This window comes from Plecotus auritus (assembly GCF_963455305.1).
Source record: "Plecotus auritus genome assembly, chromosome: 4".
Classification (NCBI taxonomy): domain Eukaryota; kingdom Metazoa; phylum Chordata; class Mammalia; order Chiroptera; family Vespertilionidae; genus Plecotus; species Plecotus auritus.
This window is the reverse complement of record NC_137775.1, coordinates 92,299,123-92,439,862: the sequence shown is the minus strand read 5'-3', so window position 1 is coordinate 92,439,862 and position 140,740 is coordinate 92,299,123. Positions and strand designations below refer to the sequence as shown.

Genomic DNA, 140,740 nt, shown 5'->3' with positions numbered 1-140,740 from the left:
GGGCATATGCCCTGGCCGGGAATCGAACCAGTGACCTCTTGGTTCCTGGGTTGAAGCTCAACCGCTGAGCCACACCCAGCTGGGCCACGGTTTGCCTTTAAGTGGGAACCCTGGGGGGAAGAGATCGTGTTTCGCACAAAGGGAATACCGTGATGGTGGAACTCCAAGGACCATGATTCCAGAATGACACTGGTTTTCGGGCCAGACAGGGGGAGCTCCTGTCCCCATCCTTCCTGTGTCCTGCTGCCCACCCTGGGGCCCAGGGCAATAGGGAAGTGGGAACCCTGGGGGGAAGAGATCGTGTTTCGCACAAAGGGAATACCGTGATGGTGGAACTCCAAGGACCATGATTCCAGAATGACACTGGTTTTCGGGCCAGACAGGGGGAGCTCCTGTCCCCATCCTTCCTGTGTCCTGCTGCCCACCCTGGGGCCCAGGGCAATAGGGCATGCTTCTCCCCCATCCAGTTCTGCATTCATTTGTGTTCCTATCCCTCCCTGTTTTCCCTTTCCCTTTCACGTGGCATTTATGGGGCACCTACTGTGTGCCCAGCACTGCTGCAGGTGCCTGGCTGCAAAGAGAATGAGCTGGAGGGCAGGGCTGGCTCTGAAGTCTCATGGATGAGTTGGTGGCAGGCGCAGGCCTCGAGTAAACAGTTAGCTGCATCTTCCTTGGTAAGGATAATAATAGGAGCTGGAGGACAGAGGAGAGAAAAAGCTGCCATCCGGAAGGGGTTGCACCCCCCTCGCAAGAAACTCCAGAGGCATCAACTCCCCCACCTCCCCCGCCCATGCTCTGACTGCTCTCTCCGGCAGCTCAGAAAAATGCCCTGTCTCCCCACGGGGCTGTGTAACAGCGCTGCGTGGTGTTGTGTTTGAGGGCGAGGACATTTCCCTGTAATGAGGATTAGAATAGTAACGAGGAGGATGACACGCTGGAGTTGGAGCAGCAAATCTCCGGGGAGCGCTGGCCCACCCGCCACAGGGATGCCAGCTGCGGGGGGTGCGACAGAGCGCGCCCCATTAGCCAGGCCAGGAACCACTGGGCCAATGTCGGACACTGGCCACTGTTCCCAGCCCACACCCCTACCGCTCCTGGGAGAGGAGCAGGATTGGGTGCTCAGGGTCCTGGCTCACAGCCGGGCCCTGGGGGCAAAGGGAACCCAGGGAGGAAGGAGGAGAGGATGCACTGAGATTGCAGCCTCCACGTGGCCCTCTTTCTCCTGGCTCTGTAGCACCCAATTCTTTCTCATCCTTGTTCATTTTCCTTCCTGTCTCCCTGACTACAAGGTCATCTCCATGCTTTGTCCCTGCTGTTTCTCCAGTGACTAGAATAGTGCCAAGAGCATAGTAGGTGCTCACAAAAGATGATGCATGAACTAATAGATTTAGGTGTGGACCCTTGGTACCACATGACGGGACTGGAGATGCCCCTTGTGGCTGAAGTCTTTGTGCCAATCTGTGAGGGGGGTGAATGTGAGGGGTGTGTGTGTGTGAGGTGTGTGTGTGAGGGGTGTGTATGTCTCCGTGAGGCATGTGTGTGTGAGGTGTATGTGTGTGAGGTGTGTGTATGAGGTGTGTGTATGTGTGTGAGAGGTGTGTGCATGAGGTGTGTATGAGGTATGTGTATGAGGGGTATATGTGAGGGGTGTGTGTGCAGTGTATGAGGTGTTTGTATATCCCTATGAGGTGTGTGTGTGAGGTATGTGTGTGAAACGTGTGTATGTTTCTGTGAGGTGTGTGTGTGAGGTGTGTGTGAGGCATGTGTATAAGGTGTGTGTGTGAGGCATGTGTATGTCTCTGTGAGGTGTGTAGGTATGTGTGTGTGTGTGAGGCGTGTGTATGTCTCTGTGAGGTGTGTGTGTGAGGCATGTGTATGTCTCTGTGAGGTGTGTATGTCTCTGTGAAGTGTGTGTGTGTGAAGGGTGTATGTAAGGCATGTGTGTGTGTGTGTGGTGTATGTGTGTGAGGTGTGCGTGTGTGTGTGTGTGAAGGATGTATATGAGGGGTGTATGTGACGGGTGTGTGTGCAGTGTGTGAGGTGTGTGTATGAGGTGTGTGTGTGTGAGGGTTGTGTGTGAGGTGTGTGTGTGAGGCATGTGTATGTCTCTGTGAGGTGTGTGTGTGTGTGTATAAAGGGTGTGTGTGAGGGGTGTGTGTGAGGTGTGTGTATGCCTTTGTGAGGTGTGTGTGTGTGCATGAGGTGTGTGTGAGGGCTGTGTGTGAGGGGTGTGTGTGAAGTGTGTGTATGTCTCTGTGAGGGGTGTGTGTGTGTGTGTGAGGTGTGTGTATGTCTTTGTGAGGTGTGTGTGTGTGAGGTGTGTGTGAGGGCTGTGTGTGAGGGGTGTGTGTGAGGTGTGTGTGAGGGCTGTGTGTGAGGGGCGTGTGTGAGGTGTGTGTGAGGGCTGTGTGTGAGGGGTGTGTGTGAGGTGTGTGTATGTCTCTGTGAGGGGTGTGTGTGTGTGTGAGGGGTGTGTGTGACAGGTGTGTGTGCAGTGTGTGAGGTGTGTGTATGAGGTGTGTGTGTGTGAGGGTTGTGTGTGAGGTGTGTGTGTGAGGCATGTGTATGTCTCTGTGAGGTGTGTGTGTGTGTGTGTGTATAAAGGGTGTGTGTGAGGGGTGTGTGTGAAGTGTGTGTATGTCTCTGTGAGGTGTGTGTGTGTGTGTGTGTGAGGTGTGTGTGTGTGAGGTGTGTGTATGTCTCTGTGAGGGGTGTGTGTGTGTGTGAGGTGTGTGTGTGTGTGTGAAGGGTGTGTATGAGGGGTGTATGTGACGGGTGTGTGTGCAGTGTGTGAGGTGTGTGTATGAGGTGTGTGTGTGTGTGAGGGTTGTGTGTGTGTGAGGGTTGTGTGTGAGGTGTGTGTATGTCTCTGTGAGGTGTGTGTGTGTGTGTAAAGGGTGTGTGAGAGGGGTGTGTGTGAGGTGTGTGTATGTCTTTGTGAGGTGTGTGTGTGTGTGAGGTGTGTGTATGTCTTTGTGAGGTGTGTGTGTGTGTGAGGTGTGTGTGAGGGCTGTGTGTGAGGGGTGTGTGTGAGGTGTGTGTATGTCTCTGTGAGGTGTGTGTGTGTGTGTGTGTGAGGTGTGTGTGTGTGTGAAGGGTGTGTATGAGGGGTGTATGTGACAGGTGTGTGTGCAGTGTGTGAGGTGTGTGTATGAGGTGTGTGTGTGTGAGGGTTGTGTGTGAGGTGTGTGTGTGAGGTGTGTGTATGTCTCTGTGAGGTGTGTGTGTGTGTGTGTGTGTAAAGGGTGTGTGAGAGGGGTGTGTGTGAGGTGTGTGTATGTCTTTGTGAGGTGTGTGTGTGTGTGAGGTGTGTGTGAGGGCTGTGTGTGAGGGGTGTGTGTGAGGTGTGTGTATGTCTCTGTGAGGTGTGTGTGTGTGTGTGAGGTGTGTGTGTGTGAGGTGTGTGTATGTCTCTGTGAGGGGTGTGTGTGTGTGTGAGGGGGGTGTGTGAGGTGTGTGTATGTCTCTGTGAGGGGTGTGTGTGTGTGAGGTGTGTGTGTGTCTCTGTGAGGGGTGTGTGTGTGGGGGGGGTGTGGGGGTGTGTGTGAGGTGTGTGTATGTCTCTGTGAGGGGTGTGTGTGTGTGTGTGTGTGAGGTGTGTGTGTGTCTCTGTGAGGGGTGTGTGTGTGTGTGAGGTGTGTGTGAGGGGTGTGTGTGAGGTGTGTGTATGTCTCTGTGAGGTGTGTGTGTGTGTGTGAGGTGTGTGTGTGTGAGGTGTGTGTATGTCTCTGTGAGGGGGGTGTGTGGGGGGGGTGTGAGGGGTGTGTGTGAGGTGTGTGTATGTCTCTGTGAGGTGTGTGTGTGTGTGTCACCATCTCCCTCCGCACACTTCAGCTGCTGAATGACGCACCGTCTCTGGGAATGTCCGGGTCTCCTGGGTGAACCCACTCGGGGGCTGGGGTAGGCGTGCCTCTGCCTGCGTAGGCAGGGCCTGTGGAGCATCCTTGCTGACCCTCGCCCACGCCGGGCCTCTGGGACAGACTCCACCAGGGCTGTGCCCACGTTGCATCATGCAACCTTGGGCTGGGTCCCTGCACCGACTTTTGGAACAAAGCTGCTCTCTCCAGGAGTGGCGCCCCCCAAGCGTGGCATTCCCACGTGCGGGTCCATGCCCTCCTGGTGGAAAAGCCTGTGGAAAATGACAAATGCCATGCTTGTATTGCCCGCTATGTGCCAGGCATTGGGCAAGAGCCTAATGATCCTCACAGCACATGATGCCAGAAGGGCCATGTGGAGGTAGGCGTGAGTAGTACAGGTGGGGAAACGGAGGCCCTGAGGGAAGAAGTGACGTGGCCAAGGTCACACAACTACGATGTGGGACATGACACGAGCACCACGCCTGAGGCCTCGAGGCCTCCTGTCCCACGGCTGAAAACGTCACCCAAACGGGACAGTGGGACCCTCCCTTACCCAGATCCACCACCTCATCCCTTTGCAGACGAAGGAACGGCGAGGGCATGAAGGAGCTGACTGCTTTCTAAGGGCCCTGCGTGTGGCTCGTCCCCGAGCTTGCTGACAGCCACCCTTGCCCTCATCAGATGCCCCCTGTAGTGGCCACATGTTCCTCAAAACGATATGCTTAAGTCCTAACCACTGGTACCTGTGAAAATGATTTATTTGGAAATAAGGTCTTTGCACATGTAGTCAAGGGTTAAGATGAGATCATACTGGGTTAAGATGGGCCCTAAATCCAATGACCTTATAAGAAGAGGGCAATTTGGATACAGACACACAGGGAAGAAGTCTGTGCTATGATAGGAGCCAAGATGGGAGTGATCCACCTGCAAGCCAAGGACTGCTGGCAGCTACCGGGAGCTAGGAGAGGGGTGAACAGACTCTCCCTCTGAGCACTCCAGAGGGAACCAAGTATGCCCCAACCTTGACCTCAGACGCTGGTCTCCAGAGCTATAAGAGAATACATTCCTGTTGTTCTGAGCCACCAGTCTGTGTCAATGCTGCAGCCCCAGGAAGTGAGGACATACCCTCCCTGCCAGTGCTGGGGAGACACACACACACACACACACACACACACACACACACACACACACACGCAGACGCACATGCGCACGTGTACACACACATACACAGTAACCTAAATGCACAATCATGTAGCCAGGCGTCCTCAAACTACGGACCGCAGGCCACATGCAGCCTGCCGAGGACATTTATCCAGCCCGCCGGGTGCCGCTGCCTGTCCTGCTTAGCAGCCTACTCTGTCCCGGGCCCGCAGTGCGCATAGGAATTTGTTCATAGCTGTTGTTTTTTTAACTATAGTCCGGCCCTCCAACGGTCTGAGGGACAGTGAACCGGCCCCTGTTTACAAAGTGTGAGGACCCCTGAGACTCACACTCTGGCTAGGCCACACTAGCCCACGCGAGTGCTCCTGTGCAAGGTGCTGCTGCTGCTCACAGCCACCCCGCACCCAGCGGAGTGCACGCTTCCCTGCACATCAGTGGCGGCCTTTCCCGCCCCATCGGATCAGCCGGTCAGCCGGTCAGCCGGGGCCTCCCTGGGGACAGAACCCTCCAAACTCCTTTCAGGGCTTCCTTCCCTGCTTCCCCTTCTCGTCACTTCCCAGCCCCCAGTCTCCTGGTCTGACTTCCTCCCTCCTTCCCTCTCCTCCTCCTCCCTTCCTGCCTTCCTCTGCCCCTTTCTCTCCCCCTTTGAGTTCCCGCAGCCCTGTTGCAAGGCCCTACATGTTTTTTGAGAGTTGCACGTCGCCACCTGTTGCTATGGAGAAGCCTCTTTATCACAAACACTGAGTAAACAGCTGCTGCTGGGAGCCCCTTTCTGCTGGCCAGGGGTTTATTTGGAGAAAGTCAATAAGGAAAAATAAACATTCCCAGCCCTGTGTATATACAGCCTTGGGACTGGTGCTCCGCGGAGGCTCAGGCCGCCAGCTCCCCAGAGGGTCTGGCAGGCCGAGCCCCGCTCCTGCCTCTGAGCCCAGAATCTCCCACTCCGAGTTGGGGAGGGGCCAGGCAGCCGCCCTCCAAAGCACGTAGTCAGGCCACTCTGTAGTTACATCCTCCCTGCCTCGCTGGGCCCCAGCTCCAGGCTCCTGCTCCTCTGATCTCCACCTCCCCCTTCCAGGAAAGGGTGTGATGAGGTAGACCCACCCGCCTGCCTCGCCCAGGTCACTCTGCCTGCTGGCTTCCAGGGAAGTGCACTCTGCCTGTGCTCCCGCAGGACCCTGGGGCTCCTGGGAGGAAGCACGGTCAGTGTGGCCAGGATTCTCTGTGAAATCGTAGGTTCCATTGAGTCCAGCATATTAAGTGCTTAATAACCCACCACTGCATTCATTCAGCACATATTTGTTTAACAGCTATGACTATGTCACGGGGCTGTGCTGGCCTATGCTGGCTCCTGCCCTCATGGTGCTCACGGTCTAGTGGGGAAGACAGAGTCAGCCACCAGGACGCAGTTGGGTAACTACGTCTGGGTGTGTGACGTGCCACACAGGAGAAGCAAGGGTGAAGGTGGATGTCCAGATGCACATTGCATCTTGCTAATCTCTACCGCATGCATCAGCTCAGTGAATCCTCAGAGCAACCCTGGGAGGTGGTAATATTTTTATTCCCATTTGACATGTGGGGAAGTAACTTAACTAACGTCACTGAGCTAACAAGTGGGAGTCTCGGGATTTAAATGCAAGGCTGCTGGGGACTCTAAACCACTGCAGCTCTGTGGGGCTTGCAGTCGGAACGCCACGGTCCTCAGAAAGCTCATGAGAAAAGTGCTCCTGAAACGTTCACATGACAGGCAACGGCAATAATGGCTGGTGAGGAATGCCAGTCATTCAAAGGACATCAGCATGATACGGAGGACTCAGAGCCAGGGGCAGGAGTTGGGTTGAGCTTTGAAGGATGGATAGAATTTAGAGAGGGCCGGAGGCAAGGGAAGGAATCCCAGGGGCAGAGCTGGGTACACCCTGACTGGGGTTGGGGAGCAGGAAGAACTGTTTTGGAGAAGGGGAGGTAGGCTGCCACCTTGCTTCTCACTCCTGACCCCCATGCCTCCCTTGGAAACTCACCTCCATCCCCACCACCCCTGCTTTGGGCCAGCACCTCATCCTCGCTCTCCTGCATGTGTATGCAGCCTCCTTCCTGGTCTCCCTGCCTCTAGTCTTGTTCAGCTCTAATCCACTCCCCACCAGCCCCCAGGATCTTCCAGAAACACAAATTGAATCATGTCACTGCCTCCTCTGTGTCCTCTCCCTAGAAAGATGCCATGTGGCCTTGCTCTCATCTCTTCCTCATCCATGACCATCCTGCGCATCACGCCTATAGAACCACTCAAGTTTCCCAAATGCATGGGGCCCTCTTGTGCCTCTGCTCTTTGCACTTACTCTTCCAACTGCTTGGGAATCCTTCCCAAAGGATCACATCCATTCACAAACTCTTTATACACTGAGTGGCCAGATTATTATGATCTCTGAATGCATAATAATCTGATCACTCAGTGTATATCCTATATAATAAAAGGCTAATATGCAAATTATCCCCTCGACCAGGAGTTCGACCAGCAGGCAGGCTGGCCAACCACCCATGTCCCCTCCCCCTGGCCAGGCTGGCCGGACCGCACCCATGCACAAATTCATGCACCGGGCCTCTAATATATATATATATATATATATATATATATATATATATATATATATATATATACACATACATATACATACATACATACACTGAGTGGCCAGATTATTATGCATTCAGAGATCATAATAATCTGGTCACTCAGTGTGTGTGTGTGTGTGTGTGTGTGTGTATATACATATATATATATTGATTTCAGAGAGGAAGGGAGAGGGAGAGAGAGATAGAAACATCAATGATGTGAGAGAATCACTGCCTCCTGCACGCCCCCCACTGAGGCTCAAACCCACAACCCAGGTATATGCCCTGACCAGGAATCGAACCGTGACACACACACCCCTCCCCCAGCCCCCAGTTCATAGGTCGATGCTCAACAACTGAGCCATGCCATCCGGCTCATTCACAAACTCTCAATGGGCACCGACTAGGTGTCCATCATTGTTCTGAGCTGTGGCAACAAAACAGATGAAGGTCCTTGTCCTCATGGAATTATGTCCCAGTGAGGGATAGACACTAAAGCAAAACTCAGAAGTAAAATATACACACCAGTGGGTGCTGCTGAGTGCTGTGGAGGAACATGCAGCAGGGAAGGGGGATGGGCAGGGCCTGAGGCGACAGTGATGATTCTGAGTAAGATGGGGAACTCTCTCTCTGGTTTTCTGGGGTTTCCTCTGGCTGTTGTGTTGAGAATAGAATGAAGGTAGCATGGTAGGAGCAGGGAGACAAACAGACCCCAGGAACTCAGGGTCCCCACTCCCGCCAAGGCTATCAGGGCCTGGTTCTGGGGTGTCTCCCCGCTCAAGCCCCAGACCCCCCGGGGCCTCCTGAGGAGAGCCAGGTAAGAGAGGACACGCCCTCCAGGCCTCATCCAGCGCCACTGCCCTGCAGTGTGTTCTGGTTTCAGGGCGCATCCCTGCAGACCTCCAGCCTGGCACTGCCTCCCACCCTGCCTCCTTCAGGCTGCCTGCCCATCTCCTCCCAGGGCTCTGAGGAGGACAGGAGCCCCACAAAGCAGTGATCCACATATCGGGGCCAAGGGAATTAACATTCCCAGGCTGCAATTATACCTTCCGCCCATGACACCTAAGGAAGCATATTTTTACAAAAGCAGGTAAATTGGAGGCTTATGGGATTGAGGGGAATGAGTGTATTTTTAGCACATTCCCCTCACCACTCCTGATTGCCAGAATCCTGCTAGTTACTCTGGCACCAGAGGTCTGAACTGAGGCTGGGGGGCTCAGAGTGAGTTTGAGGGGTCATTGTGCAGGGGATCTGGGAGGCACTGAGAACCTAGTTAAGCCAAGTAAGAGTCTAGGAAAGAAGCCTGGATGAACTCCCTCTTATGGGGGGATTATGGGAGGAGTCATTCATTAGAAGGTGGGGAGCACGTTTTTAAAGGTATATATACCAATACTAATAATAGAAACAAAAACATTAATGACAGCTAACCCTTATATGGTACTTCTTTTTTTTTTTTTTTAAATATATTTTATTGATATTTCACAGAGAGGAAGGGAGAGGGATAGAGAGCCAGAAACATCGATGAGAGAGAAACATCGATCAGCTGCCTCCTGCACACCTCCCACTGAGGATGTGCCCGCAACCAAGGTACATGCCCTTGACCGGAATCGAACCCGGGACCTTTCAGTCCGCAGGCCGACGCTCTATCCACTGAGCCAAACCAGTTTCGGCTATATGGTACTTCTTAAGTGCCAGATAGTGTTCTAAGTGCTTTTTACAACAACCATATGAATATGAATATGTGCTGCTAATATCCCCATTTTGCAGATGAGAAAACCAAGGCATAGAAAGCTTGTGTAATTTTGAGTTAGACATTGGAGATACATTTATACATCTAAACACACATGAAAGTTTGCTGACTTGAGTGGGTGAATGAATGACCTCATGGTATCCCCAAAGAAGCCTAAAGTTTGGCCAATTGCAAGCTCTGAAGTTAGGAAGTCCCTACCTTTAGGGGAGGGGCCTCTGATCACACTTCCGGTTCCTCTGGCACAGCCTACGCCCCCACCTGGGTGCAAAGAAAACCATGTTGGTTGGCCAGCAGCCCCACCTTGCCCTTCAGCACAGAAGGCTGGAGCAAGAGGCTATGAGGAGACCTGTGAGGAGCTGGGAGCAGAGTTGGCAGGGTTTCTGCCCATTTAGGGGACTGGTTGGATAGTGGATCTGCTAGTACTAAAAAAATGTAGAGAGGAGAGGGAAGGATTAGGGTCCCTTAGATGTCCAGCGTCGCTGCCATCTAGGGACACCCTTCTCCAACAAGGACATCAGCATAGAGAAGCATGAGAGAGAGAAAGGCAGGGCGAGATGTGATTTTTAATGCAAGCCTCGATAATCAGCTATTTGTGATGGAATTTTATCTGTCCTGGTCTCTGAGGGACGAGAAGCGGGAGTGAAGGAAGAGGGGTCAGAAATTAGTATGCAGAAATATCTGATCAGCCAAAGTAATTTTCTTTAATAATCGTATTCATACTGCCGGCTCTCTGCTCACTAGAAGAATTAAGTATTTAATAGTAATATATTTCATCTGGCAGTGGTTCCGTTTCGTTAGGAACCGTGATGCTTCGTCGGGATATGTGGGTGGGTGGAGGTCGGGTGTGTGTGTGTGTGGCGGTGAGACAGATAGGAGGTGTCAAGGCAAAAAGAAATAGCTAAGCGAGCAGGAGGGCAGTGGGCACGGGTGGGCAGGGAAGGAGGTAGAGGGGAAGCTGTGTGCCAGGGGAAGCCTGGCAGCCCTCTGAGCTGCCACTCAAGTGCCCTCGCTGCCTGAGCTGGGCTGTCCTGCTCTGCTCTCTGGGTACTGTTGTTACCCCCCAGAGACCCCACTTCTGACCCAATTCCTAAAGCTTCATCTCTGACCCCCAAAGACAGGTCCTCCTGTCCGAGACGCCTGGCATGTCCCCAACCCCCAGCTCTGAGACGGATAGAGTTGCTGAGTGGGGGTAGAATCGCACAGTGAGCTCCAGACCGTGCTCTGACCCATGCCCAAGTTTCCGGGGCTCCACGGCAGGTCCTTGGGGCTGCCTGTCCGTATCCCCCAGGCCAGAGGTGAGCCTGCGGTTGCAGGCTCGTGTGTGAGCGGGGCTGGTGCAGAGGGGGAGAAGCAGCTTGCGCTGGCTGGAGAATCTTGACAGCTGCCTCTCTGCCCCGGGGCTGCAGGAGCAGTGTGCTTTAGCTATTACATGATTTTAATAGTTAAAAAGCAGGCCCAGCGCGTGCCAGGGACATAATTGATGACACCTAGCACTTGGGAACCTGATCTCCATTGGAGGCACTTGGACGGCTCTCTGCCTCCGCTGCCAGCTCCCTGAGCTCAGCTACCTGGTGGAGAACATCAGTGGGAAAGGAGCCACCACATCTGTCCGATGAGATTGGAGACAAAGAGAGAGAGGGCCGAGCTGCAGATAGCAGAGTTCAGCTTCTCACTGTTCCTCTAAGAGCAAACTCTGCAAACTGATGTGCAATGATGCTGGCATTTCCAGGCGCCTGACAGGCTGGAATTAAACACCTGTCCATTAAACTGACAGCCCCAGGAAGGAAAGAGGTGGGGGGAGGAGAGAGATGGGGGAGGGCTGTGAACCCAACCGCAGGCTGGCTCCTTCCCTGCAGGAGGCAAGTGCCTGCCAGACTGAGAGGTCAGGGTGGGAGCAGGAGCCCAAGGCATCTATGGGTCCTCCTCTCTCACTTCCGAAGCAAACAGAGTGTAGATAGGCCCACTGCAAACTAACATTCAGACTCGGACCTTGGGGATGGAGAAGAAGCATGTGACGCCCCTGGAAGGCTGGGCCAAGGTGAAGAGATTTATCCTCATTTGCTCAAAACTCCAGTTCAAAGGCGTGTGGTCTCTGGCAGCCTCTGGGCCTCCTCCACACACACACTCTTTGTCTGCTCTGAGCCCTTCAGGCATGTACCAGACATTAGGCAGCCCGTCCGTGCTACCCTGAGACGCCTCTTGGGCTGTTGGACATCTGGGTGAGTCTATCCTGGCTCCCCAACCCAAGTGGAAGCTCCTAGAGAAAACAAAGCTTGTCTTCCACTCCCTCGCCCCCCTGCCCCCACCCCCGCAGTGCTCAGAGCATGCTAGGGGGAGGGGCTGGGGGGAATGGGTTTCTGGATGGATGGGGTTCATGGATTCATGGATGGATGAACAGCTGGATGGATGTAATGCTGGCGGTTAGGTGGCATATACCAGTGGGCCTGTGCTGGTTGTTAAAGTTTCTGTATTGGTCAGTAAATAGCCCAATGAGTGACACCTTCTCCATTGTCCTACCCACTGCCCTGTGATTTGCTGGACCTCCCCAAGATTCAGCAACTAAACATGAGCACCCGGCCCAGCAGGGGGCCTCAGGCCTCTGCTCCATGGCTATGGCCAGCATCCATTCTGATTGGTGAATAAGTCAGCTTATCATTTTAACCAACACCCTTGGGTGGGTAGACGAACAGCCGCCAAGACTGAATGCTGAGATTAGGTGATCTCAGGGGAAGGAAGCGCTGGAAGGAAGCAGGAGGGACAGAAACGCCAAACAGCTTATCAGGTGGCCGGGGTTTATTTTCACACTGGCCACCACCTTGGGATATTCGGTTGAGCTGTCTGAGCCCCTCAAATGGAGACAATACCTGCCCTGCCAACCTCAGAGGGTGGCTGTGTCCAGTTGAGCCTGTCCCTCGATCCTCTGGTCACTATTCCTTGCTATGTGTGTGCCCACGTCTCTCACAGAGGATGGGCTCCTTGGAAACAAGGCTGCCGTGGGAAACATCCCCATATCCCAGCACGTGCTTGGCGTTTGTTGGATGGATGGATGCAGGAGCGATGAAGCAGTGGGTGAGAGGAAGCAGACGTCGAGGAGTGTAATGGGAGAGGGTGCAGATGGACAGGAAGGAGGGGAAGGAGAGCTCAGATGGGTGCTGCTGGGTACCAGAAGGGAGCTTCTCCCATCCATAGCCAACCCTTCCCGTGCCCCCTCCCTGCCCTGGTGATGCCCAAGTTTCAGGTGCACCAGGCCAGCATATGTTGGCCGAGAGTGCGCCCCCTGTGACACAGGGTACATCCAAGCGTTAGTAGTGCCACTTTATCCCGCTTCCGGGGAGCTCAGACCCCGCCCTCTGTCCTAGGCATGCCACTCAGCCGGTCCCTTCTCAGAGCCTCACCCCCTGCTGGCTCCTTCCCAGGCCTCTTCCTGTGTCCAGGGCCCATTTGGAGGCGGGGGCTCTGCCTCCATATCCTGCGCGGTGAAGGCCACCACGGCCTACTCCCAGCTCAGGACCACACAAGGTAGCCCTGAATCCTTCCCCATCACGTAGGACTCTCCATTTGCTCGTGTGGGTGCGCACCGCACGTGAGGGTGATCTCGCACAGCTGTGACCTTCCCACTGCCAGGGTTCTACAGCTGACCTGTCCGGCCACTATTCCTTTCTTCAGGGCTCCCAGCAAGAAGTGGGAGCTGCAGTGGGGCTTGGGGGACAGCCTGCTGGGCCAAAGTGCACGCAGCAGTGCCCCTGACCAGAATCACATGTGTGTGAGCGTGGATTTTAGAGCCAGGCCGACCTGGGTTCAAATTCCAGCTGTCTTTTCCTACCTGTGTGACCTGGGACAAGCTATTCACCCTCTCTGAATCTCACACATTGGCCCTGCCCCCTTTGAAGGGTTGTTTTGAGGATTTCGTGAGAACAGGGGTGTGACAGCTCCCTGCAGCTGAGATGGCACACATGTGCGGGACAGCGTGGTTACCGCTGGTGTCACTCTCCAGCAGTTACTGCCTTAGGTGCAGCCGGGGAAGCAGGAGGGGGCACCGGCCGGATCTTATTAAGGCTCTTCCACGGAGCAGGGTGAGAATGTGCAGACTTCCAGGGGAGAGGAATGCTTTGCCATCTGTTTGTGTTAGAGCAGAGCCTGCAGCCCCCCAGCCCACAGGGCCCCTCTGAACCCATCCTGAACCCCTCCAGGACTTGCTCGCTTCAGGACTCGGCTGGCTCATCCTGACAGGCGGCGGCCACTGTCTCCAGCTGCTCTCGCCTCCTGTCTAGTCTCACCGCCTCACCCAGACTGTAAATCTTCCCCAGCCGGGATGGCTTCTCGTGTTTCTAGGTATCTTTACAACAGTTAGCACTGGGGTGGGGGCCACAGAGTGTGAAGGAAAGAAAGAAAAGGAAGGGAGGGGGTGGGGAGTGAGGGGGAGACGAGCTCCGGCTTCGGAGCCATCCCTGATCCACCACTCGAACTCATTTGAGTGGCCTTCACTAAACTGCTCCACCTCTTAATGCCTCAGTCTCCCCATCTGCTAACGGAACCTTCCAGCACCTTCTTGAAAGAGTCAGAGAACCTGAGACTCTCAGACCTCATTTCTAGCCAACTGCTACCCCCACCAGACCCATCTATACAGGAAGCGAGCCCCTAGTGTTCCCTTGCTGGACCCCTGGGTCATGCACAACCTTGCCCCCCACTGTCCCCCACCATAGCCTCACCCCAGCTCCAGCCTGTGCTGGTGAGCTCACCAGGAACCGCGGGACACGGGCCTTTCTCTCTGCCATAATGAAACCCTTTAATCATATTCAAATAGGTTACTGTTCAGGGGGAAAATAGAAATATGGATTTGATAGCAATAAATTTCCCTGGCTGGCTAAGCCCAGTTCTTAATTGTCCTGTCCCAGGGCTCGCACATTTCATTGTTCGTTAGGTGCTTAAGTCCCCACTCTCATTTTGTGGCGGTGACATTACCGTTGATGGCTCTAATACTCTCATAATTTGAAAGGGGATTTGCATGATAGAACGCAGAGTATTAAAAGAAAAAGAAACAAGGGAGAGAGAGAAATGGGGGGGGCAACATGGGAGGAGGAGCTCAGAAGGGAAGGGGGACGGGGAGTCGGGGGAGGGGGCAGAGGAGGAACTCAATCCAGCTTTCACTTTTAAAAAGTCACTTTCTTCAAAGTCAAATCATTGTTTTCATTGAAGTAGAAGGAAAAAAAAGGGAAGAAAGAAAAAAGCCGAGGCTGCACATTGGGCTGACTGGGCACTGGTATTCTCCTTATTGTCCCTAATGGTTATTAATTATTATTATCCGGCTGTGCAGGGCTCTGTGGACGTGATGTCCCCAATGTCCTTGGGGTGGAGTTAGGGGAGGGGGGCATCAGGCTGACTCTAGACAGAGAGGTTGGATCCTGGGACACAGGAAGGTACAGATGCCAGTAGGAGCCAGGTTTGGGGAGGTGGAGGGGAGAGGGGACACTTCCCTAGTAAGAAAGCCTCTGTCAGGGGGACCTAAGCCTCCTGGGTCCTGGCCAAGCGTTCTTGAGCTTCCTAGAAGTTTCTTCTTTCCAAAAGCCAGTGACTTGGGCACAACCAGCCTTGCTGGACACAAGACAATTCTGGTCAGTGACTGGTGGGGTCTTCCAAGTCCCTTTTGCAAACTGGGTTCCCCACCTCCCCACTGTCGCCATCCAGGACTGGAAGGCGGCCACACATTTGGCTGGATTCCCGTCGTTAGCATTCGGGTCAGTGAATGCTGTGCCCTTTCCTCCTGGCTGGGGAGTCTGTCCGGGCTTTCAATGACATCCCCTCCCTACTTAGCATCTTTCTACGGAGGGCCCGAAGCTAGGCCTTGAGGGATGGCTATGACTAATCCAGCTTGCCTGGTCTGTGTTCCAAGCCTTCCCCAGCGATTCTCAACTCTCCTAGACCTGGAGTGTGTGGCTGGGTCTCCTTGGACAGGTGGAGTGAATGTGCCAGGGAGCATTGCAAGGGGCAAGGTGTGGCACGTGTGCTCTGGGCATTGACTGTGAAAAGGTGAGCAGTCTTGCTTGACTGGGCTTATGAGTTCAGGTGCCTGGGCTCTCACCCTCCATGCAAACCCGCCCCTCCAGTGTTGTCACTGATCATCACCCCATTTGCTTGGCCTCAGGTACTATCTCCCATGGGACAGAGAGCTGGGACAGGGCCAGGCTATGAGCTGCTCAGGTGCCCTTGGCCTAGCTCACACCTGCACCCCTGGTGTTCCTACCGCTTCTCAGTGCCTCCTGGCCAAGCCTCACTCCTCCACTTCCTGCGGACTCTCTTCTGGATTAGAATTTTAAATCAACTAAATTCCAGGATTGGAAGGAAAGCTGTCTGCAGAGAGCCAATTCGCACTCCTCCACCCCCCTCTTTTTGGCTGGCTGCTGGGAATGGGGGCCAGGGAAAGCACACCCCCAGGGCCTCCTCAGTCCCCTGCCCCCACGTTCCCCTCAGCCTTCCAGTCAGCCCCGCTCACTCTGAGCCCAGGACCATCAGCCCTGGAGGACAGTTCCTGAGGGGGCGGAGGGGGGCATTGCTCAGCCCTCAAATGCAGAAATCCTGAAGATCCCCCACTGAATGGGGCTGGCACTGCAGGGTGAGGGAGGTGAGGATGGAATCTAGAACACCCCAGGAAAAGCTGTCCATACTAGATCATAAAACCCGTGCCAACCATTCCTAGTTTTTTATTCTGGGATCCAAGTGGAGGATGGACAAGTGGCAGCCCTGGCCTCATCCCTCCCTCCACACAGGGGTGCAGCCCGCCCCCCCCCGCCCCCGGAAGTGATGGAATCCACAAACCCAGCCTCTCGGCCCCTCAGCCCGACTCCTGGATGCCTTCAGAGGTGCATCTGAAGCCACAGGGAAATGAACTTGGTGGCGCCCCCCCTCCCCCACTTATCCCATCCCAAGACCCCCAAGGAGGAGCTGTCTCCAGAAAAAGGGGGGAAAAAGCTGAGAGACAAAGTGATTCTTAAATATTTTCCTTCTCTGCAGTCACTCAGGGAGGAGGGGGCGGGGGGCGAGGGGCGAGGGAGGCTGGAAGGGGGGACAAAGGGGGTTTAATAGGCTCGGGTGACAGCACAGTGTCCACATTGGGAAAAGATTAATGACGAAAATTAATCGCCTGACCTTTCTTTCCAGGAGCTGGAGGTGAGGCGGGCCATTAAAGCCTCTTATGTTGTAATTAACGTTGGAGGGGAGAGGAGAGCTGCCTTCAGAATGGATGTGATCATTTAATTAGGCTCAGGCGTAGGTGCCACAACAGGTCCGGAGAAGTCATAATTTAACTACAGCTTTAAATTACACAGGCAGAGTGGGGAGAGCCCGGTGTGACGGCAGGAGCGCCTGCCCGCGGCGCTAGGAAAACAATTAAATAAACAGCGAGGGAGAGAGATGGTGACAGAGACAGACAGATGGACAAAGAAAGCCGTGGGCTCAGTCAGCGAGGATGGTGGGAAGCGGGGAGGACACAGGGGAAAGCGTGGCCGAGAGGGGTCGCATCAGGCACGTGAGGTCACCGGGAGTTAGTAGTGGCCTGGGGGGCGGCGGGGGGGGGGGGGAGAGAGAGAGAGAGAGAGAGAGAGAGAGAGAGAGAGAGAGCGAGCGAGAGCGAGAGAGAGAGAGAGAGAGAGAGAGAGAGAGAGAGAGAGAGAGAGAACGAGCCCGGGCCAGTGCCTCGGAGCACCCTCAGCTCCACAGAGATGCAAACGCATCCGCAAGCACCCGACCTTCCAGCATTTGCAGACACTGAGCTCAGAAGGCTGACGGGGCCAAGCGTGTCACTCCGTCTTCGCCTTCACGGGCGCCTCTCTCCCCACAATCTGCCTCCCCGAGTTTGGGCGGGACCAACCGCCCCCGCTGCCTCGCATGGCCAGTTTATAGGGGTTCCCGAGAGAGCGCCACGCGGCGCCCGCGCCCTCGGGGACAAGCCAGGCCGCGCCGCGCCCCCTCGGGCCGGTGGAGAGGGGCAGGCAGGGCGCACGGTGCCGAGCCCGGCAGAACCGGGTGAGCGAGCGGGGCCGCCCCCGGCCCGGGAAGTTCAAGGCAGTGCGGAGGGGGAAGGACCCGCGGTCTCTGGGGCGCCAGGGCCGGCGAGTTGCCCAACCTGCGGGATTAGTCACCGGGCGGGCTGAACGGGGCCGCCGGGAAACGCGCACGGAGCGCCTCCGCGCAGGGGAGGGGGGAGAGGAGGACCGGCAACTAGGCCTAGGCCGGGGTGAAGGGCAGCCAGCGGGTGGACCGGAGGGAGGGTGGCGCGGAAACTCCCCAGGTGTTTGTGGAGCTTTCATAGAGGCGCCCCGCCACCAGCTTTGCTCAGGAACGTGGGGTGGTCGACTCCCAAGTGGGTAAAGAAAAGCTCAGGGTGGCGCCCCAGGACACTGTTGGGGTTTCCTGGGCTCAGGGGACCGCAATGACCTCACTGACCCCTCCTACTCTAGTTCCTGGGGCGGAGAGGACTCGGCCTAAGAGAGCCTGGAGAGGAAGAGGGAGGGGGAGAGAAAGAGGGAGGGGGAGGGGGTTGAGGACGCGGAGGCGGGGTGGGACTTCCTTTACCCTCCAACGGGCTCGGGTCCTCTGGGCTCTGGGCTGAACTTGAGCTGCCAGCCCTTAGGGCCTGGCCCGTGGACTGCAACTCTCCCTAAACGCAAACGTTTTGGATTGGAAGAGAGAGCGACCGGTGAAGAAGACAACGTCCCACTCATTCACTAGCCCCCACCCAATCAAGCCGGAGGCCCTGCCCCTTCCCCACGGAAAGCACCAAAGCCACCAAATGGCCGCCTGTAGGACAGCTTTACCCCAGGTCAAGGCAGAGCTTCCAGTTTGAGTAAACATTCACAGTTTCTCCAAAGTAGTGAGACTCCGTGGGAGCTTTGTCCCTGCGCCTCTACTTAATGAAATGATGGATGATGGGTGGAGGGATGATGGATGGCTGGATTGTCTAACGGGTCTTGGTCTGTCTTGCAGCTCAGGACTCTGTCCTGAGACCGTGGAGCCTGCACTGGGGACCAAGGAGGAGCTGTGACCTGCAGGGACTGGAGCGTGATGGGGTGGGATGAGGCAGAGGTGCAGGGCAAGCCGCATAGGGGATGCAAGGCACTTCTCCAGGCTCTGCTGGCCCCCCGAGGCTTCCAGTCATGTCTTGATTGCGCCAGGGTCGCCTTTGCTGTGTGACTGAACGCCTGAGGGCTGGCCTGAGTCAGGTGGGGATGCAGAGGCTGCCTGACTGACGGGGAGTGTGGAAAGAAGGTGGGAAGTGGAAAGGCAGGCAGTAGGGAGGGGGCGTTAGTAAACTGAGAAGAGAAAGGGGGAAGGGGCCGTGGGAGGGGGGAAGCCTGCACCAGGCCTACTGGCTCCTTTCAGCCCCTGTCCCCCGCCCTAGTGGGACACTGAATTCCCCGCAGAACCCCAGCTCCTAGGAGACCTTCCAAGTGTTCCCTTCCTCCCTCTACAAGACTGTGGACTCCAGGGACCCCCTCTCCCATCCTTCCCATCTTGTTCAAGATAAAATCTGAACTGGTATTAGCTACAAGGCCCACTGCCCTGGGCCCTGCCTCTCCATTTCAGTCTCATGCCCTCTCCCTCCTCACTCTGCTCCAGCCACACCTCCGGGCCTCCTCTCCCTCCCCCAACTAGAATCTAAGCTCCCTGAGGGTCCTCCCGCCCCCCCCACCCCCCCCACCCCCGCTTTTCTGCAGTGCCTAGAATGGTGCCTGGCCCTTGGTAACTGCCAAGTAAACACTTGTTAACTAAATCAGTCCTATAGTTCTGTGTCTGCAAGTCCCCCACCCCCAGCTGGGCCTGGGGCACCCAGAAGCCCCCCCCCCCCCCCCTTATCTCCTGCCTTAGCTCTTCCTACTCTTTGTGATGTTTCCTTCTCTGCAGAGACCAGAATTGAATGATTCTGGGAGGCTCTCGTATAGAGACCACAAATTACCCTGGCAAAATTCAACAGTCCATTTGGGATCTCAGACCCAAAGGGCCAGGATCCAGAGCTCAGCCAGGAGGTGCTGGGACTCACCTGGCTAACAAGTGCCCCATCCCATCCTATTTAGGGCCCTGCCAGAGCATTTCTGGAAAATGGAGGAGGAAAAAGCAATGGGGGAGCTGGGGCAGCTTTCAGAATAGATAGCAGGGTTATCCCCTTGGGATGAGATGAGCAGAAGCAGAGGGGTTCTGTGTGGAGGAATTTGGTTAGGAAGACTCTGGGGGTGGAAGAAGGGGAGGTCTGCCTCTCCGTGAGAACAGCCCAGGCCACTGGCCTGTTTGTTTTTCTGTCTGACTGTTTGTTGGATGGGGGCGGGAGAGATAAGAACATGGAAACAACCTTAAAATAACCTCTACAATTCCCTGGGCACTGCCAGGACTGGGTGCTTGGGTCCAGCGTGGAGCTTGCAGGCTTGTATTGTGGCTGAGGGGGGTGAGGTCACGGGCCATTGTGGCCTGTCTGTCTGTCTGCACACATGCCTTGTGCTCTTGCCCAGTCCCCAGCCCCCGTTTGCTCCCTTGTGTGCTGAGTGAGCTGGAGTTGATTTCAATCCTCTCAGCTGACACTAGCAGGAATAAATAATCCCATGACTTGAGTTAGGAGGCAGGGCCCCAAGGAGGCGTAGCAACTGCATAAATCCTGAAAGATGTGGGCCTCAGGTGGGCCCCACAGAGCACAGGGTCACTCCCTGGGACCTATGACTCCTTAATTCAACACTTGCCTCCTCCTCCTCTTTATCCCTGCCCAGTGCCATCCCACACAGAAAGCTTCATCCTGGCTCCCTGCCTCTGTGCCCTGGGGGGCCTGGGCCTCCGGGCCGGAAGAGTTTGGAAGCTCAGACCTCATCTCCCCAGTACTCCTCTCCTGGACTCCCTTTCAGGACTCCCTCCTTCCCCACCCCCACCCTCCAGGGCTTTCACAGCCACAGAATCACCTAAGATTAAGCCAACACCTACTCCTTCCCACCCCCTTGAGGGGAGTAGATCCAGGCCTAGGATTCACAGGGAAGCTCAAGATCATCCACCCCTTCCTAGCTGGGCCACTCTGTGCCCCAGGGGCTTGGATAAATGAGCAGAATGAGGAACATTTGTCTTGAAACCTCCCCACCTCAGTGTGGTCTCTCCGGCCCGTCTCTAGACCTGGATCCCGTCTCTAGACCTGGAGCTCCCACTCTGCCACCAGCCCAGGTCTGGGAACTTGACCTTAAGCTAACATTCTTCTCTGCCTATTGCCTGGAATATCAGCCAACCAAGTTCTTGAGCATTCAGTTGAGTGACCTATCTCCTCAAAGGAGTGTCTGAGTTTTAAAAGAGGGGCTTTTTAACCCAAAGCCTTTGTCATTAGGTGGATGTGTGAGAATAGGGGGAATTTCTGAAGTGGGGCTTTCTAATGGATGTCCCCCCTTGCCTCAGGAGGCCCCTTCAAATAGCAGAGATTGGCCAATTGGCCCCTTAACTTTCCAATTGGTCTCTCTGTCATCATCACCCCAACCCCAAAATAGTTGGTGTTGGAGTTTTTAAATGTTTCTGAACTCAGGGAGACTGGGCCCAGAACCACAGAATATAATAATCATTTTCCAATCAAACTTTTTAAAAGTATGTCATTCATTCCTTCAGACATTAAACATTTATTGAGCAACAAATGCAAAGCACTGGGCGCCCACAAAAAGATGAAAACCAAGATATGTATGACAATTTAGATTCCAGCTGTGTGGTTGATGGTTTACAGTCTAGAAAGCCATTATCATCTAGCCATTCAGTGAGCTAGACAAAGGTCAGACAGGAATCGGATAAGGACAGGGAAGGGATAAGAATAGGGTTAGGCTATCACCTTTCTCTCTTCCCCTTGACCTTATCAGGCTCTCTCTCTCTCTCTCTCTCTCTCTCTCTCTCTCTCTCTCTCCCCCCCCCCCCCAGTTGGTGGCTGATGCTCACTGTCTTTTTTTCCATGCTTTTTTTCCAGTTGTTAACTTCTAGCTTGGGCCTGAAGCTAGACTTGCAAATCACATTTCAAGGAAGTTGGACAGGTATTTCCCAAACACAACTCCTAAACCACAGGCAGATGAAGGACATCGATATTCCTTTGGAAAGATGAAGCCAGCGGTGATGCTGGTTGAAGTGTGGTCAGCATCCATGAAGGACATAAACTGGCAGGGAGCATGAGCTCAGTAGATGGAGGTTGTCCTGGGGCAGGGTGGGCTGGGCAGTGAAGTAAACTTTCAAAGGGATGTGGTACTCTCATTGCCTTTTGAAAGATAAGCGTAGCTGGTGTAGACGGGTAGAGTGAAAGGGGAAAACCTTTGGCATTCAGAAAAAGAGGAAGAACAGGGATGGAAAACAACACATTAAGATAGGCATGTGGGCCCAGCTGGTGTGGTTCAGTGGTTTGACTCCTGGTCAGGGCACATGCCTGAGTTGCAGGCTCCATCCCTAGTCGGGGGTGTGCAAAAGGTAGCTGATCCATGATGTTTCTCTCTGGTGGATGTTTCTATCTCTCTACCTCTCTCCCTTCCTCTCTCTCTCACTCAAATCAATAAAAACTTAAAAAAAAAAAAGATAGGCGAGAGGGAATGCTAAGTTTCAAGGGATGTTGAATGGACTGGTTTGGCTGGAGCTGAGTAGTTGGAAATGGGTCTGGAGAGGTAGGTGAATGGAGACTTGCTGGGAGATGACCTTGAGGCAGTATTAGTCAGCCATTACCGGCAATAAGGCTGCCTAGCAAATCACATAAACACTGCACAGTTTACAACAACAAGCCTTTGTTTTTCTCACAGTCTGTGGGTTGGGCTCAAGGCTATTCCACATTCTCCTTGAACCAGCACGGCAATCACAGGAGCTCAAGAGACCAAGCCAAACAGCACAAACATTTTTAATCCTAGCTCTGGTCACATTCACTGATATGCCATTGGTCAAAGCCAGTCACATGACCAAGTCCGCCAGCAGTGTGGTGGAGAAAGTAGTCACGTGACAAAGGGTGTGAGTGTGGAATCCTACTACCGGGTGTAAACAACTGGAACCAGTGATCCCACTTGCCTCAGGTGCTATACAAAAGCCATTGAAAGTTCCTAAGCAGCTGTGTGATGCAAGCAACACCCAATGGTGGCCAAATCCTTAAGTTTCTGCAGCTCTTTCATAGCTGCTTTCCCATTTTCATCTTCTCAACAATCCTCTGAGGGAGGTGTTGTGATCCCATGTTTCAGATGACGAAAGGAGACTCAGAGAAATGATGTAACTCAACCACATGACACAGTTGAAAAGTGATGGAGCTAGATTTAAACAGGTTTCCTTGGGCTCCTAGCCTGGAGCTCCTTGCTCTCCACAGCTGATCTAGGAAGCAGGGCTGGCTGCTGGGTGCAGAGCTGGGGGATACCTGAGCGAGGAGACCATGGGCCCAGCCCTGTGAGGAGGCACCAGCGAGGCTGGTGCAGAGGAGAGGAGACAAAGGTCTACTTTGTTTGCTTTGTTTTTGCATTTTCTTCCTTTATTGAGGGATAATTTTCATTGAGTAAAACGTGCACAGATTTTAAGAGTATAATCGATGAGTTTTGTCAAATGTATCTGTGTCATCAGCACCCAGTCAAGATAGAACACATTTCCATAATCCCACCATTTCCCGGGCGCCCCTTTCCAGTCAATACTTCCCCCAGGCCCGTGGTCGGCAAACTGCGGCTCTCGAGCCACATGCGGCTCTTTGGCCCCTTGAGTGTGGCTCTTCCACAAAATACCACGGCCTGGGCGAGTCTATTTTGAAGAAGTGGCATTAGAAGAAGTTTAAGTTTAAAAAATTTGGCTCTCAAAAGAAATTTCAATCGTACTGTTGATATTTGGCTCTGTTGACTAATGAGTTTGCCGACTACTGCCCCAGGCCAACACATTTTGGAACCCTTATCACCACGGATTAGTCTGCCTGTCTTCGTACTGTTCTCTTTCAGGCCTGGTTTCTTTCACTCGGCGTAATGTCTTGGAGATTCATCCATGTTATTTTTATTGTAATACATGCCCCACTGTATGAATTTACCACCACGTAATCCATTTTCCTGTTGGTGGACATTTGGGGGGGTTGTTCCCAGTGTTTTGGCTATTATGAACATTCTAGGACAAGTCTTTTGTGGACAAGGCTCTCATTTCTGCCTGGGTGTGTCCCTGGGAGTAGAATTGCTGGGTCATGGAGTAGGTGTCATCCAACTTCTCTGGCCCTAGCAGCGGACACAGGGATCTATTCCAGGATGCAGGGCAGTGGAGGGGCCTCTGGAATACCTCAGAGTAGGTGCAGTCTGTCCCTCATGGTCCTGTCCTCAGCACCTGCTCATCCTCCTTGTGCCCCCACCACCAACATTGCCCTGTTTGCAAAATCCATCTGCCCCCTGCCCTTTAGCCCAGAACGTCCTCCATGACCTCCACCCAGTGAGCCTGAGCACTCATTTCCTCCCAGCCCTGGCCCCTCCCTCTCAGAAGTTCCCCTGCTCCTGCTCTCCCCACCCCTACAGCTGACTCCATAGCGCGTGTCCCCCTCTAGACAGGGAGCTTCTGAGGTGCAGGTTCTGCATCTTGTTCACCTTTGTGTCTTTGGTACCCAGCACATAGGAAGTGAACAATGAAGACTTCCTGAAGAAAGGGAGGGAGGAATCTTCCTACAACTAGAGTCAAATTCTGAGAGATCTGCTAAACTCATACACATGAAGACACTAAGCTTTTGGATTCCAGGGATAACAATAGAGGATAAACACCTTAGCCCAAAGGACTGAGAGTGGCATTGATCTTGGACTGATGAGGAAAAATATATTTGAGCTGGGGTCCCTGTGGGGGATTTGTCTCTGCTGGAGACTGGCCTACACATCTGTCATCGTATCAGCACCACCTCCATTAGTGGTATTCCTGACACTGTGCCACATGTGTGGTCCTGTGTAATCCTCAGTGGCTACTATCATCATCCCATTTTACAGGTAAGAAAGCTGAGGCACAAAAAGATTAAGCAACTGATCCAGAGGCACAACACTAATAAGTAAGGAGCAGGGATTGGAATTGGGACTGGCTGACTCACCAGCCCATCGCCGAGTCTAGTACCTTTCTATGACCCATCAGAACATCCTCATGGATAGGCCTCCGCAGGGTGACTTAGAGCAGCGGTCGCCAACCTTTTGGACCTCACGGACCACTAGTGGTCCATGGACCACCGGTTGGCGACTGCTGACTTAGAGGTCAGGGTCCCAGCCTGCTAGTGCTGTAGGGTTTAAATTAACAGCAAAACTTATATGAAGACTGAGGGAGGTGGGAGAGGGCAAGCAGCAGCCCTGTGTGTGTGTGTGTCCCCGTGCATGAGCATATATGCACATGTGCCAGTGCTAACGTTTGTGTACAAGTGTGCACATTTGTGTACATGTGCATGCATGTATGCATGGGTTTGTGTGTAGATACGTATGTGTGCGCGCGCGCGCATGCGCACGCGCCAGGGCCAAGGGGAGGGGTTTGCCAATCAGAAGAAGACAATCAATGTGGAGTTTCCTCACATGATCAACAGAGTAAATATTTGCAGAATTGAATTAAGATGCTAAAGAGAGTGCTCCACACGTGTGAGGTGTTATTATTACTATTATCTCCAAGCTGCAGGCCTTCGGAACAGAGCGGCAGGTGTAGAGTGGTGACAGGGTCGGTTAGCCTCCCTTCACCTCCAACCACACTGCACAGAGGCTTTCCTGGTGGTTTCCTCCTGAGCTGGCTGAGCAGGGACTTGCAACCTGTGAGGATGACAATGACAATGACAATGACAATGACAATGACTAGTAACTAACATGCAGGGAGCCCCCTGGATGGGCTGCCCTGGCTGAGTGCTCTGCGTGCCTGTTGCCCATTACTCCTCCCCAAGCAGCCAGTGAGGTGGGACCATTAGAATCATGAGTGTTTCCAACTTGCAGAGAAGAAAAATGAGGCTCAGAGGGATTGTCCAAGAGAACGTGTGTGGGTGTTGAGAAGGAGTGGGGGGCCAGGGCTGCACTTTCCCCACGTACACCCAAGTCCTCCTGCAGAAGGCTGGCACGTGACAGGTTCACAGGTGGTCAGGACCATGCAATGGACTGCGGAGTGTGGAGTGACCGGCCCTAGAGCCGTCAGCCCTGGGCTGGGCACTTCGTCTCCTGCCACCTTGGTTTCCTCATTGGCAGAGTGGGGATGAATAACTACTACAGCAGAGAGTCACGTGATGAGAGAACACATGGCGAATGCCTGGTACCCAGTGAGCACTCAGATGTGTTAGCCGTTATGGTGAATGTGCTGAGTTCTACTTGACTCTCCCACAAGGCAATAAATTAGACTCGGAGCACTGGTGTCCAGGTAGGAGTTATCTAGTCCAACCCCCTCAGGTAACAGGTAAGAAAAGTGAAGCGCCAAGGTCACATGGCTCATAAGTGGCAGGGCCTGGGTTCAAACAGATCTGGTGCGCCCAGGCAGGGCCTCTCCACCGGCCTCTCCGCCTGCTCCACGCCTCTGATGGGGCTCCGACTGCTCCTCCGGAGCTGGCCTGAGGGTGCAGAGAGGCCAGAACAGGTGAGGAGGTGCCAAAGCCCCAGCCACCACAGGAGGAGTGGCAGCAAAGCCTGGGGGAGCGCAGCTGCCACATCCTCCTCGTTACATGCCAAGCAAGGAGGCCAGAGAGTGGGTCAACCCTGAGGGGCCACAAGCTGGCAAAAGGGATTATGGAAGACAGAGTGTCATTCTTTAAGGCCTGAGCCCCTCAGCCCTCCTAGTGTTCTGGGGAAGCCCCTTTCTGCTCCCTGTTCACCTAGCCCCGCCAGTGCTGAGGTCTTTAACAATCTGAGAGCCACTGACCAGGAGAGAGAGAGAGAGAGAGAGAGAGAGAGAGAGAGAGAGAGAGAGAGAGAGAGATACCTTGGGCCCTATGCTGACCCCCACCCTCTCCGTGGCCCCTCACAGCCCCTTTCTAAGGCCGTTGCCCTCTGCCTCAGCAGTCACTCTCCCTCCTGACTGCCACACAGACCCAGAGGCCACAAAACTGCCCCCCCCTCCCTCAGCCTCCTCCCCGGAGGTCTGAGGCCTTAAAACTTAATAGTCTCTCCAATGCTGTAACGCTAGAGGGGGCTTTTATGGACTCAGCAGGGATAATATCAGGAAGGGGCGTCAGCTGCCTAACGTGGGCTGCTCGCAGTGGGCACCGGCCGCCAGCCCTTCACACGCCAAGGGGCCTCCGAGGGGCCCCTCCACTGCAAGGACCACCAGCCCCCACTCGGAGCCCCCAGCCTGCCAGCCCCTCTGCACTCTAACAAGTTATTACAGAACCGTTCCTCACGAACAGGGCCCGGTGGGAGCTTGGGACCGCTCTGGCCCTGGCTCCATTGAAGCTGGACCAGTGTGTGTGTGTGTTTGGAGGGGGGGCGGGGGTACAGGGGAAATATCTTGGTGACTAATGAGCGGGCAATGAAAGCTCCCTCAGTGTCAATGGGGAGCAGATGGGGAAGGAGGAGAATTCCTGAGGCCTGGCCTCAGAGGCATGGCTGGTTGGAGGGAGGGCGGGGTGGGGGACCTGTGTGGGGTCAGCAGGTGGGGGAGGGGAGGCGGCCTGGGCCCAGCTGTCACCCGCAGAGGAAAAGGGCTCTGGGCCCAGATCCAGGGGCCAGACAGTGGGCTAGGGTGAGGCCACGGTGTGTGCTGGGCTACTCTGCTTGTTCCTTCTCTTCCAAGGGCCATATTTTTCTGCTATTCCCGTCTTCCTCTGTTTCTCCCTTTCTTGCCTACTCAGTATTACTCTCCTTGTCTGCCCTGCCCTTCTGGCCTCTTCATCTTCCTCCCCCTCCTTTTCCTCCTCTTCCTCCCTGCTCCCCCTTCCCAAGCCCCCTTGCCTCCTCCTACAGAGAGCCCCCAGATGGGGGTCCTGCCCAGACTTCAGTAGGAGTGGGTAGCCCCCAAATAACTAAAATACTAAATAAATACCCCGGCTGACTTGCCAACAGACACACACTCACGCTTATCCCAGACACACGTGTGCACATGCACCTACACACACACACACACACACACACACACACACAAGCACGCACACATATTTTCTTCATTACCTCCTCTAATACTGTCTTTCTTCCATCTTGAGTTCAATGTTGTTTTTTGTCTCTTTTTGACCCTCCCCCTCCACTTCCCCTCAATTTATTCCAGCTGTGAAAACCTTTTCCCATCTCCTCTGTCACCCGGCAGATAGGTGAGTGGCAGGCAGAGGAGTCCACTCGGCAGCCACTGTTGGTAATGGGTGCCAGATGTCGAGCTGGCCCCCAGCCCAGCCCCAGGCAGGGCTCCCGCACCGGCTCAAGCATCTGGGTGTGAAAGGCGGGCTGCAGCCCAGGCCTGGCCTCGGTGGGACCAGAAGCCCAGGCTCGGGGGACATGGGTGGGGAGGCCTGGGTGCAGGCGCTGCAGGAAGGAGGAAGCTGGGGTGCAGAGGATAGGGTGTGGGAGCCCCTTGGAGGAAGGTGTGGACAGATTGTCTGGGATGTGAGGCAAGACACTGAGAGCAGGCTTCCCTTGGCTCCTTATCAGCCGTTTTATTTCCCGGGGGTGAAAGGTTTGCTGCTGTGGTTGTTTATAAATATATGTATTTGGTAAAATACAAAAAGCAATTAGGACATTCTAGAATTCTCCACAATTATTCTACTACTAATGGTAATGAAACCAGTTAACATTTATCCAGTATTTCTGAGTATAAGAACTCACTCATCCTCTCATTTAATTTTCACAATAACCCTGTGAGGTAGAGCCATGATGGTCCCATTTTACAGATGCAACAAAAGAGGCCTAGGGCATCTAATCAGCCCACCTAGAAAGTGTCGGTACCAAGATTGGAGGCCAGCAGTCGGACTCCAGAGACCACGTTAGGCTCTCAGGAAACACTTGAAACTCTGAAAAGGTCAGGGCTGGAGGGAGCCTGGTGCACACCATTTCCGAAAGGAGGAACAGAGGTCCAGAGGAGAGCATTGGCTTGCGCAAGGAGACACACTTGCGCAAGCATTCGGCAGGGCTGGATCCCCGGGATTTCTGTTCCTCTTCAGAGCCTTCATTTAGCACCACAGGCCTGACTTCATCCGTACTCCCTTGGCCACGAGCCAGGCTCCCTGGAGGAGGTGGGTGCCTTTGTAGGGCTTGGAACAACATGAGGATCAGAGGCTGGCAGACAGGCAGAGGGAAGTACTTTCCATGGAAAGCAGTCTGCTCAATGTGGGGCTGGCAGACAGCATGACAGCATGACCTGTGTCTACTGCCAGGCTCCAGGGTCACAAAGAGGATGGGGTCACACAGAGACAAACTCTGCCCTCAAAAGAAAGAGCGAGAGAGAGAGAGAGAGAGAGAGAGAGAAAGAAAACAGTGCAAGTGGAATAGGGAGCACCTGAGGGAGTGGCAGTATGCTGTTTTAGATATAGTAGCAAGGGGATGCTGAGCAGACCCTGAAGACATGAGGGAAGGAGCCATGTGCACACCTGGGTAAGGGTGTCCCAGGCAGAGGCACAGCAAGTGCAAAGGCCCTGGGCAGGACGGTGCTTAGTCGGCTAATGTGTCCAGATTACAGGGAACAAGGGAAACAATAATAGCATGTCAGAGACAGGAAGTGGGCAGATTACATGGGGCCCCATGGTGATTGTAAGGGCCTGGCTGTTACTCCCAGTGCAGGGGGAGCCATGGAAGGGGCGGGCTCTGAGCAGAGGGTGACATGGGACCAGAGGGGCAGCAGTGGAGGTGATGAGACAGTGGTCGGATCTGGCTCTATTTTGAAATGAGAGCCAATCTGATTTCCTGAGTTGGGTGTGGGGTGTGAGAGAAAGACAGCAGTCAAGTATGACTGACGCCAGTGTTTTTGGCCTGAGCAACTGGACGGAGAGCGTTGGCTCTCCTGAAGGGGGCAGACTGCCAAAGGCACAGGTTTGGGGGCAGTTCAGGGACTGGCTTCTGAACCCCCTGAATTTGAGGTGGCTGCTCTGGTGCCTCAGTGAGTCCTATTGGAGACTAGGCAGCAAGAGCAACCAGTAAGATGGATCCTGTGTTTATTTAAAATTGCAGCTTTTGTTCATCATGGATTTTTGGCACTAATTTTGATTTTTTAAAAATCTTTATCAAAATATTAGTTATCTCAGTGACTGAAGATTTGGGCCCCCACTTAAATTTTATATCCTAGTCTCAGCCCTGCCTGTTACAGATATCCACGTGGAATGCAGGGGTTGGGTTGACCCCTCTTTTGATTCCCAGACCCTCTCTGTCCATAGTGAGCCAGTGGTTCCCCCCTCCCTCGTCCATGGCAGGAATGTGACCTAAAGGGTATCCATATGCAGCCAGGAGGTGGTCCTGACCGGGAACATGGCCAGGGTGGGCAGAGAGGAGTCTGCTCAGATGTGTGGCTGGCTGACCTAGAAGCAGCCAGGAGGGTGTGAGTCCACCAGCCCACCGCGCCCCACCCGGCCCCAGTGATGGATGGCATCTGTCTTCTGCTTTATTAAACTCACACCGCTCAGTTCAGCCCTGGATTTGCAAACGGCTTAATAAGCATTTGGAAGGGATCGGGAGGGAGGCCGGGATTTCAGGGGGTTACCAAGACCCAGACAGGAAACGGTTTGCGCCCTGAGTGGGCCCCAGGAGGGAGTCAGGTGTCCGGGTGGGCAATTGGGGGGAGTATTTGGTTTCTCAGAAGGCACTTGGGGGCCCCAGAGGAGGGGGCACAGCCCTTGGGGGCCACCCCTTCCCCAGCACTGTTGCTACCACAGGCTAGGAGTTCACAGCAGCATCTAGATGGCTCTTCTGGCACTTGGGGGACAGGGAGGAGGGGCAGAGACTGAGCAAGGATTGGGGAGGAAGGAGAAGAGGTGGTCTCTGTCCTCTGGGTGTACACAAAACAGGTGCCCCCACAACCAGCCCCCCACAGCTGCTCCCCACCTCTGAATGTCCACAAACTCCAAAGCACGTGTCCTTGGTTTGGAACCAAATGTACAGCTACTGGCACTGAGTGTGGGTACCAGCTGCCCCTCCGCTCCCAAATGGGGCTGGAAGCTCCCAGGGGAGAAAGGGCACAGCAACGCCAGCTTCTCGCTGCACAGGCAACTTGGGCCCCACTTAGTGATATGCAGGAGCCAGTTCAGCGGAGCTCCTTCCTGGCATCTCTTCCCGACTCCCCTCAGTGAAGGTCACCGTGGCAGCTTGGAGGCCAAATGGTGGGAGTATTTACACCATGGAAATTGGCAAGCGTTTTTTTTTTTTTTTTTCCTCCTGGAGAGCCAGCCGTTGAACATTTACCAGCTTTCCTCTGCCTCCCCCCAGCGGAACACAAGCCCCTTGGAATATATAAAAATCAACTTTTCCTCCTTCTGGACAGTAGCAGTAGGTGGAGTTTGGGACTCTGCGTCTCTTATCAATAAGGACAAAGGGCAGCACCAGTGAGCATAAGCCTCAGCTGTCTAGGCTTGAATCATGGCTCCACCACTGAATGGTGATATGCAATGCTCTTCCATCAGATCTGGGAGGGTTGTTCCGAGATTTAAATGAGATAATATTTGCAAGATGCTTTGAAACCAGACCTGCAAGCAGTAAGCAGCAAACAGATGCTAGTCCTTACTCTGGTGGTGCCATATGCCTTGTCTTAATTGGAGCCTTATGACCACCCTTGAGGGAGATACTGTTGTTAATCCCATTCTGTAGATGGGGAAAGTGAGGCAGAGATGTATTCAGACTTTTTCAGAATTCACCTAGCAGAAGAACGAGGATTTGAACCCAGGACTGTCCTGGTGTAACAACCTGGCTCTCTCATGGGACTTCTCCAACATGGACATGAGGTGGGAATTGTAATCCTAGTGGCAGTGGCCCTGGGTTTTTCTCCTTTCTCCATCTTGCCACCAGCAGCGATGGATCCTTTTCCTAGATTACTGCAAGAAGCTCCTGGCCAGCTGGCGTAGCTCAGTGTTTGAGCATCGACCTATGAACCAGGAGGTCACAGTTCAATTCCTATCAAGGGCCCATGCCCGGGTTGCAGGCTCGATCCCCAGTAGGGGGCATGCAGGAGGCAGCCAATTAATGATTCTCTCTTGTCATTGATGTCTCTATCTCTCTCTCCCTCTTCCTTCCTCTCTGAAATCAATAAAAGTATATTTTAAAAAATAAATAAAAAGAAGAAGAAGCTCCTCAGAGCCCTGCCCCCTTCCATCACCTCCACAGCTGCTCATGTCCATCAGCCAGTCCCGCCAGCGGCTGGGAACCACCTTATCAAGGAAATTCACATTTCCCTCTGGTATTTTCCCTCCTTCCCAACTCACTGCCTTTGTCTCTGGGCTGGTCCCCAGTCTGTCTCTCTCTCCCTCTCTGGTCCATGTCTTCCCCGTCCATGCCCCATCTGCACCCCTCGTCTTCCCAAGCTATGAAAACACCCCATCAGGAGCCGCCAGGCTCCACACGGGCCGAGGCCAGGGTCAGCAGAGCCAGCCCCAGGAAGGTCAAGGGACCAGAGCCTTCCTGCAATTTTCCTTCTCAGTCTCCTTCTTTTCTTTCTACTTCTACCAGTTTCACCTTTTCTCCTTTCTTTTTCTCCCTCCGTTTCCTTTCTTCTCCTCACCCTTGTCTGTCTCTCTGGTGTCTCCTCTTTTTGTCTTCTGTCCCTCCATCTCTCTGCTTTTGTCTCTCACTGGTCAGTTTGTCTGGTGACAAGTGTGTGTGTTTGTGTTTCTCTTCTCTTTGTTCTTTGTGGATGTCTGTGTGTCTGTCTCTCCCCCTCGCCCTCCTCTTCCTATGTCTCCTCCCTTTCTCCAACATCCTGAAGTGTGTGTGTGGGGGGGCATGTGTGTGTTGCATGTGTGTCTATGTACGTGTGTGACTCCCCATATCTCAGAGTCTAGCTCCACCTCAATGCCTTTCCTGCTCTGTGTCTGTGTGTCTGTCTGTCTGTGTGTCTGTTGTTGACTCCGTGTGTCTGTCTTCAGAGCTGTCTCTCCAGTCTCTCTCCAGCAGCATTTGTTAGGGCTGCACTTTGGAGGCTCCCGGAGGAGACCCCCACTCACCCTCCCAAAGTTCACTGCCTTGTCAAATGGAGCTAATCTCTATGGGAGGAAAAAGCCTCATTCACACTGGGGGCGGGGGGCGGGGGGGGGGGAGTGCAGGGGGGAGGGGAGGTCTCCTTGGCTGCAGCCTGAAAACACCCCGGCCCATAATACCCCTTTTGTTCTAGGCTGGTGGGAGGGGGTGGGCGGTGGAATGAAAGAGGGGGCATATTAAAGGAGCAGGTGAAAGACGGGTGTCTTCAGCAGCCAGAGATAAGCGCTTACCCCCTTCTAATCTGACGGAGGCCTATTATCTTCCCGCCACAGTCATTACTATTAATATTAAACACCCCCCAATCCAGCTAGAAAACAACCTGAAGGGCTGACTCCCTGGCCCAGCCAGTTCCGCAGGGGAGACCTTGCCCTGACACCTCCTGCTACTGTGCTTGACCACTGCTTGGTCTCCCCAGACCCCAAGTCCCCTTGAACTTCCCCACGACCTCCAGCCCACAGAGCTCCCCTTCTCCTCCCCCTCCCCCACCCCACCCACCCAGCAGCCTCTCTGACATCAGCCCTTTCTCTCTCTAGCAGACCCCCCATTTCAGCATTATTTCTGGGGGTTTCTCTGTACCGAAGCCCTCTTCTCTGCACACCTCCCTGTAACCTAGGAGGGAAGGAACACAGGAGCAGGAGGAAGGTTTATGCCCCCTCCAACTTTGATATATGACAGAATTAGATTTACCTTCCAATACCACCATTTTCAGGCTGGGTGACCAGGGGCAAGTTCCTTACCCTCCTGAACCTGTTTCTCATCTCTTCAGTGGGCACAAGCTGCCCTGGCCAGTGGCCAGCATCGGCCCACACACTGAAGGATCTTGGATTTGATCCCCGATCAAGGGCACATACCTGGGTTTCGGGTTTGATCCCTGGCCCTTGGTCCGGGCGGGTAGGGTTGTCAACCAAATGATGTGTCTCTCTCACATTAATGTTTCTCTCTCTTTCTCTCCCTCCCTCCCTCTCTTCCACTCTCTCTAAAAATCAATGGAAAAATATTCTTGGGTGAGGATTAACAAGTAAATAAATAAAATTTTAAAAATAAAATGGACGCAAGTTATAGTCCCTCCGACATGGGATTGTCTTAAAGGTTACACGAAAGAACCAATGAAAGAGCTCTTAGTACCTTAGTACATGCCTGATACATTTTAGTGGCTCAATAAACAGTGGTGGTAACTGTTGCTACTTGAACAAAAAGTGACTCCAGGCAGCCGGCCTATCCGTTCATTCCTTCTTTTATCCGTTCATTCCTTCTTTAAGCCACCGGACAATCCCCGGCCCGACCCCCTGCCAAGCCCCGTGGTGAGCACTGCAGATACAGGGGATGGAGAAATGCACTCCTGCCTCTAAAAATTCACAAACTGGTGGCAGCGAGGGACGTATAAATGAGCAAACGCATCCGTATAGTGCTTGGTAATATGAACCACAAGAGAAGTTAGTACAAAGGGCTTTGGGAGCATGGGACAATAAATTCCCCCTCCGTGGGTGATGTTGTGTCTACACTAGCAAAGGATTAATTGCCTATTCAGTATCTACAAGGCGGCAAAGCCAGTTATCACCATACTCATGTCTATGGTTATAGCTCCCAAGAGGAGAGAGTCATCAGGCTTCTGTCAAGAGCGGCAGAGGTTTAGCAGGGGGCTGTGGGGGGCCCCTTCCCTGCTCCCGGGGTCCTGGATTGCCAGAGCTGGCCTACGGAGCCTCCAGATGTGCAAGGAGGAAACCGAGAACCGACATTCACACAGAGTCCTCCTTGGAGCCCGGCCCTGGGCTGGGTGTTTCAGTATTAGGGCTCCTATCCCTATCACCACCCCTCTCTGTACTCAGGAGGCGTCACTGTGCTCATTTCACAGGGGAACACGCTGGCTCAGAGAGAGGGCGTGACCTGCCTAAGGGCCCGCTGCCAGAAAATGGCAGGGCGAGACTGTGAGCCACATCCCTCCGGCTCCAAAATGCATGTTATTTCCATTTCTAGGGCATCTCAGATTTCCAATCCCGTCGTCATCCCATCTCCCTCCTTAACATCAGGGAAGCTTGAAAAAATATACAAGAGGTAGGAGGGGATTGGGTAAGGAACATAGCCTCCTGCCAGCCCCCAAGATTTTTGGTATCTCCTGTTTTATCTTAGAAGTCTATATAAACTTTGAATTTTACTCCATAATATAGCTGTTTGTGTTATAAATAAAAATAATGTTTTAAAATATCATTAAAAACTTTCCCCCCTGCCCTATCCAGTTTGGCTCAGTGGGAAGAGCGTCGGCCTGTGGACCAAAAGGGTGCCAGGTTCGATTCCTGTCAAAGGCACGTACCTTGGTTACAGGCTCCTCCTTAGCCCAGGCCCTGGTTGGGGCTCATGCAAGAAGCAAGTAATCCATGTGTTTCTCTCACATTAATGTTTCTCTCGGTCTTCCCCCCTCTCTTCCACTCTCCCTAAAAAATCAAAGGAAAAATATCCTCGGGTGATGATTAACAACAACAACAAAAACTTCCCCCCAAAACTCTTGGACTAGAATGTGAAGCTCCAAGGTGTGGGGAGCATTTGTGCCTGCCCAGCATCCTTGTCCGGTGAACGCACCCTTTTCCCTGGCAGAATGGCTGCACCCCGTGCCTGAGATTCTATAGGGCTGCCAATCATAACTCCCCTCAGCTCTGGCCTCAGGGTGAGAGCATGAGCCAGGCCTAGCCAATCATTGCACAACATTTTCCTAGCCGCTTGACTCATCTAAGAAGTGGGCATGTGACCCAAGCTAGGCCAATAGGAGTCTTCCCCTCGGGTTTATGGACGCAGGGTGCTGGGAGTGGCAGAGTCTCTCCTTCCGCTGAGAAGAGCATGAACTTGTCTGCCACGCTCTTCTACCCACCTCTCCTGCCGCCAGCGGATGGGAGCCCCCACCTCCCTTTCTCTCCCCACTCCCAGTACAGAGGATGGGGGATGAGGCCATCGCACCAAACAGATATGGATGAGATCATGAAAGAATGCAGGAGAGAAAGCGGACAGTTTCTTTCGAGGCATGGCAATCTCTAAACTGTGCCCCATGCATGCCCCTGCACACACATACACTCCTGTCCTTCCTGGTTATTTGAGTCAACACATTTCTTACTCAAACTACTTGGAGGTAGGTTTCCATCCCTCGTTCCCTAAGCAATACCTCCTGGAACACTCAGTCCTACTTATTCCTCCCAGCTCACCAGCACCTGCAGGCAAGGGGAGAAGCAGGGCAGCAGGCTTGGGGACTGCAGAAGCTCAATATATACATGGCATGGGTATCATCTTGCTTCTGCCAGGAACCTCCTGAGGGCTGTCCCTGGGGACGTTATGGGTTGCAAAGGACCACAAGCAAAGGCATGACAAGGAATCTATCCCAACAGGGGGCTCTCAGCCTCTGCCTTCGAAACACACCCCAGGAACCCTTTCTCTGAGACATTCCACATCTTTTTCCAGCTGCAAGCCAAACCTGTTTCACCTTGTCCTGCCCTGTGAAAATTAGACCATAATTAGTCTTTCCTCTCCTTTTTCCTTCCTTCAGAGGCTCATCCTAATCTTCTCCTCATTATTCCTTTGCCCTGTTTGTGTAGGTTCATGTATGCTGTGTGTGCTATGGACTGGCTAAGAGCCCAGGCTCTAAACACACTGCTCAGAATCAAATCCTGGCTCTGTTACTTACTAGCTGTGTGACTTTGGCCAAATTGCTTACCTTCTCTGGGCTTCAGTTTCCTCATCTTCAAAATGAGAATGATTATATGAATTAATACATGTAAAGTGCTTAAGCCACTCCTGGCACTCAATAAATATTAGCTACTATTATTGTTATATGTTAATATTGGCTGTGTGTGTGTATGTGTGTGTGTTTAGCCTCTGCCATCTGACTAAGAGTTCCCTGAAGGCAGGAGACAGACCTTGTTCATCTTAGAAGGCCAAGGTCATGAAGTGCTTAGCATAGAGGAAGCTCAAAAAATATTGCCCTAGCTGGTTTGGCTCAGTGGATAGAGTGTTGGCCTATGGACTGAAGGGTCCCAGGTTCGATTCTGGTCAAAGGCACATGCCCAGGTTGCGGGCTCGATCCCCAGTGGGGGGTGTGCAGGAGGCAGCCGATCAATGATTCTCTCTCATCATTGATGTTTCTCTCTCTCTCTCCATCTCCCTTCCTCTCTGAAATCAATATATATATATATTTTGAATGAATGGTGAATTACTGAAGGCTGGTTGGCTGAATACTCTGAGGATTGGAATCCTGACTCCTGTCCTTAGGTCACTCAATAGCCCCACCTGGGTGGTCATCCATTCTCCCTACTCTTGCCCCCAGAGGGGAGCTTTGTTGGGAGGAAGGAGTTGTGAGTAACAAGGAAAGCAACAGCAGCCAGCTCTGCCCTGCGTACAGCCCTGACAATGCCCAAGCTCCGTCACACACCATACAACACTGATGTAGACGGACCAAGCCTCACCCCTAAGTCGTTTTATAGATGAGTACACTGAGTTTAGGGCAGTTATGTGATTTTCCCAAGGACAAACACAGCTGACTGTGGCCCAGCTGAGGCCAGTCACCAGACTTGGTTAGATCTCTGTCCACACGTCCCCGTGAACAGGTGCCCCCTCCTGGTTCCCTCCTGGCTGGGGAAGAAACCAGGCCTGGGCCACGCGCATCCACCACACCACCTGAGTCCACCATAGGCAGGCCAGGCAAGCACAGAGGGGCCCGAAGCAGATGACTGCATTCCTCTCCCATTTATCTTGATATTTGTCCAGCCCAGTGGGAGGGTGATAGAGAGGAAAGGGAAGCCCAGAGTCCAGGAGTGACAGTGACTCCAGAGCACACAATGGCCCATTGTGCCCACCCCCACCCCCACCCCCGGGTCCCCTTCCTCTTCCACCACACCCAGCACACAGCGTCCTGTTTACCTGCCTCCGGGACCTGGCTCCATCTCAGGTGCCACTTCATCTGGGCTCCTGCACAGGCATTGCCAAGCCCTCTGCCCATGGGCTGTGCTTGGCAGCAGGGCCCCTCCCTGGACTCCCCCCCCCCCCCCCGCCACCCGCCTTTGTCCTACCGCACTCCCTTCCCCCAACACTACACCTCCTCCTGGCTCACAGCACAGTCTCTGGCACACCGGAGGCTCTCCAGAAATGGTTCCTGACAAAAAGAAGTGGTTCCTTGGTGACAACAGTCACCTTCGAGCACACAGACCTCTGAGAAGGAAGGCCTTCTCACAGCCTCCAAAGTGGGAGCTGCCATGGAAGGACATGGGTTGGGGGCTGTGTCAGCTAGACTTAGAAAAGGCTCCCTTTCCTGCTCCCTTTCCCTGAGCCTGGGATTGTGGGGGAGGGGGCAGCGTGGGAATACAGAAACTGCCAGTCTCTGGGGACATATGACCCATTTTAGGCGCTCTCTTGGTGCAGCTGGGATGCCATTCTCCCACTCTCTCAGAAGTCAGAGGTCAGGGGTCAGGGCACCACCAAGGCCTGTAGGGACAGAATCCCAGCCAAGAGGACAGATGGGGAGGCCTGGCTCCTTGGGCCCAGATTCTGTTTGGGGGTCAAGAAGCCAGGTAGAGGTAGGAGGGGGAAGCCTGGGGAAGGAGTCAAGCATGAGTTCATCCCCACGTTCTCCAGGCCCTGGGACTGTGGCTGGGGAAGAAAAATAGAAGGAGAAGTGAGCTAAGGGAGAGAGAAGGGGCACCACAGAAAAAAGTCAGAGGCAGGTGAGAAATGGGAGAGCAGAAGCCACACCCTCGGGTAAGCAGGCCCCAGAAAGGAGGGCAAGGTGCCCGCCCCCGCCCCTCCTCCCCCGGCCCCCACTCAAAGAAGAAGCAGACCACAAAGGCTGTGGCGGAGCTTGGAGAACATCCAGTCCAACCCACTCATTCTACCCATGAGGAGTCCAAGGCTCAGGGAGAGGACAGGTCTTGCCTAAGGACACAAAGCAAGTTAGGACTCAACCCAACCCAGAGTCACAGAACAGTGGCTTCAGGCCAGAGACACTTCTTGACTTTCTGCTGAGCAAGGACAGGGGGCTTCAAAGAGGCCTGCTCTGCTTGGCTTCCGGAAAGTGAGAGCAAGATCAGCCATCACGGTCCCCCCGCCAGTGGCCAGGTACCAGAGGGAGGAGGCACAGCCAGGCCCGCTCCCCACTGCAGACCGCACTGTCTACCTAGTGTCACCTGAGCCAAAGTTTGACATGTTTTCTACTTTAGCATCTCTTTAGCCTACCACTTACTCTGTGTGCCCAGCACTATGCCAGGTCCTGAGGCTGGGAAGGGGGAACAGGGCAGAGTGCCAGGGAAGCTACAAGGTGGTCTGTCCATATCCTTTGGGAGAGAGGCAATTAAAGGGGTCATTGATTCAGAGCTCACCACATGCCCATTGCTTGCCCTGGGTCAGCCCAGCGATCCTCACAGAGCATTTGCTATTATTAGTCCCACTTTTCAGATGATGAAATCAAGGTTCAAAGAGGCTAAGAACCCTGAGATCCCACAGCTGATGTGGCAGAGCAGGAAGCTGACCACACCCTCTGGCTTCAGGCCCTTGCTCTTAACCACTAGGCTGAACTGCCTCCAGATGAGCTTCAAGCATGAGAGCAATGAGGCCCACCACCAGCATCCTGGGGTCCATCACACCCCTCCTTCCAGCCCAGCCTGGTGAGTCAGTCCCTCCTCTGGGCACACCCTGAAGCTTTTATAAATACCACACTTGGGCCTTGTTTTCTGCCTTGTCTCAGAATTAATTGCTGGCATGTCTGTTTCCTTAGCAAGTTTAAGGACAGAAACGGTCTTTCATCATTAAATCTCCAGGGCCTAGCACAATGCCTGGCCCATGACAGGTGTTCAATGGCTGCTTTTGGAAGGAGCGAAGCTGGGTAACAGGACATCTCCTATGAACAGAAAACCAGGCCCAGGAGAGGCCTAGGCTCCCAGGGGCAAGGAGTCTCATCCATCTCCACCTCCTGCCTCTAGCACATGCCTGGCATACAGTAGGTGTTCATAAATGCCTATTGGGATGAGTACAGTCCACACGGAGGATGCTCCAGATAGGAGGCTTCTGTGGGGCCTGGAGGTCAGGAGGTTTGGGACTGCATCTGGATTGGGGCCAGAACCAAGCGTCTCTCTCCCAGAAGCCTGAGGCCCAGCCAGGCCTCCATGAGAGCTCACAGGGCACTGGAACTCAGGATCCGGGCACCTTTTAGGTGCACAGGCTGTTCCTAGGGACTCTGCCAGGACTCAGAGCAGGGGGCTGGGGAGCGGGGGGTTGGATCCAGTGAAGAGGAGTGAGCAGGCTGGAGGTGGTGCTTGAGGTCAGGACTCCAAGCCTGCCACTGCTCTCTGTACAACAGCAGGGGGGCAAATGCCTGCAAATTGGGCTTCCAAGTCTAGGAGAGGAGCCATGGAGACTGCGAGAGGCACTGAGAGGTGAGGAGAGAGAGAGACCAACAGAGGCCTCTGGGGAGGGGAAGGAGGGTTACTGAGGAAGGAAGTCTGCACTCTGGGCCAGCCAGGCCTCTGGCAGCAGCCCCACTAGGCCAGGGTCCCAGGGATTTATTGACTAATCCTCAAGTGACACACTCTCCCTGATCATTCTCTCCTGCTGCCTCCTCACACGAACCCATTGTCTCTGGACACCCTGGCCCAGGGCCTCTGCCACCCATCCACTTCCCGGGGCAATGGAGGTTCCCGTGTCAAGTACCCACACCCTCCCTGGGCTTTGCTTTCTCCGCCAGAGGGTCCAGCTGCCAGGCCACCGGGCAGTGCCACGCGGGAGCCTGGCAGCACCTACTCAGCCCGAAGAGCTGCTGGTGAGTGGTGGGGAGCGGGGAGGATGTCCCAGAGCTGCTGCCTCCGTGCTGGCTGATGCCATTGCTCCTCGAGTTTGAGGGGGAGGCAGCTGGCGAGTGGGGGCGTGTCCCCAAGGAAGTGGGTGTCAGGGTGCTGGGCGAGGGGCCAGAGGAAGGCCAAAGTCAAGGTTTTCACTGACCCGAGTGGGCGGGGGTAAAGGGAATTCATAAAATGTTTCTTTCTTCTTTAATGGCCGTTTCTCCCTATCTGAGGGTGTGGGGCAGGGAGGGAGTGAAGACCCGCGGGGGCAGGGCAGGCCCTCCACAAGTGACACTTAATTCCTGGTCTGGACTGGGCCGGTGCTTGAAAGCAGCTAAATTAGCAAAACAGAAGTCAACTGTCGATTGCTTCATTGGAGGATTAAGTGTGATAAATGGGGGGTTTGTTCGCTCCCAGGTCCAGATGTTGTGTCTAAGTGAGGGTTTTTTTCAAGTTCTTTTTTTTTTTTTTTACATTCTTGGCCCATGGCCCATATATATTTTGGATACTGCTGGGAGTATATAATATCATTGGAAAATGATGCGGTCTGCTAACCTTTTAAATAACATTTCCTCCCTCCTCTATTTTCTAATAGTTTGTTTTTCTTTCCATGTTTGCCTTTTATTGGGGGAAATTTTTTTTTGGAAATTAATGAGGCCCAAGTTTGGAGACCAAAATATATATATTTAAATATATATATATTTTTAAAGGGGGGTGTGAGAGGTGGAGGGGTGTGGAATAAGGTTGGTGTCGAGGGAGGGCTACCCTTTGTGTCTTTTAAAACTGTGCTGGTTTGATTTTTTTTTTTTTTCTCCTCGGAGCTGCAGATGGCCCTCCGCGGCGGGGCTGCGGGGCGACGCGCGGGCAGGGAGCCGGGACTCTGCGCCGCGCCTGGTGCCCGCTCGCCCTGCCCGGCCGCTGGGCTGCGCGCCGCGGGCCTCCGGGAAGAACCTGCCATTCCCCCCCGCCCCGAAGCCGGGCCCGACGTGAGAGGGGGAGGGGTGGGGGCGCCTCCTTCCTGAGTGAAACCTACGGAATCCGGCAGGAATTCGGGCCTCCCAGATTTAAGAAAACAAACAAAGGAAAGATTGTCAGAGAGGGGCCGCCAAGAGCCGCCGGGCCGCCACACTGCCCTCCGCACTCACCCTCGGGGCGCCCGGGATCTCCCGGCGGGGGCGGAACCCGAGGCTGGGGGGGCTCCCCCGGGTGGTCCCCGGTGGGCTTTCCTGCCCTGGGCCTCGGCCTGCTTGCCACCCCTCTCTCCCTAGGCATGAAGAGGCCCCAGGGCACCAGGGAGAGGAGGGTGCCTCGGGTGGCTGAGTGTAGAGGAACCCCCCATCCCCGCAGGAGTCTCTCTGAGCATCCCCCTGCCCCGAGGCAGCCCCTCGCTGAGCCCCAACCCGCCCCCGCCCCGCAGCATCCGAGTCTCCAAGGCGCGTTTGGGGACGAGCTCTCCACAGCTCTGGTTGCTTTGGGGGCAAGGGCTCCTCACAGCCAGGACTAGGTCGCCGTGCGGGCCGCCCAGTCCCAGCTTCCGGGGTCTAGGAAGCATTAAAAAAGTGAGACCGTGAGAAGGAGGTTTTGTGAAACAGGAGAGATGACTCCGTAACACAGCAGCCACCGGCAGTAAACATGTGGGTCTCCGGGGCCGGTCGCCCTCTCCCTTTCAGCGTTTCCTTCGAGTCTGGGCCTCTTTCGATTCTGCGATGGCACCAGCCAGCCTGTTTCTCTGCCCCCCCGCCCCCCCGTGTGTCTCTCTCCCGCTCTTCCATCTCTGTCTTCTAAATCTCAATAAACCTCAGTGTTTCTGGGCCTCCCTTTGTCTCTGGAGCTCTTTTTGAAAAAGTCTCTGTCCCTGTCTGTCTGTCTGTCTCTCTCCGTGTCTCTGTCTCTGAGTCTCTCTCTCTTTTTTCCCCCTTCCCCATGCCCCTCTGTTTCCCCACTTGGACCCCACCCTAAGCAGCTCAGAGGGCCGACCTGGGGCCGGGGCCGAGGCCGCGGGGAGGGCCTTGCCCGCGCTGATGGAGCCTCGCGCCCGCGGCCCAATGAGCGCGCGGCGCGAGGACGCGGCATCTGGAATTGCGCTGCGCTCACGGCCAAGGCCGATTGTTTAGTCTGCGCGGCGGGGAGGGCGGCCCGCGCGGTGGCCCCACATCTGGAGCCGCGGCCAGACGGCCCTGTTGGCGGCTGGCCGGGGTGCGTGTGCATTTTTAACTCTGGGATTTGCTGACAAGTTAAGAAGTCAGAAAGTCAGTGGCGGCGGGAACTGGCGAGGCGCACAAGGAAGGGAGGGGCAGGCCGAGGCTCTGGCGCACAAGCCGAGGAGGAGACACGCTCCCGGCGCTCACAGCCGCTAAGTGCGCTGGCCCAGCGTGGCTTTCCACAACCGTCCCCCCACCCTCAGCTGCTGAACGCCAAGAAAAGTGTTGACTTTTCTTCCAGATTGCTTCCCTCCCCCGGCTTCATCCCCTCCCATTTCTCCTTCCTCTTCATTAATTAAATGTCTGAATTATCCCGAAATCCCACACTCCACCCCCACTGGTCAAAACTCCTAGGAGGCCAGCCTCTGAGGGGGAAGCCCTGCTGGATTCAGGGCTCCTGTGTTTTGAACGAAGCACCCAGAGGCCCAGAGAGGGCCAGTGACTTGGTGGAGGTGGCTCAGCAGTTGAGTGGCAGAGCTAAGACCAGAGGTTAACTCTCTTGACCCCTAATATGGCTCTTGGCACAGCTCCGGCTCCCTCTTGGGGCTGGTCCAGACCAATGAGCGTTCTCACATTGTCAGAGTTCCTTCCCATCCTTAAAAACATGCTTTTGCTCTTCCATTCATTCATCTAACAAATATCTGCTGCACACAGTGTGCCAGGCTAGGGGAATGCGACTGTAAACAAGACAGTCATGTGCTTAGGCTCAGAACTTACATCTGAGTGGAAAAACAGAGCTGTGGGGGAGAGGGAGACTTCATGGTGAACAAGTACACTGTGCAGAGTTACCAAGGAACAGGGACAACATAGTTAATGTTTATTGAACACTTACTATAAGTCAGTCACCTTTAGGTATTTTCATTTGCACCAACTCATCAAATCCTCATAATGTCCCCTACCTAGGCATGTCACCCTTTGCAGACGGACAATCCGAGGCCCAGAGAGGTTAAGTAATTTGTCCAAGGTCACACAAATCCACAGGTGGTGGAGCTGAGGTGCAGATCCAGGTTTGACCCCAAAAGCGGATCTTTTCCTCCGGCATTGGGGTCCAAGGGCCCGCAGGAGAATGTCATGGTTATTCCGCATTGGTTAAGGGCATCGGAGAGGTAGACAGTTTCCTCCCAGCAACAAAACAAGTATTCACAGGCCTCTGCTGGAGTGATCATTACTAGCATTTGTGTGTGGCTTCCCTTTATATAAGTCCGGCCACCTTTAATCTTCACCACACCTTGGAGATGTAAGCATCATTATCATCTCCACTTCCTCATCTGGACATGGAGGCCCGCCAAGGCCCCCAACCTTCTCTGGAACAGGGAGTTCCTTTTCTTTTCAAGTTTGGTCTGATTTTTTTCCTTGTTTTCTTTTCCCTGGACACAGACCTCAGCACCCACCCTCATCCCCAGGGAATAGTGACTGCATCGTGCCCTCTCTTGGCCTCAGTAGCCTCCCTTCGGAGATGGGAGATTTGAGGCCGAGCAAATGGACTTTTCTTGGGTGGGAGACTTCTTTGTGAATTTGCTGGAAGCTCCAGCTCACCACCTTAGAACAGTTTACATGCCCACATAAACCCACACCCTCACTTTTACGAGTATTTTCAAGAGATTTAGGGACTCCTCAAGCTGATCCGTGGGCATCCTGGGGATTCCAAGACCGCCAAGTTAAGAATTTCTGTCCTAAGTGGTTTCTATACTCACCAGCCCTTGGAAACCCTACTGCTGACTTAGAAATAAAGAACCGCAGTGCATCCCTCTGGATGCCCTTGGATCCCTCTGGGATTCTTTCCACTGAGGAGTCAGCAGTTTGAAGCCCTCGGTCTCTTTTCTTTCTTGACACTTTCTTTACCTTCGGAGTTGTCAGGGGACAGGAAGGAGTGGGAGGCATCCCAGCAGGGCAAGGGGCACATGCCCGTGTGTTCTGACCGCAGCGAGTGTGTAACTGGGGTGCCACTGGGCTCCTCTCATTTGATGACACCTGGATAGGGAAACCTCCCCCAACCCCATCATCACAAGCCACACCTTACCTGCTCTGAGCACCTCAAAGTGGCTGCTCCAACTTATCACAAGAGGCCTATGGGATAGCAGAGAAGGTGGCAACATCCCACTTCTACAGAAGGAGCAGATGAGGCCCAGAGTGGTCATGTTCTTTTTTTTAAATATATTTTTATTGATTTCAGAGAGGAAGGGAGAGATAAGAGAGAGAGAAACATCAGTGATGAGACAATCATTGATGGGCTGCCTCCTGCACTCCCCACACTGGAGATCAGGCCCACACCCGGGCATGTGCCCTGACCGGGAATCGAACCGTGACCTCCTGGTTCATAGGTTGCCGCTCAACCACTGAGCCACGCCGGCCAGGCCAGAGTGGTCATGTTCTTGTTCAGCATCACACAATGAGTTCAAAACTGAGCAGTGAGGAGAGTCCAGGTTTTCCCGGCTCTAAGTCCAAACCTCCTTTGGCCACAAATAATGATGGTTTGCCTACTGCGTGCAAAACTGTGCTGGAGGCTGGGAGATAGGCAAGGGCAGGATTTAGCGGAGGAGGCGACTGATGCCTCACCTCATACCCCCTAGGCCAGCCTCTCAGTTCATCTGCTGCTGTGATGGCCAGGGGACAGTGAGCCTGGAATTGCCCACCCCAAGTAGCCTTTCCGCTTCTCACCTGCGCAGTTCCTCTAGTGCTGGGCCTGTGGGAGCTGTACTCAGCCCACAGGGCAGCTCAGAAGTGCCAGGGATTTACGGTCCCAGGGACAGCCCTCAACTAAAGAGGGTCGGGAGTGGGTGGATAAATGCCCTGGCTGTCTCAGTGGGCGGGGCAATTCTATGATGTGTCCTCATAGTTCTCCAGCAAGTCCCATCGCCCAGAGTTGAACTCTCTCATTAACCACCCTTCATTACCTGTCTTCCTTCCCTGCCCAGCTCACTTGTTCATGCCCCCCCTCCAGCTCCCAGGGACCACCTTCCAAATAAACTACATGCCCGCAAGTTCTGGTCTCAAAATGTTTTCAGGGAACCCAAACTAAAACCAACCCTCTCCCATCCCACCCCCCAAACGCGCACACGCACGCACACATGCACGAACGCGCATGCACACACACGTCTCTTTGAAAAGGCAGGGCATAGAGAAGCGTGCTACCCAGTCATGTCTGGGTGGCACCAATAGTAAATGCTGACGAGCATGGAGCTGAGACTGTGCCCCTCACTTTGCTGAGCACGTTCTGCACTCACTTCATTCAACTTCACAGCCATCCCATAATGATACAGATTGTACCGGGTAAGAAACTGCGGCTGACAGATTAACCTGCCCCAGGTCCCTCTGTGTAGTAGTAGAGCCAGGCTGTGCGCTCAGACCTGTCCACCGTGCAGCAGCTGTCTCATACTGACCACACTGGGTTCCCGGGGCCAGCGTGGAAGGAATGGAGCGCAGAGAGGTCCACGAGGGCAAGGGGTGGGGAGATTTTCTGGAGGGGGTGGGGCTTGGCTTGGGCTTGAAGGCCTGGGTAGGCTCTCACTGGCCAGAGGGAAGAAGGGAAAGTTCTGGGCAGAGGGTGAAGAAGTTTGAAAACAGCAGGGAGGAGCTGGGTCTGGCTGCCCAGGGCTGTGTGTCTGGGAACTCAGCAGGTTGAGGCCTGAACATCAGCCCAGGAAGGTGGCCTCTTCCCTTCCCCTCCCCCAAGCAGCCTGTGTCAGAGAGGCCTCACCTTGAGCTGTCTGCAGGCCCCGGGGCAGGCAGAGGTTAGGGACTGGCCAGAAAAGTCCTGCTCAGGTGTGGGCTGCAGAGGGTTCCCACCTGGCCAGTCCCCTGTTTCCTGGCCAAGCACTCCGGACTCAGGTGTTCCCAATCAGTAAATAGATGTATAGAGCAACCATTTCCATTTAAAGCTCTGCAGACCGAGGGGAGGAGGGCCTGCAGGCCATCTGGGCCCTTGTTTGGCAATGTTTGTGCTCACAACAAACCTGATAGACAGAGATTTATCACCGTTTAAATTAGCTGGGGTTGGTTCGTGAGCTGCTTTTCTGCCACAGCCCCTCCCCACACCCCACCCCACAGACAGTGTAGATTTATGGTGAGTGGGAGGGCTGGGGGCTCAGGGAAAGGGAAGGGAGGAGGCTAGAGCAAGGTGTGGGCTTGGAGCAGGGGGTGGGATGGCCAGGAATGACCCAGCAACAGAGACAGGACTGAGGGACATGCGTGTGCGTGTGTGTGTGTGTGTGTGTGTGTGTTAGGGAGTGGTTGAAAGACACCTGCAACAACACTCCCCACACACCCACACACACAGCTCATAGTCACTCTATCTGTTGAGCATAGGGGCGGTGACATGCTAGGCCGCCACTGCCCAGGCTAGGGCAGAAGCCAGGAGGGACACATGGCCTTGGCAATCGGGTCCGCTCCGGTCTGCTCAGGGCTCACACAGCATTCCGCACGTTGAGATCCTCTCTGGGCTTTCTGCACATGACCTCATCTCACGCTGCACACAGCGCTCCGGCACAGTGGACACAGTGAATATTACTGTGCCCTCGATGCCGGTTCCTTCGCTGCCCCTCACAGCAGCCTCTACCTCCTTCTGTAGGAAGGAGCCCGGACTGGTGTTCCCAACTATTGCAGAAATGACCCTCACTCCTAGATGTTCCTGGGGTCCCCTTTCGTAGGTCCTTTCCCCCTCCTCTCAGACAGGACTCGCCGTTCCAGCCAGGCTGGCTCTGTGCCAACATGGACTTTGCCCGCCCCAGTCTCTGCATCTTTCCTCACGTCCTGCCGGATCCGCCCTCCCCACACGTGAAAATCCTCTGGCTTTCAAGTTCATCATGACTTCTCCACGAGGCCAGTCCTGAGCTCCTTCCATGTGGCTCAGGCCTCACAACCAGAGACACTTAGGTGCCCTGGGAAAGCATCTGACAAGAAGAGGAGGACAGAGGCCAGGGGCTCCCACCTCTCAGAAGCGGAGCAGCCCTAAGAGTCCTGGCTTGGATTTCATTAGAAATGCAGATCCCATTCTTAAGAGGAAAATCAAGATTTCATCCAGTGATCAATCCCCACTTCCTCATCTTATGCATGAGAAACCAAAATCAGAGAGGGTAAGTGACTTAACTTGCCTGGGTCACACCGTGAGGTCAGCACAGGCCAAAGGCAAATAATGATGGTATGCCTACTGTGTGCCACGGATGCTCATTCCGTGATGTTCGTGTGTGTGTGTGTGTGTGTGTGTGTGTGTGTGTGTGTGTGTATGTCCTTCTTCCTATGAGATTGTGAGCTCCAGGGGGCAGGGGCCAGATCCAAATGTTTCTGTCTCACCAACAAGAAAATGACCGAGCACCATTTCATGGGCTTTCGCCCCCAAGTTGGGCAGCTTTCCAGGGAGCCCATGTCGCCATGCCTGTTGTCCCCATTTGAGAAGGCTGTGGGCTGAGACAGGGGTGGGGTGGGGAAGAGGCAGCTGCTTAAACTGAAAGGGTCCCCTCGAACTGGAACCTGCACCGCCAAAGACGCTCCCCTCAGAATTTCCAGCACACAACGCGCCTTCCTCTCCAGACCCCGCATCGCCCAGGCCCCGGGAACAGAGCTGGTTCCTTGTTTGCTTGCTTTTGCCTGGAAGGCCCTCAGCTATAATCTGAAGGAATTCGAAAGAACCTCCTCTCCCCCACAAACCGGAACATCAACCCACCCTCACCCTCAGTGTCTGCAGTGCCCCGTGGAAGGCATCCTGGGGGACAGGGCCTATCTCTAGGTCTCCACTCCGTCAAACAGGAGCGTCACGGGAGCTCTGAATAAGGCTGGATCCCTGGCGGGAAGGATTCTGGTCCCGGCTCAGTAACTCACCCGCTGAGACATCCTGGGCAAGTGACTTAACCTGTCTCTGCTCCAGTGTCTTCACGTGCAAAAGAGGGATCACAGCGCCTGGCCCCGTGCCTGGGCTTACACTAGGATCGAATGAGATCATGTGTGAGGGCCATCCTCGCCCACCGATGTTTTCCTGGGAGCAGGGGCCTCAAGAATATGCAAGTGAGTTGCTTGGCAAAGCTTCCAAGGAATGAGAGGATGTAGATGGTGGAGCTGAAGAGACAGAGAACAGGGGAGGTGCCCAAACATCAGACAGCCCTGGTGGGAGGGGACCCAGGGGGAACTCTGAAAGTGGGAAGAGAAAGATCTGGCACCAAAACCAACTTGGACTCTTCCTGCCAGGAGCTGGTCCTTAGCTTGGCGTAAAAGCCCCTCCCAGGGCATTTTATGTGATAGTGATGACAAATGTGTTACAGCACTAACGACAGGGCAGACACTCACTACAACACTACAACGTCCCCCCGGTACCTGGGAGGTAGGGGTCATTGGGGTTATTATCACTGTCCAGTCCTGCAAGAAAGGGCCTGGAGCCCTGAGGGCTGAATAACCAGCCCAGGCCACTCAATCCTAAAGAGTCAGCCTGGGGTCTGGCTCCCAGCCCCCAGCCCCTGCCCAGGCCTCACCAGCCAAAGGCCCCTGCAGTTGCCTGACCAGCCCTTCCCTGCGGCCACACGAAGTCCACATTTCTCACTATCAGGCTGGGATCTGATTCTCTCTCCAGCTCGGTGGAAATTACCAAGGCCTGGGGGCCCAGGGATGGGGGTGCGGGCGGGAGAGTGAATTGGCAAATAAGACAGAAGCCTGGCCTGGGGAGTTTTCCACTCACCCCTCCTGGACCAGGACCGGGTAAAAGTACAAATATATATATATATATATATATATATATATATATATATATATATATATATATATATAGAGAGAGAGAGAGAGAGAGAGAGAGAGAGAGAGAGACCCACATTCCATAGGTCTAAATGTTTAAAAGTTATAAATCAAGTTAACAAACTGTTAAATAAAATAAGTTCTTTTCTCCCATGCTGACACATATACCTTCTAAAGATCTAGAAGGCCGGGTTCAAATGTCCATTTCTCAGGCTTCCTGGAGTGCTGCACAGGGCAGCACAGGGAGGAACTGCCTCTTGCCCCCCAGCCCCTGCCCCCAGCTCCACCTTCAGCCGTGAAGAGCTAGAGGAACACACACGTGACGCCCAGTCTGCACACACAAGCTCTTTGCACATCCTCTGCGTTCAGCTCGGGGAGAGGAAGCACAGGCTGGACCTGGGGACGCGGCCTGCACAGATTGCACATGAGAATTCCGGGGCCCTGGGTATCAGAAGAATGATCTGGAAGGAAGGGGGCTCCCAGTGGGCTCTACACACTCCTTGCCCTGTGAGGAGGCCCAGAGGAGGGCCCTAAGTGGGGGGCCCCTCACACCCAAGCTAGAGGCACTGGAGCTGAACATGGGTCCCTCTTCAGTTCTGCCGCCTTCTGCTCCCTTTATCCAAGCAGCCAACATCTGACCATTTCGGTGACTTCCTTTTCTAAACACACCTCTGAGCCCCATCACAGCTCCTGCGGTTCAGGCCACTCTCATTGGCCATGGGGTCCCCATAGCAGCCCTCAGTCCTGCCCTCCCCTTCTCCACAGCCAAAATGATCTTTCTCCAGCACAAATTGGATCATACAGGGGTAGGCTTGACACCCTCTGTGGCTCCCTGCTGCCCAAACCCTTCGACGTGGCTCCTGGCCCTTGGTGTTCACCCCCCGCCCCTCCAGCCCCACCCACACCCTGCCCTGCCTCTAAATGGCACCCTGGCTCATCTGCACTGATCCCTGGCCCCTGCAGCATGGAGGCTTCCGCCTCAGCTCCTGCTGTCCCCCATGGCCCATCTCCCATCTCCTCTCTGGACCAATTCTTCATTATTTAAGATTCAGTCTATGATCAAACCTCCAGCAATCCTTTCTTGTCAACAGCCCAGCCCTGTCTCCAGGTCCACCAGGGGTCCCTAACTTGTGCTTTCATAATAGTGTCTGCACTGTATTATAATGATTCCTTCCCAGTTCCCCAGCCCAAACCATCTCCACCTCTCCCTGGTCTATTGCAATAGCCTCCTAACCGGTCTCCATGCTTCTCCTCCAGCCCTCAGTCCAGGCGTCCGAAGCGAGCCTTCTAAAGCATATGTTTGCTCCTGTCACCCCTGCTCAATATCCCCCGTGGCTCCCATCTCACCCTAAAATCCAAAGACCTTGCTACGACTGCAGCCCCATCATCACGGGGCCCCTGGTCCCTCTGACTCATTTCCCCATCTCTCCCCCTCGCTCATTCTCCTCCAGTCACATGGCTTCCTGTTCCTCCTTGAGCACAGGGCCATCTCTGCCTCAGGCCTGGGTGCAGGCTCTTCCCTCCCTCCACTCAGGTCTCTGCTAAAAGGTCCCAACTCCAAGACCCTCCTCCTCCCCCCGCTTTGTTTCCCTCCACACATCTCCCCCTGGCAGATCATCCACCACTTTGCTTGGGCATCACTGTCTGCTTCTCCTCCAACGAGGTAAGCTCCATGAACTGGGGACTTTATCTGTTTTGTTCACCTCAATATCCTGGAACAGCAGCTGGCACATAATAGGTGCTCAACAAATATTTGGCAAAGAAATTAATAATTCTGTTTATGTTTCCATGTTCCAACAAAAGCATGTCATTCTGAGAGCAGGATCCTTGGCTCATCAATCCCATTGTCCGTCCTCCTCCCTCCACCCCCCCGCAAGCCTGGTGCTGGGCACATAAACGGGGGCTGTGTTTGGATGGTGAGAGTGGAGGGCAAGTACACAGCACACAAGAAGGCACCGAGGCGGGCTGGGCTAGGTGAGGTGGGGTTGGATTATGGGCTGGGCTAGGTGAGGTGGGGTTGGATTATGGAGGCGCTGGAAGGCTGCAGGGAAGAGGTGACTGTATCTGATATGCAGCAGTACAAGGTCTTGGGCCAAAGAGAATTTTAAACAGGAACCCGGGTTTGAGGAAAGAGCAATGAGGAAGGCACAGGGAGATGGGACTGACTTGGAGAGTGCGAAAGCTCCCAGTGCCCCCATCGCAGAAGACCCCAGGGGAACGGAATCATCTTTGAGTCAGGCACCTTGGGTTTGCCTTCTGTGGCGCCTGGACCTGCTTACCTGGGGTTAGTCACTTTCTAACCTGAACACTGTTCGTGAGGATGCTGGGCATTACAGGAGAGGGTATATGAGAGAAGGATTATATGTAAGGGACTTCCTAGGGGTAAGGAGTAAGGGACAGGGGGATGACACTGGCTCTGCCAGCTGGGGACAATTGAAGGCCTCTTTCTGGCATCACCTCTGGCCCAGGCCCTAGTCACCCAGAAAAGCTTGGGAAATAGGGCGACAGAGTGTCTCGGGTCTTCTCTCCTCCTGTTCCCCTCAACAGGCTTTACTCTGGGTCAGTTGGAGCCTGAAGTGGCTTTTAAGCAATTAGACTGAGCGCCGGGGCACTTGCAAATCTAATTGTTTCAAAAGCCCTTGAAGGGTTTGAGTCTGAGCTCTTAAAATGCATGAGAAGAGGGAAACAGTGATGTGGGAGGTGTAGACGCTCTGGCTTCGCTTCCCCAACCTGCGGCAGTTCTGCTATCCATCCTCTCAGGGTGGAGGGAGGGGCCAGTTCAGGGCAGAAGTGCCCTCCCTCAAGCTCTAAAGGCTGTTGCTCTCCCCCAGCCTACTTCAGGTCTCCAAGTAGCTGTCAATCAAATTCAATGCTCCCCCTCCCCTAGCTGAGGTGATGAGATCTAGGGCTGTCCAGTAGTCAGACCCCCTCGCCACAGGCAAAGCATCTCCCTACACCCCAGCAAACATGCCAGCAGCTTCCTGTGACTGCACACCTGACCTCAGAGAGCCCAACTGTCCAGGGAGGGAGAGAAGACCGGCTTCAGGAGAGCAGAGATGCAAGGGAAGTGAAGCCTAAGAGAGGTGCAAACGGGGGGAGCTCTAGGGACAGAGTGGGAGGTGGGCCCAGAACTGGATAAGAGAACTGGGAAAGGCTCCACAGAGGAGGTGGCATTTGAGCTGACCCTGAAGGGTGGGTAGGATTTTGCAGATCAAGTTCATCACGCGTCTAGGGAATGAGCTTGAACCAAGAGCAGATCACGGGAGGGTGGAGGACCCTGAGGACCACCATCCTCCCCATTGTGTTCTGACTGTTTCCTTGTCTGTAGAATGGATCCCTGGACTCACTTCAGAGTTCCACAGGGGAGCTTTGCACCCTTTCAGGGAGTGAGGGAGGTGGGTGTGCAGGCTCCAGCCACCCTCCTCACCTCAACCGGAGCCACAACGCATAGCTGTTTTGTTTTGCATTTCAGTGTAAATTAAGTTTAAGGAAAAGGCTGTGCCCTTTGAAGCTACTCTACCCTTTGTAAACTACTGGAGTAGGTGATTCCTTGAGTCCCTTCCAGCTCTGAGCTCAGTCTTCCCCTAACAGCTGAGAAGGACCCAGAGAGAAAGGAATCCAGAGCCCTGATCACCAATGGCCCCCTTTGGAAATTTAATGCCCCCAGGGGCGCCTGCCCAGCTATCCTGAGGAGCTCAGACCCATGACCAAATAGAATGAACTGAAGATCCACCATCAGAGCACCTCCCTTTTCATGTAAAGCAAAGCCCCCCCCCCCAACTTTTTTCATGAGGATGAATTACCTTTCCCTTCACTGAATTGTGAAAAAGAGTTTGGAATGCTGCCACTGTATCTACATGTTGTGTAAGAGGGTGGAGGTGTCATTGCCGGCAAAGGCCGAAGCTTGGACAGCAGCCCACCAAACAGCGTGGAGATGTGCTGGCTGAGGCCTTCGCATGGGATGGAGGGTCCTCGGGAATGCCAAAAGAAATTGTTGAGTAAATCAAAGAATGAATGGACAAACAAAGAGGCCACTGCCAAATCGCACTTCTCTCTTGGAAGGGTCACTTTAGAAGCTGTTATCAGTCATGTTTACCTTGGTGTGAATGAAGTATCTTAGTGCCGTGTTGCTAGGGGGGAAGGAAAGGTTTTCAAAACTGGGTGTCATAAAAAATAATACGAAAAAGAAAGGTGACGAGTGCAAGCAGACCATTCACATAGCTTTGTCCTAGCCTGGACTACCTCCTGCCTCCCCGTCACCCCCACCCCACTCCCTTCCTCACACTCTCCCCTTTTCTTCCCTGGAAGCTGGGCCCAACTCAGGGCCCAGGTGCTGAAAGGTGCTTTCAGGGTGAGGGGAAAGGTATTTGGCCCAGAGCTAGGGGGTGGGGGAAGGCGGGAGAGGGAGGGTGTCAGTCTGTGCCATTGTGAGGGTGGTGGCCGCTGAGTGTAAACACAGAGGAGGGGCCCTGGCTTCCGGCCTGAGGTACGGGCAGGAAGGAGTGGAAATTCCTACCTGCCGGTTTGCTCCCTTCTCCACCTGCCCCACAGCCCCTCCACTTCACACAAAAGCACAGACTGCGATCAGTAGAGACTTTGCAATGACACCCACCCCTGCCCAGGGCCCCTGCCCTTAGGAGGCCCCAGGACAGGCCATGGCTCCAGCCTTCAGGCCTGGACCCTGGGAGGCCCCCACTCTCAGAGGCCTCTGCCCTGGCCCCAATCTCCTTTTAGGAGCAGCTTTTTCTATCTACAAAAGCCCAGGTAAGTTTAGAAAAAGCCAAAATAAAGCCTCTCCTGGGTCTTCACATTCCTAGGTTGAGAAGTCAAGTGTGTGACTTAGAACAGATCCCTTAAGCTTTCTGGATTTCAGTGTCTTCCTCAATGGCCAAAATAAGTGTGAAGACAGCTGGGAAAGTGCAGAGCACCCTTCAAGGGTCACGAATAAATATTAGGCCATTTAGCGTGGGCTCCAATCCTGCCTCCTCCTCCCACCAGCTGGATGGTCTTGGGCAAGTTACTAAGTTCTCAGTGCCTTGGTTTTCTCATCAGAAGTGCTCACGTGACCCACCTCAACGCTTTAGCAGGTGGATTAAAGGAGATAATGTATGCGAACCACCAAGCCCAGGCCCCGCAGGTGGCAGAGGTTAGTTCTGTTCCTGTACAGTAGTTCCCCCTTATCTGCTGTTTCGCTTCCCACAGTTTCAGCTACCCGTGGTCTAACGAGGTCTGAAATATTAAATGGAAAATTCCAGAAATAAACAATTCATACGTTTTAAATTCCTCGCTGTTCTGAGCGGTGTGATGAAATCTCGAGATGTCTCGCTCTGTCCCACCGGGACATGAATCATCCCTTTGTCCGGCATCTCCACACTGTATACACTGCCCGCCCATTAGTCACTCAGCAGCCGTCTCCGTTATTGGAGAGAGAGAGACCACATTCACATAACTTATTACAGTATACTGTTAGAATGTCCTGTTTTATTGTTAGTTATTGTTGTTCATCTCTTACTGTGTGCCTACTTTAAAAACTGTATTATAGGCATATATTGGAAAACACACAGTATATATAGGGTTTGGTACTACCTGTGGTTTCAAGTATCCACAGGGGGTGGGAGGGGGGTCTTGCAACGTATACCTGGGGATAAGCGGGGGACTACTACTATATTCCCTTGAACCTAAGATGATAAGGTGCGCATGACTCTGTCCCACTAAGAATGGATTGTGAGATACATCTCAGACTCCAGAGATGCATGTGCCTTAGCATTGATGAGATACTTTATTATTGGGAGGACGAGGAGGGGACAGCTCTCCACTCAGGATGCATTTCAGAACCCGATGCCCAGACTGCATCCCACTTAAACCAAAACCTCTGGGGGAAGGAGAGACCAGTAATTAATCTGTGCCTTGGTTGCCCCATCTGCAAAACTGGGATAATTCTAGAATCTGCTTCTAGGGCTGTTGTGTTGAATGAGCTGATTCATGTAAGTGATTTAGAATGGTGCCAGGCCCACAGAAATGCTGAAATCCATGTTAATGATTACTCAACCCTGTACCCCAGGTCCTGGCATATGCTAGGTGTTTCCTAAATGTTGGTCAAAAGCAGGAGTAAATACATTGTCACATGGCTACTGCCCTGCCCTACCCCCACCCGCTGGGAGAGGCCCACTCTGGCCTCTGGCCAGGGTGCGGGGGCCCAAGAAGAGGCTCACCTGCCCAAGAGCCTTGGGTCCAAAGTTCAAGGAAGCCCCACCCTTCCCCAGCACTGCACCCCACCCCCAGGCTGGCCTTGGTGGGGTGGGCACTGCCGGGATGGCCCTGCCAAGACCTCAGGGAGTCAATGACGAGAACCAAACTTCTCCCCCAGCCTCCACCCCTCCCCTGTTCTGCTTTCCTTATTTTCTTTTCCATAAAGATTAGTCTGTGTTGCTCCTCTATCAAGGCCCGGAGGATAAACATGTGGTCCCGAGGCAGAGAAAGCCCAGGCTCGAAGGCCCCTGGCTGCCCCCACCCCAGCAGCGTAAACCCAGGGCTTTTAAGCAAGGAATGGTTTTCAGTAAATCTCTCCTATCAGCAGAAACCTTTGAAAGAGTTTGTTTAAAGGCCAGGGAGATAAACAGCAAGGAGAAGTGTTTGTTTAAGATGTATGTTCTGTGTGGGCACTCTGGGGCCCGGATTCACATCTAAGGGAGAAGAGCCTCTCAGAGTCTGGGGTGCGGGCCTCCCAGGGGCTCCCAGAGCCCTGGGTGTGGACTCCAGCCCCAGCAGGAACCCAGTCCTGGGGGGTACAGGGGAAGGGAAGGGAGCTGGACGGCACCTGTGGGCCCCTCCCAGGCTGAGGTGGGGGTGGAAGGGGGGTGAAAGTTGCTTCAGGAAGAGGAAGGAGCCTTCTTCACCCTGTTAGGAGGGAAGGGGCCCCAGGAGGATCTGCTGATTGGTCTGCAAGCAGAAAGCCCCCAGGAAGCCAGCTGCCTCACGCCCCCAACTCAAAATTCAGAACAAGGGCCTGGCTCCGGGCCTGACGTGGATCTGTACTCAGCAGCCCGACATGAATGAGAGCTTGAGTCAGTATGGCCTGCTCCATGAACTTGGACAAGCCACCTAACCCATTGCTAGAGCCCCAGGTCCTCTCTGTTGTGCAAATACCATGCCGCCTCAAAGGGCTTTAAGTACTCTTTCCTCCACTGGACAAACATGCATGGAGCACCTGCTGGTATCAGACACTGGTCTGAGTGCTTGGGGGGCGACAGAAAACAAAGCCAGCAAAGTCTGCCCTTTGGGAGCCTAAAGTGAGGGAACTAGACAATGAACCTAGGAATGGGTAAAGTCTACGTTAGAAGGGGGTAGAACAGTGGAAAGAAGCAGAAAGGGTAAAGGAACTGGGAAAAGAAGCTGGTCTCTGAAGCAGATCCAGATCTCTGAGGATAGAGGGGTCCCGGGGAGCTCTGGGCCAGGGCAAGGCCTGGGGAACTGAATGACATGCCCTCTATCACCCACATAGCAAGGGCCCTGGAGCCTGGGCCTGCGGTCAGAAACAAGAGCTGACGTTGCTGTAGAAGCAATTACCGAGGGCAGGAGGGCTTCCAGGAGGAAGCGGGACTTGAGCTGGGTTTCCCCGGAATTCCTTGTCCTGCCAAGTAGAGAGGAGAGATGGTGTTCCCAGAGCGAAGCCCCTTGAAGGTGAGGAGACAGGCAGACCAATGACGGAGCTCACGGTGCCCGAGGGGCCTGGGGGCAAAGGCAGCTGGATTCTCACGGAAAGGCCTCAGCTGGAGTCATCGGGACAAGTGATTGCAGCTTCCTGGGCCGTTCTTTCCCCTACAGTAAAATGGGAACGATACATCCTGCCCTCACTGCATGCTTGGGAAGAGGAAAGTGAGACGGGGTCCAAGGTTGTGGGTTCCATCCCCGGCTGGGGCACATGCAAGAATCATCCAATGGATGCAAAAATAAGTGGAACCACAACTCGATGTTTCTCTCTCTCTGGAGCACAGTAGATGCTCAATAAATGTTAGATTTGTGTTTCGGGCCCTCCCTCGTCCTTTCAGATTCTTTCTGGCTCTTCCATAAGAGGGTGAATGGAATGGTGACAGGCCCACCAGGTCCCAGAATGGAAGATGTTGGGCAGCTGAGCGTTGTCTTCATGTAGCTGAAAGGCAGTTTCACCAGTGAAAGTGTAGACTTGTTCCTGGGCTCCGAAAGGAAGGTGGGCATTTCAGCGGGACAGCTGTTCACTCTGCCCAGGAGGAGCTGCTCCGGAACCAGTGGCGAAACGGACCTCTTTAGAGGTGTGAGCTCCTGCCGATGGTAACGTGAGCAGAGGCGCTGGGTTTGCAATAGAGGTTGAGCTGCTCTGGGAGGAGTTTGACCTGCTGGCGTGGGGGTCCCTCCCAGCTGTGAGATGTGGGGATCCACACTTCCATTCCTCCCCAGGCTCCACAGTCCATGGCCATGTGTCCCCACACCAGACTTTCTCTAGCACCTTGTGCAAACTTGCCTGGCCTGTGTCAGCCCAGTGTTCTGCCATGTGACAGGCCAGCAGGTCTGACAGACGAGTCCATGCTAGGTTTGCAGTGGTCCCCGATGAGCATGTTAGCCCTGCCAGGCAACCCAGGGGCAGTGTGATGGGGACTAGGATGTGTTAGCTGGAAAGTCGGAGCACCGGTGACATCCAGGCACTGGGAGAGAGACCCAGCGACAAATCTGTTTGGGGAAATACGCCTGAGTGGCTTATCAGCTAGTTCCCAGTGCCCTCCAAACCCCACCCACAACAAGAGTCAATGTAGCTAAGATCACAGACCATGGCTCAGAGATTTAAAGAGCCCGGCTGCCCAGCTCAATCTCTCCCCATAAGCCCGCTGAAGTACCAGGAGATCCTGGGCACTTTCTCCCGGCCCCACACACGCCTTGCCAAGGAGAACCCACTCTCCTGGCAGCTGGGAGCCACGCTCTTCTTCCAAAGCTTCTGCATCTCCTTTCCCTCCTTGCCGCCCCCCGCCCCCGCCCCATCCCCAAAAGGAGGATGCCCCTTCTGTTGAGTACACAGCCTGTAATTTTGCTGTCAGATCTCAGCCAGGAGGTCAGTGTTGTGACTGACTGTTTAAGGATCGCTCCCTTAGGGTAATTACACTAAATTCCCTTCTGAAGGACAGCTCTCTCTGGATAGAATGCGAGAAAGCCCGCAGCCCCCATTCGCGGGAATTTGTGATTCCTGTCGTTGTCACGGGCACCCTGGCAGCAGGGCGACACATCAAGGAGCTCCAGCTACTCTGCTCAGAGGTGAGTCCCCAGGGTGGCAGGACCCAGGTGTGTGTGTGTGGGGGGGGGCTGGGTGCAGTGGGGGATGGTCCCGCAGCAAGGCGGGGAGGGTCCAGGGGGGCCACACTGGGAGTACCTTCATTCTGAGCTGGCCAGCCCTGAATTGGGAAAGCAGCAAGGCCCCTGCTGCCATCCACCCATGAGAGGAGACTCTGGGGCATTCACGCATTCCTTTGTTTAACAGGTTGGCCTTGAGCACCAGTCACCTGCCCTGCACTGTGCCAGGCACTGAAGGGGGACCCCACAAAGGGCAGCAGCCCCCTCTGGAAAGAGCTGGAGGGCTGGAGCTAAACAAAGCGCTGGCACCGAGAGGTGGATTAGTAGTATCAAAGCCGCTCCATCCCCAGGCCCCTTCAGGGGAGCAACGCCCTGACCCTGGTCCCCATCCGCCCCTGGGAAGATGGGAGAAATGGCCAAGACCTTCCAGATCTAATGCCCAGCACCCAGCAGCCCCTGCACTCACACTCCTCCCACCCCAGGGAGACCCTGGCGAGAGTTGGGGAGTCACTCACCCACGACAAACAGTTAAAAGGAAGAAAGCGGGTCTGGCGATATCAATGCACTTTGATAACAATAAACTCTGCTTTTAATTTATGCTAATGTGTAGGGCTGTGGTGACAGTAAGAACTAAATTACAGAGTGGCTTTCGAGCTGGTAATTATCCCTCCATTTTTCGCTGCTCGGGAAGATGGACACACAATTATGCTCTCTTGCTGTATATTAATACAGATTCTTGACATCTTCAGCAGACCTAGCGCTGTCATCCAGCTTTTTGTCTCCTTTAATTGAAAATTAATGGTTACTGGGTTGCCACGGAAACAGAGGCCACGGACGCCAGTGGCGCTCATGTCTCACTGAGGGACTGGCGGCTTTAGGAGTCCGGAATGACCTTGAAAGTTAAAAGAAAAAAAAAAACTTAAAAAAGAAGGGGAGAGGAGGGGAAACGAGGACAGGAGGGTGGGAGAGTGTGGGAGCTGAAGAGAGGAGTGAGGGAGGGAGGAGGGAGGGAGGGAGGGAAAGAGAGAAGGGAAAAAAGGATAAAAATTTAAAACCAGAAAATTTGCAGGAGGGTGGATGCTTGAGGAGAGAAATTAAGTTAAATTAGTAAGTTTTACCTCTCAATTTTTGTCTCCTCTCTCTCTCTCCCTCCTCTCTCTCTGTTTCTAAGACCCATTGAAAAGCTGCGAGCTGGGGGCTCAGCTCCGAAATACAAGATTCTACAAATCTGTCAGGAAGAATGACAGCATCCGCCCAGAGCTCCCGGAGGAAGAGACAAAGGCTCCCCGGTGCCACGGGAGGTGGCGGGCAGAGCAGGCGCAGGGCTGAGGTGTGCAGAAGGCACTTCCCAGGGCCCATGGGCTGTGCAGTCAGAAATGGGACCAGGGCGGGGGCTGCCTCGTGGGGAGCCGGGAGCTGCCCCAACATGGCTCCAGCCCACAGAGCAGGTAAAGGGCTCTGTGGCTGGGCCTTCAGCTGGAAGATACAAAAGAACTCAAATGAGTCAGAGATGAGGGTCTAAAGGGGGAGGTCCTGGCCGGGGGAGGCACCCTTTGGTTTGCCCAGGAAGAGAAGGGAGAAAGCAGCAGTTCCTGGGACTCAGGAAGGCCAGTGGCTCTGGGCTTGGGAATGTTTTTTCCTAGAAGTTGGTCAGCCCAACTGAGAGGCAGTGGGGACCCTGAGTGTTCTAGCTGGAAGGTGGGCTCCTTCCTGATCAGCCACCACTTCAGCTCCTCAGGCTCCAGAAATGCAATGCAATCAGCAGCTACCGGATGTCTCCAGTGAACCAGGAGCCCAGCGAGTGAATCAGCCGAGAAGCCTGCCCCAGAGAGCCTCACCCTCCACTGGGGGTAGACAGACGCGTAGACAAACAATTGCAAAGTTAGCTGCCTCTCGGAGGTTTTCCTTCGAGGATGTTCGTGACAGTGTTGTTTATAACAGCAAACATCTAGAGACAACCAGGATGACCAGCAATGGAGAACTGATAAATGATTATGCCTTAAATTATACCCAAAAGATGGAGGACGCCACTGTCATGTCAAATTACACCGGAGAAGAATATTTAATAACCTGGGGGAAGGTTCTCAATATTTTGTCTAATGAAACAAAATAAATTTTTAAAACTGATAATGCATTTATGATTTCATGATTCTGTTTCTAAATTTTTGGAGATATATGGATATTTAGTGTGTTATGCTGTAATAAAAAGTTATTTATATGTGTGTAAATGTGTGTGAATATGTATTGTGAATAGGTGTGTGAATACTCATGAGTGTGTGTGTATATAAATATTTTTGCTTTTGGAAAAATGTTTTTTTTCAATTACAGTGTACATTCAATCTTATTTGTATTAGTTTCAGGTATACAGCATAGTAGTTAGATAATCATATACTTTACAAAGTGGTCCCCCGATATTTCAAGTACCTGGCACCATACATAGTTATTACAATATTATTGACCATGTTCCCTAGATTGTCACTTACATCCCAGTGCCTATTCTGAGTATATATATTTTTAAAAACTAAAAAATATGCAGGACAATCTTACCATGGTTACCTCTGAGTGGTGGTATTATCTTCTTTTCTATGCTTTTCTGTATTTTCCAAATTTTCTATAATAAATATACATAATTTTTAATGACGGGGCAGGGGGCGTGTTTTTGAAACTAGCTTCTCCAGAAACTAGTCCCCCTAGATGTAACATCCCTAGCCAGGAGCTCCCCCACACACACCTGAGACTAGATGCCCTGGCCGGGTGCGTTCCCCCACAGACACTCAGCAGACCCGTTCCTCAGTTACCAGAACCCCACCCAGCCTCAGCCTGTGGCAGGTGTCCAGAGATAGGGGACAGGAGGAGGACGCCCAGGAGGAGCTGCAGGGAGAGCAGGCCCTGCAACAGGCAGCCCTGGAGGCCAGGAACCCCGTGCTGTTTCAATCTTTATCCCATTTTACAGACCAGGCAACTGAGGCTCAGAGATGCTAATTGATTTGCTCCAAATCACACAGCTGGTGGGTGGCAGAGCTGGAGCTCAACCCCAGGGGCTGCCAGCTGTGTAGTTTCTGCCCCTTTCCCTGCTGCCTTGTCCCTCACCAGGTCCAGAGAACCCATGATTTCTGGAAGCCTCTGTCAATTGCTTGAATTTCTGGAGTCAGCCCCATTCTGGGGAGGTCACCATGATAAGCAGTATCTTTTCACGGTCTTTGCACCCTTGGCTTGCCCTTGGCAGGTCTGGGAGAGAGTCGTGTTACCCCTCGTGAGAGCAGGACCTTTGAGAAAGACTGGCTGGATGGGGCTCCCGGAAAGGCGTCCTTTCCTCCTCTCACCAGACAAGCCTTCATCCCTGCCCCTCTCAGGCCCCACACTCACCTGGCACGTGGGAGCTTGCCTCTCACCCCCAATCTACTCCTTCACCCCTGCCAAGCTTCAGCCTCCAAAATCCCATTCCACACTCCCTCCCCCGAGAAGCTTTCCGGTGATTAACTTCAGTTTGCCACTGTTATTCCTTCACTCTGCCCATGCTACTAAATAAGACCACCCTCACTGCACACGGCCTCTGTGGCAGGCCTACTCCTAGTACTGCTCACTGTTCACTCCCTTCATCCTCTTCACAGCCTTAGAAGGAGCGCCACTATTTTCTCCCACTGAGGCAGTGAGAGGTTAGCGGCCTTGCCCAAGGTCACACAGCAAATCAGTGGCAGAGTCAGAATTTGAACCCAGGCGGTCTGAGACCAGAGGCCACGCTCTTAGCCACCACACCAGTGACAACGCAAGGGACTGCGGTGTCACGGGAATTCTGTTGCCCTGGATGCCCTGGAACTCTGTAGCCCATTTGGCTGGGCTCCGGTGACATTTCAATGATGAGACAGGTCTGGGTCAGTGGTCGGCAAACTCATTAGTCAACAGAGCCAAATATCAGCAGTACAACGATTGAAATTTCTTTTGAGAGCCAAATTTTTTAAACTTAAACTTCTTCTAACACCACTTCTTCAAAATAGACTCACCCAGGCCATGGTATTTTGTGGAAGAGCCACACTCAAGGGGCCAAAGAGCCGCATGTGGCTCGCGAGCCACAGTTTGCTGACCATGGGTCTGGGTGATGACCTTTTCCCAGAACGAGGGAGCCTGCATTCGAAGGCAGGTGGAAACAGCTGCCTTCACATGCGGGAGGTATGTGGGCCTCATCAATCCCGTCGCCACTGGTCCTGCCACCAGCACTTAGGACAGGCTCTGCACATAGAAGGGTAACAGGGGTCCGGCTGGCTGCCCAGGGCTGACTAGGGACAGTCACCTGTCACCAGGGAACGGTCCCAGGCAAGGGTCTGCCCTGGATGGGCCCTGAGAGCCAGAGGCCTGGCACCCTCTCCTCTGCACTGCCGTCCACCCTTCTCCAGCTCTCCCGCCCTCCCCCCACCTCCCTGCCTCACCCTGTCCACTGCCTTCCCTGCCCACTTTCCCAGAGCGAGAACAAACAAGAAGACAAACTCAGCAGCGGCACGGAGGCGGCAGCGGTGGCAGCAGCAAGGGGCGCGGGGAACTTGCCTTCATTTCCCCAGCTTCCCTGATCCCGACCTTAATCCCCGCTCAGCATCCTGTCAGCCAGGCTGTTCTCAAGCTGACATTGCTGCAGGCGCCTTCTCGGCAGCCTTTCCTCAGATCTGCCTCCTCCGGGACTTCTAAAGAGGAGCCCGAGGTTTCTCTGTTACAGCCAGCTTCACTCACTGCCCTCCAGCAAAGCCTGGGCTCCCAGGGGGCTGTGGGGAGAGGGGGCTGCAGGGGGGCAGTGCCAGGCCTGACATTCGGAGGAAGAGGGGAGGATGGAGGTGGCTGGATCCCAGAGGCTTCCAGAGTGAGGGTCAGACCTGGGGCAGGAAGGAACCCAGCCAGTGCTGTTGGCCTCCTCAAAGCAAGGGGAGCCTCGCTCAGATGCTTCGGCCTGAAAGACAGAGGGGAAACTGAGGCTAGAGCCGGGAATTCAGGCCGGCACGGGTTCTGGCTGTGGAGAAAGCAGAGGTGTCGGAGTCCGTGGGAAATCACAGCCCCAGTGGGTTTGGAGAAGGGCAGTGGGGCCTGTGCAGTGTGTCTGAAAGACAACCCCTGTGTGCGCACACGTTAGCCAGTGGACTTCCTGAGCCCCTGCTCAGTGCTCAGCGAAAGGGGAAGGCAGCCACGAAGGGGTGCAGTGTGAGCCGGGCAGGGGATGGGTCCAGATCCTGGCCCAGCTCTGCATGGAGTAGCTGTGTGGCCTCGGCCCAATCACTGCTTTTCTGAGCCCCATTTTTCTCATCTACAAGGCTGGGGGTTTAATAAAAGCTTTCTTGCAGGATCTGTGTGAAGTTTAGGGACAAGTGTGCAGAGCTCCCAGGATTTAGGGTGATTTTACTATCCACCATCTGCAGGGGACATGAGAGTCCAGAGTTTTGGGTCTTCCTGAGAGGGGGCCTGCGTGCAGGGAGCCCCCTGCGAGCGTGGGTGTAGGCCAGTGTCTGCTGGGGGCGGGGTGTCCTGGGCAGGGCTCCCGGGCCGCAGCCTGAACAGATGCCCAGGGCAGCGGGACCCCTCCCCCACACTCCTGCCTGCCAAGGCTCCTGACACCCAGGGAGGGGCGCTGCTGCAGCCCCCACACAGCCCCTCTCTCCTGGGACCCCCTCCGAGCACAGGGCTCCCAGGACTAAATAGGAAGGGAGCACCTAAGACCCCCGGTGCTCAGCATTCAAGTCCTTGTCTTGGAAATGTGGCCACTTCTCCTACCAGCCAGGAGCCCTGTGGGACAGTCCTGGGAGAACCCCGGAGGTCACTGGGCAGAACCGGTGCCTGTACACCCACCTCTCTTCCAGTCGGCAGGAGTTGGGGCTTCCCGGTCCATCTTCCACGGTGGACTCGCATTTCTGGGGTCAGTCCCTCTGGGTCTCCCGGGAGGGACCCGAGACACCACTGCGCCTTCATGTCAGGCAAGGCCTGGGCCCCCTGCCCTGGCGCTCCAAGAGACAGGCTCAGGCAGGGTTCCCTTCAAACTTCCCAGGCACCAAACGGGGTTGGGGAGCAGGGCAGCTCCCTGCTGCCTCTTCCCTCCCTGGAGCATCCCCCAAAGAGGGCTCCTTAGCATTTGGGAAAGGACTGGGGGGCACATCACAGATTTCTGATATCTCACATTCTCCCACATTCCAGGCCCCCACAGCCTTGTAACTACCCCACCTACCTGAGCAGAATATTCTACCAAGGGGGGTGCCCCTGGCAGAAGGGGCAGTGCGGGGGGAGGGAGTTGGAAGTCCTGGCTCTCACAGCCAGTCGAGCAGACCATGGCCAGTCCCTCCGGGTCCCTGCCCCTCAACCTGGGCAGCAGCAGTTGAAAACCGGGAGGCCTCAGAGAGACATGGATATAGAGCGCTACGTCGTACAAGGCCTGGATCTTAGTGGAAGGAATCCTTCTGGACCCTCCCCACTAGCAGGTGCAGGCTACTCAGGAAGCCCCTTGTCTGGCCTCCCCTCAGGAGTCCTGGCCTCAAGCTGCCCAGCTCTAATATAAGCCCATCTGTTTGGGGGGTTTCAGAAGCAGCTGGGAGGGGACCTCACCCACCCAACTCCTTCCCAATGGGTGGAGTCAGAGAACCCCAGTCTCTGGCAGCCTTGAGCTTTGATGTCTAACCCAGGGTGTCGGGGAAGGCAGGGAGGGAAAGGATTGGGAGGGGGGGGTGGCCTCTGGGGGCCGGATCCTGAAACTCCCAGGGGCGTGAGACCAGAAACCCCAACCCCAGGCCCCCCACCCCACCCCCCAAGCCACCGTCCGGAAAAAATAAACTATTTCCTGCAACCAGCTCCGAAACAAAGTCTGTGAGTGAGCTGTGACACATGTTACATAAATAGAAGCCGCAGAGGGGAAAAGCCTGTTTTCTCTTTCATTATTTATCACTCTCTAACCATCTCCAGCTGGGCGAGCAAACAGGCGCATTGGCCTGTAATGAGGAACAGTGCTGCCGTGGGGCAGGGGCGGGGCCAGAGGGCGAGAGTGTGCACATGTGTCTGTCTGTCTGTCTGCTCCTGAGAGGGAAGAGTGGGAGTCTGCGACGGAGGAGGCTGTGGGGACACTGGTTCCGGACAGCAAGCTCTGTCCGCCTGGTGCCCTGGCCGGCGGACGCAGTGGCCCGCTGTGCCTCCCCACCCTGAGGATTGGTAGGGGACGGCGTGCTGGATGGAGGAGTCAGAAGGGGAGAGACTGTGTGGGTGGGAGAGGATGTGAGAGGTATGAGCCAAGTGTGAGGCTGCGAATGTGCCAGGTCTCAGAGCATGACCCCCAGGGGTGGCCTCAGAGTGTGGCCAAGGGGATGTGTGGGAGTGGGGTGGGGGTGGGGGCGGGAAGGCACGTGAGAGAGAGTGATTGTAAGGCATGTGGGGGCTGGATGTAAGACCGGGAGTCTGGGGGACAGTGCATGCATGTGAGTGTATGTGTGCATGTGTGTGTGAATGTGTGCGTGTGATCCTGGGGATATATATGGATATGTGTGATTTTGTGACGATGGGAATGTGGGAACGTATGTGTGTGCACATCTGTGGACTTCAATAGTGTATACAGCTGAGCCCTGGCCACTGTGGCTCAGTGGTTGAGTATCAACTTATATACCAGGAGGTCACGGTTCAGTTCCAGGTCAGGGCACATGCCTGGGTTGTGGCATGCAGTATGGGGCATGCAGGAGGCAGCCAACTGATGATTTTCTCTCTGATGTTTCTCTTTCTCCCTCTCCCTTCCTCTCTGAAATAAATAAAAATAAAATTAAAAAATATAGTACATAAGGCTGTGCCCTGGCCAGTGTGGCTCAGTTGGTTGGGCATCATCCCATGCACCGAAGGGTTGCCAGTTCGATTCCTGGTCAGAGCACATGCCCCGGTTATGGGCTCCATTCCCAGTGGGGTGCGTGCAGGAGGCAGCTCATCGATGTTTCACTCTCACATCAATGTTTCTCTCTCTTTCTCTTTCCCTTCCTCTCTCTCTAAAAATCAACGGGGGAAATTTTTTTAAATAGTGTATACAGCTGTGTGTGACTATGGGAATGTGCTAAGTGCATGAGGTTTTATGGCCATAAGGTGTTGTTATGGGTTGAATTGTGTCTGCCAAAAAAAGATATGCTGAAGTCCTAACCCCAGCACCTCAGAATGTGAGCTTATTTGGAAATAGGGTCATAACAGATGTAATCAGTTAAATTGAGATCATACTGAAGTAGGGTGGCCCCTAACGCAATAGGACTAATGTCCTAATAAAAGATGTCCCTGTGAAGACACACAGACACGTGCCCCTGTGGAGATGGAAGCAGAGATTGGAGTGGCGCATCTGCAGGCCAAGAACACCTGGGGCTATCAGACGCTTGCAAGAAGCTAGCAAGAGGCAAGGAAGGATCCTCCCCTGCAAGTTCAGAGGCACCTAGATTTTGGACTCCACCGAAAGTGTGAGACTATCAAGTTCTGTTGTTTTCAGCCACCCAGTGTGTGGTACTTAGCGATGGCCGTCCTAAGAAACTATCCCTGGTGTGTATAAACGTGTGGGATGAGCTCAGGAGTGTGTAAATCAGTGTGGGAAACCATAGGAATGTGCATGTGTGAGATGCTGGTAGTGAAGATGGTTGTGGGTGTGACTGTCTGACTATGAGAGTGTGTATATACAAGTATGAGACCAGAGGATGTGTGAATGTGTGCTTGTAGGTACTGGCACACACACACTCTTAGTTTCTAAATATCATTATTCTGGCCCCAACTAGTGTGGCTCAGTGGTTGAGCATAGACCTATGAACCAAGAGGTCACAGTTCGATTCCCGGTCAGGGAACATGCCTGGTTGCTGGCTAGTAGGGAGAGTGCAGGAGGCAACCAATCAATGACTCTCTCTCATCATTGATGTTTCTCTCTCTCTCTCTCTCTCTCTCTCTCTCTCCTCTCTCTCTCTCTCTCTCTCCCTTCACCTCTGAAATCAATAAAAATATTTTTTACAATAAATATCATTATCCTGGAAAGGAACCCAGCAACCTTCCTTCACCTCTGGCTGCCTTTGCATGCCATAGACCCTGCCCTGACCTTGGTGGCCCTGTCTGAGGCCAGTCAGCCCTGGAGGAGGGTTGAGACTGTCCTGCCAAGGGCTGCCCACAGCCTGCCCCACCCCATAGTCTTCCCAACATCAAGGCTTGCAGGAACCAGAGTGCTCATCAGGGACCCCATAAGGTCAGGCCCAGAGGCTGGGGGAAGACGAGGGGTCAGCTTCTTTGTTTGTGGTCCTGGGCATGCTCACCTGAAGCCTGATTTTTCTCTAGTTTGAGGCTAGTTATAACTCCTGCGTGGGAAGTTATAAAGAAGACAGGGAACCCCAGAGATTTTTGAGACAGATCTGAGCACCTGTGTTAACCAGGCCCGTCCCAGTTGGACACTGGATGTCACAAAGCCAGCTGGAGCCCAGCCTCCACGCCACCTGTTCTCCTGCTGGCCCAGCCTCTGCCCCCAACCAGGGGACAGCACAGTTGTTCAAATACAAAGCACAGGTCCCAGGCCCTTGTCTTAGAATCCTCAGAGTTGTCCCACAGAGGCCTTGCTGTGAAAACCCAGACAGCTACATCTCTCTGAGCTTCAGTTTCCCCTCTGTGAAAAAGGCACTATCCTATATAATACAGAGGTAATATGCAAATTAACCCTCACAAGATGGCTGCCTAGGAGGTGGAGCTTTTGACACTGACTGGCATAGAAACCAACCAATCAGAACCAAATCTGGGTGAACTGCGAGGAGCCAATGGCTGCCTAGGAGGCAGAGCTTTTGATGCTGACTGGCATAGAAACTGACTAATTAGAACCTAATCTGGGTGAACTGCAAAGGCAGAACCTAAGGTGGGGGCTGAGGAGGGGTTTTAAGGGCAACAGCTATTTGGTGTAAGGTGTAAGAAAGTGGTTCAATTTTTTAATGACCGGTCTGGCAAAACAGTGCATATGGCTGGCTATCAGTCCAGATATAGGGATTATGTATTTTTGTCTGCCAAGAGCATCTCCTCCTGCTGAAAAAGGCTTCCCCACCCCCAACCGCCCCGATTTAAGCAATCCTATCCTATATAATCTATCTATACTAATAAAAGGGTAATATACTAATTAGACCGGGTCGACCAGCCATCTTCCAGACGTCCAACTTCCTTCTGAACAAAGCCATGGTGGTGAGGGCCGAGGCAGAGGCAGTTAGGGGCAATCAGGCCAGCAGGGGAGGGCAGTTGGGGGCGAGATCAGGCTGGCAGGAAAGAGCAGTTAGGGGTGATCAGGCAGGCAGGCAGAGGCAGTTAGGGGCAATCAGTCAGGCAGGCAGAGAGCTTAGGGGCAATCAGGCAGGCAGGCAGAGGCAGTTAGGGGTGATCAGGCAGGCAGGCAGGCAAGCAGTTAGGAGCCAGCGGTCCCAGGTTGCGAGAGGGATGTCTGACTGCCAGTTTAGGAGGGATCCCTGACTGCCACAGGGATCAAGCCTAAACCGGCAGTCGGACATCCCCCAAGGGGTCCCCGATTGGAGAGGGTGCAGGCTGGCCTGAGGGAGCACCCCACCCCCATGCACGAATTTTGTGCACCAGGCCACTGGTGTACTTTATAAGAATGGTGTCAGGATTAGGGGACCTGGTTGGTGTACATGAACTTGTCTTATAAAGAATTGCCTTACAAAATACCCCACAGCCTGCCTCTGAATGGTGCATCACTGAGGTAGCCCCACACGGGAAGACCTTGGTATGACATGTCCACCATGGGAGTGGTCTGCTGTCTCCTTCTCTGGCTTCCCACAGTTTCTTCCCTTAGCTCTGTAGCAGTTTGATTTCATCAGGGGTCTGAAAACTGTGGCCCCTGAGCCATGTCCTGCTGTTCTTGTATGCTCTGTGAGCTAAGAATGATTTTATAGATGAGCATATGCCATCAAGTTGATGAAGAGAGCATGAACTTTGGACCCCAATTAAAAAATATATCCCACCCACCCCCATCCCATTCTTCTCATTAATAGACCAGTATTACAAACAAATTGGGCTCAATTATTATTGTAACTGCAATCCTATCAATAAAAATTGGGGGGAATCTGTTTCCTCCCTTGTTATATAAGTCCCCACATAACATCCTCAATCTGGCCTTGGCTTACAGAGCCTAAAATGCTTACTTTTTGCCCCGTTACAGGAAAAGCTGTCTGGTGTCTGCCTCCTTTGCAGTGCTGCCACTACAGAAACAAGCTGGCCATAGTTTGCCAACCCCAGAAGTAGAACACTCTAAGCCCTTGGCCATTTCAGTTGGTTTGGGGAAGGGCAAGTAAATCTCTCCTCAGGTCCCAACAAGCCAGCATTTGCTTGATCAGTTCAGTGGACTGAACTAGGCAGAATGTGAGTGTGAAGCCGATGGGACTCCCTCCAAGGACTCTGAGAATGAGTCAAAGTGAGCAGTGTAGAGAGCCCAGCAGCAGCGATGTAAGCCCCTGGATCACACAGCACCTGCAGCAAGCGCTGCCCCTGACTATTCAGTTACACAAGCCAGTCAAGTCCCTTTGTTGTTTAAGCCGCTGGAAGTGAATGTTCTAATACTTGCACAGAAAACAAAAGCATAAAATATGAGTGCCTAATCCAAATCTGGGCATCCCAGGAAAACTCCCAAGAGGAAGTGTCATCTAAGCTGAGTCTTGGAGTCGGCCCTGAAAGCAAGTGGAAGGGAAGGTATTCCAAGCAGATGATGGGAGAGGAAAGAATGCAGCACCCACCACGGTTTCAAGTGGCAGAGCTGGCAGTAGCCAGGGAAGGGATCAGAGGTTAACAAAGGACGCCTGGCCCTGCCCAGGTGGCTCAGTTGGTTGGAGCATCATCCCATACACCAAAAGGTTTCAGGTTTGATTCCTGCTCAGGGTTCATAAGGGAGGCAACCAATCTCTCTCTCTCTCTCTCTCTCTTTCTCTCTCTCGATGTTTCTCTCTCTCCCTTCCTCTCTCTCTAAAAATCAATAAAAACATATCCTCAGGTGAGGATTAAAAAAAAAATTTATGAAGAAAGGACACCTTGTGCCTAAACACCAGGCCAAGGTACTTGAACTTGGCCCTAGGGGAACAGATCTTGAGCAAGGCATGACAAGTTCAGGTTGGCAATTTTTTTTAATTAAACATTTTTTGTCAATTATAGTTGACATTCAATATTATATTAGTTCCAGGTGTATGGCATAGTAGTTATACATATAACTTACAGAGTGGTCCTCCCGGGACGTCTAGGACCCACCGAGCACCACACATAGTTATTACAATATAATTGGCTATATTCCCTATGCTGTACTTCACATCCCTGTGACTGTTTTGTAATTGCCAATTTATACTTCTTAATCTCTTCACCTTTCCTCACCCAGGGCCCCGTTCCCCTGCCATCTGGCAACCATCAGTTTGTTTTCTGTATCTGTGAGTCTGTTTTGTTTGTTCATTTATATTATTTTTCAGATTCCACAGATAAGTGAAATCATATGGCATTTGTTTGTCTTCTGTCTGACTTGTTTCACTTAGCATAATATCCTCTAGGTTTATCCATGCTGTCGCAAATGCTAAGATTTTATTCTTTTTTTATAGCCAAGTAATATTCCACTGCATATATGTACAACCACTTTTCTTATCCACTCATCTATTGATGGGTACTTGGGTTGCTTCCATATCTTGGTTATTGTAAATAACACTTCAATGACCATAGGGGTGCATATATTCTTTTGAATTAGTGTTTTGGATTTCTTCACACAAATATATCGAAGTGGAATTGCTGGGTCATAAGGTCGTTTGACTTTTATTGTTTTGAGAAATCTCCATACTCTTTTCAATAGTGGCTGCACCAATTCACAATCCCAACGTTGGCACTTTAGATAGCACTATTTGATCTCTGTGGAGGGTGGGCTGGAGAAAGGTGTTAGGAGGGAGGGGTTAGGAGGAGATCAGGTTGGAAGAGGGCCAGCAGCTAGGAGGCTAGGGGAATACCCGGGTAGAGATTAAGAGGGTCTAGACCAGTGGCAGTGGGAGTTGGGGTGGAGAGGAGGAAATGACTCTGAGAACTAGTTTGTAAACCACATCCACAGAGCTTGGTGATTGGGTGTGAAGAGAAGGAACTGGGAGAACCAAAGGGTGAGTCCTAGTTTCTAAAGTGACTGGGTGGATCATGTACCAGGCCCACCTCCACACTCTTAAAAGATGCCACCCCTGGGGAGGAAATGCAGAGGTAGGGCATGGGTGTGGATGCAGACAATGATTGGTCTGGGATATGTTGATTAGGCCATCATTGGAGGTTCACAGACATGGGGGTGGGAGAAAGATCCAAGTCAGGGACAGGGCTTAGAGTCACCTACTCACAGATGGTAGTTAAAACCACGAGAGTAGATGGAATTGTCCAAGAGCACATGTAGCTTTTGGGAGCAATGGGTCCAGGCTGAAGCCTTGAGAACACCAGGCATTTAAGAGGGAACATTGGGAAATGACACGAACCCACAAAGGCGCATGGAAAGGGAAAGTCAAGGAGAAGAAGGGAAGGCCGAGGGTGGCAGGTGCTGGCGCCCTGCCAGTATCTCAGCACTTACCCCTAGAGGAGAAGGTTGCTTACTGCCAACACCTGCTCTTTGCCTGAGGGTTTTTTTCCTGGCTGTGACACACTCTTGTACCAGCTCCGGGCAAGCCGGAAGTGCTGGAGAGTTGATGTGCCTGGAAGCAGCCCTCAGCGTGTCTCGCACATCTTCCGGAGCCCCAGCCGGACTGTGTCCCTCTTGCTCACGTGGTAGCATAACCTGCAAGAAGACACTCCCTGTGCTGGCTTCCTGCCCTTCCTTCGCACTTTCCCACTCTCCTACTGGTATTTCCTGGGACTGTTTCCCAAATAAACTACTTGCACTGGAATCCTCGTCTCAGAGTCTGCATCTGGGAGAACCTAAACTAAGAAGCAGGTGTCATGAAAACCAAACAAGTAGAAAATTGCAAGATGTTCTCTCCATGTAACTTTCGCCTTTGGGGCATCATGTCAACCCTGCCCCATGCCCACCTCCACCGTCTTAAAGGAGGCAGGCCAATTCCTCCCCAACCTGGAGATTCTCAGCAGCGACTTTCCACATTCCCAGGCTGAGCACACCTCACTATCAATCTTTTCCTGCCCTGGCTGGTGTGGCTCCGTTGCTTGAGCGTCATCTGAGCATCATTGGGACACTGTAAGGTCACCGGACTGTGCAGGAGGTAACTGATTGATGGATGTTTTTCTCTCTCTCCCCCTCTCTAAAAAAAAATATATATATATATATATATATATATATATATATATATAAACATATTTTTTAAAAAAGAAATAAATAAATCAGAGCATTGGCCTGCAGACTGAAGGGTCCCAGGTTCAATTATAGGCAAGGGCATGTACCTCGGTTGCAGGCTCCTCCCCGGCCCAGGCCCTGGTCAGGGCACGTGCAGGAGGCAACCAATTGATGTGTTTCTCTCACATCGATGTTTCTCTCTGTCTTTCCCTCTCTCTTCCACTCTCTCTAAAAATCAATGGAAAAATATCCTCGGGTGAGGAAATCCTTTCCTATTTGCCACCTTGGTTCCTCCTGCTTTTATAGGGGTTGCCGTGTCCTGGGAAGTCTGATCACGGTCTCTTGAATAACACAAAGTGTTGGAAAGATTGCTCAGCTCAGAGCCCGCCCACCCCTTGTACCCGGGCGTAGTCCTCTCCTTTTCTAGCACTCCAAATGGCTCCCACTTCTTTCCACTTGTTATATGCCCAGCCCTGGAGGTGTTCATCGCTCTCTTTCTGCCTGTGACCCAGGGGCTGGCTCTGTCTGCAGGCTGGTGACTCACAGGGGGGCAGGGAGGGCCTGGAGACACTCCCCTCTCCCAGTCAGTGATGCTGACCCACCCTGCTCCTCACCCCACCTCTCAAGGCGACAAACCAGAGAGTGGGCCTGAGCCAGGCCGGGGGGGCAGGGGGAGCACAGGGGCAGGGCTGTGGGAAGCCACCTGTAGAGCCATGTAGGGGAGTGGAGTGTCCCCTGCAGCACAGGCGCTGCCCTTCCCCTATGTAATGGGACTCTGTGAGTTTCAACCTCTCGGAGCCGGGCACTTGTCATTTGTAAAATGAAGAAAATAACAGCACCCACCTGACTTAGGCTGGGTTCCCCCAGAAGCAACTCAGACCACAGGGTTGATTTAGGAAAGCCCAGGAGAGAAGGGAGGGACTGAGACAAGGAGGGGAGGGAAGGCAATCCTGTGTTAGTCAGCCAGCTCCCTGAGTGGCTCAGTCTGCGGGGGAAACCCTAGAAGAGCAGAGAATACACACCTGAGTTATCCCTGCAGAGGGCCCGGGGGGTGGGGGTAGTTGTACGCCAGTTCCCATCATCATGGGTGGGGGGCCTTCTGAAAGGCATTAATTCCCTGACACTTCTGGCCTCCCACGCAGGGGCAGAGTGGGCTCCAGAGCCCAGAGGCCGCCCTCGGGCAAGGCCAGGCAGGCACTGGGAAGCGGAAGCCTTAGAGGTGTAAGTGGCCAGGGTGAGGGCATATCAGCTCAGAGGGCAGCTGGAGGTGAAATGAGGTCACGCGTGAAGCGTGGTTAGCACAGTGCCTGGTGCACAGGGTTCTCTCTAATCAAGACCCAGCCTCTCGCCAGCCCTGAGGGGCGGTCTTAGGCACTTCCTGCCCTAAGGACCATGAAGGAGGTCTTGGGAGCTGGAGGGGTCAAGAGTGGAGAGAACTAGAGGAGAGAGGCCAGGAAGAAGAGAGAGTGCAGGAGAACTGGGAAGGAGGTGGGCCCGGGCCCAGGCCAGGCATGGAATGTGACTCAGATCTGTGTTTGGGCACCCCAGGAAAAAGTCTGAGCCCCACTCCATGGGCCCAGCCAGACGTCACGTGCCATCAGGAACTGAGACACACTCTTATCTCTCTGCACAGCCACACTATATCCATTGCCTCTGCCACCCGGGGCACTGCCTCCTCCCAAAACCATCAGGGCAACATCACCACATTGGGACCACCGTAGGAATCAGAGATACACACAGGAGTGTCTGGCATGTGCTCAATTCGCGGCGGCTCTTTCCAGTGTGAGGCTTCCTCAGCTTTGACCTTCCTTCTTCACACTGCACCTCACCCTGAGTGCTGGTGGCTGTGAACCCCAGGCCTCAGGCATCCATGCGGAAGGAACACTCCTCCGGCTAAAAGCTCTAAAGCATCCCCACAACAGGCAGCAAGGGAACAGGGAGGCGTGGGAAAAGTGGGGAGCATGGCCCTCTGGGAGCTGGAGATGGCCCTAGGGAGGAAAGGTGCTGCCTTGTTCCATGTTCTGTCCACATTCTCCCACTTTAACCTCCAACTCTTTCCCTCCAACCACTGAAGACACGGTTATTACATAAGTAAGTTTAAGACCCCCAGCTGATCCCTGCAGGGCACCAACTTGTCCTGAGGTGTCACAATTTTTTTCTTTTTTTAAAATGTTGCTCTAAATGATCAATCATAAAATAAACTCAGCATGCATTTACTGTGCACTTACTATGCAAACCACATGATGCTGGGTGCCACAGAAAATCCCAAAGTGCATCAACTTGTGGGCCCCTGTCTCGGTTCATTATCTGGTTGGAGAGACAGGCATAAAGGGGTTAACAGTTAAACAATACAATGTATATAAAGTTAGGAGGTGCTTATTAAATAAAAGTCAGCTAACCAAACATTGTAGCGTAAATATGTGTGCTAAAGAGGAGACAGAAAGAGGTGGGAGTGGGGGAAGGTCACCAAGAAAGAATGACAGCAGCTCTGACCTACCCAGCGCCTCTGCTGAGAACCCGCATGCGCCTTCCTCTTCCTCGCAGACCCTGCCAGACTCTCATCTTTCTCCCCATTCTGTAGTTGAAGAAACTGAGATTAAGCCCCTTGCTTCAGGATTTCAGGCTGGAGAGTGGCAGAACGGGGACTTAAATCCAAGCATCTTCACAAGGGAGGAAGACGTGGGGTAACTCGCCAAGGATGAAGACCTCTGGGAGGGCAGGAGGGTTCTTCCCTTTGAGCCTGCTCCATCCTTGGCCTCTCCCTGCCCTAGGCCGCCCCTTCCTCAGTGCATGGCTGGGTGATGGGTCTGCTGTGTGTGTCCTGCTCTCTCCCTGCACGGAAATCCCTCCACGGAGGGGGTCCTGTTTGACCCAAAGTGTTCTAATTAATGGAAAATTGTCCACTGCTTGTCAGGTTATTGTTCATTTCCTGATCCTTAATGACTGATTTTCCACCAATCAGCCCTGAGTCCCGTGCCTACAACCCTGAGGACAAGGTCTGGGTCCCTAAAAGTGACTACAGAGGAGCGTGCAACCAGGGCTGGGGCACCAGGAAGGGCAGCTGGCCCATCCCCCAGTCCCGGTGCCCTCCCTTCCCCCGCCCCGTGGGACAGATCCCCCCACTGCGTGGTCCTCTACTCAGGGCAATGTGGTAAGCTGATAAGCCTCCCCCACCCCAGGAGTATGAGCCCCCCTTAAAAAGGGGGAGTCTGGAGAGTGCCTTGAAGGTTCCTGGCACAGTTCATTAAGATATCAGCCCTTAATGAAATATTTCTTTGTCTAAATCGTCATTTATCTTGGGGAACAGGGGCCTTTGTGGCAAAGGGAAAGGCTGCCCCTTTCTACCCTTCCCCCTCCTCCCCCAGCACGGACCCTGGGTCTTTCTGAGTCAGAAAGATTGGGAAGCAGGGTGGGAGGAACAGCTGGGAAATATGGGGAGGGGAGGAGATTCCGGAATGGGGGAACCACAGGAGAAAGGGGGGACGACTGGACTGAGCAGGAGGCAGCAGAAAGCCCTGGAAACCCACTGCAGTGTGACCACAATGGCCATACATCGGAAACAACCCAACTATCTATCCCAGGAGGCCTGGCAAAGAGACCGGGCACACTGTGATCGTGGAAGGCTCCAGAAGCCTTTTCAATGAATGCCCTGGAGATTCATGCAGCAAACCTGACTTCATCTCAGCAACCTGAAGTTGAGTACAAAACAACAAAAAGTAAAAGCAAGGAGCAGAAGGCCACCTTTCACTTAACATTTCAAGATGCCCACGCAATGCTAAAGGAGTGTGAGTATGAACCTTAGTTGGGAAGGCGAACTACCAACTTCAGGAAACGGGCTACCTTGGGCAGGGGAGGATGGAGAACGGGAGGGAGGGATAGGAGAGGACCTCAACCAGATCAGCAACCATGTTTAAGCTTTTTATTTTTAGGCATAAAGAAAGATGTATAAATCATAAGTGTACATACAGCCCAATTAATTTCCACAAAGTGTGCACACCCACGTAACCAAATTAAAAAAACACACAAGAACATTTCCAGACACCCAGGAAACCCCCAGACCCCTCCCCCACCCAGAGTAGCCACTCTCCCGAGTTGTAACACCATCAATTAGTTTGACTGATTTTTGCATTTCAGATAAATGGAATCATGCTGTGCATTTTCTCAGGGGTCTGGCTTTTGTGCTCAGTGTTCTGGTTGTGAGATTTCTCCATGCTGCTGTGTGTGGCAATCGTTTGCTCATTCTCATTGCCAAGTACTAGCTCATGTATGCGAATTCCAAGATTTATTCACTTCATTCCACTGTTGATGGCCATTGGTAATAGTGCTGCTGAGAACATGCTAGTAGATGTCTTTTGGTGAGCACACATATGTGTGCATTTCTGTTGCTATGTACTTAGGAGTGGAGCTGCTATGTTATGCTGATAAAGTTTTATTCCTTAACAACTAAAAAAAGGCTTTGACGGGGGGAAAGGTAAGAGTCAAACAGTCAGATGGATGGAAACAAAATATCTGGGTGCAGATGTGTAGGGACTGTGGGAATGAGGAGATAAATGTTTCCGAATACGCACAGCCCTGAGTGCCAGGCCTGGTACCCCAAACAAGCTCACCCACTAGCCCACTTCCCCATGGCAGGGAGGCAGTTGACCCTGGCAAAGGGCATCTGCTTCAGAATAGGAAGACCTGGGAACAAGAGGTGGTCTGCACCACTTCTTAGCTGTGTGACCCGGGGTGAGTTGCTTGACCTCTCGGAGCTTCAAGTTCCTCACCTATAAAATGAGCAGAACCACCATGCTGAGCAGCACGCGAAGTGCCTGGCACACAGCAGGCATTTAATAAGTATAAACTTGCTATACGCATAATTTGAAGTTTTGTGAGGTCTACATTCCTCATTTAGGTAAGGAAACTGCCTCACAAAAGGGAGAATGAGCGTTTGTGGAAAGCACTTTGAGGTTACGGAGCTAGACTTTGCCCATGCTTGTTCATGCGATCTTCCCGCCCTCTGGGAAGCACCCTCCCAAATTTTGTAGATGAGGAAACTGAGGCTCCGATGTCATGTAACTTGTCCAAGTCACACAGCTGGTAAGTGACAGAGGCGGAAGTTCAACCCCAGGCTGCCTCACTCTACCCTGTGCTGCGCTCTTCACCACGCCTCCCAGCAGGGCCCTGGTTCCTGCCTCAGCCAAAGCCTGGCCCTGGCCCCTCTGAAGGAACAAGGACAGAAAGGGACCCCCCCCCCACCCCCCGCCTGTTCCCAGTCCCTCCGCCTGGGGAGCCAGGGGCTACTCTTCTGAACCCTCATACAGAGCTCCTGCACCAGAAGGAAGACCTTTGGACTGGCTGCTTTGATTTTGGGGTGTTGTTCTGTACCTTTCTTTAGGGAGGCCTTGTTTTCTCACTAAAATGCCCTTTAGGTGAAGACAAGACAGGGTCTTTTGCCTCCCTTGGGCTCCCCCACCCCCACCCACTGTGACTCACTGGGTGCTGGGAAGTGAGCTGGCCAGGAGATGAGAGGTAAATGGAAATGAGAGCCAAAGAATTCCCAGGAAATCTCTTTGGGCAAGTGGGCCTACGTGTGAGGTAAGGGAGCTGCTGCAGGAAGAGGATGGGAAGGACTGGCCATGAGATCCAGCCAGAAAAGAGGTGGAGAAGCCCCATGGAGGTCACCTCCTTCATCTCCCCCTGCAGAAACCCACCTCAAGCCTCTGCAGGAAGGATGGGGAGGGGGTCATGGTCCAGCTGGGCTCACACAAGGACCTGCCAACTCCAGGCCTGCCCTTCCCCCACTGCCCCCCAGTCCACACAAGCTGACTCCCATGGGAGCTGGCTCTCCATAGAAGATAAATCAGATCACATGACCAAGGACTTCCTTTCCCCCAAACTGTACTCCTAGGTAACCCCCAAACAGGCTGTACTGCTTTAAAGATCTCCAGGAGCTCTTTCCTGTCCTCACTGAAGTAACTCTGGATGGAATCCTGCCTCATCACTTACCAGCTGTATAAGCCCGGGAACGTGACTTCATCTTCTGTGCCTCAGTTTCTGCCTTTGTAAATGGAGAGAATAGTCCTACCACCTCGTAGGGTTATTGTGAGAATGAAATGAGTCCTATGCCTGGGATATGCTATGACTCCAAAGTAAGATGTGTTATTTTGTTCTTATTGCGACTGCTATTGCTGTATCGGAAAGGACACTTTCCAATAACAGTATCCAAATAAATGGCACTTAGAGTCCTCCCCCCAACAATTTCACAGCGAGATACCTGAAAGGTTCCAGCAGGACCCTAGTGGGCTTGTGACATTCACCCAAGAGGGCAAATACACAGGATCTGTGCCTGGACAGATCTCACTAACATGACAACTACTATTTGCACTCACAGAAAAGAAATGGAGTAAGTAATATAGAACAACCCACGAGGGAGGGAGCCTCCTCTCTGAAGACCCTTTTCTTCCAAGTCCCACTGGAAGGCCTTCTAGAACAAGAAATCTTCTTCCCAGGCCACAGCACTGACACACTCTGAGCGCCAATCCCTGAAGCACCCCCAGCTCACAGTCCCCAGAAGCAACAAGTGTCTGCCCATCCTCACCTGCCTCAGGTGATCTGGGCCAGGAGAGCCTTCAGGAGCCACTGCCTTCTGGCCTCCACCCACAGCAGGGTCCTCCCTTGGTCCTGGGCACTCCTCCATCATCCCTCACCTCTCTCCACCCCAACACACAGGGCCAGGTGGGAAATGTTTGGGCGGTGGAGTGTGGGAGGGAGGACTTAAGACTGGCACGGGTCTCTGAGTGGGGCATCTGTTACCAGCGCAGTCCCCCCCCCCCCCATCTTAGGCCTTTCCTCACCCGGACTTCCCCCTCCCAACCCAAACACACACTACTGCCACCACCTCAATCCCCTCAGTTCTCCAGGGCAAAACATTGAGTTTTGTTTACAGTCTAATATCTCCGAAGAATTGAGTCTACTTTGCATTTCTCTAGGCCGCGTGGATCCGGCGTGGGGCCCCTTCTTCACCGGTTCGCAGAGCACTGTAAGGGAAATTCCCCTTCCGAAGAGGGAGGCAGCGATCGTCCAGGGTGGCCGTGCACAAAGCCCAGAAGAAGCCTCCCCACACTGCCGCCCCGGCTCAAAAACCCACCCCGACCCCCACACAGTGGGGAACAGGAGCGAGGCGAGGAGGGGCACAGACCGGACACCGGCTCCGGCCCCGACCACTCCCGCGTCGAGCGCAACCCTCCGGGAACCAGTGAACCGTGTGGGAGCAGGGCTTGCCGTACCTCCAGACTCCAGAGAAGGGCTGGGGTTTGCAAAGCACGTCATAGAATTAAAGAGGCCAGGTGAATTCCTGGGGTCTCTCCATCTCCCCCCGCTTTTCAGGTCCACAGTCCCACGTCTTTTCCCGGTGTCCCCACTTTTCTTCCCCTAAAGTTTGGTCCACGTGGTCTTCTCTCGCTCCCGGCCGGCAGCCTGGCCTGGAGAAAGTTGCTGCACCTGCTTTAGGCGAATTATGGTAGCGCTAGAAGTTGGTCTCCCCTCCCTCCCTCCGCCGCCTGCTTGCTCGCTCCCTCCCTCCGCCCAGGCTCTCGGCGCGCTCCCTCCTTCCCCCTCCGCCCGCCTCCCCGCCTCCGCCCGCCCCGCCTGCGCACCGCCCGCTCGCAGCCACTCGCAGCCGGGCTCAGTCGCAGCCCCTCGGAGTCCGGAGCCGGTCGCCCCTGCAGACCGGACAGTGCGCCCGGCGACCGGGACGGAGCCCCCATCCAGCGAGGAGGGCGCGGCGCAGGCGGCGGCGGCGCGGCGGGGAGGAGCCCGGGCCGGAACCAGGGCTGGGCCGGGGGCGGGGACGCTGGGGTCCCGGAGCCGCGGAGCCGGAGCAGCGAACCAGCGTCGCTGGAGGACCGGGAAGGAGGAGCGCCGCCGGAGCCAGCCGAGCTGCCCGCAAAGTGCGATGCCCCGGCGGGGCTAGGGCGCGTGGCGGCAGGCGCGGCGCGGAGGGAGGACGCTCCGGAGCTGCGCGGCGCTGCGCGGCGCGGAGGGGCAGCCCCAGCGGGCGGCGGCGGGCCCGGGCTGCGACCCGAGCGAGCCCCATGCCCCGCGCGGGCTGACGGGCCGGAGCCCGAACGGAGCGGCCGGGCCGGACAGGTAGGTGGCGGGCCGAGCCCGGAGACGAGGAGTGGGGGCTGGGCCGGCGACCAGACCAACTCCCGAGCTCGCGCACTCTCTCGCCCGCTCCCTGGCTCACTTTGTGTTTGCAAACTGCCCGCCGGAGCCGCGCCGGGAGGAGCCGGGCCCAGGCCGGCACACTTTGTTCCAGCCAGGGCCGGCTGCTGCGCCCTGACCCCGCGCGGCCGCGACACCCGCCCGGGGCCGGGCCCTCGCGGCCCCAAGCTGCTTGGGGAACAGGTGGGGGCTCCGGCGCGGCGGCGGCGGCGGGGGGGGGGGGCAGCCGGAGTCGGCCGGAGGGGGGGGGGGGCTGGAAAGGCTACCGAGGCCCGCCCTTCCCCAAGAATCCGGGCTCCGCCCCCTCCCGGCCTGACCGCTGGGAACGGGGTGTAAGGGGGCGCGACACCCCCGCCCGCCCGGAGTCAGACAAAGAATACTTCCCGGCCCCGACTTTCCTGAGCTGGGGAGGGAAGTGGGGAAGTGAGTTCCCCCAACCTCATTCTGGCCAGGACTCCCCACGACTGGCCGAGGCAGATGGGGGGCTGCGGTCCCACCTCCGCGTCTCCTCGGGTCTGGAGGGGGACTCGTGTTGCCGGGGTCGCACCTGGGAGGTTCCGGGGCCAGTCCGTCTCTCCCCATCCCTCCGTCAGCTCAGAGGTAGAGCGGAAAACTTCTGGGGACTTGAGTGCGCTTGGAGCGGGTCCTGTGATTTTGTGCGCTCGTGTGGAGCGTGGGACTGACCTGGCCCTATACCTTCATTCACCCCATTCTAGGAAAACTCTTGCCTGTGCGTGTGTGTGTGGGGGGGGCAGGGTTCGGAGGCCACCCGGAAATTGCCCCATGCCAGCGGGACCCTCCCTCAGACTGCGGACTAGTGTCTCCTTTGGACGGCCCCCCCGGTCACCCCCGCTCCAGCCTTGCACCCCCCCATCAACGTCAAACAAACTTAACCCCCCCGGCAGAGCCTGTGACGCTGGGGCGCCCTGAGCGACATGGGGTCCCGGCCTCCCCGGCAAGGGACCGTGTGATTTCGTGGGACGCGGATTCTGAGGCCGCGGCCGCAAGGGCGGAAGATTCCTTTCCTCCAACTGGGGCGACCTCGTGAACACACCGGCACCCGCTCGGACTCTCTAGGTTGGAAGAAGTGGATGTGGGATCGCGGAAAACCCGAGCTCATAGAGCACCTGGCTCGTCCCTCTGCACCGGGTCCCTCTGCTCCCCATCCTTCTTCCAACCCCGCTTGGCCGACTTCCGCCCTCGCTGGGCGCCTAGGGTTTAAGGCGGCTGGAGATCGCCGTGTGCCTGGCACCCCAGCTCCGGGCCTCCCTGCAGGTTGACCTCGGAGCCTGGAGCTGGCGTTGGGGTGTGTGTGGAGGAGTAAGCCCGAGTCTGAAGCTGCCCTCCCCACGGTTCCCATAAAAGCCCAGGAGCGCTTTGGCCAATGCGGGTTTTTACTTGCACTTCAGCATCTTCATACCACCTTTCAAAGCCCCACCTGGGTCGCCCACAGTGAGCTGTGTGGGGTCTGGGATTGAGGGCCATGGCAGTGAAGCTGGAGGGGCAAGTAAGGTTGGAGCCTGAGGTTGGGCCCGCTGCCCGCCTCTCGCACACAGAAAGAGGCACGGGTGCTCTCTATGGCCTGTAGCCTCGGGAAGGTCTAACCAACCCCGCAGAACTCGGTAATGGAGACCACCACACTGAGAATTTAAACCCAGAAACGCACTTTCTTTGGAGACTGGGGACTGAACCCTGTGGATGTTGGGCATTTCAAGCCCCTGACATTCCTCTGGAGCCATCCAGTGGGTTAGGGGCCCCAAAAGGCAGAATGCTAGGCTATGCTGGCCCATTTGGGAAGGATAGTCACTTGCCTCAGACAACCCCTGCCCAACTCCTTCCCTGGGAAGGGGAAGTCTGCAGGTTGCTTGTTTTTTGTTTGTTTGTTTTAAACTTGAGAAACTTTGTCTCGGCGGCCTGGGTTCTGGGACTCTTTGTCACCTGGCGGGCTGGAGGGAGAGCTGAGAACTGCTGTAAGCACCTGGGCACCAGTAGATCTAAGCCTTCCAAAACCAGGCCTGTGCCTTGGGGGTAAGGGGACCCCCCATCTGGTGTGACTCCCGCTCTTACCAGTGGGGCAAGGTGGCATGGCGAGGAAGTGGCACTGTGGGTGCCCCCCCCCCCCCCCCCCCACACACACACTCAGGACCCCACCAAGGTCTGACTCACTCCTTCTGGACCCTTCAATCACTACCTTACTCTGGCCCCAGCCTTGGCACTGAGTTGTGGGAGACCATGGGAACCTTCTGGCACTGAGTGCTGGGCCCCTGGGTGGGGTTTTCTGTCCTCCCGGTCCTGGGCAGGTTTCCCAGGAGTTATAGAGTTGGGGAACCCCTGAGCCCTGGGGAGAGAAAGGCCTGACAGCAATGCTGGGGAATGCCAGGGCAGGGCAGGTTGGGCCCAGCTTGCAAAAGGACCTGCCCCTGTTTTTTTCTGTGTAGGTGCCTTTCTTATACCTAGACACCCCCACCCACCCCCTTTCCTTTGCCTCTGGCCAGAAACTTCCTTTCTGGCTGCTGGCAGGTAGGTCCCTTCTTGCCAGGAATGTGCATATCCTGCTGGGCCCCTACTCCAAACACACCTCTTCCTTAGGGGGGAGGAAAGCAGGGGGACTTGGGGGGCTTCCTTTGATCCAGTAATTCCCCAAATGTTTGCTGAGCCCCTACTCTGTCTGGGCAGGTACCAGGCTGGGCACTGGAGTGCCCAAGCAGTGAAGGCTGGGGTTTGCTCTCTGGACCTCACATTGCAGGGTAGGAGAGACAGATAAGATATCACACAGGGAGAGGGGCGTGGGAGCAGGGTGTCTTGTTTTAGAAGAGAGGTGAGAGGTGCAAGGGGAGGGAAGGTCATCTCCCCAAGGCTTCCCTGCTCTGCCTCACCTGGAGCTGGACTTGCCTTACCTGCATCCTAACCCATCGCTGCCCCCACTGCCTTGGTGGCTTTTCTGTCTCTCTAGCTGAAATGCAAGCCCCTCCACTCTGTCCCCAAGCAGGCACAATGTCTACTTTTCTAATAGCCCAAACTGCAAAATAGGCATTTCTCCCATCCAAAGAGCTCGGCAGTTTCCTGTCATGATCTTACAACTCTCCCGGCTTCCCAGACCAAGGCAGGGCAGGTACCATCTGTGACAGGATTCCAGGGCTCCTTTGGCTGGGATGCTTTCCTCCCACTGGGTTCTAGAACTCACTCAGGAACCCAGGGCAAGGAACTCGGCCTCCCAGGGCAGATCATGGGTCTGAGTGAGAAAGGCTTTGGAACTTGCCGGTAGTGATGAGACTCTGGGGGACTTAATTAAGCTCTTGGAGCCTCAGTTTTCTTACGTCTAAAGTAGGTCAGTAATACCCATTTAGAGCCCTTTTGGGAGTTGAATGGGAGAGCAGATGTAAAGCACCTAGCACAGTGCCTGGCACATGGTAGCACTGACCAAGGGGTGGCTTTTTTTATTAGAGTCCCAGCACTGCCAAGCCACACGATGGACCGAATACTGGAAATGCTCGAGTGCCATCCTCCATTTTATGGAGTGGGAAGAAGTAGCCCCGAGAGAAGAAGCAACTTGACCCAGAGAAGAAGCAACTTGACCGAGGGTGCACAGCTAGTTAGCGTTAGGGCAGGGACTAAAATTTGGCGCCTCTAACTCCCAGTGTAAGAGTGGGGCTTGAGCCTCTGCTGTTGGGGGGAGGCCAGGGGTGGGGGCGGAGAAGGGTATGGGAGGTCCTGCTAATTTCCCCCTCCCTCCTTCACAAGCTCAGGTGTGGGCCACCCCTCTGCCCTTGACCTTGGAATGTGCCGTTTTCTCCTTTCCCTGGCCTCCTAAGATACTAGTGGAGACAAATAGAAATGGGAGGGATAGTTCCCCAGAACACAGAGGAGGAAAAATAGCTGGTAGCATCACCTCTCCAAAAAGAGAGGTTTGAAACTCTAGCTTCATAGCCTCATGGAATACACGTCTGGCATACAGTCTCAGATCAATTCGGTACCTACCCTTGGATGGATCATCTCGAAAAAGCAAAAAGAAACTTCCCTTGAGCCTGAAGTTACTGGCTCTTTCAGCGTTGCCTTCCTGGATTCTCTACAGAAAGGAAAATGCACAGCTTCCCTACTGCCCGCCCCATGCTGGGATCAGAGCAGGAAGCGTCTTTACTCCAAACCTTGTGGCTTGCTATGCGATGGTGATGCAGTGGCTGGCGCTGAGCGGGCCCCACATGGAGCCTGGACTCAGGGCACACCTGAGCTGGAAATCAAGAGCTCTTAGCACAAAAGGTGCACATATGGAAAGGGCCGCAGGGGCAGGACCATGGAGTCAAAGCTTCAGTGCCTCCAGGGAGCCATCCCAGCCTGGGCCTGGCCATGCCCTCCCTCCCCTTGCTCCGTATCTCAGGACTCCCACTGACTGTCTGTGGGGTTTTTGCCTTTGCTGGACTTCCCTCTCTCCAGTGCAGCCTTGCATCTTTCCTTCCCTAGCCCTGGCCATAGCTATTGCCATGTGACCTGTGCCCCCAATCTCAGCAGCTCTGCCCACCTTCCCAGGCCCCTTTGGAGCCTGCCAAGCTGGACCTGAGGGTGAGTGGGACCATTGGTCATGCAGGACAGGGCTGAGTGATATTTCCTCTCCCACTTGGAGTTTCTCATGGCACCTGGGCTATCATGCAAAGGCAGGATGGAGTGGGGAGGGGGGCGAGATGGTGTGTTTTCCTCAGACAGTAACAAAGTGGAGTGTGTAGAATAGTGACCCTCTGACATTTGTTCAAGGTAGGCAGGGTTACCCAGAATTCCCACCAGAGTGCAGGAGGGACAGGTGATGAGACTTGATGGCAAGGTGGCTCAGGGAATGGAGACAAGGACTCCTCTTCATCCCACAAACATTGTGGAGCTTAGTGTGTGCGGTGGCCCTGTGAGGGTGGCTGGCTTGAACTTGGAGAGTTGGAAATGGAATCGAGTGCCCCGGCACGCATCTTTCCGAGACGAGGCAGGCTCTGGTCCTGACACCCCACCCCAGCTGGACAGGATGCCTGTGATGGCCCCTGGAGAGCCCTCCGGAGGGCTGGGCTGCATGAAGGGACACTGGAGGATGGGTGGGCGAGGGGGCTTCTGTTCTTGTTTCCTTAACTGGCAGGTTCCCCAGCCAAGCCCACATTTCCAGGACACCCAGGCCTGGAGAAGTTGGTCCAAAAGAGGGTAGCAGTGTACTTCTTTCAAGGGTTCCTGGGGCAGATGTTTATCTGCACCCTGGAAGGAAAGAGCGCTTTCAGCTGCGGGGGGGGGGGGGGGGGGGGGGGGGAGGGGGGGGGCGTGGATTTGCAGATTTGCAGGACACGGAGGGAGGGGCAAGTGGTGGCTGCTGTGAGCGCTTGGGGAGGAGCATGGAGACCTCCCTAGCTTCCAGAGGCTGATGCCTCTCTAGTTGGGAATCGCTACAGGATGGGAGTCTGAAGGTTGCGGAGGTGTTGAGGGTGCAGTCGTTCCACATGGGAGAATCCCTCCTTTCAGAAGCCTCTGGATTCCCGGACCTGTTTTCTCCAACTGCGCACACTGGCTCTGGGCTGCTAGCGGGCCAGCATTTCCCTGCGCATCAGGGCGATTGGCAGGAGCTCCTAGATTTCTGACACCTGAGCCCCCGGCTGCCATGAGGAGATGTCCTCGCAGACGGACTCCGCCCAGTGCCGGGGTCCAGGGACGCTGGAAGAGGGGCGGCTCGGTCGGCCTGGCCTCTGCCTTGTAGCCACATGGAGCGTTCCCACCCCTGTGCTGCCCTCCTCGCGCTGCTGCGGGGTAACTTCTCGGGTGTGTGGATTTCGGGTCTGGGACTCACCGGTGAGGGGCAGAGCGCTCTGTCCCAACTTCCTCATTCCCTCTGCAACCTTGGGCATGACCGTCTTCTCTCTGAGCCTCGCTTTTCCTAACTGTACAATTGGTGAGGGAGCCGCTGCTCGCCTCTTCCCTGGCCTCCCCTTCCCGCAGCGAAGGTGGGGCTTCTGGCGAGGAGAGACCCGAAGGTCTCAGCGCACTTCCCCTTTGTTTCACCGCGCCCGCCCCGGGCAGGAGCCCTCCGCTCTTTCCCCAGAGGGCTCGGGTGCGTGACCCCAGGCCCACGCAAGTCTCCTCCTTCCCAATTAGGCAGTGCGGCCTGATTAAAGGGGCACTACCCGACCCCTCCCTCCCGATCCCCATCGAAGAGATTTCCCTTCATCAGAATCTCACATCCTCCAGAAATTAATTTGATGCCTCTTGTTATCAATTAATTGAATCTCGTTGGGAGAGAGAGCTCAGCCAGGCGGCTTCGGCTCGGCCCTGGTGTGCCGCTGTTCGCCCTCCCCCCTTGCAACCAGGACAGCCTAGCTTCGCCCCCCTCCCCATTTCTCATTTTCTGCCTTGCTTTTAATTTTACATATTTTCTAATATAAAAACCACTGCTATGGGCCCCTTTTCCCAGTCGGCTTGGATGAAGACCCATGTGCTGGGCACTGCCTTCCTTTCACCCTCTTCTGAGCGTGGGGGGCCCCCTTCTTGTCCCCTGGGCCCTGTTTGATCCTTCCTTAAATCAACAAAGCCTCACCCTTTGGGAATGTGGCCCTGACCCTGACCCTGTGTGCTGCAGGGGGTGCTGGTGAGAAACCTGGAGAGCAGGATTGGGGGAAGCAAGTCTGGGGACAGACTCCAAAAACCCCCCGCTTCACATAATACACCCTAGCCCGGGAAGGGGGCTGGAGGACAGGCTAGGGGCCTGTCAGCCACCAGGATTTTTGTGAAAGTTCTGTCGTTTCCAGAGGAGACATTTAGGAGCTGTTGCCCCTACCAGGGCTGATCCGTTCAATGTGGGGGGGTGGGGAGGTGTGTGGTGCCTCCTAGCTACCTAGCAGCCAGCTCAGGCGTCTGCAGAAACAAGCCCTCAGCATTTCCAAGGCCATTTGGGAACCATGGCCTCCCGCATGGAAGATGGAGGAGGAAGGTTCTAGAAGACATTCCAATCTGGGAAGAGATGGTGGCAGGTACAGAGTAGAACTAGGTGGTTACCAGACCCTGAGTGAGAAACTGTGTTTTGCCAGTTCACATACGTCCTTGTTCCAATAGTGACACTGACTCTCATTTGACAGGTGAAGGAGTCAGGCCCAAAGAGGTGATCTGCCTTGTCCAGGGTCCCCCAGCCAACTAGAACCCGTCCCTCTGGAATGCTGGCCATAAGGGCTGAGGTCACAAATTGACTAAGTTCGCCCCTTGTGCATTTACAACGGTGAATTTCACACAAATATCCCTGCTTGGCTCTCTTTTAAAAACCCAAACACTGCCCTGTCTGGTTTGGCTCAGTGGATAGAGCGTCGGCCTGCGGACTGGGGGGTCCCTGGTTTGATTCCGGTCAGGGGCATGTGCCTTGGTTGTGGGCACATTCCCAGTGGGGGGTGTGCAGGAGGCAGCTGATCGATGGTTCTCTCTCATCCATGTTTCTAGCTCTGTCCCTCTCCCTTCCTCTGTGTAAAAAATCAATAAAATATATATTTTTAAAAAAAACCAACACTGTCAACACCGAGCCTACATTTCTGTGTGGTTAAGGGTAGACTGGGATGAGTGCCCCTACTTCTCCCGAGGCCTCATAGGTGACCAGCCTCGCCCCGTGGGCATTATGGCTAGCAACTCCGCCATGGAGATTTCACCTGTCGAATGTGGGGTCTGTACAAGAGCTCGGAGGAGACCTTAAAGGATGTCCCTGGCCCGATCTGATTCTCACACAGCTTCTTAAGAACTGATGGTGTTATATAGTTTTTCCTGCTTTTTACCATGGAAAGAATTATAGGGCCTTGTGTCTTGAGGGGCCTTTCCAAGCTGAAATCAGCCCACCCCTGCCCAAGTGAACTCCTCTAGTCTGCCTCCAAACTTACGTACTTCTTGTTGGGGGTGAGGGAGACTTTGTTCTAAGGATAGAATCACAGGTTGTGACTGGGGAAGAAGGGGCAGAAGTCACCCTTCCAGAACTCAGCTTGGAACAGGGAGAGAGAGAGATGCGGAAGGATGCTGCCGCTTGCACATTCAGATGTGGATGTGTTTTGCATTCCCCTAAGTTGGTACCCAGGATCCTTGTGAAAGCCACACCTAGATATATCATTTTGGAGACAAAGGGTTGGGCCAGCGCACCTCCTTTGGGCTGAACAGAGCAGCCAGGGCCCCAGGGAGGGCCAGGCCGTGTGATCTGGCCCAGGCTGGCTGGAGCCCCTCCTATGTCCACAGAAGCCCCCTGGTGCCAAGGGCACTATCAGAACCAGGCTCCAGATGGCCACTCAAGCCATGGGTGAGTAACCCCCCGTCCCTTAACCAGCAGGCCCCCCACAAAAGACGTCACTATTTAATTAGCCATCTCTGATTAACCAAACTTGGCATTCGCCTCCTCTTGCCCTCATCTTTCCCAGCTCCGAATCAATGGCTTTGATATGCTAATTAGGGAGTAATTTAATTTCAAAAGGCCGCAATTAACAAGGGTGTTGTGGACATGCTGTAGTTAAGCGGAGTAATCTAATTTGCATTAGTAACAAGCAGGGACTAATTAGAAGCTTAATTAGACACTTAGATGGCTCTTATGTTTACTTTCTTAATGAGATGGAGTGGGATCTTTGGTTCTTTTTTTTTTTTTTCTTATTGTTAATTTTTCCTTTTGGTCATTGTACTGGGAAGGAGTATTGAGGAAGGCCACCTTGCTAGGGCCTGGTAGGAGCATTTTGGGGCTGGGGCCAGTGAAAAGTGAACTGAGTGACGGAGGTGGTGAGGAAAGGTTCAGATTCCAGGGAAATTCCAGAGTGACCACCCTCAGGGCTTTGCCACCTCTGAGGGGTGAGGAGAGCACTGGTTTGGGAGTTGGAAGAGCGCAGGTTTCAGTTTGGCTCAGCCTCTTAGCAGCCAGGTGGCTTTGTCAAGACATCTTCAAAGTGTGGTTCCTTTTTCATCTGTGATGTGAGTTCCAGGTTGTGTGGAGAAGCGAGGAGGGAGGGGACAGGGTATGGGAAAGGACTATCTAGGACTCTGATGGAATAATTATTAGGAATAACATATATTCACAAATTGTGTGCTCAGGCTTCACTTCCTAATGACAGCTCAGAAGTCACCTCCTACAGGAAGCCTTCCCAGAGTATTCCCATTCCCTCTAGGCACCCATAGACCCCCAGTGTCTATTTAACATAATATTTATGAAGTTTGTATGTTGTGTAGGGCAGAGGTTCTCAACCCTAGCTGCACTTGAAGTTTAGGATTCTTGGAAAGCTTTTTAAATTGTCCACTCCTGGGTCCCAATCTCCAAACAGTCCAATTTAATTGACCCAGGTTGGAGCATAGGTATGGGTATTTTTGTTATTGCTTGTTTGCCTGTGAATCTCTCTCCTCCACCAAATTGTAAAGCCCCCCCCCGCCAAAGTAAGGGCTGGATTTTATTCACCTTTCTGTGCCCCAGGCCCCAATACTCAGTATCAGTTGCAGGCAAAGGCCCCCCCGCCCAGCTGTGTGCCTTGTAAACTCATCCAGATTTGACAGGGTTTGTAGTGTTAGCCTTTGAGTGCCTTACGCAGGATCTGAGAATCTTCTGAAGGAGATGAGAATGGAATTAAATCTCTAAAAAGCTGAGTGGTTCGTGAGTCTTCTGGGATGTGGCATATTGCTGAAGGGAGGGCAAAATTGGTACAAATTTTATGACATCAATTAGGGAATAAATGTATCAAAAGCCTTAACAATATGCAATTCTGCCTTTCAAACATATGCTAAGTAAATAGAAATGTAGTGTATTCTGTTCGCATAAGGGTGTTTATTGTACAGTCATAGCAAAAACATAGGTAACGGTCTATATGTCCAACTCCAGGGGGGTGGCTAAGTAAGTTCTGGAACATGCGGCCCATTCGAGCAACTATGTGGCCACTAAAAACTGTTGCTTAAAATATTTGATGTCATGTGGAAATGGTTATGATAGTAAGTGGTGAGTGGAAAAATAGGAAAATTCAAACCACGTACCGATTCTGACCCCAGTTTCACTTTTTCAGTGTTTATATGCCAAGAGAGTGAGAGTGGACTGACTGGAAGGGGCGGGTCCACAGGGCTGGCTCCCTGGGTGGTAGAATTATGGGCACTAATTGTTTTTTTTCTTTTATGTTTTTCTTCAAAAATTTCTACCAAGAGGTTTTTTACTTTTATGATTTAAAAAATAGTTGTTTGAAACTTGGGAGAGGACCTGGAACAGACCTCGCAGGATGTGGCCCACCTTCCAACGCCGCTTGTTGTAGCCTCTCAGAGAGGCTGTCCTCGCACTGAGCTCCTAGGCCCTGACATTTGTGCTAAGAAGAGGCCTTGGATGGTCCCTGGGTCTGGGGCAGGTAGCTCCTAGGGGGTCATTCAGGGAATGTCAGGCAGCAGTGGGAGTACGGAGGAAGCTTAGGGTGTGAACCTTGGACCCGCCCCACCCAGGGGAGCATCCCAGCGTACCAAGGAGGGCAGCGGTTGGAGAGGGATTAAGCTTCTTGGGAACTCAGGGAGCCTCCTCTATTTGGGGAGAGAAGCCGCTGGCCTGCTCAGAGGGCAAGTAGTCCTGTGACTCATGACCCTGCTCTGGTTTGGGGTCCCCTTTTGGAGCTGTAGAGACATTCTAACCTTTGGCGTCCTGCTTCATTTTCCTCGAGTGCTGAACCAAGGGCTGGGATCAGTTTTTACACGATAGCCCACTCAGAGTTGGGTTGAACAGATCTCCTGGGCACCTGTAATTAGAGTGACTACCCTTCTCTGGACACCTTCACACAGTGTGTTTTATTGGACACCGCAGCGACCCTGAAAGGAAGGTTTATTGGTATTAGCCCCATATGACAAATAAGGAATCCAACTGGTGACCTCACTGCTCAGCGCTCTCATCACAAAGGTAATAAGAGACCAGAGAAAGGTCAGCAGGTAGGATGGCAAATGAGTGGCTGGCCAAGGAAGGCCAAGGCCAAGAGAGGCTCCTGCCTGAGCCCTCCCCTCATCCGGCAGCCTGAAGCCAGTGGGCCTTTGGGGCCAGAGCTGAGGGGCGGGGGTGTCTCTGGGCCTTTGGATGACAGATTGGGAGGCATCCTTCAGTTACTTGTAACACCAGTGCTTATGGTCTGAAAAGCCCTCGGCTGTATGTCCCTTGACACAAGTAAGATCTGATCGCAGGCTAGCAAGAAAGGAAGGAAAAGAGAAAGAAAATATATGGCAAATTCATGCTCTGTTCTCTGTGGTACCCACATGTGTGCCCTGAAAAAGTCTTGAAACTGATGACCTCGTGTAAAAAAGAAGGGCGTTTGCATATGCTGTTTCCCCTGCAGTCAGTGGACTCTGCCTGGCCTATACCTTCTTACCCTTTATTTCTAAGCGTAAATGCTGTTTCCTCAAAAGAAGGCCTGTCCTGCTCCCCTCCCCCATTTAAATTAGAACCCTCTGTTTATTCTCTGTACTCATATTTGATACAATTTATTTTATTTGAGCTTATCTACTTACTGGTGTCCTTATTTGTCACCTACCTACCCCCACCCCCCCATTGAAACATAAGCTCCAGGACAGCAGGGCCTAGGTCCTGTTCTGTTCAGGTCTCTATGCACACAGAGCCTGGCACACTGTAGGTGCTTGAAGATTTGTTGAACCAGTGAATGGATGAAGGGTCATTGCTGGTGAAATATGCTCCTGGCCAGCCATTGGAGAAGAGAGAAGAATGAGTTTGTTCACAGCCCAAACTCTATTAGTGGCTAAACTTTCAAAAAGACAAACGCTAAATTTACTCAGACAAAAAAAAAAAAAAGGAGAGGGAGTAAGACCTCATTATTACCAGTTGCCCTCAATGCATTTAGGACATTACTGCACTGGCTTTAAAAAAAAAAAAAAAAACTGATTTGAGAGAGAGAGAGAGGAAGGGGGAGGGGGAGGAGAGGAGAGAGACAGAGAGAGAAACATTGATTTGTTGTCCCACTTATTTATGCATTCCTTGGTTGATTCTTGTATGTGCCCCCTGACCAGGGATCGAACCTGCAACCTTGGCATATCAGGACAACACTCTGACCAGCTGAGCTACCTGGCCAGGGCTGCACTGCCTACTTTGAGGTTTGTAAGCCTGTGTAGGGCAGGGGTCCCGTTTCAATTTCCTGTAGACAGATCTTCAGAGCTTGGCTTAATTAGACACTCAGTCCCTGTTGAATGAATGAGTGGCCTTGGAGAAGAGATGGCTCATCTGGTTTCCGCCACCAGGAGGCTCATAACTAGTCAATACTCCTCCTCGGAGCCCTATTGCCTTGGGAACTTTTTAAAAAAAATGACTGTTCTCAGGCTCACTGCAGACCTATTGAGTCAGAAACGCCAGGCCTGGGGCCCAGCCGCCTGTGTTTGAACAAGCTCTTCAAGGCAATTCTGATGCGCTCAAGTTTGACATTCTCAGCCTTAAGGTTTTAATCCATTTATTCTCCCTTCCTACCACCCCATGATAATATATTTTAAGAATCTTTGTCTGTCTTTCATGGCAGGCTGCTGCCCAGTCTTTTTTGAGAAGTTGATAGGGGTATACATTATAAATAGCTGCATCTAGTCGAGATTTCACCAATATCCAGAGGAGAAAAGCGGGCAGTTAACTTGGCCCAAGTCACTCAGCAAGTAGGAGATAAAGCTGGGACCAGATGCCAGGGTTTCCAACTCCTAGTCTCACCTAGGCTTTCAGGGAGCTTCACAGAGATCCGAGGCTTCTGAGGGCAGGACACAGTGTCTCCTTACTTCAACTCAAACCACCATCCCTGCTCCCGGGACAGGTAACCTGTAGTCACACCCTTACCCTCCATGCTTCCCAAAGAACTGGGGGTGCGCCCCGTCCAGCGGCGCGCATGCACGTGCGCCCTGCTAGCTCAGCCCCCAGGGCAGCGCTGGGGCTGCCCCGCCCCCTCCTCCCCTCCCTCCTTCGCGGTAAACTCCGGGCATCCATCAGTCTGTTAATTGCACTAATTAGAGATCGCGGAGGTGTTAATTGGAAAACCCTGGTATTGTGCCTGTTTGGGGAAGAAACCGTCAATAAAAATTAATTGATGAGTTGGCTGGACCGGCAGCGCGGGTTCGCAGCGAGGCGCCGGGTGTCGTGGCAAATGTTAGGGCTCAGACTAAGCGATTGTTAATTAAAAAGCTACGGTAATTAATACTCTCTTACACCATATGGGCCCGCGGAAAAGGCACAAAGGTTTCTCCACGTGTAGGACTCCCCATCCTTTTTCCCCTCCCCCGCAAAGCACCCTGGCCCTTGGGCCTTCCCTTTGGTCCCAAGGTAGGTGTAGCTCCTCACTTCCGCCAGGGAGGGGACTGGGCGACCCGGGAGGAGTTCCGAGGCATCCCCCACTGTGCACCTTACGGGTTCTTAGAAGGGCCAGTAGCCTCTGGGGAAGTGGGAGCCCCCAGCGGCCCGCAGACTCCCCCAGAGCGGAAGAGGCGGCTGCGGCTTTGACCCAGCTTCCTTCCTTCTGAAGGCTGGGCCCAAGGCCCTGGGGTGCCCTGGCTCCCGAAGGGGAACCCCAAGAGATGGGAGACAAGGACTTGCCCCAGACAGAAATCCTAGATCACCTGAAATAACTCCCCTGCAGCTGCTCTTCTCTGCCCTAAGCATGGTTGCAAGGGGGGTCTGGGAAGGCTGGGGTGGGGAGAGAGGCCTTCAGTGTATTGAGTCCTAGAAAGACCTCCTAATCTTCCATATACATGTTGTGTAAAGGAAGAAAGAACAGCCATTAACTTGGGAAAGGCAGTGACTTGCCCAGAGTCCTACTTCAGGACCCTGAAACCGGGTAGTCTAATCCCCAGGCTTCTCTCCTTTCTGTGGGTGTTCAGCTAATGTTTGCTGGGGAAATGGGGGACTGGGGGAGGAGCATGTGGACAGAGGTGGAAGAGCAGAGTGAAGGGAAGAGGGGACTCCTGGAGGGTGCCCCCCTTACTGGAGCAGGAAGCTCAAGTCTGCTCTAGCCTTTTGGGAAAGAGACCACAGCTGTGACTCAGATGAACCCTCTCACAGGCTCCTTCCAGCCACTAGGACAGTCTGGCTTCATGTCCACGTGCTGGGCCAGGGAATTTTACTCCTGGAGCTTCCAAGTCAGATGAGACCTTCAAGACCACCTCTCCCGGTAGAGCAGGGAAGTCGAGGCCCAGGGAAGGAGGAAGGCAGAGTGCTCACAGCTGGCTGTGGCTGCACTCAGGCTGCCTGGCTCCCAGGCCCCTGCCGTCTCCTCTCGCCGGGGTCCAGGTTCTCAAGGACACGCTTCCTCTGCTACACCCCACATTCTTGTAGTTACAGGGCATGGATACCAAGTCTCACCTCCAGCACCCCATCCCATCGCAAGCCTAGCAGGCTGGGCCTCAGGCACCCAGAGCCTGCTCACCCACAGTGCAGGGAACACCCCAGTGCTATTGCAACACCCCGTGGAGAGGTGAGCTGGAGGCATGAGGCCGATGGTGTGCTCATTCTCAGAGGGCGGGCGTCCCAGGGCAGAGGTGAGGGTTCCGATGCCTGGGAGCACCAGCCTTGCAGGTTTCCGTGGGTGTTGGTGGGCCGGCTGGAGCGTGGAAAGAGGTGACGTTCCCAGGAGGGGGCAGAGCGTGCCTCGTGGGAATTAATGCCATTCATATACCCTGCGGAAATGACTTTTCAAATGCATATAATCTCAAGCATGCAAATGAGAGGCTTGCTTCACCCTGTTTAATATGAATGATTGGCCCTTGAATAGCTATTATTACACGCCACATTGCAGCAATTATGTTGTTCACTGGGTGTCGCTATGCTCCCCGCTGCCCCCCCCCCCCCCCCGCCCATTAAAAAAAAAAAGAGAAAAGAAAGGGACACCTCTGTTTGTATCCTCTTTACTTTTTCTCCCTTTCTCCAAACTTGCTGTCTGGTCTACAACTTTATGGTGTGTGTGTGTATTAAAAGGGGGGCACTCATTCTTACCCCAGGAAAGTAACTGCTGGATTCTCTTTCCTTTCTCCTGTGCACACACACCCCTGAGGCTCTGGTCTTTGTCCCCTGGGGCCCAGGAGTTCTCAGATCTCAGAGAAGCTAAGCTTGGAATCAGGGCAGGCAGCTGCTCTCCACCCCCAGTAGGGCCAGTGTTGGGGGAGAGGGAGACTAGAGTATGCCCCTGCTCTCTCCCTACCCCCTCCTGTAGCTGGGGCCCAGGCCCGAGTGGGGGAAGGTGCTCTGTAGGCTGCTGGGAGGGATCAGGGTGGGTGGTTGGGGGAAGGGGGGGCTGGAGCCCTGTGCTCTGGCGGGTGGAGGATGGCGCCCACCCCATCCATCATTTGGCAGCCACTGGCCCTCTGGCTGACACGGCCATTAAGGCCTGAGACCGAGTGCTCAATCTCTTCCGAACCATCGCCCCCAACCTCGCCCTCTCCCTCGCCCCTGGCCCAGCTCCTCTGGCCCCAAGAGTGGGAACAGCAGCTGGGGTGGGGGAATACACAAAAGAAATGTTCCTTGGAAACACACAGAGAAATGCACAGACACAGGACACTCCAGCAGCACAGGTTCCCATAGGAAGCCACACGGAGACACCTAGAGTCACGGAGGAAGTGGGGCCTTAAGAGCAGTGATGTGGCACATATAAACTGGTGGGCTCCCCATGGACCCTTAGCAGCTCTCTGTCCTGCCCCCCAGAACCCTCACTTCAATTGGTTTTGCTTCCAGCAGGGATAAAACAGAGCACGTGGCCCAGTAGAGTGAGGGGCGCAAGAAGAGAATTTGGGGGCAAGAGACAGATGCTCCTGGGAGCTGCCATTTTGAGGAGGAATTAGGGAAATAATCCAATCTTTTCCAGTAGTTTCTCTAATTTGCTACCTGCAAGGCCTCTTGGTTGTGGGGTCTGCTTAGGCCAAAAGAGAATCAAGAAGGGAGGGAAGAACACTGCTGACTTTCACAGACCCCACTTGCTGCTCCTGTGGCTTCTGCCCCTTGACCTCTGTGTGACCTGGGCCAAGTCTGTGACCTCTCTGAGCCTCAGGATCTTCACCCTTACAAATAGGGCAGGCGAAGAAGGGTTTGATTGGAGCTTACTCTGCTGGGTGGTTTGTATGTGCTGTTTTATTTACTCCTTCCAGGACTCTAGGAAACAGAGTTTTAGGGAGTTTAAGACATGTGTGGAAGCCCTGGTTGGTGTGGCTCAGTTGGTTGAGTGTTGTCCTGTGCACCGTAAGATCACCAGTTCAATTTCTGGTCAGGGCACATGCCCACATTGTGGGTTCAGTCCCCCGATCAGGGTTCATGCAGGAGGCAGTTGATCAGTGCTCCTCTCTCACACTGATGTTTCTCTCTTTCTCCTTTTTCCTTCCTTTCTCTCTCCTTCTCCCTTCCTCTCTCTCTAAAATCAATAAAAACATCTTTTTTTAAAAAAGATGTGTTGAAGCCCTAGCCGGTTTGGCTCAGTGGATAGAGCATTGGCCTGGGGACCGAAGGGTCCCAGGTTCGATTCCGGTCAAGGGCACATGCCCGGGGTTATGGGCTCCAACCCCAGTAGGGGGCCTGCAGGAAGCAGCCTATCAGTGATTCTCTCTCATCATTGATGTTTCTCTCCTTTCCTCTCTGAAATCAATAATAAAAAAGGACATGTTGAAGATCAGTGGTGGATACCAGCCATCTCCTGTTTCACTAAAATCCATGTGCCTCTCAAGCGACTTTGGGGGGTAGTTGGATACATCCCAGACTTTGAGAACAGCTCTGCATGTTCAGGTTCCCCCATCACAGTGTGGGTACAAGCCCCTGAGGTAGTGGGACCTCCACAAGGTGTAGAAGGAAGTCCAGGCCTCCTCCTCCTCCTCACTGCCCTTGACCCTCTCTCTTTCTGGGAGGCAATTGGAGTGGGAAAAAGAGGGTATGGAATTCAGGCCTTGACCCTTTGCCTCTGTAAATCCCCAAACTCTGGACCCTCTGCTTTCCCATCTGTCGGGTCAGGATGATAAACACTCTCAGTCTTGTGATTAGGAACCACGGTGCCTGTGGAGACAACGTTATTGAGTGTCTACTTTTGGCCAGACCCTCGCCTGCCAGCCTTAGAAGGGAAGGCGGAGAAGTGGACCACGGCTGCCTCCACTGCACAGCTCCAAGCTGAGTCTGGTTCCCAGTAGGTGCTGGGCAAATGGCAGCCTTTTTGCTGTGGAGCAAATCTTGATTAGAACCTCAGTGCCCTCAGGAAAAGACTAGGGAGGGCCCTGCCCTGGGGAACTCCCTGCCTCCCTGCTCTGGGGAACTCCCTATCTACAAGCACAATGGCCATTACAGGTGTTTGTGCCAAAGGAGGAAGGAGTATAGTGAGTCCCAGTGAATAGCTCATCTGCTTTTAAGTTCTTGCAGAACCCTCGCCCCTCCCCTCCCATCCCCCCATGCCCTGGCCTGGAGGGAGAGGCCAGACTAGGTATGGGGGCGGGCAGCATCTCCCCCTGCCATGTAGTGGTCTTCTGGAAGTCAAGTTGAGGAAAAGTTCGGAGAGGGGGCAGCTGCAGTCTGGAGCTGCCCCTTATCCAAGACTAGGGGAAGGGTGACATTGGGAGAGGTTGCACCCCAAAAGGGGTCCCAGGAGCAGCCCCCAGAAGGTTGAGGAGGAGATGCCCCAGGCCTGGGGTGGGGTGTAAGGTGGGGGTGTTGAGGGACATGGTTGAACCCAGGGTAGAACCTGCACCTGCCCTGCCCATTCAGCCCCTCCCCCTATCTCTTCTCCCCCTCCAGGTCCTGCTAGAGCGACATGATGGTGGAATCTGCCTCGGAGACAATCAGGTCAGCTCCCTCTGGTCAGAACGGCGTGGGCAGCCTCTCCGGGCAGGCTGATGGCGGTGCCGGGGCTGCGGGCGCTGCTGGAGGCGGTGCGGGCAGGGATGCAGCTGCGGGCGCTGACAGCAACGGCGAGATGAGCCCTGCGGACCTGCTGCACTTCCAGCAGCAACAGGTAGGAGCTGGCGCCTCTCCTCGGCCACGGGGACAGGGAGGGGGCACGCCAGGCCTCTTCCCACTCCATCCTGGCCACTGGTGCCACTGCTCCGGGCCAGGCAGCTTCCCTTTAACAATCTTGGGAAGGTCCAGCTCCCAGGGACTCCCTCTTTGCCCTCCGTTCTAGTGGCCACCTTAACCAAGGGAGAGCTGATCTTTCTAGAGAGAGAAGTGGGACTCGGGGTCCTGAGATCATGGCGCTTCGGACAGTCTCAGAAATGCCCACGGGGACAGACAAACTAGGGAAGCAGGCCCGAGGGGTACATCCTGGGTGGACGGGCACCTGGGCTCTCTTGCACACTGGCTAAGCTAACAGGGTTGGGGAGAAGACCCTCCCTTTAGAAGTGTGTCCACTGGGGAAAGGGGGCTGGGCACATAGGGGTATCTCCACTTTATTTGTATTGTAAAATAAGCCCCCCACCACCACCACCACCATGTCTGCTTGGGCCCCTGACTCAAGCTGTGAAGAGATCAAACTTCCAGAGACCAGAGGCCAAAGCAGCTGGGAAAAGGCCAAGAGCCAGAGTCAAAGGCACGCCTCCATTTTTAGGGCTCAGACTGGGCACCCCTGTCTGTATCCACTTTCCCTCTTGCCCTCCATCATTCCCGCTCTGAACTGCAGAGTTCAGGAGTTCAAGACCAGCCTTCTGTGGATAGAGAGGCCCTAGGGTGGGGAACCTGGTTGGGTGATGACAGAACAGGGGCCCAGGTCCTAGCCCCACCCTGGAAACAGGGAGAATCTGCTTGACAAGTTCAGGAGAACCGGCCCAGCCAGCCTGGCTGCAGAGTCTCCTCTTATTGGACTCCCTGCTTCTCGAATCACTGCTGGTGGCACTGGCCCTTAGGGGCTCTGCTGGGAATAAGGAAAATTCAGGTCCTGCCTGCCCCTCCCCACCGGGATCCCACCCTGCCTTATGGCCTTAGGTGCCTGCCTGCAGGGATGTGTGTACATTGCCCTCATGCTGTCTCCCAGGTTCACCCCGGGGCTCCTCCTCCCACTCCACAGCCCCTAGGGAGTGGGAGAGGTCAAAGGGCAAAATCCTACCCTCCCACCACATGCCTGGGAGCCGGAGGTCTGCCTGGAGCAGCATGGTCAGAAGCTGGGCACCCTGCACTGAGCTGGTCAGCCAGCACTGACACAGGAATGGAACAAACCCTGGTTAAGTCCGAGCCTGCCCCTTCGTGTGACCTTTGCCAAATCCTGGGTCTCCCCGAGCCTTGGCTTCCTTCGGTGGTTAGGATCAGAGGCAGTTTAGGTGTGAAACCCCTGTCCCCAGGAGCTGCGTGGATGGGAACAGAACTAAGGGCTTTAAAAATCACTTCCTCTTACAAGCAGTGGGGGCTGGAATGGAAGGGCCGGTCTCCATTCCCCGGGAGATGGGCCTTGGGAGTTTCCTGGCATCTCCCAAGCCTTCCTAAGCAGGATCTCTGGGGAGAGACTCAGTGCCTGTGTTGTCTACTGGGGACAGAGGTCAAAGGGCAAAATCCTGCCCTCTACCAAAATAATGGCAGAACACACCCCACCAGGAGGCTCCAAGGCCACCCATTTTGTATGGCCAGCCCCCCGCCCCCTGCCGCACTTCTGTGCAGAATGGGGGGTGAGGCGTGGGCAGGAGAAACACTGAAACTGGGAATGTCTTTTAAAACGTGTTCAAAGTGAAGCGTGAACACAGAAACTGGGTGGCGGGGGAGATGCGTGGGGTGGGGACGCCCTGTGTGTGCTGATCAGGTTTCTCCGCTCCGCACACGCATGTTTTACCCTCTGTGTTCCATGTTCCCGTTATTCCTGTTTGTTTTGGGGAATATCCCAAAGTCCTGGAAAATCCTATATCTGTTTCACAAATAAACTGGGGTGGAGATTTGGAGGCAGGCGGAGGGCTGTTTTATCCATTTGGGCTCTATGGGCGTAGTGCCTGGGGCCAAGGAAAATATTTGAGATTTAAAAAGGTTTTGTTGGCTCCAAACTATGAAAAGAGTCCTGCAAAATTAAAAATCCAAAATGTGCAATTAAATAAGATCCGTCTGTAGGCCCTGCTCCCACCCCCCAATATATGAGTGAGGTGTGGGGGAAGTTTCAGGGGTAACACTTTCTGGCCCCCCAACAACAAATGTTCCGATTTGTGGGCTAAACCAACCATAGGAAAGAGAGCCTGGCCCAGTGGGCGCCTCCTCCCTCTCAGTCCCAACCAGGAAGTCCTTCAAGGACAAACAAATACCTGTGTCTCTCACATGGGTTGTGTCATTTAGTCATCTGGCGGGCGGCGGGGGTGGATATTATTATTCCCGTATCACAGGTGAGAGGGCAGCAAGAGGGGTCTCCCAGTTCCTAGTTCAGGGTTCAGCACAGTCTCCTTTTTGCTCCTGCCACTCACACAGTCCCCTGTAGGAAATGGAGGGAGCAAGGCCTGCAACATAGTAGGTGCTAAATAAATGTCTATTGATGCATGATTGAGAGCACTCCATTCTCAACCTAAAAGGTCTCTTAAAACAAACAAACAGAAGCAACACTGTCCACTGGCCCTAAGTAGCCACTTCAGAAGAAGGAGGTTGGGGAGGGGGGTGGGGTCTGTGAGCATTGCACTGGTCTGTCCCCTCTCCCTCTGTCCTTCTGTCTGTTGGTCCCTGTCCCTCCGCTCTAGGTAAACAAACCCTGGAAATGCAAGCTTGGCCTTTGGGAATAATGAGTTGACAGAGGAGAGAGAGAGAGATAAACAGGGCGAGTCAGAAGTCAGACTGGTGACAGGACTTTAGGCTGAAACAAACAGTGCTGAAGAGGGCAGCCACGTCACTTTGGAATAAGAGCAGGCGCCTGTTTCCATGCAACAGCAGGCCGGAGCTTGTTTAAACAGAGGCTGGGGGTGGAGGGGGGTGACATAGCTTGGCTGCCAGGCCCCTCGGATGGAGAGAGGGCCCCTCGCATGGAGAGAGGGTCCCTGGCTGGCTGCCCCATTGCAGCAGTCAAGGCCCCAGCTTCCCTCTCCCCTGCCCCCCTCCCAAAACCCTTATTGGTGAGTGACAGAGCCATGCCACGTTCACTCTGCCCTTAGTCTCCAATCTCCTCACTCTTGTGAGAAAAGGGCGTGGGGAGTGTGGTGGGCCTGGTGCATGCATTCCTTCAGCAGACATGCATTGCACCTGAGTTTGCACGGGTGACCCTGCTGGCCGCTGGAGTTGGTGATTCCCCAGCTACTGTTAAAGAATACTCTGGACCCAGCAGATGGGCCAGCTGCCCATCAGTCCTCTTCCTTCACCTAGGCAGAGTCCTTCCTCATCAACCCCCCACCCCCTCCACCCTGTGGTTCCCCTTGCATGGCTTTTTTCTTTCAGGTTGCCCTTGCATTTTATCCTAATCTGATTCACCTGCATGAAAAGTGTTAATAAATGTTCATATGGGGACTGCACAGATACCTCTGTTAGGGGCTTAGTAAGAGCTGGGAAAATGTGTGCCAGCTTTTGGGAGGTGGAGGGCCTGGGGAGGTCTTGGGGGCCAGGCTGGGCACTCTGGCCCAGGCAAGCAGGACTTGGGGCAGGAGGGCTGAGCAGGCCCAGTGGGGGCCGGCGGAGCTGTTGGCCACTGCACTGAAAGGCGTCCTGGGCCTCCAGAGCCGCACTCCTATTGTCCTCAGGTTGTGGGGGTGACAGGTCAGCGAGGGTCACAGGAGGATTGCTTAGCGTCTGGGAACTCCCACTGCAGTTGCTGTGGCAACCGGGGCCAAATCCCACCCTGCACACATCCTGTGGGGAGATTCAAAAGGGTTGGAGGGGGGAGCTGCACTTTAAAGGGCTTTTAACTCACCCCCCTCCAAAGAAATGGGGGGTGTCAGGGAATTGGGCAGGGGGAAAACGAAGAATGGAAGAGATTTCTGTTTTCCTTCTCCATCTGGCTCTCCTCTGCCCAAGCTACTTAGGGGGGTGGGGCGGAAAGGGGAGGCCTCAGAGGTGAATTAGCACTCCCCACCTCACACACACTGTCTACAGTTGTCTTTACTTTTAGGTTTGGGGCCCACTTTTTCAGTTTGTGGGACTCCCACCCTCATGCCAGATTCTGCTCTTTCGTATGTGGTCCTACACCTCCTTTCCTTTCTGTAGAACAAGTCCCTTCCCCAGGAAGTGCTGGAGGGAGTGTTGGGGCCCAGACTCCCCAGAGGGGAGATTAGAAACTTCATGTCAGTGAAGTCCCCTCTCAGCAGCTACAGGGTCATGCTTAGAAAGTGCTCCTCCCTGCCCTGCCCCGGAATAGGGGGCAGGTGAGTGAGGGGCTGGGCTTCGAGGACCAGCAGGGGAGAGAGCTGTAAACCGCCTCCGCTTCTTGTACCCATCCTGGGTTACTCAGCCAAAGACCACTGTTTCCTGTCTGCCCCCCAGTCCAAGGAAAAGGGAGGTCCCCCTAGGGGAGGGAGCTCCAGTAAGGGGGCGGGTAGAAGAGAGGGCCCAAGGCTGGGAAAGGGCTCCAGGCCCCTGCTCTTTTGGGACCAGAAAAGAGTCAACCCACTCTACCAGCCTCCCTTCCAGTATGACTTTTCTCTCCTCCCTTTCCCTTTGATGCCAACGTTTTTATCCTTACTGGTCAGGAGTTTGGGGCCGTGGAAGGGGGGGTGGAATGTTTCCCCTTCTGAGGGTGAAGGTTGACCTGGGGAGGACCGCACTCAAAGCACCTCTCAGTGGGTAGCTAATTTTCTCCTAGGGAAGCACCTCTATTCTGAGAAGGGAATGGCGTGCCCCCACAGCCCCACCCCAAACCCTACCCCTGCAGAAGTGGCTAGTGTGGGGGCAGTAGCCCGGCTCATGGTAGGTCTGAACCCAGACTTCCTTACACCCCGCTTCCTGAGGACTCCACAGACAGAACCACCCTCTGGGGGTACAGGGCTCCCTGCCACCACTGCCCACACTCAGGCCCTGCCTCTTCCAGCACCCACACCAGCTGGTCTGGGCCCAGAGGAGCCGCATGGGTCGCCCTGGGTGCTAAGGCCCCCACTGGGGGCGCAGGGCAGGGAGAGGGAAAAGGGGCCTCTTGGAGGAGCGCCCTTCCCCTTTCAGTGCTTTGGGTCCATGGTCTGTTCTCATCTGCTGGTGGCAGAGGCACGGCCCTGCCCGAGGAGGCGTTCCCAAGGCCTGGCGGGGAAGGGGCCCTGAAAGCAGGCTGCACCAGGCCTCGCCGCTCCCACCCACGTGGGCCTGTCGGTATCTGTGCGTTGCTGGTTTTCATTTTAATGGTTCTAATTTGAGAATGCGCCAATGTCATTTTTACGAGGTTGGTGTAAAAAAAATTTACAGCCTTTTCCAAAAAGCTTTTTTTTTTTTTCCAAGGGAAAAAGGTGTAGAATCACTTCGGGGGTTTTATGGTCTGCACTCCCCCACTCTCTTTGCCCCCCTCCTCTGTGCTGTTTCATTTTTATGTCTCTTTGCTGGAGGACAAAGCCTAGCTGGTGGAGGACCTGGATCTCCCCATGGTCAGTACCCTTCCTGGTTGGGACTGCTGACCTCTGACCTTTCTCCCTGCACCCCTTTCCTCTACTCTGGTTCCCTCCACTCTCTGTTCCTTGGAGGAGTTGCATTTCAATGAGTGAATGGAGAGGTGTTTTTTTGTTTAATTCAAATCAACAAGTACTTATTAGGCACCGACTGTTTACTAGCTGCAGGTTAGGAAATTCTATCACTTCCGTAATTTCTTATATTCACTTGCTTAGAATCCTCCAGCAATTTTTCCTCGCGTGTAGAATTAAATAAAAAACCATTGTCCCTGCCCGGCCAGAGTAGCTCAGTCGAGCGTCGTCCTGTGCACCGAAAGGTCGCCAGTTCTATTCCTGGTCAGGGCACATACCTGGGTTTCGGGTTTGATCCCCAGTCAGTCGGGGCACTTGTGGAGGGCAGCCGATGTTTCTTTCTCTCTCTTCTTCCCTTCCTTCCTCTCTGTAGGCATGTCTTTGGGTGAGGATTAAAAAAAACACACACCGTTGTCCCTGTGTGATCTGGCCCCTGCTCATCTCTGGGACTCTCTCTCAGGCCGTTTGGCTCAGCCACACTGACCATGCATGAGGCACCTCCAAGCTCATTCCACCTCAGGCCTTGCACCAGCTCCTTCCTGCACCATGCATGCTCTCCTGGGAGAGTTGCCTCCTCATTCTAAATGGCTCCTCAGAGAGGCCTTCCCTGGCCACACAACCCAAGTAGCCAGCCGCCTCTGCAACGCTCACCACCACCTCATGGCTCGCTTTTCCGTGTTAGTGTCTGTCTCACCCCATGAGAATGGAGCCCCGTTAAAGCAAACACCATGAGCCCACAGTGTCAGACCAGTGCCCTATGGGGCTTCATAAATATTTGCTGAATGACTGATAAGTGAATAGAATGTTATACTGTGGCCCTGGGGGGACAGGTTTGGGATGGGCCAGTACCCTAAACACCTTCCCGATGCCCCTCCCCTAAATCTAGCCAGACCCCAGTTGAAATTATCAAGATAATTTAGATCCCAATTTTGCCAAAGTTAGCTGGGTATAGACAAAAGAAGTGTTTGGGATTTGTTTATTTTGGCTACCCCTCACCACAATCCAAATTAAACCAGAATTTGTTAGGGGGTCCTCCATCCTGTCTGGCCAGCTCCTGGCTGCAGAGCCCCATGTCGGACCCGGGGGATCCAGGGTCTGTTTCTGCCACTGTGTGACTCTGGGCCTGTCACTGCCCTGGCTATCCATTTCCTTGTCTGTAACGAGAGCTAGATCAGCGCTTCGTAAACCTTTTTGCTTGTGATCTACAGTGAGAGCTACATTTTACTCGGACGCCCAGCACACACATTGTCACGAAACAATGTTTATGCTCACCCAGTAACTCTAATTTTTAAAAAGTATATGTGTGTGTGTATTTTTTCCTCATTTTTGGACCCACTAAATTGATATAATGACCCACCAATCAATCATGACCAGCAGTTTGGGCAACACTGGCCCGGATTCCCTCCAACGCTTCCAGCTCTCCAGGCTGCGGTTTGTGCTTCTGCCTCTCCATTCTCAGAGCTCAGCCCTTCAAGCTTGTCTCCGTGAGCACCAGCGCATCCCACCCTCCTAAACACACGCGTAGTGGGACTGGGACCCAGCACAGAAGCACAGAGCCGGAATCCTTCAGCCTCAAGAACAGCCCTGCACCTGGCTTCCGCAGAGAGCTGCCTCCCTCCCATCCCCCCATCCCCCCCCCTCCCGCCCCCGAATTCTCAGAGGCAGAAATGAGGGGGTGGTCTCCTACTGGAGATGACAGACCCTCCTGTCTCAAGACTTGTTTTTCTTTTCATAGCAGCTCCCTGTGGCCCTCAAAGCTCTAGCTTCATTCCCTTCCATCCCAACCGCCCTCCCTGGATGCCATCCGTTATAAGCCATTTGTTCCTAATTGTGGAGATCCTGCTAATGACTTCTGAATGGGTGATGGGGGGAGGAGAGTTCAGCTTCATTAGCGAGACGGAGTTCTTAGCTTGAGGGGAAATGGGGGTGGCGTAGGCTGGAAGAGGGTTTGGTTAGCTAGTCCTTCTGGGTGGCAGAGGACAAATGACCAGGAGCTGCCTGGGAAGGCAAAAGATAAATTAAGTGACAATAGTTAATGTCCATTCAGGACCCGCTGGGTGCCAGGCACTGTGCTAAGTACTCCATGTATATTGTCTCATATACTCTTCACAGCAACCCTGTGAGCTAAGTACAGGGTTATCCCTATGTTGCAGAGCAAGAATGGGGGCTCAGAGAGGACAAATGACTTACCCAAAGTCACTCAGTATATGGTGGAGCCAGGATCTGGATGCAGATCTCTGACCAGGGTCCATGCACCCGATAAACCATCCTGCCTCCCTAGGGGAACACTATACCTTACTCCCCAAACCACAGAACTGGGCATTTGGTTTTTAGTCCAGCGGGTGGAGGGAGGAGAAAAATGAGGTTTAAGAAGCCAAATGGCTCCCAGTTTCTTTTTTATTTTATTTTTTTTAATTTTTATTTATTTTTAATAAATCTTTATTGTTCAGATTATTACAATTGTTCCTCTCCCCCCCCCCCCCCCCGCCGATAGCTCCCCTCCACCCAGTTCCCACCCCACCCTTTGCCCTTACCCCCTCCCCACTGTCCTCATCCATAGGTGTACAATTTTTGTCCAGTCTCTTCCCGCACCCCCCACACCCCTTTGCCCCTGAGAATCATCAGTCCACTCCCTTTCTATGCCCCTGATTCTATTATATTCACCAGTTTATTCTGTTCATCAGATTTTTTTATTCACTTGATTTTTAGATTCACTTGTTGATAGATATGTATTTGTTGTTCATAATTTTTATCTTTGCCTTTTTCTTCTTCTTCCTCTTAAAGAATACCTTTCAGCATTTCATATAATACAAGTTTGGCAGTGATGAACTCCCTTAGCTTTTTCTTATCTGTGAAGCTCTTTATCTGCCCTTCAATTCTGAATGATAGCTTTGCTGGGTAGAGTAATCTTGGTTGTAGGTTCTTGCTATTCATCACTTTGAATATTTCTTGCCACTCCCGTCTGGCCTGCATAGTTTCTGTTGAGAAATCAGCTGACAGTCGTATAGGTGCTCCCCTGTAGGTAACTGTTTTTCTCTTGCTGCTTTTAATATTCTCTCTTTGTCTTTTGCTTTTGGCATTTTAATTATGATGTGTCTTGGTGTGGTCCTCTTTGGATTCCTTTTGTTTGGGGTTCTCTGCGCTTCCTGGACTTATAAGTCTATTTCTTTCACCAGGTGGGGGGAGTTTTCTGTCATTATTTCTTCAAATAGGTTTTCAGTATCTTGCTCTCTCTCTTCTTTTGGCACCCCCATAATTTCAGATGTTGGTACGCTTGAAGTTGTCCCAAAGACTCCTTACACTAACTTCAAATTTTTTGGATTCTTTTTTCTTTTTGCTTTTTCGGTTGAGTGTTTTTTGCTTCTTTGTATTTCACATCTTTGACTTGATTATTGCGGTCCTCTAGTCTGCTGTTGGATCTCTGTATATTATTTTTTATTTCAGTCAGTGTATGTTTAATTTCTAGTTGGTCCTTTTTCATATCCTTGAGGGTCTCGCTAAATTTATCGGCCTTTTCTAGAAAATTCTTGAAAAACCTTATAACCATGGTTTTAAACTCTATATCCAGTCGTTTGCTTTCCTCCATTTCTTTCATTTGTGACCTGTTTCTTTGTCTCCTCATTTTGGCTGCTTCCCTGAGTTGATAGAGGGGCTTTGTGTGCTAGGCGTCCTATAGGACCCAGTGGCTCAACCTCCCCAGTTACCTTAGGTGGACACTCTTGTGTGCACCCCTTTGTGGGCTGTGTGCACAGTCTTATTAAGCCTTGATTGTTGTTGGTATCACTGGGGGGAATTGACCTCCAGGCCAGTTGGCTGTGAGGATCAGCTGTGTCTATGCTGGGAGAACTTCCGTGCTGGAGACACCCTTATGAGACAAGACTTGCTTCAGTGGGGCTTTGGCGCTCACTGAGTCTGCCCCCTGAGTGTGTCCCTTATGGATCTGAGGAGTTGTAATCTGGATGATCCCACTCTGTCCCCTGGGTACACTGGCTCTTGGATCTCCAATGAGGTGCTAATTTAGCCTCTGCCTGAGGCCACCCAACAGGAGCTATGGAGAGATCTGCAGATTCCTCTTCTTTGTTTGGGTTTTGGAGGTGCCCAGATGAGGCCTAGCTGTGAAGCAATGCAAGCTGCTGTGGAGCCTTGGGCCTTCTTTTGGATGTTCTGGGTCTCACTGGCTCAGCTGCAGTTTGTTAGGTAAGTTTAAAATTCAAAGGACCAGGCCATTCATACGCAAAAGCCTCTACACTCAGCTTGGATGGGGCTGAGTCTCAGGGTGGAGCAACCAGCAATGGCTTCGTGAGACGGGATCTCAGGGCAGAGCAAACAGCGATGCCTTCCCGTCAGCCCTGCCCTAAGAGGCCCCTGGTTCTCAGTGTCCCGGTAATCGCTGCAAGCACCTTTAAGAGAAAGCTGCCCTCGAGTTCCGCCCACTGCCAGACAGTCCAGTTTCTCCCCGTGTGAGTCTGGGTCCCCAGAGTCTCGCCCAGAACTGGAGTTCAGAGCAGTTGCGAGCTTTTGTTTCCCTCCCGATTGAGAAAGCCAGCCGCATACTCAGTTGCCAGCCCCCTCCGTGTGCGCGCCTCCGTACCTCTGCCTTCCGCAGCTCCTGTGAGTCTCAGTGTGCTTTTCTTTTTCCTTCTAGTTGTAGAATTTCCACTCAGCCAGCCTTCCTGTGGTTCTGGATAATGTCCGTTTTGTCTTTTAGTTGTAGTTTTGAAATTGTTGTGCGAGGCAGCAGTTTAGGTGTTTACCTATGCCACCATCTTGGTTTCTCCCCTCCCAGTTTGTTCTTTTTCTTTTTTATTTATTGACTTAGAGAGAGAGAAACATAAATTTGTTGTTCCACTTATTTATGCATTCATTGGTTGATGCTTGTATGTGCCCTGACCAGGAATTGAACCCATAACCTTGACATATGGGGATAATGCTCTAACCAACTGAACTACCTTGCCAGAGCCATGGCTCCCAGTTTCTGCCCTGAGCCCCCTCTTCCTCCTTTTCCCCAGATTTTCCATGATGGCTTCTCCCTGGTGTGGCATTCTAAATGCCTTTTCCTGCCCAAGGCCATGTTTGGGTATCCATGGCCCCAGGGAAATGGAAACTGAGCCCCCCTTTCTCCTAGAGATTCCTTTCTTGGTCTTTCCTCGCCACCTCAACCAGCTTCTCCTCCCCGTCACACGCAGACCGCTGAAACACTAGACGGCTGGGGGAGGGGAGGCAGATTCTCGGGCCTCACCTGACTGCATGAGATCCCAGGCCCCCTCTGGGTGGGGGCTGGGCAGGCAGAGGTGTTTGGGCTCTGCTTCCTGGTGGTGGGACCTTGGGTTTTAGTTTCCTTGTCTGCAGGGGAGATAGTGACACCTGCCCTGCCCAGCTCAAGGTTGTGAAGCTTCAGCTAAATGTTCGCAGAAGGGCTTTGAAAACCACCAGGCACTGTCCAAATGCCAGCTCCTAAGCTCCGTGTCCGCCTGTGCCTGCCTCCCACATCAGCCTGGACTGAAGTGACTCTCACCAGCGTTTCTGCCGTGTGCTGGAGGCTGGGGCTCAGATACAGTTGACACCTGTGCTTCAAGGAGGCTGCAACCTGGTTGGCATCATCAGAGAAAGTGGGGGCTGGCCCTAGCCAGTTTGACCCTGTGGATAGAGTGTGGGCCTGCAGACCGAAGGGTCCCAGGTTTGGTTACAGTCAAGGGCACGTACCTTGGTTGCAGGCTCCTCCCCGGCCCAGCCCTGGCCCTGGTCAGGGAACGTGCGGGAAGCAACCAATTGATGTGTTTCATCGATGTTTCTCTCTGTCTTTCCCTCTCCTTTCCACTCTCTCTAAAATCAGTGGAAAAACATCCTGGAGTGAGGATTTTAAAAAAATAAGGTAGAGAAAGTAGGGCTGGATCTGTTGCGGGGGGAGGGGCTTCATTTCCCACATCCCTGGGAGGTGGGCAGGCCAGTGACGAATCAGACCCCAGTGCCAGCAGCCAGTGTGGACGCCGACGCCTGTGTATCAGGGTGAGTGTGACTCAGGTGGGGTTCTACAGAATCTCAATCCTACTGATCCCCCAGGTGGCTCTCTGGAGGAGGGCATCTGGTGGAGGTCTGGGCGTGTGCTGAGGACAGTGGCAGGAGTGGAGCAGCAGTGCGGTGCCCTGAGCCGGCGGTGACATGCCCAGGCCACCCAGGGAGGGCAGCTTGGACCCATGCCCAGGGTCTGCCCATTACCCCCCCACGCCTGCCTGGGTGCCTGCAGGTGATGTTTAGGTGGTATCCAAACACCCTAAACTGGGTCAGGGCAAATTACACACATGACCTGTGTAGGTCACCATCGCCTCGCCACCTCCTATCACAGGGCGGCCGTGAACACGAGTGAAGGAAGGAAAGAATGAATGAGTGAAGTGTCTGGAGGAGTTCTGGCCCTGATGACCTGAGGGTCTCTGCTACTACTGCCCCCAACACAACTCGACGTTCTGCCCCTGAGAATGGCTAGGTCCCCCGACTCGCAGGGTTGTTTCACTCTGCAGAGTGCAGGTCATTGTGCTCGGAACACCCTCCAGGACCCTGGCTTCCCCAGGCAGAGAGAGGCCTTCTCTGGGCTCTGGTCCCGTGGCCACCTCCACTTCAGTCTCTGACAGGCAGCTGTCGTCACAGCACCCAGCTGGGAGCCCTGGGCTGGGCCATGTGCTGTGTCTCTCCAGTGTCTAGCATGGTCCCTGGCACACAGCAGGCGCTCCGTAAACGGGAAGGAAGAGTGAGAAGTCAGGAGGGACCGCCTTGGCCAGGCCTAGGTCTTACCTGGCTCTTCGATCTGGTCTAAATGGGAGGCCCTGGGGAAGAAATGCGAGGGGGCCAGAGGGGGAGTGAAGGGCCTGTCACAGGGCTGGCTCACAGGAATGAGATTGCAAGCCCATGTCATTTTTCCCTGTAAATCTTGTAATTTCATGCTCCAGGGGACCACAGAGTAAGAGAGTCAGTGGGGAGTAAATCCAACTCCCTGGCCACTCCCCCTACCAGGAGACTGCGTGAGTCTCCCCCCAACTTCCCCTGGAATCCCCCCCACCCCTCTGGACCAGGGTGCCCGGGCTTGCCCGGGAGCTCCTCTGAGCCATCCCCTTCCCCCACCTTGTCCCTGGACCCCTCGACCCTCCACCTTTGGAGGACAAAGAGCATTTGTCCAACCTATGTCATTAGAGCTGGAGGGGTCTAACAGCAAGGCCGGCAGGGGCAGGGGCTGCTTCCTGATGATCCTTGGCCTCTCCCTTCCTCTCCCCACCCTGCCCGCACCCCCTTTCCACAGCCTCACGGAGCCTATGCCTCGGGAAGGTCAGACTTCCACTTTAAGAAGTGACTCTTGAAGAGAAGAAACCCCAGGCCACGAGCCCTGGTGTGAGGTCCAGGGAAGAGACAGGTGCAGGAGGCCGGATCTGGGGGGCTGTTGAGGAGCACGCCTGTCTGAACCCCAGGTTTGCTGGGGGACACGTTCCCATAGATACACCAGTGTATTTAGATGCCATCCTAAGGTAAACTGGGTTCAGCCTCGGGGGAGGCTCCGTGCTGGCTGCTGCTGGCTGCAGGATGAACGGGCTGCAAGGGGGTGTGCATGTGGTTGGTACACAACGGCCGCTAGGGGAGTGTTTGCGGAGGGACCAGTGCGTACGCGTGTGTCCCTGTCCCCCTCAGGGTCTTATCTGCTGTTGCTGGTGCTGGGGTAGGAGAGTGAGGACAGACGGGGGTGTGTGTGTGTGTGGACAGGGAGCCACAGGTGGGCACGTGTCAGTGAAGAGGTGCGACGGGCCCGAGGCTGCGTGGGAGAGGCTGAAGGAGGTGAGGGAGGGAACTGAGAGATTCAGGAGAAGGGAAGGGGTAGACGCTTCGCGAATGCCAACAAAGGAAAGCAGTCCTTTAGTTCCCCTCGTACTTCCGAGCTGGGCAGTGTCCCAGTTTTGCAGAGCAGGAGACTGAAACGCATAAATGGAACAACTTGTCCAAGGTCACACCACTGCTAATCACACTGGGATTCTAACCCAGGTCTGCCTGATGCCGGAGGCCCCTCCCCGCCTGCCGTCAGGGGCCTGGACACAGCGGCTCTGGCTCCCCAGGAGGCCTCTGAGAAACCGGGAGCAGACAGGCTTTGTGCTCCTGGAATGTGGATTTGGGGCAGGTCCCCACATCCCTTGCCTCTGAGACCCCACTGACCCGAGAGTGGGGGGATGCAGGGCCTCGCTGACCTTATGAAGAACTCGCTGACCTCTCACTGTGCCTCCCGACTTCTCAGAGCCCATCTGCCCACATCCCAGGCCCACTGCTGGCCGAGCTGCTCCTCCTGTAAATGCCACACAGTTCCCACGCCTGTGACTCTGCTGGCTCAGAGTCCACAAGCCACCATGGCCTCCAAGAGCTGACCACAGTCAGTGTAACTCACTGGCACTTCACACCCCACTGCAGGACTTGAATTCCCTCAGTGCCACGAGGCCCTGCACCTAGACCCCCTGGACTCAGAAAGCCACCAAATGCAGACCCTGAGCCTCCACCCTCACCCCCCAGCTGGGGATTCTGACCCAAGTGAATGCTACCCCCTTGGCCCCTGGATCCAGCACACAGGAAGGCGGTTGGCCTTGGAGCCAGGCCTCCTCGCCTCCAGTCCTGTCGGACACCTCCTAGCTGTGTGAACTTGGGCAGGTCACTTAACCTCCTGGAGCAGCCTTGGGCAAACTACGGCCCGCGGGCCGGATCCAGCTGTTCTATCCGGTTCTCTTGCTCTCCCCTCCGCTCCTTTACTTTGAATTTATATTAGTTCACACAAACACTCCATCCATGTTTTTGTTCCGGCCCTCCGGTCCAGTTTAAGAACCCATTGTGGCCCTCGAGTCAAAAAGTTTGCCCACCCCTGTCCTGGAGACTGTTGCCTCATCTGCAAAATAGGGCTGATTATCCCTACCTCACAGCCTCGCAGGAGAGCATTAAATGCAAGCTTGCCTGTGAAGGGGAGCAGAATGTGCAGCCCCAGAATATGCCACTTTGGCATATTAATTATTTAGGCTGGTTCATTTTAAGAAATAGCAGCCCCGGGAGAAGCTCTGAAAACCAAGTCCCGTGTGTAGGGACGTGTGCGCCTGAGGGAGACCTCCCTTTGCAAGGATGCTTCCCCCGGTTGCACCAGGCCTGCCCTTGCTGTCAGTGGAGAAGGCCTGGGCTTCAGTCTGCACAGCCACAGCCACAGCCACCTTCCCTGTTCACCGTGCTTTTCCTGGTAACCTCCTAACTGACTCCACCCCCAACATCATCTTTTGTCCTTAGCCAAAGGAGGTGTTGAAGGTGGCAAGTTACTGTTTCTGGGTCTCTCCCCTGTATACAGGAAGCATACGTATTATTAAACTGTAATGTTTTTCTCCTGCTAATCTGCCTGGTGTTAATTTGGTTATTAGTCCAGCCAGAAGAACCTGAAGGGAATAGTTTTACCTCCCAGACACCTGTGAAGTGCCTGACGCATAGTAGATGCTTAACAAATAGTACCTATGATGCAGGCCCTGACTCTACCCCCTTGTTTGACCATGAGGGCAGCAAACCTCACCAGCTTCCAGAGTGAGTCCCTGCAGGCTCTGATCCCTCGGTGGCTCCTATCTGTATACTTACCCCCAAGCCCAAGTGGACTCCTCGTTCCTCTCTTTCACCCCAAGACCCTGACCTTGCCCTGACCTCCTCCCCTTTACTACCCCACACTCTCCCTGAATCCTGGGTCCCACGGACCGCAGGGACCTGCAGCCCACAGCGCAGCTCAGGCACACTCACTCGCCCTGTCTTGCAGGCTCTCCAGGTAGCCCGGCAGTTCCTGCTGCAGCAAGCCTCAGGCCTGAGCTCCCCCGGGAACAACGACAGCAAGCAGTCAGCCTCTGCCGTGCAGGTGAGGAGGAGGGCGTCCCTCTGGGCTGGGCTGGGCTGGGCTGGGGCCAGGTCAGAGGGTGGGCTTGGCAAACAAGGCCAGCAAGTGGCAGCTGCCCGGAGGGAAATGCTGGGCAGCGTGAAGAAACTTGCACTTTCTGTCTCACCTCCACCTGATCCCAGGCCTACCTCTGCGTGTGAGCCTGCACTCAGCTCTGTCTCTGTCGCCCTGTGAGGCTTCCTCTTCCTTGGCCTCCGGGTCACTGCTCAGGTTTCTGTTTTCTCCATCTCGGTGTGGTCACTCGGCCTGTCCCTTGCTACTCCCTTCCCAGGCTCTCAGTTGCTGAGGTCACCACATCTCCCCCCTAATCTCTCACCCACCAGTTCTCTCAGTCGCCCCGTGTTTCCTGTCTCTTGATGACTCTCTGTCTCTTTTGTTTTCCTTTGCACAATCTGCCCTTTTTCCCTCTCTCCCTTCCCCCAACCTGCTGGCCCATCTGGCTGGGTGGGGGAGGGGAGGTCTGTTGGGGGTGGGCGGGGGTTAGCCAGGCCTTCTGTTTACCTTTTGTGTCACAAAGAACTTGGGAGAATCGCCCGTCCGATTCCGGGGTGGGTCAATGCTCGGGCAGCCCCGTCTCCACCCCCCCACCGCCACCCCCCCTCCCAGCAACCAAGCTTTTTTGCTGCCCCCACCCCTCCCCACAGCAGCCGGGGAGGCTTGGAATTGGGGAGAGGATTAAGCGGGGCTTTGAAAGGAAGTTTATCTAAGGGAGGAAGGCTGAACTCGATCCTAAGCACGCAGCTCTGGAGTCTGGGGGGTGGGGTGCTGAGGGAAGGAGGGAAGTGGGTGGGGGGGAGGATGGAGGATGGGGTGCAGGGTGCAGGGAGAAGGACCCAGGACTGGGTTTTATGTAAAACAAGTTAATGTTCAGAAAGTGCTTTGAAGAAGTTCAGTGTGCCTGACAGTTGTGGGGCCTTAGCTGGGCCCTGTTTTAAAAGTCTGCAACCTGATGAGACTGCCCTCAAGGGGGAGGAGTTGGGCAAAGAGGGGTTCTGGCCTGGGTTGCTGGGGACACCACCTGGAAAGCCAGTATTGGGATGAAAAGCTCTCAGGCCTGCGTGGTGTCAGGACTAGGTCTCTGAATTAGGGATCCCCCTCCTCAACTGCCAGGGTCTGAAGTGGTTGTTCTTAATCCTCCCCACCTTGGGCCCAGCTAGTACCCTCTTCTAAGAACAAGGAAAGGTAGGCTGGAGAATAGGAATGTTCCCCCAACCCGGAAGGGCCGGCTGAGAAAGGAGGAGCTTCCTGGGAGTGGGAGGGACTGAGGTCAGGCACAGGGAGGACTTTGCCATGTGAGGAGTAGGAGAGCTGAAATAATGAGAAAGGGAGGCTATGGGGTTTTCCTTGGGAGACCCCCTCCCCTAAAATGAGAGAGGTCCCTGGATGCCCTAGAATGAGAAGCAGAGGGACAGGTAAAATGATTCTTGGGCCTTCTCTCTTGCCTCCTTACTCCCAGTGATTGATCAATTCACTCATTCAACAAGTACGTAGTACTTCCTAAACTAGCAACTGATATTTACAGAGGCTTACCTGGGGCAGACACAACGTGCTTTATTTTATTTTTTTTAAAAGGTATTTTTTTTTTAATATATTTTATTGATATTTTACAGAGAGGAAGGGAGAGGGATAGAGAGCTAGAAACATCGATGAGAGAGAAACATCAATCAGCTGCCTCCTGCACACCTCCCACTGGGGATGTGCCCGCAACCAAGGTACATGCCCTTGACCGGAATCGAACCCGGGACCCTTCAGTCCGCAGGCCGACGCTCTATCCACTGAGCCAAACCGGTTTCGGCCACAACGTGCTTTATAAGTATCATCTCATTTATCCTCACAATCCCCTGAGGTAGATGTTATATTAGCCTCATCTTGCAGATGAGGAAGCCGGGGCCCAGAGAAGTTAAGTAACTTGTCCAAAGTCACACAGCTAATAAGGGGCAGAGCCAGGGTTTGAACCCAAACAACTAGCTCCAGAACTCACACTTCAGCGTAGGCACTGTCATGTGCTTAGCACAGTAGTAACAGGAACAGTCCACAGGGACAAAGCCCTTGCCCGAAGATTCTCTGGACTCAGGGCGGTGGCAGTTCTTGGGCCATGTCTGAACTTCCCCAGGAGCCTCGAGCCCTGGCTGTTGATCCTTCTTCTCCTCCAACCCTGATGCCTTCCTTGCCTTTCAAGTTTACAATCTCTAAGGAGGTGCGGCTTCTGTTCCCCGTGGGGTCCAGGGCCTAGAAATAGCTTTTCTGTGGGGGTTTAGGGGAGAGTGAGTAGAAACATGCATTTTGCTGATTTGGAGCTTGACTGAAATGAAGGGTAATGAAGGAAGGTCCATGACAGCCCCTTTCCCGGCTCCACCCGACACTGTCCTGCTCCCCAACTCCAGGTGGGCTTCCTGCGCACCTCCCCTCCCAGCCACGTCCACCAGCCCTCTCCCAGGCCAGCTTCAGACAAGTTCCCAAAACCATATTAGTTCTCCAGCTCCAGCTTGTGCCCAGGCCTGGACGCCAGGCAGGGAGAGGTCAATCTCAGGGGCAGCACAGGTAGCTGGGAGTTTGGGCAGATGGACGGCCAAGGCCAGGTCCCCTAGCTCTGCCAGCCTTGTCTCATCTTCTCAGTCCCCTAAGGCTCACCCTCCTGGCATTTCTAGAAGTTCCCCTGTCCCACCATGATCTTTTTTGTTGCAATTCAGCCCAGAGCTAGTCTGAGGACTTCCTTCTGGTCATACACAGGGTAATTTAACCTAGACTAAGCTCTGGCCTAGTCTCCGAAATCACCCAGGGACCCCAGATCCCATACTTCAGAGGTTGAGTTTGGGTCCTTGATTGGCACCAAATTGCATCCATCCCAACCCTCAGCCCCCAAAGGCACTTCCCTGTGTCTCCATCATGCATCCAGCCCAGCACAGTGTAATCATGGCGGGTGGAGGACTCTGGCGGGAGCAGGGCCCCTGGGGGCGGGGCTGGAGGCAGCTGTCAGCGGTCAGCCCAGCCCGGAGTCCCACTGCAGCCACCCTGGCCACTCTCCAGCCTGTGACTCACGGCTTTGCTGAGCTGACTAGCCCACAGTGGCCATCCTGACACATCCTCGCCTGGTGAGTGGTCAGTGGGGACCCAGGGGAGCTCCAACTCAGTGCTCAGAACCCCAAGGGGCGTGACGGGAGGTGGATGGGTCAGACAGTTCAGAAGATCCATATGTGGCAACCGCCTTGCTGACTTTCTTGACCCTCTTGGGCCACCTTAGAGACAAGTACGCAGAAGGTAATCCATCCTGATCTATCTCTGCAGCCACCTCTCCAGCCAGCAGCTCAGCCACGTGGCAGGACAGCAGGGGCTGGGGAGGCCTTCCAAGGTCATCTCTTCCACTCCCCTGCCTCCATGTAGGAAAGCCCCGAGGAGGGAAATGCCACATGCTTTCTTGCATGCTGCTCGCCGTGACTCACTCCTGGTGCCTGGAGAGATCCGGGTGTCTGCTCTCAGTCTCCCCTGCTGCGGGTGCAGCTCTCGCCGTGATGAGAATGGGAGGCTCATTGCTTTGGTCCTAAGTGACCCCGGCCACCCAGTGCCCTCTGGGGCCCCTTGAGTACCTAAGGTGCAATAGTGGAGAAGCGAGAGGGAAAGGAGACCAGAAAGGAGGGGAAAAGGAAAATTCAGAATTTTTTTAAGTAGTTGTTTTTACAGTTGTATAGAACTTAATGACATACAAACCCTTTTACCTACCCCTTCTGCCCTTGTCCCTGGCTGCAGGGCAGGTGGTTTAACTTCTCCAGGCCCCAGTTTTCTCATCTATAAAATGGTAATGACGGTGATACCCTCCTCCCAGGCAGGGTTGCTGTGAAGATTCAGGGAGATCATACTCATTAAGGGCTTAGCCAAGTGCCTGGCCCCTAATCCACAGGCAACCACAGCCTCTTGTGCAGTCCTGTGAGGCAGGGCAGGCAGGTGTTCCAAATCCAGGGAGAGGACGGAGCAGGCAAGGCTTGGCGATTTCAAAGAACAGTCAGTGTCAGAGACAAGAACCTGCCTAGGTCACCTGACGCAGAGCTCTCGGCCTCTGAGCCCAATACCACCGTGTCCCAGAGGAGGAAAGACAGGCCAGGTGAGCAGCCCGGCTGCCTGTCGCGGGGTTACACAGGGGCTGGCTCTGCAGGGGGTGGGCCTGGGCCACTGTCCGCCCCTCCCCAGGCCTCTCAGAGAGTGAGGACCAGGACACCCCGCAGCCTGGCGGTGGCGTCTCCTGTGATACAGTGTGAAGAGGGAGGTGGGCCTCGGGGATCTCAGCCCTGTCCGCCTTCAGCTCCTGGATGCTCGGTTTCCACACCATCTCTGCAGTGCTGATCAAGCCCTGCTCCAGGGTGGGGCAGGCAGTGTGGATGTGGAAGGCCCGGGAGCCATGGAGTACACAGATCTGGGCTTGCATGCCGTCCTGCCGCTTTAGACTCCTTTGTAGAGGCCCCTGGAGCCTTCCTTCCCACAGGATGGCCCTGGCTAAAGAGCCAGGTGGTGCCTCTCTAGGGATGTCTCCAGAGATGGCTGGGGGAAGGGGGAAAACCCAGGGCCGGGCTCATCCACTCGAGCTGGGGGCAGTGGGACTTCCCATGTCCCCTGATGCACTGCACCCCTGGTTGCTCCCCTGCTAGGGGATTCCCTAATAGGTGGCTTAGGCTGAGTCCTACCCCTGCCCCAGGTATCCCAAAAGGAACTGACTCCTCCTCCCCTGACACCACCCCCCCCCCCATGGGACTAGGGGGAGGTGACAGGGGCCAAGACAGGTCCCTGAAGATCTCTCCCTGACGGGGCCACCCTGTACCCCTCCCTTCCTGCTACAGGGCTGGCAGAGTGGCCCCAGTCTGCCAGGAAAGGTATTTCAGCTCAGGGAGCAAACCCCTAGGGAGGACCTGCTGTGTGCTGGGCCCCTCTGCTAGGGCCTGGGGGTGGGAGATAGAGAAGAGTCTTTGCACTTTCAGAGTGAGGGGGTGGCAGGTCGCCTGGCAGGGCACCTGTCCTGCTGAAAGGCTTGAAGGCGGTGCTACAACTTGGGCCTCCCTGGCTGTGACTCTGCCAGCCTGGGGGGCTCAGGGCAGGTAGGGCTGGGAAAAGAATGTTGTTACTGCTTTTCCCTGCACCTTTCTCTGTAGCTAGATCCTCTGGGCTTCATGGAGGCCTAACCCAGGGCAGGGGACAGGAAGCTGCTCCACTCTGAGAATCCGACACGTTCCGGTAGGAGGGAGTCACCTGTTATAATCCAGTCCCTGTTTGACATTTGAGGAAACGGACACGCCAGAGAGGGCCGGTGGCTTGCTGGGGGTCACACAGCAAGTTCAGTGCAGAGCTCGGAGAAGGAGCCTGCCTCCTGACCGCTGCCTGGGGTTCTTTCCACCCGCTGAAGACAAAACTGCTCCTACACACCACGGATGGCACCCTCTGGGCCTCTGTGTGTGCCCTCTGCACAGGTGTGCTGGAGGATGTGACGTGTTTGTGCCAGAGCCAGAGCCCAGGGCTCCTGCCATGTGGGCCACCTTTTGAATCCTCCCCATGGCTGCAGCCTGCCCTTCTGGCCAGGCCCACCTCATAGTGTCGCAGGAGAGAGAGCAGTCGGGAGTGGCGAGCTGGGCCTTCCACACGTGGGTTCTACCCACCATGTCACGGGTCTCATCTTCCTGCACCGGAGTTAGAGCATTGAACAGGCAGCCTTGGTCAGCACATCTGGGTGCCAGGCTTTCTTCTGAGTGTTAACGCACTCCTGCGACAACTGTAAGAGGCAGGCACTGTTGCCGCCTCCATCGCACAAACGAGGAAACGGAGCCAGTCACTTGTCCGAAGAGACCCAGCTAGTAGGTGGCAGAGGCAGAATTTGAACCCAGGCCATCTCCCTCTGGAGCCACCCTGCCTTGCTGTGGGTGGGGCCTTGGGTGCCTGCCCTCCCTGGAGTGGGGTGGAGGTGAGCAGGCTGACAGGGCCGAATCCCGCAGGTGCCCGTGTCGGTGGCCATGATGTCGCCGCAGATGCTCACCCCCCAACAGATGCAGCAGATCCTGTCGCCCCCACAGCTGCAGGCCTTGCTCCAACAGCAACAGGCGCTCATGCTCCAGCAGGTGAGTCTAGCCCCAGGGAAGCTGAGAAGTGGAAGCCAGTGCCTCCCCCCAGGTCTGTTTACTACCAACATCACGGAGTGGCAAAAACCAGAGAGACTGCTCAGGCCGGACTGATCTGCATTCCTCCTGGGCAGTGGGGGAGGTCAGAGGTCAGGCCTCTCAGCGAGCAGCGTCTTGGCCCACCTGCCTCCAGAACCCCTGGGAATGGCCAAGTGCTGGAACATCCTGGCTCCTAGCACCCTGACCTATTCAGGGGACCCACCCAGAGGCAGGGCGGATTGGGTGGTGCGGGATGACGCTCCCCCTATCCCTTCTCCACTCACGGAGCCTCTCTGAGCAGAAGTCTCCCTGCCAGGCCCCGTGTCCCACTACCCCAGGCAGGCTCTCCACTCCTGCCTGCAGGAGCCGGGCCACCACCGGGCTGGGGTTGCTCTGGGGTCAGCAGCCCGCTGCCCCGGCTAACGCACTCTGCCCCCGCCTCCCGCCGCCCAGCTGCAGGAATATTACAAGAAGCAGCAAGAGCAGCTTCACCTGCAGCTCCTCACCCAACAGCAGGCTGGGAAGCAGCAACCCAAAGAGGTAAGGGGCTCGGGCAGGGCCCTGCCCTTCACCTGCAGCCCAGCCTCTCCTGGCCGGAGGCTGGGAGTCCTCAGGTGGTCCGAGAGAAGTGCCTGGTAGGCGCAGTGGAAAAGTCAGAAAAAGCCTGGGGGACACAAGGAAGGGGCCTCACATTTCTCCATCGCCCCTCATCCCCCCTCGGTCCTCTCCTTGCCTTTTGTTGTTGGTTAATCAGAGTAGGAAGTCAGAGCCCTGGGTCATCTCTGCACATGCATGTAGACACGTGTAAGAGTGTCACATGGTCCACACGCATGACCAGTTGCCAGCTGTCATGCCCTCTTCCTGCCCACTTGTCTCTTCTTGACCCAGCACCTGAGTCCTACTCTCTGGTCCTCAGAATATTTTAGTTGCTCAGCAAACCACTTGCCCCTGCCCCCCAGCCCCGCCCCAACTTCTGTTCCTTCTTGTAATATCCGGCTCTGCTCTCTCCTTAGAGCTCTCCAGCCTACACCCCTGCCCCGTCTGGGCCCCAGTGCCTTCTGAGCTCCCATACCGGGCCCTGCTGCCCTGTCCTCCCTGTCCCAGACATGTGCCTCCCTCTTGCTGGCCACACCACAACCAGGTTCTGAGCTACTTCTTCCCGGAAGGCTGCCCTGCTGACTCCAGTCATTCCCCCAGGCTTCAGCTCCCCCTCAGGGGTCTTGTAATTGCTGCATTCTCTGCATTATCTCCAGGCTGGTTTATTGCCCAGCCAGCCCCCACCCCAGGGCAGGCAGGCAGGCGGAGAGGCCCCTGCCTCCCAAGCACCCAGGATGGGCTTGGAACACTTGCTGACAGCCTGGCTTGTCAGTGCCTGTGTGAAAACTGAATCTGAGGGGGGAAGAGAGCGAGAGACCACTTGCGTGTGCCCCCAGCAGCAGGGATATGACTGTTCCCTGAGCCTGGGTCCTACTGACCAGCTGATGCTGATCTTTCCAAGTCCCGTCAGACTCTGTGATTCCCTGTATCTAAGAAGCAAGAGAGGAGGTGGAGGGGAGAAGGCCCCCTCCTCGTGATCAGAAGGGGGGCACCCCGGGCATGTGGGAAGGGTGCCTGCCAGGCAGGAGTGGCCCCTGGAGTCTGACAGGCTCATCAATCATTGTGATGAGAGCGCCCCCCCACCCCCAGGCGCGCACAGCTGCGGTGCGGGAGCTAGAGCAGGCGCTAAGCAGCAGAAGGAGGGAGGCGGGAGCAGGGAGGTGTCGTGCTGCGCGTCTGAGTCTGGCTGTGTTTGCGCGCCTGCGTGCGTGCGTGCATGCGTGTGTTTACTGCGAGCAGGCATGCAGCCCTATGGAAGCTGGGCCGGGAGCAGAGACGCCGCGGCCTCAGACACTGCACCCACAGCCCCAGGGGCTGAGAGGCCCTGGGAGGGGGTGACCGCAGGGTGGGGGCCAGACGGTGCACCAGAGGCTGATGGCACCCCTCTCTGCACACCCCCTCGGGCCCCCCACCAGGCACTGGGGAACAAGCAGCTGGCCTTCCAGCAGCAGCTCCTGCAAATGCAACAGCTGCAGCAGCAGCACCTGCTCAACCTGCAGAGACAGGGGCTGGTCAGCCTGCAGCCCAGCCAAGCCTCGGGGCCCCTCCAGACCCTTCCACAAGGTGAGTGGCCCACCCCCCTCCCCCAGCCCTGCCCACAGCCCTCAGTGCACCCAAGGGCTGGCATCACCTGCTCCCAGGGGCGAGATGGGAAGGCTCCTGTGTCCCTGAGGCCCTGCCCCCTCCCCACTCTCTCCCACAGCAGCCGTGTGCCCAACAGACCTGCCGCAGCTGTGGAAGGGTGAGGGTGCCCCCGGGCAGCCCGCTGAGGACAGTGTCAAACAGGAGGGGCTGGACCTCACTGGCACGGCCACCACCGCTACCTCGTTTGCCGCCCCCCCCAAAGTCTCACCCCCACTCTCCCACCACACCTTGCCCAATGGACAGCCCACTGTGCTCACACCTCGGAGAGACAGGTATTGGGACGTTAGGGAGGGGTGCTGCAGACTGGGACACACCCGGGCCCCCGGGGATGGCATACGTTGTGGAGGCCGGGAGGGAGGGGGCACTCAGGGACCTGGGAGTGTCTCTCCCAGGGCACACAAAATTCTGCTAGGTTTCTGGGAAACCTGTGTTAAGGATAGACACGCCACCAGCAGGGGAGCTGGGGCTGGGCTGCTGGGGTCTTCAGGGTCCCTGACCGCCACCTTTGTCCCCTCCCCTAGCTCCTCCCATGAGGAGACCCCTGGTTCCCACCCTCTCTATGGACACGGAGAGTGCAAGTGGCCTGGCTGTGAGACCCTGTGTGAAGACCTGGGCCAGTTTATCAAGTAGGTGTTGTCACCCTGCTCTCCTGCCCCCAGCCCTCCCCCTCCCAAGGAGCCTTTCCACAGGGTCCCTGCCCCCCAGCCTGCCCCCAGCCTTCTGTCCTGTGTGCTCCCCCAAGGGGACCTAGTTCCTCTGCCTTCATCGCATATCTTTTCTTCTCTCCTACCTGCCTGCCCAGCCTGAATTCCCCAGCCTCCCCACCTTGTCCCAGGCTGCACAGCCCAGCATGGGGGCGGGGGAAGAGGAGAGGACTCCCCTCACTACCTCCCCCAGCTTCAGCCCCCAAGAGTGATGGCCCAGTGACAGGCCTGGCCGGTGGACAGGCAGGGCAGGAGGCAGACAGGCGGCTGGCAGCAGGCGGCCAGCTGCCACAGCCGTGCCAGGCTCTGTCACTGACTGATTAACTCCACTGTCTCCCAGACCCTTGCAGCATCAGGGTCAAACAAATTGTTTTCACGCTTCGTCAGAGGTTTACTTAATTAGTTCATTTGCAATTAGATCTCTCTGTAGCTGGGATTTTAGCAAAGACATCAAAGGAGGGTGATGAGAAGGCGGCTTCCTCCTCTGCCCCATTTTCCCCCACCCCTTTCCCTTCTTTGTATCTCTGGGTCTGTCTGTTTTCCAGGCTGTGGGCGGGCTTAGTGGATGGGATGGGAGGGTGGTGATAGCAGGAAGCCCAGGGCCAACTCTCTCTTCTCCGCGCCCCCCTCCTCCCCCTGAAGACACCTCAACACGGAGCACGCCCTGGACGACAGGAGCACGGCCCAGTGCCGGGTGCAGATGCAGGTGGTGCAGCAGCTGGAGATCCAGGTGTGGCCGAGGCTGCGAGGGACGTGGACACGGGGCTCCTGCCCCGCCCCACCCACAGCACTGGCTTTCCAGGAGGGGTGTGGGGAGTCTTATGGAAGGGTCACGTGGTCAAAGTCAGCATCTTTTGTTTTCTAGGTCCTAGTTACCATGGTTCTGAGGTGAGGGCAGCTGGATTCTGAGGGGTAAACCAGGGTCAGGCGGGGACCTCTCTGCTGGGAGGTCCAGAAAAGAGACTTCATGCTAGTGAAAACGACCATCACATTCCTAGCTAGCACACTGAGCACTTACGTTGTACGGCTCAGGGAGTCCCCTAAACAACCTTGTGTGGTGGGTACTATTGTTATCCCCACTTTACAGGAAACAGGCTCAGAGAGGGGAAGCAACTTGCCCCTGGTCACGCAGCAGCAGGCAGCCCAGCTGGGATTAGCAGCGCGGCAGCCTGGCTCCCGAGCCTAAGCTCCATAGTAGGAGAGGCTCCTCCGGCCAGGCCGTCAGGCAGCCAATCAATATTTACCCGTCTCCCTCGGGCACAGAGCAGAGGGCCCTGCCGTGAGATGCGGTTGTGAAAGATCTATTGAACTTATGAATGGGGGTGAATGAATCATTCATCCATCCCTGTGTCTCCATTCAGTGCACGAGGACCCTCTCACACACAAGTGCCACAGCCTCTGCCCTTGTTGGGGAGAAAAGGCGTGTGCTGTTAGGAAGAGGGCCCCTGCCTGTTGGTGAGCCGGAGCCTGGGACACGCGGTCTGGAGGAGAAGCGAGGAGGGCTTCATGGAGCAGGCGGTCCCTGTCCTGGCCTTGAGGGTGTGAGGGGCCAGAGAGGCAGGGGCCAGAGGGAGCTGGGATGCTGAGGCTGGGAGGCGAGTGGTGGTGGGAATAGGGGCTTCCTGGGAAGTCTGGTGGAACATGGAGGAGGAAAAGCCCCTGCTCACCCCCGGCCTCTCCACCCTCCACAGCTTGCCAAGGAGAGCGAGCGGCTGCAAGCCATGATGGCACACCTCCACATGCGGCCCTCCGAGCCCAAGCCCTTCAGTCAACCAGTGAGTGGCCTCCCCTTCCCACGCCCTCCCGGAACCCTCCAGCCCTGGCCCTCTAGACCCCCACCCTCCAAGCCGGTCTCAGCACCTGCCCCATTGCTCACAGCTGAACCCAGTGTCCGGCTCCTCCTCATTCTCCAAGGTGACCGTCTCTGCAGCAGACTCGTTCCCAGATGGCCTCGTGCACCCCCCCACCTCAGCTGCTGCCCCTGTCACCCCCCTAAGGCCTCCAGGCCTGGGTTCTGCCTCCCTGCACAGCGGGGGCCCCGCCCGCCGGAGGAGCAGCGACAAATTCTGCTCCCCCATCTCCTCAGGTAAGGACTGTGGGAGTCACATTCTCCTCCAAGCTGGGCCCCCCAAATGGCTACCTTATCCTCTGCCTGTCTCCCCCAGAGCTGGCTCAGAATCATGAGTTCTACAAGAATGCAGACGTCCGGCCCCCCTTCACCTACGCCTCCCTCATCCGCCAGGTGAGCAGGAAAGGTGGCCAGAGGGGGTGGGGAATGGCACACAGGCAGCATCCGGGCCTCGGGTCCCAGCCTCTAGGAGGATCCTGGGCCAGGGACGTAACTTTCTCTCAGGGCTATCCCCTCCTGCTCGCCCACATTTCCCTTCTCAGCTGCAGGTCTCACATAAATGCTGATCACGTGACCATCTCTCTGGGAGCACACACTTTTTTTTGCTGCTGATGCTCACTGTGTTCATTCTCTAATTTCCATGTACACACACTCCATGAGACTGTTTCCTAATAGACTATGGTCCCTCTTAGTCGGCTTCCTATCTCCTCTCTCTCTCTCTTTCTCTCTCTCTCTCTCTCTCTCTCACACACACACACACACACACACACACACACACACACCATCTCAGAGAGTGTCCTTTGCCCAAATTCAGATAAATTCCAAACAGCCCCCACCCCTAGATGTCTCTCCTGAGAATACTGCTCTTGTCCCCCTCCAGCAGGGGCCTAGCAACCATTTCCCTGCAGAGAAACCCATGTGCCCCTCGCACCAGGGCATAGCTCTTGAGGCTTGTGCACCTTTGTGGCTGGGCTGTAACCAGCCAGCCCTGCTCAGGCCCCAGGAGCACCACCGTCCCACCCACAGGCTTCGCAGCGAGTCTCCTCTGTCTCAGTGAGTCAGCGGCCAGGCAGAGAGAGAGAGATCCTGGGGACGGAGAACACAAGCCGGGGACCCTTAGAGGCTCAGACTGAGGGTCCCTTTGCTCCTTCCTTGCCACAGGCCATTCTGGAGACCCCCGACAGGCAGCTGACCCTGAATGAGATCTATAACTGGTTCACCAGGATGTTCGCCTATTTCCGAAGAAACACTGCCACCTGGAAGGTGAGGCATGCCCCCTCACCTGGCCCAGGGCCCCAGTCACCCTTGACATCACACCCCTTTGGGACTAAGGCTGCCTAACAGTTAGTCCCCTCGGAGAGGGGCTCCAGCTGGGCCATGTGCCCCTCCACCCGCCTCTTCAGGGCCATGGATGTTCTTTAACTGCCTCTTAATGACGCCTCCCTTCTAGCCTTGTGCTGCCTTCTTTCTGGGGAGAAACCCTCCTCTTCAGAGTGCTTCCCCATTGGCCCCATGCTGTGGGGCCCCCAGGAGTCAGTAGTGCCTGAGCCTCGTAGGGAGGCCTGGGTTACATTCACAGGAGACCCTAAGGGTCCGGATACCTTGGCTAAAGGCACATGCTCTGAAGCTCAGGATGGTGTGCGGTTGAGAGTGGTGCCAGCCTGGCCTGGACACGTGGGTGGAGTGAGACCCGTGGACTATATACACTGGGGCACAAACACAGGCAGTCACACACACTCCCCAGGTCTGCCATCAGCTGCGGGGAGATAATTGTCTCCATCCAATTAGTCATTTCAACACCTTCACCTCATAAGAGTTTTCCTGAGGGACCAGAGGCAGGCAAGGGAGGGACCCTAGAAAAATAGGACACTGGGATGTGTGCTGAGTTGCTATTTGTTTCTCTATAGCCAAGGTGGTCTGTGTGTCTGTGAGCCCGTGTGTGTGTGTGTGTGTGTGTGTGTGTGTCTGATGGGTGAGGAAGATTCGGGTCTTTGCAGCAGAGAGGTGGGAGGGGTGTGGGGAAGGAGAGGGGAGTGTTGGGTCCAATGGGGAAGATGAGACACCTGAGGAGTCCCTAGCATAACCTTACTTGGATCCCTGGCTCCTGGGTCCCCCTGCTGGCCAGTGCAGAAACTGCAATTAAACAGGTTACCTCCCCCCTATCCCACCGGGTTTCAACAAGTGTCACTAAGCCCCCTCCCGCCCAGTGCCCAGGACTGGGTGGGGTCTGCACAGGGCCCAGCCTTCTCTGCTCTGGGAGTGTGCTAAGTGCAACAGGAGATACTGATCTTCCCTATCCCCATGCCCAGTTCCCAAAGCCTGGGTGAGAAGCTATGAGGCTGTGATTGGCTGCGAGTGATGTCATTTCCTGCCAACCACAGTCCTGCCCTCTCTCTCAGCCAGCAGGGCCTTCCTGGGGCCCTCCTAGGGCAGTCTCCAACCTCCAGGCCAGTTGGATATTGGGTTTTGTCAATGATAGAGTCCTATACGATTCATTACAATTATTACTAGTGCTTACTTTAATATTGGGCATTGACCTTTTGCTTTTAGGGGTGACACAGTGTAGGGCCTCACTTCCATGAGACAGTCTCTTCCTTGGGGACAGAGTACCACTCACCCCTCCCCTCCTTTTCCTGTTCTCTCTTAACTGTACCACCTCACTGCAGTTTTCACTCTCCTTTCTTAAGCTCGGGAGGAACTGGTTTAGGTGACTTCCTTAAAACCACCTGATGATTGCCGTGCAGCCACCTTCCCCCATGCCCCACTCCCTGGGCCTTTCATGCCACCTCCCACCCGTTACCCAGCCTTGGCCATCTCAGCGGCGTGTCTCTCCCCAGAGTCTTCATCTCCTTCTCCCCTCCCCCAGCCCAAGTCTCAGTAGAGAGCTGACTGGGTGGGTGACCCTCCCAGTTAGCCGGGCTCTGCTGCTGCTCCTGCCGCTTGGGGCACTGCCGGTGCCCTCCTCGTGGCGCAGCGGACTTCATCTCAGCTTGAGGTCCACTTTGACCTTCAGCTTCATTTGTGTTCCTTTGGAAATGCACCCTGTCTACACCCAGCTCTTTCCCTCCCATCTCCACTGTCCACCCATTTCTCTCCCCTGGAGGTCCCCCCTCTTCTCAACTATTTCAGCTTCCTTTCCTCCTTCCTCCTTCACCCCTCTGGCCCCCTCCTGAGATGCTGTCCACTTCAGACCAGGGCAGAAGGGTCGGGAGCCGGCGTTGGCCAGGCCAGCTGCCGTTCATCAGGGACAGAGCTGCCATCTGCCAAGCTGATGGTCCTCTCCAGCCCTCCCCCTGTGTCCGTCCCCTTCCAGGGCCGTGTTGTGGACTAGTCCTTTTGTTTACGCAGCCCCCGCCAGACCCCTTAAATTGCCGTTAATGTTTCAGCGTAACGAATTAGTCTCTCATCACGAATCAGGCTTCGAAATGAGGGAAAAAAGCCCCGGTGAGGCCATCCTCGGAAATTGGGGTCATTCTCATTTGCAAAGCGGAGGATCGGAGCCCCGTAATGCGGGCAAATTTATTCCAAGGCAGGAGCCCCGGCGTGATTAGGCCCTTTGTAATTATCGCTCCAAGAGATTCCACTCCAGCCGCCCGCCTCCCTCGTGGATTAGCAAGCGAGTCGGAAAAATACACAGGATTTAATTAGAGGCAAATTAAAATTGGTAATGAAATCGGGCCAGTTGCAAGTGGCAAGAGTTGGAAGGGAGAGAGGGAGAGGGGCTCTCCAGGGGCACGGGCTGCCCGCCCTGCCTGCGCTCTTCCCCGTTTAGAAATGTAAAGAGGAGACAAGATGGGGACAAGGGGGGAGGACAGGTAACAGGGACTGGGACGGCTTGAGGAGGGCGGGCGGGGTGTGAAGCTGAGACAGAAGAGTGCAGGAACAGGACTGAGGGATGTGGGTCGGGGGGCGGGTGGATGAGGGCCCTAGCCCAGGCTCCCAGGGCGGTGCGGGGGGACAGGGAATTGGGCCAAGCACCCCCACCTTCACCCAAATGCCCTACAAACCAGATGACCTCAATTCCAGAAGTTATTCCTGCAGGAGGAGGTGGGAGTGACAAGGTGACTTTTCCTCTTTTCTCTCCTCCTCCTGCCTCACAGCAGCTAAGCCCACACTCGCCTTTCTCCGTGTTTATGTCAGCGAGTATGTATTAGACCTCTGCTGTATGCCTCGTGCATACAGGCGGGGAGTGGCTGCAGCGACAGTTCCCGAGTTATTCCCAAAACTTATAAAAGCTTAATGGGAATTCTGCGGGCACCTGAGGTGAGGTGTCCAGGCTCACTGAGGAGCCAAGGCCAGAGCACATCCTCCTGACAGTCCGAAGCCCCTAGTAACAGCCACGCATCTGATTCAGGATGATGGAAGAACGAAGTGTTACTAACTACCTCGCCTGTAGTTGGTAGACAGAGTTTTCCAGAACTTGGCGGGAAGAAGGGAGGCAGATACTGAAATGGGCTGTGGGCAGGGAAGACACTGGGAGCCCCTGGCTTGAAGGGGAGGGGCCTTCCATCCCCTGTGGCCAGGTCTCCTCTCGCCGGCCCCTCCCCTGCTGGTCCCTGGGTGAGGGCAAGTGGGACAAGGACTTTCCTGTGTGTGCTCACCTGAGCAGAGGCGGGGCCCAGCAGGCCGCCTGAGCACCTGCCCCTTGTCACTGTACCCCCAGAACGCCGTGCGGCACAACCTCAGCCTGCACAAGTGCTTCGTACGTGTGGAGAACGTCAAGGGCGCCGTGTGGACCGTGGATGAGCGGGAATATCAGAAGCGGAGACCGCCAAAGATGACGGGGTATGTGGGCCGGACCTGTGCAGGGTGCACCCACCAGGGTGTGATCTCCCCCTTGCCTCCCCAGTGCACCAGTCCTTCCCACCTAGGGGGTGAGGGGGAGAAAAGGGGTGCAGGAGCTCAGGGAAGACTGGAATTTGGCAATGACTGATGAGTAGAAAGAGGATGTTTATGTCTTATTCTACCCTTACTTCTGACTGAGAGAAGGACCCGAGAGGCATCTGGCACTAGAAGGAGACAGAGACCCCCCAGGAGGCATGGCCGGAGCTGGATCATGGGCAGATGCCAGTCAATGTGGCCACTGTTGAGGCGGCTACCATCCCCAGAGCCACTCTCCCCCATCTTATGACAGGAGGAACCAACAGAGGTCCCCGGGCCCCACCTCTTCATTTAACAGGAAAGGAGGCCCAGAGAGGGCAAGGGGCTGGGGGGAGGTCACACAGCAGGTCCATGGCAGAGCTGAGTCTCTGACCTCCCATCTTTGATCTTCTCCACTGTACAGCATTTTCAGTGAAACAGGAACCTGGGAGGTGGGGCTCAAAACTCCTCTTTGGGCTTCCCTTCCAGCACCAGAGGCCTTCTCCCCACCCAAACACCCCCACATGGGCCACCTTTTGCCTGTGCCTCTTGGCCCCAAGACCAGGGTGGGGAGGGGGAGAAGTCTGAGGCAAATTAGATGGGTCTCTGCGTGGGTCCTGTTCCCCTCAAAGAATCCTTCTCCCAGGACAAGAGCCTCCCCTCCCCCAGGCAGTGGTGGGGGCTGGGGCAGGGTCGGGACCTGGAACAGGGAAGGGAAGCCAGACCCTTCGGAGTGCCCCACATGCCAGCCAGCTTGGTATCTTCATGTCTCAGTACCCACTTGGAGCCAGGAGACCTGGGTTCAAAATACTTCTCACCGCTGTGTGACCTTGGGCCACGTCCCTAACCTCTCTGAGGCGCTCTGTAAATGGGGGTAATCATTGTGGAAGAGGCCCAGCACTGAGTCGTTGCTTTCCCTCACCAACTCCCGAGCACCTTGCTGGGCAGAGAGCCTTTGGTTGGGAGCGTGTGGCGCCTGGCTGAGCACATGCTGTACAAGGTGTGCCAAAACTCTGGGTGGCAGGAGGGTGTGGATTTTACAAATACAGGCCTGTCGAGGCTACACCTTGGACCTTGCTGGACACGGGAAAATCTAGACCAGAGAGAAAAAGGGCTGGGATGGCACAGTGTGAAGATGGGCACTGGGAGGGGTCCCTGTTCCCACTCACCAGCTCAGGGGCATGTTCCAGAGCCTCTGAAGCCCAGCCCTCCCCTGTGCGGGGGCTGCGGTACCTGCCGGGCCAGGTCAGCGTGAGGACTACGTTGATGGGGCACACACGGGTGGGCTCTGTAGACCGTGCTGCAGGACAGTGAATAGGACCTCAGGTCAAGGTGTGAGTGCGGAGCAGGAGCAGGTGAATGAATGAACCAAACACTGCATCTCCCTCCTGCAGGAGCCCCACCCTGGTGAAGAACATGATCTCTGGCCTCAGTTACGGAGCACTTAATGCCAGCTACCAGGTGACCTGGCCCTTCCCAGAGCCCACCTGCCGCTCCCCTGTACCCTCCTGCCGCTCCCCTGTACCCTCCTGTCCCCTGGGTTTCCCTCCCACACACACTGGCCTCGAGGGAGACCTTCCTCCACCCTCCCTGCGGGGGCCTCTGTCGGAGGAGGGGAGGAGGAAGAGAAGGGGGAAGACTATCTGAGTGGCCAAAACCCAGACCCTCTGCCCACCCGCCTCAGCTGCTGGGGCGGGGCTCTGCTTTTAGGACTGGGCCTGGGAGAGCAGGGAGGGTGGGGGCGTCGCCAGGGTCTCCCTCCCTAGCTTGTCAATCAGGAGGTCCTGTCTCCCTGAAAGGGGCCAAGCCAGGCCCAGATCACAGGAAGGCTGGGAGGGAGGGCAGGGTCAGGGTTCAGCCGTGGGAGGTATGTGGCATTCGAGAGGCTGTGGGGGGGTGGGGGGAGTGCTGCCAGGATAGATCTGCCAGCGGGGCCAGCTCTGACACGGAGGCTTAGGAGGCTCTGTAGGGGTGAGGAAGTGACAAAACCCTGCTGAGTGCAGCCCACTGAGAGGGCCGCTCTGTGCCCTGCAGGCTGCCCTGGCCGAGAGCAGCTTCCCCCTCCTCAACAGCCCTGGCATGCTGAACCCCGGCTCCGCCAGCAGCCTCCTGCCCCTCAGCCATGACGATGTGGGTGCCCCCGGGGAGCCACTCCCCAGCAATGGCAGCAGCACCCCACCTCGCCTCTCCCCACCCCAGTACAGGTGAGCACACAGCCTGGACCCCACCCCAGTGCCCATGGATGTCAGGGAGGGAGCCTTCTCCCTGCAGGTGGGATCAGGTCTTGCCCCCCACTGGGCCTCTCCTTTCCCTCCTCTCTCCTCCTGCCCTTATCCTCCTTCCCCTGCATCCTCTCTCCCCCTCTCCCTCTATCCCTTATTCTCTTCCCTCCCTTTCCTTTGACATCCACCCCCAGTGGCTCAAGGGTGGGGAAGAGCTGTGGACAGCCCGCTGTGCCCTGAAATTCTGGGTGAGTTTTCAGGGGGAGGAGGGGAAGGCCACCACGTGCCCACACGGTCCCTCTGCCACAGCCACCAGGTGCAGGTGAAAGAGGAGCCTGCGGAGGCCGAGGAGGACAGAAGGCCCGGACCCCCGCTGGGGCCCCCCAACCCCAGCTCCGCAGGGCCTGCCGAAGACAGGGACCTGGAGGAGGAGCTGCCTGGAGAGGAACTCTCCTAAGAGCCTCGAGGGGCAGGCAGGACGGGGTGAGACCCCTCCTGGAACCCAGGCCCCTCTTACCCCCACTCCACAGCCCCGCCCAAACCTCAAGGCACTTCCAGGACTCAGATGGGGGCTGGGCCAGCAACTCCCAATGTGGCCTGACTGACAGACGCAAAGGGCAGGGATGTCCCGCCCCCCCCCCCCCAAGGGGAAACAGAACCCCTGGTCTGGGACCGCAGAGGACACGGAGGGCCCAGGCCCCTCCTCACACCTTCCCCGCCACCAGCAGCAGCAGCAGCAGCAGGGCCCTCCTCCCCCACCAGCTCTCCTGACTGGGCCTGCAACGCCAAGGAGACCCGCAGGTGGGGCGAGCCACCCCCAGACCCAGGGCCCCTCGCACCTGGTTCTGGCGGTGTTTTTCTAGCCAGAGGCCCCCACTTCCCTCATCTGCTCCCTCCCACCTTTTCCATACTGTGAAGAAAAAATTCTCCACCCTGATGCCCACCCCCACCCTGGCCTGGGCGGAGGAACTGAAGTTGCCAACCACCCCCAGAAGAAACCAGCCCCTTGCGCACCCACCCAGAGCCACAGCTGGGGCAGCACAAGTTGTGGGCCCTGCGGGGCCCCTGGGAGCAGGGCCACTGGCTGTAGCCCCTCCTCCCGACCTGAGCTGGGACCCAGGCTGACGGGGCCTCCGCCCATTTGCTGGCCACCCGCCCGCCCGCCCGCCATCCAGGGAGCACAGGAAGAGGCCCCGTGCCCCGTGCCGCCTCCGGAGAGTCCATGCCAGGCGGACTTCTGGACGCAGGGCCCAGGAAGGGAGCCCAGCCATCCTGGAGGCCGGCATCAGGGCAGAGGTGGTGCCGACCGCCCGTCACGGGACTGACTGGTGGGGTTAGTTTGGCAGCTGCTGTGACCCAGCAGGTCACCCCGCCCCAGTCTCCCGGGCCCCATTGCAGCCCTCCTTCACCCGCCTCCCCTCGGCACCCCTTCCCTTCCCCCCAGTTAAACGGATGACCAAAGACCTTTCTTATGCCAGAAGCAAAAACCAAAACTTTTTGTTGGCTTTTTCCTTTGTCGCCTCCTACACCCCCTGCTCCTCTGCTCTCCACCCTGCCCCAGGCTGGAAGCCTCCCTCCACTTAAGTTATTGTTTTAAACCAAAGTTTACAGTGTCTGTTGGTGGCCAAGACCCTCTTCCTCCACCCCTTCCCCACCCACCCTGAGGACCCTGGGGCTCGGTAGGGGCTGGGGCCCTGCTCCCCTCCCCTCTGCTCGTGCCCAGCCTGGGAGAAGGAAAGGGCAGGGGGGGGAGGGCCGCCCTCAGCCCCGCATCCCCTTGGGCAGCGGGCACAGAGCCCTCATCCGCCCCTGGACTGCTTCCTGGGGCTCTCCAGACCCCTCTTTAGGACCAAGTCCCCATCACGCTGGGAGTGTGGATTCCAGCCAAGGAGCTGGAAAAAGTGACACTCTCCACAGACCCCCTATGGGGGCCCCCGACTGAGGCCGAGGACTGGGTGTGCTGGATGCTCGCAACACCCAGGCCAGGCCCCTTTGCTGAGAAGACTCCTTGGACTATTTCCCAAGAAACCCCCACATACACCCCTTCACAAGCACCCCTCCCGAGAGGCAGGGGGCCCGCCGCCCCCTCCCCGTGTACTCCCCACCTGTGTTTCGTTTGACCAGCACAGAAATATTAAACGTCCTCTATACACCGGGCCCTTGTGTGTCGCCAGGTGAGGGGGGCATGAAAGTGGGAAGTTGCTCTGCTCTGGGGGGAAGAGGGCACCAGCCGGACAACAGGGGCCTAGAGTGGGCTTGGGCGTGGGCACCAGTCAGCCACCTTACTGCAGGGCCTTCTCCTGCCCCCTCCTCCATGCACCATCGGGCGGTCCCTAGTGTTTTCTTTCAAGCCAGATGCTCCCCTTCCTTCTCTCCCAAAGTCATGCTCACCCCAGTGGCTTCCCAGGTTTGAAATACGAGTTCCTGCCAGGTGTTCTCAGCAGGGAGTCCCACTGTGGCACCTTTCCCTGGCACCGCCCTGGGAGCCATCCGTCCTGGGCCCTTCAGCCATGTCCTCATGGAGGCTGCCTGCATCGTGTGGGGTTGGCACTGAGCTGTTGGGTGCATGCGTGCCCGTGTGTGCAGAGTCAGTGCTGGTTGGCGCATTGTTGGAAAAGGGGTTATTCTGACTGTGGAAAGGGGACCCTGGGCAGCTGGGGGAGAGAAGGAAAAGAGACATCGGTCCAAGCTGCCGAAACCAAAGGTGAGTACTGACACCCCAAGGTAGGGTCCCTGCACCTCTCTCCTTAAGCAGCGCCCAGGAAGGAGTGTGCAGCTGACCCTTGGGAAATGGGGTTCGTGGTGCTGACCCCCACATCGTTGAAAATCCATGTGTAACTTGACCCCCAAACCTCAGTCATCCCCAGGTGCCCACAGGACCATCACGTGTATTAAAGTCCATGGATGCTCATGTCCCATGTGTGAAGTGACGAGGAACAGTACACAGTGTGTAGTCGGCCCTCTGCACCCGAGTGTGGCTGAATCCTGGGTGTTGAAACACAAATGAGTCGAGTTCAAACCTGTGTTCCTCCAGGGTCAGCTGTGCCTGGGGTGGTAGGGAGGGCAGAGGAAGGGTGTTGAGAAAGAACTGGAATCACTCGCCCTTCCCACAAATCACCAAACTGCCGGAACTTTTCAGAAGTCAAACTTGGGGAGCAGTGGGGCAGGAAAGGGGAGGTAGGGCCTGGAGTGTGAGTCTGTGACCTCTGTCCCAGGCCTGTTTTGTCCTTTCCACCAGCTTCCACTTCCTCCAGTCCCTCTCACTCCCCTCCTCTCTGTCTCACCCCATCCACTCTGCCTCCACCCAGCCCTGACCCTCTGGACACTGGCTGGAGCCTGGGTGAATTCCCTGGCCCTCCCTGGAGAGGACATCTCCGACATCCCAACATCTGGGCTAAAAGGAGCTTAGTCTTGGGGCCCCCAAGTCCCCACCCGCTGCAGCCAGCCCCCCAAACACTAAGGCAGCACCGTTGTGCAGTGCTCTGCCTCGGTGGAGGCTGTGGCCCTGTACATACCACTTCCTGCGTGCAGTCTGGACAGTTCATCTTCCACAATGTAATACAGCAATTACCCCGATGTCACTACAACTGCTGCTCCCCTCCGGACCCACCAGCCCTCTGGCAAGCCCCAGAGCATCCAGGCTTCCCTCTCCCTTACTCCACCCTGGAGGAAAAGGGTCGTTCCACAGGCTGGCCACAGAGACTAAGGGATGAGGCTCCCCTCAGCCTCACTTGGGACAGTTCTTGAAGCAGTCTAACTGCAGTTTCTCCTGCTTCAACTAGAGTTTTTGTTTTGATTTTTTATTCCTCCCAAATGCCTGGTTAGTGCATTTGGACATGGGTGAAGGTCTATGCTGGGCTTTGGCAGAAGAGAGGGTCTTGCAATATAAGAAACAGGAGCCTGCTGTGGACCACATTCTGAGTGTGGGGGCCTGCAGACAATTTTCTTACTGATCTGACAGATTCTGTGAGGGGCATGGCCCCCATACTACCTTCTAAGTAAGAACTTCCCCCACTCTCCACTCATGCTTTGCTGTCCAGAAGTTCTGCATGCTGTCTAGCCTCCCTCCTTCCTACTGTTATCCACAGGTATTGGGATAGTCTGTACCGGCGGACACACCAGGGCACACACAGGCTGTGGCTGACAGCTTGTCCTGCCCTTAACATCTCTGCCCTGGACGGGAGAGGGAAGCTATCTTAGGAACAAACTGTCCTCAGATAGGTGGGGGGAAAAAGGGGGGGGTGGAGTACTCCAAGCAGACATTCTGAGGGTGAGAAGGTAGCACACTGGGCTCTGTATTGGGCAGAAGTCCCCTTTTCCTCACTTTCAGAAAGCTCTTCCCTCCTAACTGGTGCCCACCCCTGCCTAAGGCCTTCTGCCAACGGCCAGCAGAGGGCGCTCTAGACAAAGCCGACCTAGCGCTTCTCCGTTGGACCTACTTGCCCAAGGGGAGGATGCGGGTGGGTGGGGGAGGAGGGGCTCAACTTCCCTGGAGAACAGCAGTCCTTTAACCCCATGTCCTTTGACCCCACGTCCCAGAAAGCAGCCTCTATCCCAGGGCAGAAATGGCTTATGTCACGGGGCTTCCCAGACCTCTCCACCTTGTGGCCTGAGAAGCATCCTACACAGAAAGGGGAGAAGTGGGGAGAGGAGGGCGGGGTCTCCTAAGGATCTGCGATGGTAGTAATTACACTTAACGAGCTTCTATGATGGACCAGACACTAGTCTAGAAGCGTTACAGTTCATCTGATCCTCACAACTCTGAGTTAGATCCTGTTATTATCCCCATTTTACAGAGGAGGAAGCAGGCCGGGATCAAAGCGCTCACACGTGAAGCCTTAAGGTTGAGAAGCTATGGGTATCCAGTGGGAAGGAAGAGGGAGGCTCGGTGGCTTAGCCTCAGCGTCCTAGGGACACCACTTTGGCCTTCCCCCATCTTTTTTGGAGACTCCCAATGGGGAAACGGAGGCACAGAGCGCCTCGGAGCCAGGAGTCGGGCCCTGGCTTCAGGTCCCCGGCTGCCTTCTTGTCCAGGCAGACGGAGGTAAGTTGGGGCTTAGAATAGTCACTGGGGGAAAGGGAACTGGAGAAAAAAGGCTGAGACACCCTATAAAAATAATCAAACAGGGCCTTCTGATGGAAAAGGGAGTCAGGGCAGGAAGACAAAGAGGCCCTTGTGTGAGGTGGAACTCACAGCAACTGCACGCACACACACTCACTCACACACGCATACACCTGAGCACCGGCAGACACACGGGCACACACAGGCCGCTACTCAGATATGTTTACGCCAAGAGGTCCACCAAGGGCAGGAGCCCATACCACATGTAGCCACGGTGCACCCCATCACGCAGGCCCAGGCCGCTCCACACCTGCAGTCTGTCTCCACCTCAGGATCAAAAGTTTAGAAAAACAGCCCCTCCTGAGAAGGTGATCCTGGTGGCAACCACGGCTGAAAGGCCCTCTGTCCCAGGCCGGAGGGGCTGGGTGGGGGTGGGGGTGGGGGGCTGGCCGGCAGCCTTTGGAAGATGGGCCGGATTCACAGGACCGCATAGAGGTGGCCTGGGCACGAGTCCTCCGGAGCTCCTGGACCAGACTAGAAGGCTCCTCCCCGGGAGGGCTCAGTGCCCCTCCTGATGGCAGATCTGGAACCATCATACCAGCTGCTCCCTGGGCTCAGGAGTGGCCGAGTGCAGGGTAGGAGAGAAAGTTGCCATGGGGAGAATAGGCCCCGTGGCACACTGGGCCTACAGGGGCCAGTTAGGTGACTACTGGGGTCATCCAGGTGACAGGTGATGAAATCCTAGGTAGGGAACTTGCTTTGGAGAATTATAACAGTAGCTTTTTTTGAATAACTGAGTAGAAAATGGGACTAGGTGGCTGCATGAGAGAAGAGGGTTCAAGAATGACAGCAACTGGAGAATCTTAAATGCCTATTCCTGGGAGAACACATAGTTACAAAAAAATTTACATATGCAATTGCACCCCAAGAAGCACATTTTTACAATGGAATAGTGTACTGCTGAGGAAACAAATACACAGGAGCTACTTGTATCAGCAGGTGAACTTGGGGGAAACTAAGGGAAGAAGGATACATAGGAAGTGTTGCCATTTACATGATGCTTGAAAACTTTCATAATGATGCCACATATCTTGTAAGGGCACATACACGTGTAGCAAACGTTGAAAGAATTTGAGGAGTGGTCAATAGCAAACTCAGGATGGTGGCTGCCTCTGGGGGAATAGGGGGTACAATAGGGAAGTGTGAGGGGCTTTGAGTATATCAATAATGGTTCATTCTTGAGCTGGGTGGTGGGAACACTTGAAGTGGGTGGTGGGAACACTTGAAGCGGGTGGTGGGAACACTTGAAGTGGGTGGTGGGAACATGTGCCGGGTGGGGGGGGGGTGATGAGAACACTTGAGCTGGGTGGTGAGAACACAGGGGTTCATTCTATACCCTGTACTTTTTTTTGGCTGGAATATTTCATTTAGAAACAAAAGAATGGTCCCATGTTTTGGGTCTCGGGCCACTGGAAGCATTCTGACCCTTCTAGTCCTTTGGGGTTCAAGACAGGGCCAAGGAAGAGGTCATAAGTTAGACTGGGCTTGCAGGGGAGACATCAAGGTGCTCTGTGCAGAGGGGCAGGAGAGCACATCTGGGCTCACATCTGGTCGTAGAGCAAGAGCCATGGCTGCAAATGAAGGTGGAGATGGTCAGTGGGCAAGGAGGAAGGAGAACCGGCAGACAGGGTGGTCCCGAGGTCGAGGTTGGAGGTCTGCAGTGACAGGGGTGCAGGTTCATAGAATTCAAGGCCTGGGAGACCCCACCAGCAGCAGCAGGGACTTGACAACAGGAGGCCTCTGGCACCCAGGACTGAATGGTTTCTAAGGAGAGTGAGAGGGAAGGAGTGATGGTTGAGGCGTCAGTGTGTGGAGTGGAAATGGAAGCTTGGTGACCCCACTTTCAATGAGTTTAGTAGCAAAGGGAGAGAAAGGATCTCAGAAGAGGAGGGGAGGGGGACACAGCCATGGAATGTTAAGGAAAGGTTTTATTATTAGTTTTCTCACCTATGATGATTTTGTGTACTTTTAATATAAATTGGGGGGGGGGTGGAGTGGGGACAGGGCAGAAGAGGCTCAAGCTGTAAACTCTTGGGCGTGTGTATGTGTGGGAGCATGTCCAGCCTCCTCCATCTGACTAGGCATTTCTCACACCCCTTCTTCCTCTTTATCAACCCCAGGACTCAGGCCCCAGCTGCTTGGGAAGAGGGGTGAGGACCCCGCCTGGGAGGGGGTGTCTGGAGAAGGTCATGGAATGCACATCTGGGGAAGTGGGGAGGGGAGGGGAGAGGAGAGAGGGGGTGGAGATCCCATCCAGGAGCAGAGATCCTCAGGGAGGAGGAGGCCAGATCACAGCAGCACAGACAGTGGCTCCGAACAGGCACAGCGTGGACCAGGAGTTGAGCAGGAGGCAGAAGTGGGGGGAGGACAGGCTCCCTCCATATAACTCCTTCATCCTCTTCCTCCTGCTTCCTGCTTCCCGCTTCCCAAAGAATCCTTGGCTGTGGTTGGCTGTCCCAGAGGCCCTCGCCCACAGCCACTCTGGTCCTCACTGTCACACCTTCACCACTATCACCCTGGCCTGACCCCAGGCCCAGCTGCAATTCCCGATTTTTCTTCCATCACAGAGAGTCACCCAAACTAGCCCATTTCTCTTCCCCTGCCCCGTAGTGTATGTGATCAAGCTCAAATCTTTATTGAGCACCTACTATACAACCAGGCTGGTGCTGGGTGCTATGGGGAATGAGGCTGAAAGCAATTGCTAGGCACAGGCCCTGCTCTCAGGGGCGTATGGACAGTTAGTGAGAACACTGATGGGTAAAAAATAATAATAATAATAATCAATCAAGATAAGGCCACATGCAAAAGAACACACTCTTTCTTTAGCTGCACCCTGATACAGAGAAGGTCCCTATTCCACTCCCAGGGCTTTTAATTATTAAAAATATCTTCCTATAAAACTTGTCCATACAGTGATCATGAAGGCAGCAGCATGGAAAGGGATAGACACCCACAAATAGTGAAGTACAGGCGACCCTTGAACAATGCAGGGATTAGGAACACTGACCCTCTGAACAGTTGAAAATCTGCGTACAACTTTTAACTCTCCTAGAACCCAACTCCAGTCATCCCTCTGTATCTGTGGGGGGAATGGTCCTAGGATCCCTCACAAACACAAAATCTAAGGATGCTCCATCCCTTCCTATCTATATATATAAAAGGCTAATATGCAAAGTGTCCCCTCAGGAGTTCGACCAGGAGACTGGGAATTCGACCGCTCCCTATGACATGTGCTGACCA

At 54.8% G+C, this 140,740-nt stretch overlaps 1 protein-coding gene across 4 annotated transcripts; it reads left to right on the top strand.

Annotated features, from left to right (window-relative positions):
* Positions 1-80,411: 80,411 nt before the first annotated feature.
* On the top strand, positions 80,412-134,529 carry FOXP4 (forkhead box P4). 4 transcript variants are annotated; one of them, XM_080663829.1, is made up of 17 exons: positions 80,412-80,866; positions 98,640-98,856; positions 114,237-114,332; positions 120,341-120,463; positions 120,956-121,042; positions 122,515-122,662; positions 122,805-123,015; positions 123,265-123,369; positions 124,090-124,177; positions 125,139-125,222; positions 125,362-125,533; positions 125,613-125,689; positions 126,458-126,559; positions 129,960-130,081; positions 131,551-131,617; positions 132,191-132,360; positions 132,688-134,529. In XM_080663829.1, exons 2-17 carry the CDS (start codon positions 98,656-98,658, stop codon positions 132,833-132,835), a joined length of 2,001 nt encoding a protein of 666 aa, XP_080519955.1. In that variant the 5' UTR covers positions 80,412-80,866; positions 98,640-98,655; the 3' UTR covers positions 132,836-134,529. The 4 variants fall into 4 exon arrangements, with proteins under 4 accessions (XP_080519955.1, XP_080519953.1, XP_080519952.1 ...); XM_080663827.1 differs by having other exon boundaries at positions 125,326-125,533; XM_080663826.1 differs by having other exon boundaries at positions 122,802-123,015; positions 125,326-125,533.
* Positions 134,530-140,740: the final 6,211 nt, after the last annotated feature.

Coding starts and splice junctions, on each gene's coding strand:
- FOXP4 (XM_080663826.1), top strand. CDS start 98,656: ATGATGGTGGAATCTGCCTCGGAGACAATCAGGTCAGCTCCCTCTGGT. Junction 125,690..126,457: donor ACGCCTCCCTCATCCGCCAG/GTGAGCAGGAAA, acceptor TCCTTGCCACAG/GCCATTCTGGAGACCCCCGA. Junction 126,560..129,959: donor GAAACACTGCCACCTGGAAG/GTGAGGCATGCC, acceptor CTGTACCCCCAG/AACGCCGTGCGGCACAACCT.